The sequence below is a fragment of the Anolis sagrei genome, chromosome 2 (genome assembly GCF_037176765.1).
Source record: "Anolis sagrei isolate rAnoSag1 chromosome 2, rAnoSag1.mat, whole genome shotgun sequence".
In the NCBI taxonomy this organism is placed as follows: Eukaryota; Metazoa; Chordata; class Lepidosauria; order Squamata; family Dactyloidae; genus Anolis; species Anolis sagrei.
Genome location: NC_090022.1, coordinates 22,572,417 through 22,698,437, shown reverse-complemented (window position 1 = coordinate 22,698,437; position 126,021 = coordinate 22,572,417). Strand labels below are relative to the sequence as shown.

General features: G+C 42.3%; 4 protein-coding genes across 4 annotated transcripts; 2 read left to right on the top strand and 2 right to left on the bottom strand.

Annotated features, from left to right (window-relative positions):
- Positions 1-20,796: 20,796 nt before the first annotated feature.
- On the top strand, positions 20,797-33,250 carry LOC132766739 (killer cell lectin-like receptor subfamily F member 1). Its single transcript, XM_060761047.2, has 6 exons — positions 20,797-21,316; positions 27,901-28,002; positions 29,244-29,393; positions 30,817-30,971; positions 31,284-31,396; positions 32,815-33,250. Exons 1-6 carry the CDS (start codon positions 21,235-21,237, stop codon positions 32,951-32,953), a joined length of 741 nt encoding a protein of 246 aa, XP_060617030.2. The 5' UTR covers positions 20,797-21,234; the 3' UTR covers positions 32,954-33,250.
- Positions 33,251-38,501: 5,251 nt separating this feature from the next.
- Positions 38,502-50,484, bottom strand: LOC132765174 (C-type lectin domain family 2 member D-like). The gene is made up of 5 exons (XM_067465606.1): positions 50,424-50,484; positions 44,837-44,911; positions 43,170-43,345; positions 40,132-40,229; positions 38,502-38,697 (listed from the first exon to the last, which is right to left on the bottom strand). Exons 1-5 carry the CDS (start codon positions 50,482-50,484, stop codon positions 38,502-38,504), a joined length of 606 nt encoding a protein of 201 aa, XP_067321707.1.
- A 19,699-nt stretch (positions 50,485-70,183) lies between these two features.
- On the bottom strand, positions 70,184-98,016 carry LOC132765177 (C-type lectin domain family 2 member D-like). The gene is made up of 5 exons (XM_067465605.1): positions 97,887-98,016; positions 74,935-75,063; positions 74,538-74,716; positions 73,497-73,600; positions 70,184-70,366 (listed from the first exon to the last, which is right to left on the bottom strand). The coding sequence occupies exons 1-5, from the start codon at positions 98,014-98,016 to the stop codon at positions 70,237-70,239; spliced, it is 672 nt and encodes a 223-aa protein (XP_067321706.1). The 3' UTR covers positions 70,184-70,236.
- Positions 98,017-98,063: 47 nt separating this feature from the next.
- Positions 98,064-105,533, top strand: LOC137096378 (C-type lectin domain family 2 member D-like). The gene is made up of 6 exons (XM_067465532.1): positions 98,064-98,129; positions 100,558-100,946; positions 102,080-102,211; positions 102,419-102,606; positions 103,153-103,258; positions 105,225-105,533. Exons 2-6 carry the CDS (start codon positions 100,820-100,822, stop codon positions 105,473-105,475), a joined length of 804 nt encoding a protein of 267 aa, XP_067321633.1. The 5' UTR covers positions 98,064-98,129; positions 100,558-100,819; the 3' UTR covers positions 105,476-105,533.
- The last annotated feature ends 20,488 nt before the right edge of the window (positions 105,534-126,021 follow it).

The following is a 126,021-nucleotide window of genomic DNA, read 5'->3' as shown; positions in this document are numbered from 1 at the left end:
TGCCCAAATGTGAACACTGGTGGAGTTTGGGGAAAATAGGCCTTGACATTTGGGAGTTGTAGTTGCTGGGATGTATAGTTCACCTACAATCAAAAGCATTCTGAACCCCACCAACATTAGAATTGGGGCAAACTTCCCACACAGAACCCCCATGACCACCAGAAAATAACTGTGTTTTCTGATGGTCTTTGGTGACCCCCCCCCCCCCAGGTGTACCAACCTCCAGGTTGAGAAACACTGCTCTAGGGCTTTCATTGCGTATAACATTGCTATTTCACAAAAGGTTCTCCTTCATTAAGGTAAAACCTATACATTTGTGAGTATGTTATAGCAAAACTCTGGTGAATGGATACACAACCAACACTAATAAAAGAGGGCCTTCTCAGTGATTGCCCCTCGACTATGGAACTCCCTTCCTGGCAAGATGAGATCAACCCCCTCCCTCCTGTCCTTCAGAAAGATTGTAAAAACTTGGCTGTGGGACCCAGTATTTGGGACAGTGCAACAAGGTAATAATAGGAAACCTTACCCTGCTGACCGGATCTGGTATGGCTATTTTGAAATGGTTTTAACAATTGATTTTAAAGTGGATGAAACTGATTTTAGTGTTTGAGTATATTTATAGATTGTGTTATGTTCCAGGATTGAATGGTTGCCATATATATGTTGTGCTCCACCCTGAGTCCCCCTTTGGGTTCAGAAGGGTGGAATATAAACACTTTAAAAATAAATAAATAAATAATGCAAATAACATCAATATATTGGACATTTCCCTTCACATTCAGGCTAAAGTGTTCATTAGTCGTCGGAGACTATGGAATGACCTACTGGAAGAGATCAGCATTCAAGACAGAACTGAAGACCCATCTCTTCTGACAGGACTACCCAGTCAATTTTGAACTGCGAATTTTAACCTGCATTATTGGTGCTAATGCCAGTCTTGTGTGTAATTTGGTATATGCATTTTAATAGAGTTGTGGATCCAGAATAGAACATCACAGTCAATTACAGAATATACAACTTTTGGAAGACACTTGTACTTGGCCACAAGTGATCACCTATGATTATTTGTTTTATCTGTGTTGGATCACACCTTGAGCCACAAGGAGAGGCAGGTAGCAATTATTATTATTATTATTATTATTATTATTATTAAATACCCTGCCACCATCTCCCCAAGGGGGACTCGCAGCGGCTAATATGAGGCCAAGTCTAAAGATACAACATAGCAATATAAAATACAATATGCAAACAACAAAAATCACATCACAATAAAATACATACAGTAGCAAAATTGAGTAGACAAAGCAAAGTTACCTATTATAATTATGATTACGTTTTTTATTATTACCATCCAGAGTGGATTTACTACCTCTTTGATCTCAGGGGCACCAGTTTCCAGAGGGATGAGGCTATGTTTGTTGCTTTTGGTCCTCCCCTATCCACATGTTCAGTCCTGGGCCTTTTGCTCTTGATGGAGAAAGTGTAGTGAGTTTAACTGACACTCCATCTGCTTCCTCCAAATAAAATTATAGAAGTCATTCTGGCAACAAGCAGGAACACGCATGTGGTTGATAGGTACCAGCATGTTGATGTTTGCTAATTCTACAGGGAGGAAAGGAAGCAGGCATAGAGAAGGCGGGTGGTGTTGCTTTCCATCTCCAAAGGAAACAATGACAAGGGTGATGTGGGTGAGATGGGGGAGCCCCAGAAATAGGTGGCACAACAGAGCCCCCAGCTCCACCCACCCCTTCCTGCATTGTAATTGAAACCAAGCCTGGGAAAAACCAGGCTCAGCTTCCCCAAAGATGACTGCTGCCCCCTTCGTGTGGCTTTTCTTCCCCACTCGCCTCCTGATCTGCTGGGCTGTGTTGCCTTATCAGATACAACCTGCAGCCCTTTGCTCCACTCACAACCAGACACAACGCCTCACTGCCTGCCCTGCCTTGCTTTCTTTCACTGTGGTAGTGTTGAAGATTTTAATTACAAGAACCAACCTCATTTGATCTTTCCAGTTGTGGATAGTTAGGCCCCTTCCACACAGCTGTATAAAATCCACATTGAACTGGATTATATGGCAGTGTGGGCTCAAATAATAAAGCTCAAAGCTTGCAAACGCGTCTGGTGGGGATGAGGGACAGGGCCTTCTCAGTGGTGACCCCCCCGCTTGTGGAACTCACTCCCCAGCAAGATTAGATTGGCACCCTCCCGCCTTTCCTTTAGGAAAAAACTGAAATCATAGTTTTGGAACCAGGCCTTTGCCAAGCAGGTATAACCGCACTTTGGACATTGAACTGGACCATATGATTGTTATAATAATGGAAACAGCTGTATGACTGTCATAACTAATGTTATTGTTTTACATCTATTGTGTATTTATGGTTTTATATTGTTATTATATTGTGATTTACGGCATCGAATTGTTGCCAGTTAGCTGCTCTGAGGCCCCCTTGGGGGTTGAGAAGGGGAGGGGGTTATAAATGTTGCAAATAAATAAATAAAGCAGATTATCTGCCTTGGCATTACCCATTTTGTATCTTTGTATTTTTTCTGTTTAAGTGTAGTATTAAGGGGGCTTGGGAAACTAAAAGAAATTATCTCCCTCCATGAACCACCTCGGGCCCTCTGATCTTCCGGGGAGGCCCTTCTTTCGCCCCTGCCAGTTTCTCAAGCTCGCTTAGTGAGTACAAGGGAGAGAGCCTTTTCCGCTGTGGCTCCCCAACTCTGGAACTCACTGCCTGGAGAAATTAGGAAAGCCCCTTCCCTAGAATTTTTTTAAAAGAACCTTAAAACCTGGCTCTTCCGTTGCACCTTTGATGAGTAGGTATATAATTTTACATGACTACTCAGCCTCCAAGTTCTGTCATTGAAGTATACATCCCCCCTTATGGGAAAGCTTGATTCCACAACTCCCGCCATAATGAGCCCTCCTCTGGAAATTTCCTGGTTCTCTCTTTTATCTTGCCCGAGTTTTTAACTTGTTTTAATCAATTTGTTTTTTAAATGTATTGTCGAAGGCTTTCATGGCCGGAATCACTGGGTTGTTGTAGGTTTTTCCGGGCTATATGGCCATGTTCTAATGCCTCTAGAACATGGCCATATAGCCTGGAAAAACCTACAACAACCCAGTGTTTTTTTAATCATTACATGTAGCCCGCCCGTTGTTATTGTACCTGTGCATATTGTAATTTTTATATTGTGATGTATTTATATGTTTGATGTAATTATGATGTAATTGTTCATTGTTTGCATTTTGGTTGTGTTTTTGATTTTTGATTGTCATTGTCATTTGGACTTGGCCGCTCATGTAAGCCACTCCGAGTCCCCATTGGGGAGATGGTGGCGGGGTATAAATAAAGTCTATTATTATTATTATTATTATTATTATTATTATTATTTTAAGGGCCCTTTCACACAGCCCTATATCCCAGAATATCAAGGTAGAAAATCTCATAATATCTGCTTTGAACTGGAATATATGGCAGTGTGGACTCAGATAACCCAATTCAAAGCAGATACTGTGGGATTTTCTGCCTCAATATTCTGGGATATAGGGCTGTGTGGAAAGGCCCTTAGAAATCATTGAGAGGAAAAAACCCAGCTTCATTGTTCAGCTTGGGAGGTGTGCCTTTGGGCGGATCATATAATTAATAGTCATGAAAACACAAGCTGATTGGACCCTTAGATACACACATGATTTATCAGAAATCCTCTGCTTTCAAAGAAATGAAAGTTAACTGGAAACTTGGCACCAGCATGAGCACGCTAACCTAAACAGCCAGTAAGGACAAAACACTTCATTTACAAGAATTCACATGGTTTGAAGGAAATGAAAAGTTAACTGTGAAGAGTATAAATGCCCAGCCATTATATGTTCTGGGTGGTAGTTTCATTTTTACCTTTATGAGCAGGGAATGTCTTACCTGTATTTTAAATATTTTATTGTGTGTAAATTTATATTATGTGATTGTTAGTTTTATTTTTTGGTTAATTCTTATTTGTATTGTCGAAGGCTTTCATGGCCGGAATCACTCAGTTCTTGTGGGTTTTTTCGGGCTATATGGCTATATGAACATGGCCATATAGCCCGAAAAAACCCACAAGAACTGAATTCTTATTTGGTATTAAGTTTATAGTTCGGCTGTTTATATTGTTTGGTGTGTGTGGTTTGGTTATGTTTTATGATGTCTTAGATTTTATTGGTTTTATTGTTTTAATATAGTTGATTGTTATGTTTTTAATTGTGTTACTTTGCAAACTTGTTTATCTTGGACATGGTCCCCATTTAAGCCCCCATGTAAGCCACCCTGAGTCCCTTCAGGGAGATGGAGGCGGGATATAAGAATAAAGTTATTATTATTATGTGTCTTGTTTTGTTGTAATTTGCAAATATGTCTTTATGATGGCATCAAATGTTTGGCATATGTGTTGGAAACCGTCCAGGGAGATAGGGTGGGCTACAAATAAAGTACTATTATTATTTTACTGACTCAAAAACGCAGTATGACACAGCAAACAAGATGTATATATATATTGGATATCGTATCTCAAAATCACTAGTCGAACACTTCCCAAGCATTTATGACTGTGTGTTGTATTTTTGAATGAGAGCAGATCCAAGTAAGGTGGCCTTTTGCAGTTGACAGATTGTGATTTTGTCGGTGTTTATTGTTTTCAAGTGCTGGCTGAGATCTTTTGGCATGGCACCCGGTGTGCCAGTTACCACTGGGACCACCTGTACTAGTTTATGCCAGAGCCTTTGCAGTTTCAATTTCGAGGTCCTGATAACAGCTGGGTTTTTCCTTTTGTTTTTTGTCAATTCGACTGTCACCTGGTATGGCGACATCAATAATCCTAACTTTTTTCTTTTCCACAATTGTGATGTCTGGTGTATTGTGTTCCAAAAAATTATTATTATTATTATTATTATTATTATTATTATTATTATTAATTTTGTCCACCTTTATTCACCTGTCAGAGTTTTTTCTTCCTGCACCTTCTCTGATCTGCATCTTTACGAATCAACAGTAGTATCTTACATTTGTCCTTGTTGACATTCATTTTGTTGGTTTTTGCCTAGCTGTTCAAACTGTTTCAGGTTATTTTGAATTCTGAACCTATCCTCTGGAGAATTAGCTATCCCTCCTGATTTCATGTCATCTGCAAACTTGGTAAGATGCCCTTTCATCCAAGTCATTAATAAAGATTTTGAACAATATTGGGCCCAGGACCAAACCTTGTGGCACTCCACTCGTCACTTTTTTCCAGGATCAAGTGGAACCATAGGTGAGCACCCTTTGGGTTTGGTTGCTTAACCAATTACAGATCCACCTAACAGTAATGTTGCCTAGCCCATATTTGATTAGTTTTCTTGCAAGAAGATCATGGGGGACTTTGTCTAAAGTCTTCCTGAAATCAAGATATGCTACATCTACAACATTCCCTACATCTACCAAGCTTGTAACTCGTATTGAAAAAAGAGATAAGATTAGTTTGGCATGACTTGTTTTTGAGAAATCCATGTTGACTTTTAGTAATAACAGTATTCTTAAGTAATTGCAGACCCTAACCCTAGCCATATGCCAAACCCTGTTGTTTGCAAGTTTAGAAAACTGCCTATATGTCTTGGAAAATGGTGGGTCTCCTTGTCGGGAGGTTTTTTAAAGCAGAGGCTGGAGTGCTTTGAGTGTTGCACAGCAGAATGGGGTTGGGCTGGGTGACTGTTGGGGTCTCTCCAACTCAAGTATTCTAAAATACACCTGCTTTCTATGAGCATCTGTTATGTCTACGGGCCCTTCCACAGAGCCATATAACCTAGAATATCAAGACAGAAAATCCCACAATATCTTCTTTGAACTGGGTTATGACTCCACACTGCCATATAGTCCAACAACAAACCAGGGATGAGCTTGCAGCACTGCCTAGTTTGGAAGAAGTCAGCAATGCCATCAGCCAACAGAAGAATAACAAAGCCAGTGGACCAGATGGGATTCCTGCTGAAATCTTTAAAGAGGGAGGACCTGAGCTGACACACCAACTCCACCAGCTCATAGAAAAAGTGTGGGTGACCGAGAAAATCCCAGCAGATTTCAAGGACGCCACCATCATCACCCTCTTCAAAAAAGGGGAAAGAACAGACTGCGGAAACTATCGAGGTATCTCCCTTCTAACCTCCGTTGGGAAAATCCTCACAAGAATCCTTGCAAACCGCCTTCTGCCCCTCTCAGAAGACACCCTCCCAGAATCCCAGAACGGCTTCCGCCCCTCCAGAGGAACCGTGGACATGATCTTCACTGCACGACAGCTCCAAGAAAAATGCAGGGAACAAAACCAACCTCTGTACATGGCATTCATCGACCTTGCAAAGGCATTCGATACAGTGAATCGCAGTGCTCTCTGGAACATCCTCCACAAAATCGGGTGCCCAAGCAAATTTGTGAACATCCTGCGGCTCCTCCATGAGGACATGATGGCAACAGTCTTGGACAGCAGTGGCTCCCAAAGTGACCCATTTAAAGTGGAATCGGGTGTCAAACAGGGATGTGTTATTGCCCCAACTCTATTCTCCATCTTCATCGCTATACTTCACCTTGTTGATGGGAAGCTTCCCACCGGAATGGCAAGCTATTCAACCTCAGCAGACTGAAAGCCAAAACCAAGGTTACAACAACATCTGTTATAGAACTCCAGTATGCTGATGACACTGTCGTCTGTGCGCATTCAGAAGAAGATCTACAAGCCACTCTAAACACCTTCGCAGAAGCATACGAGAAGCTCGGCCTGTCATTGAACATTGAAAAAACCAAGGTGCTTTTCCAGCAGGCACCAGCCAACCCCTCTCCAATGCCAGTGATACAGCTTAATGGTGTAACATTACAAAATGTTGATCATTTCCGCTACCTTGGGAGCCACCTCTCCACCAAAGTCAACATCGACGCCGAAATACAACACTGCCTGAGCTCTGCAAGTGCAGCATTTTCCAGAATGAAGCAGAGAGTGTTTGAGGACCGGGACATCCGTAGGGAGACCAAGGTGCTTGTCTATAAAGCTACTGTCCTCCCAACCCTGCTCTATGCCTGTGAGACGTGGACTGTCTACAGACGTCACATGCAACTCCTGGAACGATTCCATCAGCGCTGCCTCAGGAAAATCCTGCAAATCTCCTGGGAAGAGAAGCGGACAAACGTCAGTGTGCTGGAAGAAGCAAAGACCACCAGCATTGAAGCGATGGTCCTCCAACATCAACTCCGCTGGGCCGGCCACGTTGTCCGGATGCCTGACCACCGTCTCCCAAAGCAGTTGCTCTACTCCGAACTCAAGAACGGAAAACGGAACGTTGGTGGACAGGAAAAGAGATTTAAAGATGGGCTCAAAGCCAACTTTAAAAACTCTGGCATAGACACTGAGAACTGGGAAGCCCTGGCCCTTGAGCGCTCCAGCTGGAGGACAGCTGTGACCAGCAGTGCTGCAGAATTTGAGGAGGCACGAGTGGAGGGAGAAAGAGAGAAACGTGCCAGGAGGAAGGCGCGTCAAGCCAACCCCGACCGGGACCGCCTTCCACCTGGAAACCAATGCCCTCACTGCGGAAGAAGATGCAGAGCAAGAATAGGGCTCCACAGCCACATACGGACCCACAAGGAAATCCATAATGGAAGACCATCTTACTCGTCCAACGAGGGATCGCCTAAGTAAGTAATAGTCCAGTTCAAAGCAGATAATGTGGGATTTTATTCAGCAGTGTGGAAGGGGCCTAAGAAATTCCCTCCGGGTTTTAACTTATACTTTAAAGCAGTCTTACAAGATGCAGTACCCTAATGCAGATAACATCACAATCTCTGGCAGTTCTTTTACAATGTTGGGCTAAAGCCCAGAGTGGATTCAGCACTCATCTGCTCTTAAAGCCACCAGTTGGGTACGGATGGGTCTGTGTTTGTTGACTTTGGTCTTCATTTACTTACACTCTGTCCTGGGAATGGGGAATCCATCTGCATTCATGGGGCTTAGCAGGCTAGATTGTTTTGTCCTGCTTGTGTTCACTTAATTTGGGCAAAACCCTTGTTTGAACCTTGTCATGGTTTAGAAAAGAAATTCAGAAGCAGATGGAAATAGCGGAATAGCAAGAAATAAAAGTAAATACACAAGATTACTAAAAAGTGGAAAGGACTGGTATTTGGCTAAGTGCCTAAAATGGATATTAAAAAGACAGACATGTGTGAATTAGGAGGATACAGATAGAAAGATTTTGGCACAGCTACAGTTGAAAGATATGTCATATGAGCCACAGCTGAGAGAGATGAGTCACATGAGAGAAATGGGTTACAGCTGATTAGGATCATGTGAATGTACACATGTTAAATAAGTAATCTTTAACTTATACTGAACTGTTATATGTGTGTGTGTGTATGTCATATATTATGTGGATGACGATAAAATAATAATAATTGTATTTGTCACCCACCTCTTCTCACGGCTGGAAGCAAAGTTCAGATACATGGTGTCTGTGTAGCAACAGATGCAAAGATTCACGGCTGGATTCACGGCTGGAAGCAAAGTTCAGATACATGGTGTCTGTGTAGCAACAGATGCAAATAAATCCTCACACAGTAATTGCAAGGACATCTAAAAGGTCCCACATATGATGCCACAATGGTGGGACAGGTGGAGTTCCTCATATTTGCTGGCAGCATTGAGACAAGTGGATGATTCTCAAAGACCCTATAGCAGTGGTTCTCAACCTGTGGGTCCCCAGGTGTTTTGGCCTGCAACTCCCAGAAATCCCAGTTTATCAGCTGTTAGGATTTCTGGGAGTAGAAGGCCAAAACATCTGGAGACCCACGGGTTGAAAACCACTGCCCTATAGGTATCTGCTCAGCTAAATCATGCACCTCTTCTGCATTACTAAATGCTGTAGTTATGGGGAGAGTCACAAGAGTGTACCCACACCATCAAGACTCAACTCCTATGTTAAGGTCATTGTTCTATTTCATTTCTCAAAAAATGCAGTACAACCTGGTAAGACACAACTATTGCTCTGAAATGTGGCTGAAAACCCTGCAAAACTACTCCTAAAATTAGAGAAGTAGGTTTGCCTGAAAATTGTTTACTCTAAAGTTCTGGGCAATTGAACAGGTCTAGCATCTTCCAAATTTCAGACCTTCCTCCTTCTCCTACACAGGTTCTCAACCTGTGGGTCCCCAGATGTTTTGGCCTTCAACTCCCAGAAATCCTAATATCTGGTAAACTGGCTGAGATTTCTGGGAGTTGTAGGCCAAAACACCCGGGGACCCAAAGGTTGAGAACAATTGTCCTACACAGTGTGACAGTGGGAGAAGGAAGTTCTATGGTTTGTGCACAGCCTTATCTCTTCCTCTTGATTTCCTGACCTATTTAAGCTTGCAAAGATAAAACACACACACACAGACAGAGGCTTAAACAGTACATTGTAGGTATGATTTTGCAGAGAATTACAGCCTGCCAGCCCTCCTCCTTTCAGGATACAGAGGCCCCTTCCAAACCGCTGGATAAAATCCACATTGGCAGTAGCATTTTATTTGCCTGAAGCGACTGCAAAACGTCCCTGTCTGTTTTCTCCCTCCCTAAAAAAACAGAGAAATCACCTTTACTGTGCTGCTTTTGAGGGATTTTCATAGAATCCTAGGGCTGAAAGAGAGCACAATCAGAAAGACACAGTCAAACCACTCCTGACAGATGGCCATCCAGTCTCTGTTTAGAAACCTCTTGGAAAGGAGACTCTATTGGACTCTACAGCAGGATATTTAACTGTTAAATGGTTCTTACCTTTCTGATATTCAGGCGAAATCTTGTTTTCTGCAGTTTGAATCGACTGTTCTGTGTCCTAGTCTCAGAACCAGCAGAAAAAAAACCTGTTCCCTCTTCAAGATGACATCTGTATTTTCCTATTTTCTCTGGATTTTTTGTATGTTTACAAATCTTGAACTTCCCTTTTGCCTTATTGTCACGAACAAGTTCTGTTTTGTCTAAAAGCGACTCTTTCTTCACCACTAACTTGTGGGGGAAAGCTTACATTCTCTCCCAATCCACACAAGGAGATCCTTTCCCACTTATTGAAATAAATGTAGCAACAAAAGGAGGGGAGAAAAGCATGAATGAATGCTGTTGGGACTGAGGAGCTAGGACTGCCTTCTCGGGGTCAGGAACAGTGGAAAAAAAATTAACAACAGAGCAGAGAGCAGTTAAACTATTTATTTAAATAATAAAGGTAAAGGTAAACCCTGACATTAAGTTTAGTTGTGTCCAACTCTGGGGGGTGTGGCGTTCATCCCCATTTCTAAGCCAAAGAGCTGGTGTTGTTCATAGACACTTCCAAGGTCATATGGCCAGCATGACTGCATGGAGTGCCATTACCTTCCAGCATAAGCGGTACCTATTTATCTACTCACATTTGCATGTTTTCAAACTGCTAGGTTGGCAGAAGCTGAGGCTAACAGTGGGAGCTCACCCTGCTTCCTGGATTTGAACTGCCAGTCTTTTGGTTCACAAGTTCAACAGTTCAGCTGTTTAACCTGCTGCACCATCAGGGCTCCTTAATTATTGTAGTTATCTAAAGCTTAAACTGGGTTTATATTCACTTAGATTTGGGAACAATATTTTTAAATAATTGTGTTAATTGGGCACTTTTTATGTATTGTCAGTTCCTCTCAACTAAAGTTAAATTTGTCTTTTAAGAAATTGTATTTGGTTTTTAGAATGATTTAGGGAAGTGGGCTCTGACAGCCATCTTGTTGTGGCCCCGTAACAGCTTTTAGGTTTCTGGTAATAGGCTCCCTAAAGCACTTCCTCTTAAGCACAACAAGGATGTTTGTGTGTATATTTTGGGGGGAGGGGGGAGATCAGAAACGGACATTTTTAAATCTGGAGAAAGAAAAGGGTGACATGAGCATTGCCATAAATCAACAACAAGCTTCTGTGGTCTCCACGCTCCTTCCTTATTTATTTATTTATTTACTTTGCTTATATACCGCTGTATCTCAAGCCCGAAGGCGACTCACGGCAGTTCACAAACAGTAAAAACAGTAGAAACAGCAGTGGTTCCATACAACATATAACAATTGACTTAACACATTATCCATAAATTACCAATAAGCAATTACAATGCACAATTAGAAATAGATCATTTATTTTCAGAAGGGTCTGCTAGATTTTATTTATTTAATTAAGCCCTCCCTCCCTAACCCTCCCTAGCAAGCAGTTACCCGATCCCCTCCCTGCTTGACACAACCTAAATCCCTCATAGAATATGATCTTTTGGGGGAAGGCAGTATAAAGTGCTATTGTGTGAGGATATAAGGTTAAGGGTACGAGCTGCCATGATTTTTAAATCAGTTAACTACAGCAAAATTCAGTGTCGCATTGTACACACAACAATAAACATACCATATTAAATTATAAAACAGTTAAAACATATAAATAAAGTAAAAAAGATTAAAAACATACGAAGTGCCCAGTCTATACTTCTTGGTTTTCCCATAGTCATTATTCAAACTGCTAGATTGAGGTAGCATGTAACAAGAGCATGGATCACTGTAGCCAAGTCTGACTTCCCAAAGTACAGGCACAGCTGGCACACAAGTTTTAATTGTGCGAATGCTCCCCTGGCCACTGCCAAAATGGGGGTTGCAGGCTCAGCGATGAATCCAGGATCACTCTCAAGCTGCGGACCTGAGTCTTCAGAAGCTGTAACCCTATATACCCTGTTTGACCTTTCGACTGACCAGGAGTATCTCCTTCTTGTTTGGATTCAATTTCAATTTGTTTGCCCTCATCCAGATCGTCTCAGCACTTTCCCCAAATGTCCTCTTATGCTAAAACAGATTAAACATAACTGCCATCTAGAAAAATGTTTTAAAATTCAGGTGCCTAACCAAATTCACACACATACACAAAGAACCAACTACAATATTCAAATTAACTACCAAGAATAAACATCTATGTTTATCCAAAATTGAAGAAGAGGAAGGAGCAGTGGATATTTTGTTAGCACAATCTGGCAAACAGGAAGTAACTTCTTTACCGTGACTGTCAGTTTGTTTATATAGTTGCTATTTTCGTAGTTATGTATGCATGTTCTTGTTATGTGTAGCTCACTCACTATGTAATTGTATCATTTCAATGGCATTTCAGTAATTTCACTCCTTCAGAATACAGCTGGGTGTGGAAGGAAACGAGAGAAGGGAGAAAATAACAATTGGGTGGTGACTCTATCCAGCCCAAATTGACATTGCATCTGTTTCCTCTTAAATGCATTATATGCCTGTGTAGATCCAGCCTCAGTAAAAGAAGAGTTACTCGCTATACCAGGGGTCCTCAAATTTTTTAAACTGAGAGCCAAGTCACAGTCTCTCAAACTATTGGAGGGCTGGAATATAATTTGGAAAAAAAAACATGAATGAATTCCTATGCCCACTGCACATATCTTATTTGTAGTGCAAAACAAAACACTTTAAAACAATACAATAATTAAAATGAAGAACAATTTTAACAAATATAAAGTTATTAGTATTTCAATGGGAAGTGTGGGCCTGCTTTTGGCTGATGAGATAGGGTTGTTTTTGTTGTTGTTTTAGATTGACCCTGAGCGAGGGCCAGGTAAATGACCTTGGAGGGCCAAATCCAGCCCCTGGGCCTTAGTTTGAGGACCTCTGCTCTACACTGTAGAATTAATGCACTGTGACACCACTTGAACTGCTACAGCTTAATGCAGTGGAAGCCCAGGAGTTGCAGCTTAGTTTGCAGTGCCTTTCATGTTCCTTGATGCGTGTCTGGGCAATGCTGCGTTTGGTGGTCTCTATGTAGACTTGTCCACAGCTGCATGGCATACGGGAGACTCCTGCAGAAGTGAGAGGATCCCTCTTTTCCTTTGCTGAACGTAGCATTTGTTGGATTTTCTTGGTGGGTCTGTAAGTGGTTTGTATGTTGTGTTTCCTCATCAGTTTCCCTATGCGGGGATCCTCTCATCTCTGCAGGAGTCTACCGTGTACCATGCAGCTGTGGACAAGTCTACATAGGGACCACCAAACGCAGCACCCAGACACACATCAAGGAACATGAAAGTCACTGCAGACTACTTCAACCAGAGAAGTCAGCCATAGCAGAGCACCTGATGAACCAGCCTGGGCACAGCATATTATTTGAGAACACAGAAATGCTGGACCACTCTCACAACCACCATGTCAGACTACACAGAGAAGCCATTGAAATCCACAAGCATGTGGACAATTTCAACAGAAAGGAGGAAACCATGAAGATGAACAAAATCTGCCTACCAGTATTAAAAAACTCAAAAATTACAACAGCAAAACAACAGAGGGGAAACAACCAGGCACATAAAATCACTCTCAACAAAAGATTTCCCCCAGGCACTTCCAAGCCATTGAATGCTAATCAAGGTGATCAGCTGAAACATTCACAGCTAGCCCCAGCAAACAAAAGTCCTTTGTCTCACCCTGGTCATTCCACAGATATATAAACCCATTTTTCCTACTTCCAACAGACCACACTACCTCTGAGGATGCTTGCCATAGATGCAGGTGAAACGTCAAGAGAAAAATTGCCTCCAGAACATGGCCATATAGCCCGGAAAAACCTACAACAACCCAGTGATTCCGGCCATGAAAGCCTTCGACAATACATTAAACCTAATTTTCCTGGTTTCCAACCCTCACAACCTCTGAGGATGCCCGCCATAGATGTGGGCGAAACGTCAGGAGAGAATGCTGGAACACGACTATACAGCCCGGAAAACTGAGCCCCCGGTGGTGCAGTGGGTTAAACCCCTGTGCCGGCAGGACTGAAGACCGACAGGTCGCAGGTTCGAATCCAGGAAGAGGCGGATGAGCTCCCTCTATCAGCTCCAGCTCCTCATGCGGGGACATGAGAGAAGCCTCCCACAAGGATGAAAAAAACATCAATTCATCCGGGTGTCCCATGGGCAACGTCCTTGCAGACGGCCAATTCTCTCACACCAGAGGCAACTTGCAGTTTCTCAAGTCGCTCCTGACATGACAAAAAAAAAAAGCCCGGAAAACTCACAGTAACCCAGTGATTCCGGCCAAGAAAGCCTTCGACAACAGAAAGAAAACGAATGCATTCCGTTTGGCTTCCAGTTAGAGTTTCTTCCAGTCGTTGTAGGTGCACAAAAGCATGGGTCCAGGGGTCCAGTGTGCAGGCTCCACCATGCTGTTCCCTCCTTCCGGATCTTCCTCTCCATCCTCCATTTCCTAACCGGCTTGGTGGTAAGATATAAACTTTCCTCCGCCCACTCCACTGACAACCAGGCGAAATGTCTCCGTTTGCAAACTCAGCTGAGAAAGAATGCCGGAGACGCTCCACCAATCAGGTCTCTCTTCGAAAGAGCCCCCCCCCCCCCCCATCTTTATTTGCACCAGGCGATTGGCTGTTTTCTGAATTCTCAGAAAACGCCATTTCAAAGCATTTTTCTTTTAACATAGTTAAGTAGAAGTGGGGATGGTGGGAGTCGCAGTCTGGCACAGAATCATAGTTGAGGGAGACCCCAGAGGGCATCCAGTTCAATCGGGGCCCTCCCGACAGATGGCCATCTAGCCTCTGCTTAAAGACATCCAGAGGAGGCAGCATATTCCATTGCCAAATATATATCTTCCGCATAGCTATCTCCACCCCTCCAATGCTTTCCTTAATGTATGAGGCTAACCTTTATTACTGGAAATCCATCCTCAGCTTGCCAATATTTTTCATTAGCCCTTTGCCTTTAACAACAAAAATTGATATTTTATAATTTAACTAGCTGTCCCCTGCCACTCGTTGCTGTGGCCCAGTCTCTCTGTCTCTCTCTCAGTATGCCTATATATGTGTGTTTGTGTATGTATGTAGTTTTGTGTATGTGTGTATATGTGTGTTTGTGTATATATGTGGTTTTGAGCATGCATTGGGTTTTTTTTTTTTTGCTTTTAAAGTTTCTTATGCTGTGTTTTTCAGTGTTTTTATGAGTGATGGTCACTTGTTAGCCTGATAGGTATATTGTGTCAAAAACAATTGAAGAGAGATATTGACAAGCTGGAATGTGTCCAGAGGAGGGCAACTAAAATGATCAAGGGTCTGGAGAACAAGCCCTATGAGGAGCAGCTTAAAGAGAAGACTGAGAGGAGAGAGGAAGCCACAGGGAGGAGGGAGCAAGCTTGTTTTCTGCTACCCTGGAGACTAGGATGCGGAACAATGGCTTCAAAGTACAGGAAAGGAGATTCCACCTGAACATGAAGAAGAACTTCCTGACTGTGAGAGCTGACTGTGAGAGGGTCCCAGCTATCATACTTTTACCAAAATTTGAGGATCCCCCAGTGGTGCAGTGGGTTAAGCCCCTGTGCCGGCAGGACTGAAGACCGACAAGTCACAGGTTCAAATCCGGGGAGAGGCGGATGAGCTCCCTCTATCAGCTCCAGCTCCTCGTGCAAGGACATGAGAGAAACCTCCCATAAGGATGAAAAAACATCAAAAATATCCGGGCATCCCCCTGGGCAACGTCCTTGCAGACAGCCAATTCTCTCACACCAGAAGCGACTTGCAGTTTCTCAAGTGACTCCTGACACGACAAAAAAAAAAGGCAATGAGAAACCCTCCCTATTAGATTTCAGGGCCTGGCACTGTGTCTCCAGTGGGAGAAAAGTCTGGAAGTTCTCCAGTTTTGAAGGGCAGAGTTTCAGGCTTGTTACAATTTGCAAGGCTTCACAGATTGGTTGCAGCAATTTGCAAAGATTATCCAGTTGTATTTATTGAGCTTCTTTCTTTCCTCCTAGTGATTGGCTAGTTTTCTTGGTCCACTGGACACTATTTGCTCCAAGGACAAGGCTCTCCTGCTCAATAGGGAGGGTGGGGGCAATAAAACAGGATAGGGACCATCATTCTCATTTATTTAAAGTCCTCCTTTCAGAATTATATATGAGTAACATCACCATCTGGTGGACTGGTTGAAATAAGACACAAAGATGTTTTATTTATTTACCTTATCAGAAGCAAACCGAGGGTACAGTTGTAAATTTTTTAAAAAAAACACATACAAACAAAGTTAAAAACTTGTCATGATACTAAATGTCCTTTGACCAGTAGCTGGCCACTTCAAGTACCTCTGATGGTCCTCCATTGTGCATGTGGCAGGGCTCAGGCTGCATTGTAATAGGTGGTCTGTGGTTTGCCTTCTCCACACTCACATGTTGTGAACTCCACTTTATGGCCCCATTTCTTAAGATTGCCTCTGCATTTCGCGATGCCAGAGCGCAGTCTGTTCAGTGCCTTCCAAGTAGCCCAATCTTCCATGTGTCCAGTGGGGAGTCTCATTTGGTATCAGCCATGTCTTGAGATTCCGGGTTTTAGCCTGTCAATTTTAGACTTTCACTTGCTGAGGTGTTCCTGCAAGTCTAATTGTAGATCTTAGAAAACTATTTCTTGATTTAAGGTGTTCGCGTGCTGACTGATATCCGAACAGGGATGGTCTGGAGATGTCACTGCCTTGGTCCTTTCATTACAGGCAGCTACTTCCCGGCAGATGTCAGGTGGACACAGATGTTGAAGAACTGCCATTGTCAGCAACCCCAGCCAGCATTGTCACATATAATGAATTCTGAAAATGTAATCCAACAATTTATGAAGTGCTGCCTGACTCTTATCTCTTGCTTAGATTGGATTATTGCAATGTACTCTATTTGGGGCTGCCCTTGAAGATGGCCTGGAAACTGCAATTGGTGCAAAGATCGGCGGCCAGATTACTAACTGGAACAAGCTACAAGGAGCAGTCAACCCCCCCTGTTCAAACAGCTCCACTGGCTGCCAATGAGTTTCCAGTCCCAATTCAAGGTGCAGGTGATTACCTACAAAGCCCTAAACAGTTCAGGACTTGCCTATCTTCGCGATCGCATCTTCCTCTAAGAACCAACACAAGCCCTGAGATCATCTGGGGAGGTCCTTCTCTTGCTTCCACCTCCATCTCAAGCGCAGTTGGTGGAGACAAGGGAGAGGGCCTTCTTGGTGGTGGCCCCCCGGCTTTCTTCCTAGGGAGATTAGACTGGCACCTACCCTGTCCACCTTCCACAAGAATCTAAAAACATGGATGTTTTGCTGTTCCTTTGACTAGGCTGTTCCTTTGACTGGCCCAATGCTACCTAAGTTTTGCCTACCAGCTAAATGTCACTTTCTCTTCCCTGCTGCACCCCATATGCCTCTGGTATGTTGATGTGCATCTCTGCAGGAAATGTAGTTTGAGGCCGCATCCTATTGTAAACATAATCCCCTTGCAATGACACATTGCAGAAGCTTGAAAGAAAGTACTGTACATGTACAACTATGCATTGCAGTGAGACTACGTGACTCAAGGGGGCAGTAGTGGCAGGAATGGCCAATGATTGATAGAGCCAGCTGCCAATCTCAGTTTACATGTGTCTCCTCCCTGACTAGGATAGTATTTTTCCTTCAATGTTCTACTCCCTTCTGTCTCATAGGAACTAGTGCAGTAAACTCAGTCAAGAAACTGTATGTCAGGGTTGAATGAATTCCTATGCACACTGAACATATCTTATTTGTAATGCAACCCCCCCCCCCACTTTAAAACAATACAATAATTAAAATGAAGAACAATTTAAACAAATATAAACTTATTAGTACTTCAATGGGAAGTGTGAGCCTGCTTTTGGCTGATGAGATAGGATTGTTATTGTGTGCTTTCAAGTCATTTCAGACTTAGGTTGACCCTGAGCAAGGGCCAGGTAAATGGCCTTGGAGGCCATATTCGGCCCCCGGGCCTTAGTTTGAGGACCCCTGCTGTACGTCATCCAGCTTAAAACAAAAACCAGACTTTTGGGGGGAATGTTTTAACTTGCTTTAGGAAATCAAAGACCCTGAACAACTGGGAAATTAGAAGATCTGGATCACAAAATAAAGACCAGGTAGAACTTGAGAGCAGATAACAATAAGGAAAGGGTTTGTTTTTTTTACACCAAGGTGATCCAGTTGTTGACGACCCCCCCCCCCCCGCCCTTTCTCTTCTGGGCTCAAAACAAGGAAGGGCTGCTGGGAGAGAAGAAAAATAATGAATGAGACTTTTAACCTTTATTCTGCCAACGCAGGTAGTATAGTCGGGTATATTTTATTGGTTTTTGCTTCAGCACTACCTGTAGATACCAAAATTCTTGGATACTCCAGTTTCATTTTATACAGCAGCATAGTAAAATGGTGTCCCCTGTATAATATGGTGAATATCACGTAAAAGCACTGGAATTTTTTTACTCTTTTTTACTATTTTTTTTCAAGCCATGCTTTGTTAAATCCATAGATACAAAACCCTTGGATTCAAATAGTTGGCTATATATCAAAAAGATCAATTTAAAATGAATACAGTTATTACTAATGTCCCTTTTTAATGGAAATGAAGTTGAAACAGATTTAAAGACATGAAGGTTTTTGGCTTATACTAACCTTTTCCCACAAAACTTAATCCAGACAAGATAGAGGTCCTCCTTGTCAGTTGCGGGGCTGACCAGGGTATTGGGTGGCAACCTGTGCTCGTTGGGGTTACATTCCCCCTGAGGGCGCAAGTCCGTAGCTTGGACGTCCTCCTGGATTCAACACTGTTGCTTGATGCTCAGGTGTCGGCAGTGTATGCTCCCTATAGTTTGCTCCAGTAATGAGCCTGGCTGCTGCCCGTTGTACCAATTGAAACTTCTGGGCCATCTTCAAGGGCAGCCCCATGTAGAGCACATTGCAATAGTCCAGTCTGGATGTAACCAAGGTGTGGATCACCATGACCACAAGTCACAATTCACAAGGTATGGTTGCAGCTGGCCAAACGCCCCTATTAAAACAGCTTCATTGGCTGTCGCTAAGTTGCCAAGCCAAATTGAAGGTATAGGTTATGACCTATAAAGCCCTAAACGGTTCGGGCCCTGCATATCTTAACAATCACATCTCCTTCTATGAACCGGCGCAAACTCTGGGGAGGCCCTCCTTTCGCTTCCACCACCATCACAAGTATGGTTGGTGGGGATGAGAAGGCCTTCTCGGTGGTGGCCCCCCACCTCTGGAACACTTTTCCAAGGGAAATAAGACAGGTCCCATTCCTCCCCTCCCATCCATTCGATCACAGCTGTCAGACACTGGTTCAAGGTCTGGGAAGGCAAAAAAAGCCAATGGGATTTTGGCCTGCATCAATAGGAGCATAGTGTCTAGATCTAAGGAAGTAATGCTACCCCTCTATTCTGCTTTGGTTAGACCACATCTGGAATATTGTGTCCAATTCTGGGCACCACAATTCAAGAGAGATATTGACAAGCTGGAATGTGTCCAGAGGAGGGCGACTAAAATGATCAAGGGTCTGGAGAACAAGCCCTATGAGGAGCGGCTTAGGGAACTGGGCATGTTTAGCCTGAAGAAGAGAAGGCTGAGAGGAGATATGATAGCCATGTATAAATATGTGAGAGGAAGCCACAGGGAGGAGGGAGCAAGCTTGTTTTCTGCTTCCTTGGAGACTAGGACGCGGAACAATGGCTTCAAAGTACAAGAGAGGAGATTCCATCTGAACATTAGGAAGAACTTCCTGACTGTGAGAGCCGTTCAGCAGTGGAACTCTCTGCCCCGGAGTGTGGTGGAGGCTCCTTCTTTGGAAGCTTTTAAACAGAGGCTGGATGGCCATTTGTCAGGGGTGATTTGAATGCAATATTCCTGCTTCTTGGCAGGGGGTTGGACTGGATGGCCCATGAGGTCTCTTCCAACTCTTTGATTCTATGATTCTATGATTCTATGAAGCTTCCTTGGAATTCGGTAGAAATGAGTAGTAGAGTTGGGTGTCATCTGCATACAGATGGCACCCAACTTCAAAACTCAGGATAACCTCACCCAGTGGTTTCATGTAGATATTGAAGAGCATGGGGGATAGAATGGAACCTTGTGGAACACCACAGGTCAAAGGCCATGGGTCCGAGCAGGTGTCTCCCAGCTTTACCAATTGGGAGTGACCCTCCAGGAAGAAGCAGAGCCACTGCAGAGCAATGCCCCCAAGATCCATTCCAGAGAGCCTCCCCAGAAGGATACCATGGTCGATGATATCGAAAGTTGCTGAGATATCCAGGAGAACCAACAGGGACACATTCCCCCTGTCAAGATCTCTTCGGAGGTCATCCACCAAGGTGACCAAAGCCGTCTCAGTACCATGGCTAGGTCTAAAACCACACTGATAATCTGTGTCATCCAAGAATCACTGGAGTTGAGAGGTATGCTGCAAATGTGTCCTGCATCTGCAACTTCCCACCTCAGCCCTTCAAACCAGGTTTATTGAGAACTTGGAGGGGTAAGAGAGTAATTTAAGATGGCTGGCTTGTTGGTAGGTTTGCAAGGAGGATTAATTAGTGAGGAAAAGGTAAGTACCCTCCTTTCTGCTAAATCTCCCATACCAAGACTGTTTTCTATTACTGCTATCTTTCTTTTGCCCCTTCATTAGTGTTGTGATGGATCATGAGGGTCTACCTATATGACAGACTTAATGGAGCTTGACAGTGCTTTAACTGTCATTGTTCAATGTTTTGGAATCATAGAAGTTGAAATCTGACAGGATATTTCTCCTTCTCTGCTAAAGAAGTTTGTTGTCTCACCAAGTTGCATCTCTCAAGATGTAGTATAGAGTGATAGCCATTAAAACAATGTCAAATGGCATTGAGTCTATAACGTATATACAGTACACCTTATGCATCCTACATTTTCCTACTAAGATGTAATTGCCTTCTTTGATTGTTTAATTTTGGCTCCAACATGAAACCAGTTTACAAAATTTCACACCAATCAGATGCAGAATGCCATCTTCAGCACACTGGGGTTGCAATATGAATTCGCTTCATTTCTTGATGGGAAAAGGGAGAATAAATTGGTTAAAATGTGGACTGGGGAGAAGACATGCCTCCCAACAAGAATGTATCTTTGAGGCTGGTTGCGTGATCTTCCCTCACCACCATTTTTGGAAATGAAACTCCACTGCCAGGCTTCAATCTTCAAGAGCAGAGCAGAGGTGCTGACAGGTGGTCAGACAGACTTTGCTTCCTGTGTGATTCGCTTCCTTTTCTCCAGGAAGGGGTCAGCCAGCCTTTCTTATGCAGAGCTGAGCTTCAGATACAAAGAAGTACTCTGCCTACCTCTGTGTCCCAACATGCAATTTCTAGCAAGGTGCTAAAAGGTGTCTCCCTAGAAATGGAGGATGAGGAGGGCTACGTGGCTCTTAATGTTTGCACAAGGAAAGGGCGGCAGCTTTACCCAGGAACTCAGGAACCAAGTAAGTAAGAGCTTCTTCATTTGAACTGGTTTTCTATATTTGAAGTGTTGTCCCAATAGTTTTGTGGATCAGTTGCACCCACAATATGTTTCTATTGCTTATACTAGCTGGAGCTAATGACCATTGTAGTTCAGAACATCTGGAGAATATCTGGTTGCTGATTTCCTGCCTTAGCACAGAGTAGAAAATATGTTGTCCTGAAGATGGCTTTAGGTAGTTGTATCCAGCAGTCCATAATGAGGAATGATGGGAGTTGCAATCTGACAATATCTAGAGGAGTTATTTCTATTGCCGGGAACTGTTCCATTATCCAGGTGGAGGCCAAAAGAGAGCACTAGATGGAGACGATAGTCCATTTTATGGGGGTGGGGAGTTGAAGGAGGAAAACCATTTCCCCATTTTTGCTGGTTATTCCCTCTCCCCACTTCCCATTTCATAAATGAGCATTGTTTTCCCAATGGCAACATGGGTGGGGGGAATAACAGGAAAATAGGGGGAAATAGTGTTACTCCTTCAACCCCCTCCTACATATCTTTCTCTGTCTAGCATCCCTTTTTGGCCTACATCTGGATAATGGAACAGTACCCTATTGCTGTGTTCGCATATCCTTTCTTCAGCAGAAAAGATGTGATCCGTGGTGGTGCAATGAGTTAACTCTTGTGCTGGCTGAACTTCTGACCTGAAGGTCGGTAGTTCAAATCCATGAGACAGGGTGAGCTCCCATTTGTCAGCCCCAGCTTCCCAAGTGGGTACATGAGAGAAGCCTCCCACAAGGATGGTAACACATCCGGGCATCCCCTGGGTAACGTCCTTGCAGATTGCCAAGTCTCTCACACCAGAAACAACTTGCAGTTCCTCAAGTCACTTCTGACATGATTTTAAAATGCACAGAAGATATAATCTGCTTATCTTCTTGTCCATCCAGTTTACTCCTATAGCTGCCACATATATTAACATCTAGGTAGTATCATATTACCAGGTTCTAGGAGAACCTGCATAATTTTATTTTCTTTTGTCATGTGGTTGTTCATTTGTGAGAGAAGCAGTGTTGAAACAATTGAAGAACATATCTGACGGACAGCTGCTGCTGAACAAATTTGTTCACATTCATTCACAAAAACTTACACATGAATTAGGCTGAAGAACTGACTATTGAATTTTTCTGGGGAACCTAGAGGCTTCTAGAGAGAACATATTCATCAAGTCATTGAGTAATGAAATCCACAAAATTTAAACCTGCAAATGTGGAGAGTCAACTATTTTATTGCTGCTGAATAATAATAATAATAATAATAATAATAATAATAATACCTTTATTTATATTTCACCCTCCCTCCCCGAAAGAGGGTGGAATATAAAGAAAAGATTGCAAACATTCAATGCCAGATCCAATTCATAAATAAGAAACATAAAACAAACTACGTTACCAGTTTTACGCAGCAGTCAAACAACTTAAAGATTTAAAATGTGATCTCTTTGTTGCCATGGCTAGATGTGACCTCTAATGGGCATCCTATGTGTTTTCCCCGCATTCTTAGGAAGTTATTTATCCCATGGTAGAGGCATATTTGAATGTTATTGTCTCCCCTTTTTGCAAGCACCACAAGTTTAGTATCAGATTACGGTAGGTTTTTTCTCCCCTACCTCACTTTCTTTTTGCATAATCATCATCATCATCATCATCATCATATTATTATTATTATTATTATTATTATTATTATTATTATTATATCTATATAAATAAAAAAATGTAATGTTAGTTTGTGAGATTAACATAACTCAAAAACCACTGGATGAATTGGCACCAAATTTGGACACAATATCAGGTCAACAAGTGACCATCACTCATAAAAACACTGAAAAACACAGTGAATGAGACTTAAAAGCCAAAAAACAAACATTACATTACAATGCATGTGCATAACCACACATATATATGGAAACACAAATATATGCTGCTGTGGGCCAGAGTGAAGAGAGAGGGAGCCAGGGGACAGTTCCACCTTGTAGATATATAATTTGGTTCCCTTCCTGTTTTTATCTTATCGTATTTATTTATCACTAGCTTGGGGACCCGGCGCTGCCCGGGTTATTAGAGAAAGTGGGTAATGGCGGTTCTGTATGCCAAATTTGGTCTTTCTTTGTCATTGGATAACGGCTGCATTGTTTTCAGGAAGTGAGTGAAGGAACTTGAAGTCCCATCATCCATTGTCCGTCCTCCTCCAAACAGCATCGGGATGTAGAGTGGGTCAAGGTGGCTCTGTGTGCCAAGTTTGGTCTTGATCGGACATTAGTAAGGGTTGCAGCAGTCTTGGGAAGGGAGTGGAGGGAGTGGAGGTACTTGAACTCCCATCATCCATGTTCTGTCCTCCTCGAAAGTGCACCAGGATGGAGAGAGGGTCATGGGGGCTCTGTGTGCTAAGTTTGGTCTTGATCAGTCATTGGATGAGGGTCACAGCAGTCTCAGAAAGTGAGTTAAGGTACTGCAAGTCCCATCATCCATAGTCTCCCTCAAACATCACCAGAATGTTGAGTTGGCCATGGGGGCTCTCTGTGCCAAGTTTGGTCTTTATTGGTATTTGGATGAATGTCACTGTGGTTTCAGGAAGTGAGTGAAGGTACTGCAAGTCCCATCATCCATTGTCCGTACTCCTCCAAACAGCACCAGGATGATCGGACATTAGTAAGGGTTGCAGCAGTCTTGGGAAGGGAGTGGAGGTACTTGAAGTCCCATCATCCATGGTCTGTCCTCCTCGAAAGTGCACCAGGATGTAGAGTGGGTAATGGGGACTGTGTGCCAAGTTTGGTCTTGATCAGTCATTGGCGAGGGTCTCAGTGGTCTCAGGAAGTGAGTGAAGTGACTGCAAGTCCCATCATCCAATGTCAAATTCTTCCAATCCGCACCAGGATGTAGAGTGGGTCATGCGGGCTTTCTGTGTAAATCGTGGTCCTGATCCATCATTGTTGGCAGTTGTAATGGTCTTAGGAAGGGAGTGCAGGTATTGCAAGTCCCATCGTCCATGGTGCATCCTCCTCCAAACTGCACCAGGATGTAAAGTGCATCATGGAGACTCAGTGTGCCAAGTTTGGTCTTTATCGGTAATTGGATGAGGGTTGCAGTGGTCTCAGGAATTGAGCAAAGGTACTGCAAGTCCCATAATCCATGGTCCATCCCCGGCCAAACCACACCAGATGTAAAGTGGGTCATGAGAGGTCTATGTGCCAAGTTTGGTCCTGATCAGTCATTGGATGAGGTTAACAGCTGTCTCAGAATGTGAGTGATGGTACTGCAAGTCCCATCATCCATGGTTGCAGTAGGATGTCGAGTCGGTCTTGCAGGCTCTGTGTGCCAAGTGTGGTCTGTATTGGTAATTTTCTGACTCAGCCCCCTCTGGCCTTTTCCTTTCCTCTCTTTGTCATCTCGGAATCTTGGAATTGAGGCTGGCCAATCAGAGACCATATGCAAATTTCCTTCTCATGACTCCGTTTCTGTCATGAACTCTTTTCTCCACCAGGGGCTCCTCTTGAAGCTGGCCAATCAGAGACCATATGCAAATAGCACCGCTGCCCAGCCAATCGGAATCTTTGAACTTTCAGGCTGGCCAATCAGAGACCACAGTAGCAGCCAATCAGAAAGCGAGCACATACACCGCCACACTTTTGTCCTCCGCATACAAGTTTTGACTTTTATTATAGACTAGCTTGGGGACCCGGCGCTGCCCGGGTTATTAGAGAAAGTGGGTAATGGCGGTTCTGTATGCCAAGTTTGGTCTTTATTGGTCATTGGATAATGGCTGCATTGTTTTCAGGGAGTGAGTGAAGGAATTTGAAGTCCCATCATCCATGGTCCACCCTCCTCCAAACAGCAGCAGGATATAGAGTGGGTCATGGGGGCTCTGTGTGCCAAATTTGGTCTTTATCAGTCATTGGATGAGGGTCGCACTGGTTTCAGTAAGTGAGTGAAGGTACTGCAAGTCCCATCATCCATCTCCAATTTTTTCCAAATGACACCAGGACATAAAGTGGGTCATGAGAGGTCTATGTGCCAAGTTTGTTCTTGATTAGTCATTGGATGAGGTTCACAGAGGTCTCAGAATGTGAGTGAAGGTACTGAAATCCCATCATCCATGGTCAACCCTCCTCCAAAACTGCAGCAATATGTAGAGTAGGTCATGGGGGCTCTGTGTGCCAAGTTTGGTCTTGATTGGTCATTAGATGAGGGTTGCAGCAGTTTTGGGGAGTGGAGGTACTTGAAGTCCCATCATCCATGGTCCGTCGTCCTCAAAAGTGCACCAGGATGTAGAGTGGGTTATGGGGGCTTTGTGTGCCAATTTGGCCTTGATTGGTCATTGGATGAGGGTCGCAGTGGTTTCAGTAAGTGAGTAAAGATACTGCAAATCCGATCATCGATGGTCCATCCCCCTTAGAACTGCATCAGGATGTAGAGTGGGCCATGAGTACTCTGTGTGCCAAGTTTGGGCCTGGTCTGTGATTTGTAGGGGCTACAATGTTCTGTGGGAAGTGAATTGGGTGAAGGTACTGCAAATCCCATCATTAGTGGCCCATCCTGCCCTGAACTGCACTGGAAGTCCCATCATCCGTCCTTCTCCAAACAGCATCGGGATGTAGAGTGGGTCATGTGTTCTTTCTGTGTAAATTGTGGTCCTGATCCATCATTGTTGGCAGTTGTAATGGTTTTAGGAAGGGAGTGCAGGTATTACAAGTTCCATCGTCCATGGTGCATCCTCCTCCAAACTGCACCAGGATGTAGAGTGTGTCATGGAGACTCAGTATGCCAAGTTTGGTCTTTATCGGTAATTGGATGAGGGTTGCAGTGGTCTCAAGAATTGAGCAAAGGTACTGCAAGTCCCATAATCCATGGTCCATCCCCGGCCAAACCACACCAGATGTAAAGTGGGTCATGAGAGGTCTATGTGCCAAGTTTGGTCCTGATCAGCCATTGGATGAGGTTAACAGCGGTCTCAGAATGTGAGTGATGGTACTGCAAGTCCCATCATCCATGGTTCATCCTCCTCCAAACTGCAGTAGGATGTCGAGTGGGTCATGGGGGCTCTGTGTGCCAAATGTGGTCTGTATTGGTAATTGTCTGACTCAGCCCCTGGTCTTTTCCTTTCCTCTCTTTGTCATCTCGGAATCTTGGAATTGAGGCTGGCCAATCAGAGACCATATGCAAATTTCCTTCTCATGTCCCCGTTTCTGCCATGAACTCTTTTCTCCACCAGGGGCTCCTATTGAAGCTGGCCAATCAGAGACCATATGCAAATAGCACCACTGGCTCAGCCAATCAGAATGTTGGAACTTTCAGGCTGGCCAATCAAAACGCTGGCACATACTCCTCCCGTCGCACCGCCACACTTTTGTCCGCCGCATACAAACTTTCACCTTTATTATATACATAGATATAGATATAGATGTCAGGGGCAGACCAGACAGTTGCATTGCATTTTTAACAAACAGACAAACAAAACACAAAGTTTGCACACTTGGTAGTTGATTAAATGTCCTTTGATTAGTAGCTGGCCACTTGGAGTGCCTCTGGTGTTGCTGCAAGAAGGTCCTCCATTGTGCATGTGGCAGGGCTCAGGGTGCATTGCAGTAGGTGGTTTGTGGTTTGCTCTTCTCCACACTCGCATGTCGTGGATTCCACTTTGTAGCCCCATTTCTGAAGGTTGGCTCTGCATCTCGTGGTGCCAGAGCGCAGTCTGTTCAGTGCCTTCCAAGTGGCCCAGTTTTCTGTGTGCCCAGGGGGGAGTCTCTCATTTAGTATCAGCCCTTGATTGAGGTTCTGGGTTTGAGCCTGCCACTTTTGGATTCTCGCTTGCTGAGGTGTTCCAGCGAGTGTCTCTGTAGATCTTAGAAAACTATGTCTTGATTTAAGTCATTGACGTGCTGGCTGATATCCAAACAGGGTTCAGCCGGAGATGTCATTTTCAGTGGAACAATGGATCTGCTATGAATTTTAATCCAAACTTTAAGAGCTATCCAAAGCCTTGGACTTGTTTGGAGATAGATCTCAGGACTTGGCTATCACCTTATAAGTACAGGTTAAAATGCAGTGGGTTCAAGATCTTGCATATCATCTAAAAAACACTTGCAAACTAAGTGGCTCCTGACCTGGGAGCCACCACCATCCCTACAGGTCTAATGAAGAGCATTTGCCAATGGGACAGAGGTTCCTCACTTTTGGTGCACAGAGTTCATTATAGATTCATTTTTTAATTCTTTTTTGTGTGCCAGGGGCAACTTGAGAAACTGCAAGTCACTTCTGGTGTGAGAGAATTGGCCATCTGCAAGGACATTGCCCAGGGAATGCCTGGATGTTTGATGTTTTACCATCTTTCTGGGGGGCCTCTTTCATGTCCCCGCATGAGGAGCTGGAGCTGACAAAGGGAGCTCATCCATGCTCTCCCTGGATTTGAACCTCTGACATATTGGTCTTCAGTCCTACCGGCACAAGGATTTAACCCATTGCGCCACTGGGGGCTCCTTTTTTTCAAAATGACTTATTATCATTGTTGCATGTATTGAAGCCAAGATCATTCTTTAAACATTGGTTCTTATAGAAACCCAACTGAGCCACCAACGCTGGTGTCAGATCATTATTGGAGCTGGAGGTGTTGTTTTCCTTCTTCTAGCAGGAGCTGCCATAGCTTTGCGAATTTTTGGTGAGTAGTGTTTCTATGTTATACATTACCCAATTTGCACTAAAATAAAAATAAGTCTGAAAGGACTACTGTGTAAGCACATTCAAAGTAAGGCACATTTCCTCCCACCACACAACTAAAACCCACTCAATGACATATCTATGGTCCATCAGCTCCACTCCATTTGGAAGCTCAGTCCAAGTAGATGTCCTTCCATAAGACAGAGCATCTGGATGGATTGTCTAGCTTTTTCACAAGTGTGTGATGCTACCATGAACCAATAAACAGATCTTTTACAGCTTCTTTTACTTGGTTCTTTTTGCTCCACTACCTCAGTGATCAATTTAGATGCCCTCAAGGAACTCATGCAATGTGAGGGGCTTGAGGAATGCAAGGATGGGGTTAAAATTGCTGGAAGAAATATTAACAACCTTAGATATTCAGATGATACCACTTTGATGGCTGAAAGCGAGGAGGAGCTGAGGATGTGAGAGCTGGGCTATAAGGAAGACTGAGTGAATGAAGATTGATGCTTTTGAACTGTGGTGTTGGAGGTCCCTGGTTAAGTGGTCCCTGGTCAAGTGGTCTCTGGTGAAGTGGTCCATGGTCAAGTGGTTCCTGGCCAAAAAAAGATTGTGAACCACTGCTTTACATAGAGTTCCCGCATTGAAGGGTTTGGACTAGATGTCTCAAAAGGACCCTTTTAGCTCCATGATTCTGTGACTCTTTGATTCCATCTCTCCAGATTCATCCAGCAGGACAATGTGATCTTTCTACAATAAGACCCTAATATTATTGAATTTCTTTTATTGCCTCTCTTGTTCCCAAGAGCTGTAGGATTATGGCTTGTTGAATCTATTTTGACAGGATACAAACCCTCCCTTGCATATCATCTAAAAACACCTGCAAACTAAGTGATTCCTGACATTGCAATTCCATATAACAACTTTAGTTCTGCCAGTGTTTTAAAATATCTTGGTCTGATTAAGAAACCTGTGGCATCCAATGCTTATAGAGAACTTGGGGGCTTATTTGGTTGGTCTAATAAAACATTTTACCACAGTAAAAATTCTGGTGTCTTACCCAGTATAGACTAAAGTCCACCTGCTATGCTTCGTTTTGTGTGACTTGAAAATACTGAAAATGTAACGAAATGTATGGAAAAATGATGAAAATAGCATATTGTTCATTTCATGTAAACATTGTTGGTGGGTTACGTATTCTGTGTGTAGTAATCACTAAATGGATGTTGCTATTTCAAGCTTTTCAGACGAGGCAATATATAGATGCTCTGGAGAAACCTTCTGTCTCTCAAGAACTCCGCAATGGCACAGAAGATAAGACGAGCCTGGAGAATGTCATCTCTCACTTGAAACGATTTTTGTGTAAACCTCTTCATATCAGCTTAACAGGTATTCGTATTTTCTCTCAGTGACAAAAGTAAGAAAGGATAGACTATCATAGCAATTTTCTTAAATTTCACAGAAGCTATAATATATCAAAGCTGTGCAGGGTTTGATTTTTCTGAAATGCACAACTTTATGGTTGTAATAAATATTGTTGCAACCACAGAATATTAATAACAACAGTGTTACTTTTGATGTTATTAACATATGATGTTATAGTCAACTTCTCTTCCCTTTTCCTAATTGTGTATCTGGAGAAGTTTGGTTCCAGGAAAACCTCTGCCTCCCAAATTTTGTGTATTGTGTAGATTGCTGTAGTAAAAACGATGACTCTTATATACAATTTCAAGATCAAGGTTTTTCCTCTTGGAATCTTAATATTTTCAAATCATGGTTGAATGCATGGATATGGAAGGAAGACTATAATACGTTGCCCTCTAAATGTCAATCACTCTGAGACACAAAGAACTCACTGCAAATAGGACTCAGATAACTGGGAAATATCTGAAGCCAGACTTTTTGGAGCCTTTCTAAAAGCTGCATAAGATGTGTCTCAGGATGTTTGTGATTAGATCTTGGCTGCTTAAACAGAGAGCTATAACTGTGCAGCTAGTACATCTTTTCTCCCTTATCCTATTGTGGGGGAAGAAAGGATATACTAAGTGATGGGAAATGCAGGTACCAATGGAAGATGGAGTCACTGAAGCATAGACAGAGTTTGGTGAATGAAGCAGAGTAGCTGCAAAATAGAAACTAAAATAGAGCCTTTAACGGCTTCATTAAACTACAAAACCCAGAATTCTGCAGGAGGCAGAAACCGGATTTAAAGTGGATTAATTCTCTAGTGTGATGAAGTAGGCTTTAGACACCACTGCATTCTTGGAAAATACTTTGGACTGGGCCTGAATTAAAAGAGAAGGGGAAATATTTTTTTTAAAATTTTTCTGGTCTGAGCAGAGTGATGGCTTCATGGTCCGTAAAGTGGCGAATCCACTTAATGTAAACTTTAAAGGAGCTAACCAAGGTTCTGAGGATTTAAAAAAACCTTAGCATTTTGGATTTCTCCTTTAGAATTTGAACTAAATTCCAAGCTAGATTCACTGGCAGGTTAACATGGAAGCAGCAGCTACTCACTATTTTAAAAATCTCTCCCCTCATTGTTGCTATTAGCCTCAGTTGATAAAAAAAGTCAGATAGCTATAGTACACCTATCTTTGCTCATCTCTCTGTTTAATAGCAGCTTTTGTTAAAGGACTTCAAGATAATTTAGGAAAGTGACATGTGGGAAAGGAAATATGTGAATAACTAAATCCACAAAAGTCCAAGCCTCAAACGCGGAAAGCTGCCAACTTAGAACACATTCTCGTGTAGTCACAGTGGTTCAGAAATACAACAATTTATATTCCCATTCTTTTTCCCTCCTTTTCAGAGAGCTTTGAGTGCAAACTTTGTCCACAAAATTGGTTCCGTTATGAAAACAAATGCTACTGGGTCTCCAAAAAACAAGGAACTTGGAATAAGAGCCAGGAAGACTGCAAAGCAAAAGACTCTCAGATGCTGGTGGTACAGAATCAGGATGAAGTGGTAAATCCAAGCAGACACAGTTGCCCTTTAGTTTCAATAGGGCAAAGGAAAAGTGTGGGAGTCTGTAATATTAACAAGGAGTTTAAAGAGTGTGCATGAAGAAGATTGCATGAGCTAAATTAATTTATAGTCAAAATGATACATATGCATAATGGCCAAGACACAACCCATTTTTAGTCCAACAAATATTGTGGCAGTTTGGAAGAATAGCATGTAGTAAATGCTGAAATATCTTGATTGTGGCTATACTTATTTGAGGAAGGAGGAGCAATTCTATTACAGCACAAGCAGAACTTTTTTTTCTGCTTACAGGATTTTATTCAGAGTGTTACTGGAGAAACACAGTTGCTATGGATTGGACTGACAGCCACATTCCCTGAAAAAAACTTAATCTGGATGGATGGTTCCTCCCTAGATGAAAAACGGTGAGTATTTCTACTTAGTATTGTCATCAAAAGTGGAGAAAAATCATCTTCTGTGCTGAGAAGCTTTGTCATCCTTAGATGTCCTCCCAATTGAATCGCCTGCATGTCCTTATGGGCACCTTTTATTACCTCCCCCTTTAAAGCGGTACCTATTTATTTACTCACATTTTTTCAATCTGCTAGGTGGGCAAGAAGCTGGGGCTGATGCTGGGTGCTCACCCAGTCCTGAACTGCCAATCTTTCAGTCTGTAGGATTTTCTGCAGCTTAGCAGTTTAACCCGCTGTGCTAAGCCCAGCCCCTTAGAAATTGAGATGAAATCTTCTAAATAGGGGCACAGACAGGAAAACAAACACCACAGGGGTGTTCCCTTCCCTATGCTATCCAAAGCTTATATATATATAGATATATTTGGCTGGATTTACAAGTAAAAATGTACCTGTTCTCATAAATTCATCTTAAGAACATACCTACAGAACCTATCTTGTTCATAACTTGGGGACTGCCTGTATATGTAATCTCCATTTGTCCATTAGGGTAAAAAAGTTGTCCCCAAACCTGGTAAAGGATCATTATGTAAAATAGGATGAACTAGCTAGGGTAAATGGAAAGAAAGAAAGAATGAAATTTTGTCAAGAGGAAAGAGGAGAAGTACCTTCTGATAAACTGAACTATAACCCCTGCCCTGACCAAACTCTGCAAAAAAAAAAAGTGTCCTCGGAAGCACTTTATTTTTCACCTACTAGTGCAATTAAATCCTACTTTCGTCCCTCTGATCCCCTGTCCAGATACATTACATTGCCTTCTCACCCAGTGTTTTAAATTTTTTAATCTTTGCTATTGGCCCTGCCCACTGTGATTTATTTTCTGTGTTTAAATTATTGTGATTTTATATTGGTTGATGTGCTTTTTTATATTGTCTCTTGTATTTTATTTTTTAGTTTTTATTTTATTGTCGTATGTTGTTCATTTGCAGTGCTGTATTGTAGGGCTTGGCCATATAGGGAGATGGTGGCGGGGTAAAATAAAGTTTTATTTATTACTAGCCATCCCCTGCCACGTGTTGCTGTGTCCCAGTCTGTGTATATATGTTTTGTGTGTATATATGTGCATGTGTATATTTGTGTATATGTGTGTTTGCATAAATATATGTGTGTGTGTGTGTGTGTGTGTGGTTTTGTGCATACGTTGTAATGTATTTAATGTTTTGGCTTTTTAAGTCCCTTCCGCTGTGTTTTTCAGTATTTTTATAGTTGATGGTCATTCATTGTCCTGATAGGTGTATTGTGTCCAAATTTGGTGTCAATTCGTCCAGTGGTTTTTGAGTTATGTTAATCCCACAAACAAACATTACATTTTTATTTATATAGATTTATTTATTCTACTAAAATCCAGCACTGTTCTCTTTTCTCCCCTGCAGACTGCAAGAATTGGGTCCAGTTGAAGCAAACAGCTGTGGGATGCTGAATGGACAAAAGATTATAACTGAAGCCTGCAGTACTGTGACCACATGGGTTTGTGAGACAGAAGCTTTCGATTTCAGTGGTTACTGGGCTTGAACCAAACTTCTGTGTTGAGCATTTTCACTGAATTTTCTGGGTGAAGAGAACACAGCAAAAAGCAAGCTAGCTCTTTTTCAGGGAATGAGAAATAAAATCTCTAGGTATAATTGACCTAATGGAAATAAGCAGGGTTATTGCCTTCTTTCCACCATTTACTTTGCGTTTACATTTGTAGTTGGCCACTAGTGGAAGCAATACCTTTCAGGTTGCCATGATGATTTTGCACAATGCCTGCAGTTTGAAGGGCTGCACATTATCTTGGCATGGGACAGCCAGCTCGCTTGCACCAAAGGGCACATCCATCTCTAGTGCCACATTTTTAACAAGGGGCATATCATATACACTTTAGAATTAATGCAGTTTGATATCACTTGAACTGCTGTGGCTCATTGCCATAGAATCATGGGAATTGTAGCTTTACAAGACCTTTAACCTTCTCAATCAAAGAGTGCTGGTGCCTGACCAAATTACAAATCCCATTATTTTTAACAAGAATAATGGCAAGTAAAATTGGATCAACCTACATTAATTCTAGAGTAAAAATACATCCAATATATTTTGTTTCATGTCAGCAGCAACTCAAGAAACTGCAAGTCACTTTTGTTGTGAGAGAATTGGCCATGTGCAAGGATGTTGTCCAGGGGATGCCTGGATGTTTTACCATCCTTGTGGGAGGCGTCTCTCATGTCCTCGCATGGGGAGCTGGAACTCACAGAGGGAGCTCAACCCTCTCACCTCGTGGTCAGCAGTGGTCAGCAGTTCTGCCAGCACAAGGGTTTAACTAAATACGCAGATGTCTATAATATGCCAAGAGAAGAAAAGTAGGTATATAGTGTATGTAATGAACTGACCACTTCTGTAGAACTTCTCTTTAAGTTATTGAATTTAGCAACACTTCACTCAAGTATTACCATACCATTGATTCTCTATTCATTTTAAATAACAATATTGACAGAAAGGGAATTTGAAACAACAAAACACAGTTTCACTACAGACTTGATAATATTCTCAAGTGTTCCCGAAGCTCTAAATCAAATTACTAACACACTCTTAACATCAAGATATACATTCTAGTAACACTTTACATCAATATTATTATACAAAAGTGGCAGTAGTTCAAGTTCTCCATATGAGTAATGTCAACGTCGAGTTGCTCTTGAATGAGTTCCTTCCTGCTGTGTAACAGAGTAGTTGTTACAGTCCTTTATCAATGTTTATCAAGGTTGTTATTTCTGGATAACAGGGATGGCCAAGAAATCCCTAATGCCGGGGCGAGTACAACTGGTTTCCCGGGTACAGGCCAGTTTCGATACTTCTTCAGGTAGTCTCCCTGTTTGCTTGGCTCTGCCTTCTTATTCCTTCTTGTACATATAAAGATATAAAGGAAAACTACTAGTATACTAAGTAGTACAGTTGAACTAATATATACCATACTAAAAATAGACATGTAGAAAACACTCCACATTGATGTATATAATAATAAATGATCTTAGTATTATGGTCATAACTTACATGTCCATGCAGCATCTTTACATGTGGTGTTCTTTAATCAGTTGCGAGCACTCTAATGTATTATAGCAGGTTCTTAAGTACTGGAGGATCATTAAGAGAAAATAGGTACTATGGGATCATTAAAGGTAACAGCTGAATTCTAGTTTGTCATTCAAACCTTGAGGTGTTAATGTCTTTAATTTGTGGATTCAAAAGGTCTCCCTATGGAGAAGTAATTTCCTGCTGTCCATATGAGTAGGGGCTTCTGGTTTCTCTAAGACATAATACTTAAGGTCATTACTGCTATACTACAGCTTCTGGAGTTTGCCTGCCTGGACCAACACTTGTCCCAAACTGCCATCACTCAAAAACTGCCATTTTCTTTACAAGAAGAATGGGGCAGAGAAGTCTTTAGATTCAAGCAGGCCAATCATCAGGTCTATCCACCTTTCACCCATCTTGTGAACTTCGTTACAAACGCAGCTATGCAGCTCAACGACCCACAGACGAGATTTCCAACTCTTTATGGGACTCCAAGGACAAATAGGCCCATTAAAGAAGCCAAAAAACCTGCCAAAGACAGCAGCACCAAAAGAAACATTGCTGTCAAGGCTATGGAGACCAATCCATCTCCAGCTGATGCCAAGACAACACCAAAAGAAGTTCTGTGCCCACTGCACGCAAAGCCCCACAGTTTGGCCGACTGCAGAGAGTTTGCCAAAAAGCCTCATGCAGAGGCACCCTCTGTAGCCTGCATGCAGCTGTGCAGCAACTCAAATAAAACTAGAATTTGCCATCCCATCTGTTTGGTGGAAGTCTATCCAGCCAGTAAGCCATGGATGAAGAAAAGAATGTACATGGCCCTTGACAACCAAAGTTCATTGGCCACTCCTGACTTCTTCAGATTCTTTAAAGGGCAAACAAAGACTATTGAATATTGTATTTCAACTTGTACAGGCAGACAACGGAGACAGGGCCGCGTTGTGTCAGGATTTGCCATTTCGCCATGTGGCAAAGAAATTCATTTTGAGTTACCTGACCTTATTTAGTGTGCGTCTATCCCATGAAATAAGGACCAGATTGCCACCAGAGAGATGATGCAAGCGCACCCTCATCTGAAAGGACTACAGGACCTCATTCCACCCTTTGAGCCAGATATTGACATAGTTCTGCTCATCAGATCGAACTGCCCAAGCCTGATGAGCATCAGAGCAGAAAAGAGAGGTCCTCCTGGTGCACCTTTGGCACAGAAGACTCCTTTAGGATGGACCATACAGGGACCTGTATGTGTTGACAGGATGCATCCACCATCTTCTCTGTGTCCAGATCAGCCAAACACTGTTAGTTGTGGCAGAGTCACCCTCATGCAGAGTTGCCTCAGTCACATTTCTGTTTGCTACCAAGAAGTTACATCTGGATTTTCAATCCATCTTCAATGATTCCCGGGATGATGAAAACACAGCGCTCTCCCGAGATGAGCAAGCGTTCTTGGACATCATGAACGCTGAGGTCACTTTTAGCAAGGAAGGGAACTGGATCGCCCCTTTGCCCTTCAAAGCAAACCAGCCTACCCTGCCTTCCAACAGGCTGGTAGCAGAGAAGAGGCTGCAAGAGGCCACTTGGCAGGGCAGCCATTTTAAAACAGTCAGTCTGTAGTCAGTGAACTACAGGAGAGGCTGGTTCTGTAGTAGTGAGAACCAGGAAGGTAGTCTATAGTTTAAAAACTACAGGGAAGGACTATTCCTGCTTCTTGGCAGGGGGTTGTACTGGATGGCCCATGAGGTCTCTTCCAACTCTTTGATTCTATGATTCTATGATTCTACTGTAATGAGAATCAGGAAGGTTTTGGCTTTTAGCCTGGATAGTTTAGATAAGTCAAGTTGACTTATGTATTGTAGTAGTTAGTGTATGAGTAGAAAGGGTAAGAGAAACCCAGTGAGAATCTTTATCGCAACAAAAGTATCACAAAGAAAGAATAAGCTTGTATCTAAAGTAATCTATTAAGGAAAAAAACACAGTTTGAAGAAAAATAAGTTTGAAACCTGTTTTGTGGAAGGAAGAGTCCTTTCCAGAGTTGTTTTAAGGAATGTTATAAATGTAACCTTTGAAGATAAGTGCATTGCAACCATCAAGCTCCTTCTACATTTCAATAAATTTGTTACAGTTTCTTCTAAAGCTCGGTCTCTGTTACAAATCCTTTACAAGTTATGTCACGCTTCACATTGAAGAAAGACCATATCAATATTACTAGTTATTACCTATGCTATCAATTTAATAAGCCCTTATAAAGTGGTGGCTCCTTTACAAAACTGTTACAAACAGGTGGTGGCTTCTTCACAAATTGGTGGCATCTCTACATGTCTTCACATGCGGCTCTTTTAAAGTGGCTTGCAATTTTTTCTACTTTTTCAATGAAGGAACTTAGTGAACTGATTGTGGCAAAACCTCACTACCTCTGAGGATGCTTGCCATAGATGCAGGCGAAATGTCAGGAAAAAATGCCTCTAGAACATGACCATATAGCCCGAAAAAACCCACAAAAACCTAAAACCCCAGAGGGTTTGGCAGTTTGCAAGATCAGGGCCCTTTAGAGGTCATGGGTTCAATCATAGCCAGAAATATGGGGTGTCCTATTGTCGATAATAGTGTTATGAAATTATTATGTACTCTTTCTATTGAGCAAGGAGGGCTAGCTCTAAGTATCTGAGTAATCTAGAAGTAGCCAATAAATCAGGACACACAGGTACCTGGATATTTATTTATTTATTTATTTCAAGCATTTATATTCCACCCTTCTCACCCTGAAGGGGACTCAGGGCGGAGTACAACATCTAAACGGCAAACATTAAATGCTGAAACATATTAGACCATACACATACAAAAGCATTAAAATCACTTATCTTGACATTAAAATCCACTAGTTAAAACTGTCTCAACAACCATATCGAATTTGGTTGGCATACTAAGGGTTCCTATCACTGTCTCATTGCAGTCCCAAAGCCATGTTTTTATCATCCTTCTAAAAGACAAGAGGGAGGGGGCTGACCTGAGCTCATTAGGAAGGGAGTTCCATAGCCGAGGGGTAATTACAGAGAAGGCCCTGTCTCTTGTCCCCGCCAAACGCGCCTGTGATGGTGGTGGGACTGAGAGCAAGGCCTACCCAGAAGATCTTAATCTCTGCTGTGGTTCATAGGGGGAGATGTGTTTGGACAGGTAAATTGCTGTCACACTTGGCTCACTGCCAAATCCTGACAAAATTGTAGGAACATTAACCCCAGAATACAAAGGATATATGAGAAAAAAAAAACTGAGACAAATAATAAATAATGTTAATGGGCGATACAAAGCTAAATATATTTTCAAATAATTGTTGGTCTATATCCTTATGGAATTTTAGTTAACATAGCAAGGTCAATTTGACATAACTTTTGTCCTTGAAAGTACATAAAAAGAACAGAACAGTAAATTCTCAATTCCAGCATATCACGCTAAACAACATTTTTATAAGCACTTAATTTTCATAGCACTTTGTTCAAAGGCTCAGTTCCACAGGGCATGGTGGCCAATGGTTCTCTATCATTTAATGAACAATTACAAACACTCATTCTGCCTTGACATTATTTTTTTTATTTATTTGCATTATTTCTACCCCACCCATTTCAGCCTGAAGGCGACTCAGAGCAGTGTACACAGTTGGCACAATTCTATGCCATAAAAATACATACATTGATAAACAAAAAACAAAAATAAAAAACCATTATAGTGCATTTAAACATAAAAACAGTGCAATAACAATTTTAAAAACAAAGAACTATGTCCTCTCATTCAAATCCTTGTCCATTCCATCATCTTAGGCCATTCCTGGGTCATTTCCAATTCAAGTTGTCTAATATTCCTTTCCCCAACTCCTACATGTTTTAGCAGTTGCGCCCAAAATAAGTTGGTGGCAGTGGCATCTTCCATTTATTTCAGCCTAAACTGATTAGAAGATAGATTAGCAGAAGTTGGTTCAGGTTCTACATCCAAGTGGTGGATGGTATTCTTAAATAAAATCCTAAGATATCCCTTCAAATTTGTATTTTGGAGATTTGATTGCATTTTTGTCATTACATGTTCCATTTGTATTTTCACATTTAAATATATCAACTTTGCTGCAAATCCAGGGTAGCTTTGTATGACACCTGAAGGAGGTAGCACTAGCTTCACTGTTTAGAAAAGCACAGTTTCCCCCATCTCCAATAACATTCAGCCTGCAACAAGAAAACAAAGACTAAGTTAGCCAGCATGAAGAGCTGCAACCAGATTTTAGGAGAATAGACCACATTTCTTTAATTGTAAGACACACCCTTCGGTACCATGACCACCACCAACAAAAGCACATAAGATACTCCTGTTATTATAAGACACACCCAATTTTTAGAGATGTTTATATAGGGAAAAAAAAGTGCATCTTGGAATGGAAGAAACACAGTAATTCATAGGGTCACCTAGTCCAACCTCCTGCAATACAAGAACATACAGCAGTAGAAAACAAATTTGTCCCCTCTTCAGTGTGATATCCTTTCAACTATTTAAACACAGCTATCATGTCTTCTCTCAGCCTTATTTTTCTCCAGCCTAAAAAAAAATACCCAGCTCCCTAAGCTGGTCCTCATAGGACTCGGCTTCCAAACCTTTGATAATTTTGGTTGCCCTTTTCTGGACATGTTCCAGCTTGTCAATATACTTCTTGAATTGTGGTGCCCACAACTGGACACAGTATTCCAGGTGAGGTCTCATCAAAGCATGATTGAGTGACTTCCTGTGATCTTGACACTATACTCCCATTGATGCAGCCTAGGCTCACATTGACCTTTTCAGCTTCTGCATCACACTGTTGACTCACGTGCAGCTTGTAGTCTACTGAAACTCCTAGATCCCTTTTGCATGAACTGCTGTTGAACCAACTATCACTCATCCTAAAGCTGTGCATTTCTTTTTTATTGCCAAAGTGTAGTACCCCACATTTCTCCCTATTGACATTTATTTTGTTAGTTTTGGCCCAGCTCTAATCTTTTAAGATCATTCTGGATTCTGATCCTGTCCTCTGGGGTATTTGCCATTCCTCCCAATTTGGTGCCATCTGCAAATTTGATAAGCATGCTTTCTATTCCATCATTCAAGTCATAGATAAAGATGTTGAATGGCACTGAGCCCAGGACAGATTTTTCTGAAATCCCACTGGCCACTAATTTTATTATTATTTATTATTATTTATTTACATTATTTATATTCCACCCTTCTCACCCCGCAGGGGACCCAGGGTGGATCACAATGCACATATACATGGCAAACATTCAATGCCATAGACACACAACATATATAGACAGACACACAGAGGCTATTTAACTTTCCAGCTTCATTAGGGTATGCTCGAATTCCGGCCACCAGGGGAACTGTCACTTCACCATCCATTTGTGACACCGATTGAGTACTTCCTCATTCTTTTTTGCATGTTGCTGGAGATTTTTACTTCTCTTCAGGATGAGGAGGACCGATTGGCAAACACTCTTAGGGTTTTGTCAATCAACCAATTCCCAACAGTAGCATTGTATATAGCCCATTTTTATTAGCATCATTGTGAATGGCACAGCTGTTAGAAATATAATCATTTAGTTACTGAACTCTGAAAGAAGAGGACTTACATGGAAGTTTCTCCTTTTGTCCATTTCCACGGCTGGCCTGGGTCTCGGCTGAGGCCAATCCAAAATGAGGTTTTGCCTCTGTAACGCATCACAAACCCCTTTAAAATTAGACGACATTTTTGTTAGCAGAACTGACTTCCAATATTCATGCAATATTTATTATGTAGCACTCTGTAAATTTTTAGAAACTCTTAAATCTTTTATCAGGTGTTGAAATTGTGATGCAATATCCCCTAGGTATATTGCTGCTCACATTCTTCAAGAAGTCATACATTTTTGAATTACAGAAAGCCCTCTACATTCACCAGGGTTCGCAGTGCAGGGCCCTCCACAAAAGCAGAAAAACTGTGAGTAAAAAGAACAGTTTGTTGTATCTGAGAAAACATCTCTCTAAGAATCACTGAATCTTCCAGCCCAACTTTATGGGCAATTTCTGCCAGAATTTCACTGGAGGATGTAGAAATTCTTAGGGAACATTGTAATCAAATCCATGAATAAATAATTTGCAAAGTTAAACCCGCAAATGTGGAGGGCTTATTCTACTTTTGCTCAAATCACATAAAGTGAGGGCTCTGTTGTTCAATTTCCATCAGAAAAGATTTTCAGTGCTACTTAGCAAAGGCTGCATCTGGATAGTATTCAAGTGGCTTTCCATGTGCAGGTGGACGACAACTTGCAGCATTACTCATCATAGGGTAGACTGACTAAGCTACTGGCAGCAGCAGTCCTGAACCAGTATGGCAGTCACAAGAGGGCTGCACTGGGCATATGCTATGTGAGATACTTAAGGGTCACAGATACTGGCTGTTCTGTTTCAGTTCTGCTTCAGGGAGCATACTACTCCTCTGTTGCGCCAGCTCCACTGGCTGCCAGTTTGCTACCGGGCACAATTCAAAGTGCCGGTGTTAACCTATAAAGCCCTAAACGGTTCTGGCTTTACTTACCTCTCTGAACACATCTCCTCCTATGAACCGGCTAGGACACTAAGATCATCTGGGGAGGCCCTGCTCTCTGTCCCGCCTGCATCACAGGCGCACTTGGCGGGGATGAGAGACAGGGCCTTCTCAGTGGTGGCCCCTCGGCTGTGGAACACCTTGCCTGCAGATATCAGATTGGCCCCCTCCCTGCTGGCATTTCGGAGGAGAACAAAAACCTGGCTGTTCGAACAAGCATTTGATTAAACAGTGCAATTGAACATAGGAATACGGAATAATGGATGATGAGACTGGATTCTGATTTTACTGATGAGGCGCTAATGATTGTTATATGGATGTTTAATTATTTATGTTATAATTGTTTTTAATTGCCCTATACTTGTCTTATGATGTTTATATGATGTTTTGTATTGATGTTGTTCACCGCTTTGAGTCGCCTGAGGGCTGAGATAAAGCGGTTTACAAATAAAGTAAGTAAATAAATAAATAAATAAACAAACTGCTTGAGAGCAGTATGTGTGAAAAAGATCTTGGAGTCCTCGTGGACAACAAGTTAAACATGAGCCAACAATGTGATGTGGCGGCAAAAAAAGCCAATGGGATTTGGGCCTGCATCAATAGGAGCATAGTGTCTAGATCTAGGGAAGTCATGCTACCCCTCTATTCTGCTTTGGTTAGACCACACCTAGAATATTGTGTCCAGTTCTGGGCACCACATTTGAAGAGAGATATTAACAAGCTGGAATGTGTCCAGAGAAGGAGGACTAAAATGATCAAGGGTCTGGAGAACAAGCCCTATGAGGAGCGGCTTAGAGAGCTGGGCATGTTTAGCCTGAAGAAGAGAAGGCTGAGAGGAGATATGATAGCCATATATAAATATATGAGACAGGCCTGTAGCCAGGATTTTGATTTGGGAGGGGGGGATGTATATGGGATATATTGAACATGGTGATCAAATCATGATATGAATAAACGTAACAGTTTAAATAATGTACCAGTAAGGCTTTCTCGCGCGGACTACCATGAGAATTTCGGGGGGGGGGGGGGGGAGGCTGAAGCCCCTCAAGCCCCCCCCCCCCCCCCCGAATACATGCCTGATGTGAGAGGAAATTACAAGGAGGAGGGAGCAAGCTTGTTCTCTGCTTCCCTGGAGACTAGAACACGGAACAATGGCTTCAAACTACACGAAGGAGATTCCATTTGAACATGAGGAAGAACTTCCTAACTGTGAGAACTATTCAGCAGTGGAACCCTCTGTCCCGGAGTGTGGTGGAGGCTCCTTCTTTGGAGGCTTTTAAACAGAGGCTGGATGGCCATCCGTCAGGGGTGCTTTGAATGCAATATTCCTGCTTCTTGGCAGGGGTTGGACTGGATGGCCAATGAGGTCTCTTCCAACTCTATGATTCTATGATTCTATGGACTCATCTATACTGACAGCTTAATGTGGATTGAAGGCATCTTGAAAATGTGGTGCTTTTTGGTGAGAATGAGTACAGGTCTATATATTAGAGGCCTTAAACTGGGATAAGCAAAATCGAAGGATTCTCTGAAATAGGGCCTGTAATGTGCATCAGTGCATATACATGTAAGCCATATCACATAAAGAAGCCAGTTAAGGTACAGGTGCTCCAGGAATCTGCAGAGTCACACTGGGGCAGGAGACCTCTGAAAAATAAAATCTTGAATAGCTGTGAAGCCATGGATACTGCAAATACTGGAACTGAGTTGGAGCTGAATTCTCTGCTGCGTATAAGCACTGCCCAGGCCTTCACCCAGTTTTTGAACATGACATGTGACACAGTCGACTTGCTTCCTCCTCTGGTGCTTTCATTTTGCATTACTTGCTCAGTGTAGATGTGCTTTAGCACTTCAGGAGAACAGTGTTCAAATCCCTGCTCATTTTTCAGATTTTTCCCTGTTTTACAAAGCAGCTCACACAGCATCATAAACACTAAAGAGTGAAGAAGTTTTTTGAATGTGTTAGGCTGTAGCAGACAAAAAAAAAACCTTGGGAAATGAGTATAAGCATCTTTGTGAGCAGAGCCTTTTACTCCATAGAAGGCACAATGTGAAAGGAAAATGGACTCTGTTTAGGCCTCTTACTTTTTCCTGGGTAGGATTGAAATTGAGCAGGTGGGCCCCCTGTGTTAAACAGAAGTTCTGGCTGGAAGTCCAATTTCTTGTTTCTGTTGAAAAGAAGTAGCATCTTCCACGATACCCAATCCAATCATACGGACAGGCTGGGCCTGATAGTTGCTGATTATGCCATTTACAAGGTACTAGTGCAGAAAAAGGCAACAGGTGTTAGACTATTAACTTCCTAACACACTGCTAAACAAGACTCAAATGGATGTCCAAAGAAATCTCCAACTATTTCCATAGTCCCTGCTGCACCTCAAGTGCTCCCATGCTGAACCAAGCGTGCATAAAGACTGAGGTTGGAGTCCAAGCTAACTATGTTTTTAAGGAGAACAGCGCAGATAAAGTGAAGCAAACGGCAAAAAGGAAACCCAGAGACAGGAAAAGCATAATTGGAGCAAAGTGGATAGGGTCCAGATGTAAATCTTACTAACTGGGGCATCTGTTACCAATTGTACAAATTCTATACCCCCTGTCCCAATTTCTTTCTCTCTCCCACCTTTTCCATGTGAGCCTGTCAGGTCTGCAATGACTTAATGGCAAATCCATGAATTTCACAGGATTTTCTTTGGTAAAGAATATTCAGAGATGGCTTTGCCTTCCTCTGAAAAGTAGCCTACAGCCCCTGGGATTCCTTGGGTTGACTCTGCAAATCTTTTAAAATTGGGCAGGCGGGATATGTAGGCCTTGTTTATGAGGAAATCTCAGGATAACACCTAAATTAAAATAAATATTCCCTGCTTGTAAATCATGGCTCAGTTCTGTTGAGTATATTTAAATTTCAAAACAGCTCCTTCTGTCCGATTGCTGAAAGTCAGCTAACATTATTCTTAGTGTTACTTCATAGAAAATTATTTGGAGGCAGGACAGGGCCACAGAATTGCTGCCCAATTTTTGTAACAACCTTGGACAAATTTACTCCAGGCAATAAATCTGTGGTCAGTCCAAGGATGGCCACACCTCCCCTGCAGTGGCAAGTTGGCATCCACACAGTCCAGTTAGGTTGAAACCTCACTGATCCTGCTGGATCATCATCTTACCATCTGTGTCACTGTGATTGGTGTCGCTGTCATCTTGCTCCTGCAAACGTCCCATGCTGATCATCCCTTCTCTTTCTTGTTCATATGGACCTCTGTGCTGATGTCAAAATGTCATACCCACAACAGCCAGGAGCTTGCATAGAGTTCTGTGCCAGCTGGACGTGGCGACCATAATGGCATATTGCTGATCCATCATCCCCTCTTTGCTGTGCTGATGAGCACAGGAAAAAGGTAATGGTGGCAGTGTCCCATGTGGACAGCAGCTTGGTCTCAATTGGACATGCTCCAGCTGTCCACATTATCTCAAAGCTGCAGGATATTCCCTATTTTCAAACACATTCTGAAGCATCCCCAACTCTGCCAGAAGTGAAGCAAAGCTGGATTAATCAAGGATAACCCACAATATTCACCAAAATGACAGAAATGTAATGAAGACAACAAGGAGCCAATTCACAGTGAGTCTGGGTTTTCATGCCAATGTTGCACTAAGGAAAACAACATTCTGTCCGACAGATTAAGGAGAGCAATTACATGGGATCCAAGAGTGAAGACAATTTTTAAGGTAGAAACCACTAAAACTGGGTAACTTACCTTCTAGATAAAGGAAGGCAATGACAATTGTAAGAAAAGCTCCAAGAGCACCCGCTATGATATTTAAAAACTTGGCTATATTGCAAAAGGGAAAAAGAAATAAAGATAATCAATTTTCCTATTTCCTATCTCCATTAACAAATCAGAAAACTAACAATGTATTCATAAGTTTAAAACAACCCCCACCCCCAATTGTAATTTGACCTGAGTTCAGGATATAAAGTGCTCACCGACCAACGAAACAGAGACCAGACAACCATATGGATTAACTAAGGACAATTTTATTAAATGTTACCTATTCAAAACTTTCTTCATTATATGCACTAATGTAGAGGGATTAACTTGATGCAAGATATGCTGAGGCAGTTACTCTTTACCAGATCTCCTCTTCAGCAATCTCAGGTGAAAACAGCTGAGTCCCCTGAGAGAAGCCCCACTTTAATCAAGTTGCTCACAGGGCAGCCCATTAGAAAAGCAGCTTTCAAGATTACAATCCCAGGGTGTGTGGCCTCAAGTGGGATTAGAAGTTTCAAGGCTGTTCTAAGGGAAGACCCATTGAACCACTCCTTGGTTGCCTTAACACACAAGGGGAATCATAGAATCATGGAGTTAGAAGCGACCGCCTGGGTCATCTAGCCTAAACTCCTGCCATGCAGGAAAAGCAAAATCAAAGTACCCCAATAGATGGCCACTCAGCCTCTGTTTAAAAGCTTCCAAAGAAGGAGTTTCCACCGGACTCTAAGGCAAAGAAATCCACTGCTGACCAGTTCTTATGGGCAATTCTTTAAACTGCTCCTCATAGGGATTTATGGTTTCCAGGCCTTTTATCATTTTTGTAGCCAACAAAGCACTGACAAAATGAACATTTTGTCAATATCTATCTTGAATTGTGGTGCCCAGAATTGGACACAGTGTGATTCCAAATGAGGTCTGACCAAAGCAGAATAGAGGGCCACCATGGCCTTTCTTGTTGAGACCAATGGTTCTCAACCTGTGGGTCCACTGTCCACAGATGTTTTGGCCTTCAACTCCTAATAGGTGGTAAATTAGCTGGGATTTCTGTGAGCTGTAGGTCAAAACACCTGCAGACCCACAGGTTGAAAACCACTGATCTAGACACGATACTCTTTTTGATGCAGCCCCAAATAACATTGGTTTTTAAGGCTGCTGAATCACATTGTTGCCCCAGCTTTCTAATCTGTTAAGGTCATTGTGAATTCGGATCAGTTTCTGGAGTATTAGCTATCCCTCCCAATTTGTTGGCATCTGAAAATCTGATCAGCATGCCCTCTAAACGGAAAGATGTTGAATATCACTGGGCCTAGGACAGCAACCTTTAAAGCCCTAAACAGTTCTGGCCCAGATTGTTGTTCATTCGTTCAGTCGTCTCTGACTCTTCGTGACCTCATGGACCAGCCCAGCCCACGCCAGAGCTCCCCATCGGCCATCACCACCCCCAGCTCCTTCAAGGTCAGTCCAGTCACTTCAAGGATGCCATCCATCCATCTTGCCCTTGGTCGGCCCCTCTTCCTTTTGCCTTCCACTTTCCCCAGCATAATTGTCTTCTCTAGGCTTTGCTGTCTCCTCATGATGTGGCCAAAGTACTTCAACTGTGTCTCTAGTATCCTTCCCTCCAATGAGCAGTCGGGCTTTATTTCCTGGAGGATGGACTGGTTGGATCTTCTCGCAGTCCAAGGCACTCTCAGAACTGGTCCAGATTACCTCTCCAAATATATCTCCTGTTATGAACCATCATGAAGTTTAAGATCTCCAGGAGAGGCCCTGCTCTGGATCTCACCACTATCACAAACGTGGTTGGTGGGGACAAGAGACAGGGCCTTCTCGGCAATGGCCCCCCATCTGTGGAACTCTCTCCCCAGGGACATCAGGTTGGACACCTCCCCCCTGTCCTTTAGGAGACAATTGAAGACATGGCTTTGGGGCCAGGCGTTTGATTAGTGGATAGCAGCAATTGGAAATGTGATACGAATTTGCCCAGACTTGGATTTATTTTTAACTGGCATGCTTAAGTTCTGTTTTAATGAATTGTATAATAAGTTTTTAATGATGTTTCATGCTTTAATCTATTTTAGACTGTTTTACATGTTGATAGCACTGTATGGTGCTTGTGTGAGGCCGTCCTGAGTCCCATTTTGGGGGGAGAAGGGCAGGGTAGAAATATGTGAAATAAATAAATAAAATAAATGTGGCACCCCACTAGTCACTTCTTTCCAGGATGAAGAGAAACCATCAGTGCGCACTCTTTGGGTTCAGTCACTTAACCAATTACAAATCCACTTAACAGTAGCATTGTCTAGCCCACATTCAACAAATAGTTCTTTTTGCAAGATGATCATGGGAACTTTGTCAAAGGTCTTTCTGAAATCAGTGATGGGGCAATGAAACTCTGTGTGTTGCATCACATAGATGCCACAAAAAAGATTCTTTTCAATGCTACCATCCTACAGACAAAGTTCAAATGGCCTATACATTCTTAGAACTTTATAAGGGTAACCTTCCTGTGGAGCAAACGTTGAGTGATTCCAACCAACAGTTCAGTAACCTTTTGTTGTGGGAGACAGGAAAACTGATATATTGTGTTAATCTTGATACTCAAAAAGGTCAAAGCATGAGCTGGGACCTTGGTTTTCCAATGAGCTAGGAGAACACCCAGTTGGGTAGTTCCTGAAGGAGATGCTCACAGTGGCTAGTGCCAGGTGGCCAATGATCAGAAAGTCATCCAAATAATCTATCACTCTGGGTAGCCCTGTTTCAAATTTGAGGGCCCATTCAAGAAAAGTGCTGAAGATCTCAAATGTAGAACATGCGACAGCACACCCCATTGGCAAAACCCTATCCATATAGAAAGAGTCCTCAAATGGAAAATTCAATTGTTCAGAATCATTGGGATGAACTGACAGTCACAGTAGGAGGCAAAAAGCAGGCTTTGTCACATTTTGCCAATTGTGCCGACAAGACTTGCTTGATAGCAAGAGGTTTAATGAACTGGTCATAACTCATCAGGAATTGTGCCATTGACAGACTCTTTAGGATGAATCAAATGATGGATCAGATGAAACACACCTGGTGCCTTTTTGGGCACTACTCCAAGGGAAAAGACTCTGAAACCAGGAAGAGGAGGCAGAGGGATTGGTCACAACACCTTGCCTCCCTGACTTCCTTATTGCGCTAATTACACATTCTTTGTCCCATATCGACTATAAATTCTGAACCATGCAAGGTTTATGTCCTCCTTTACAGAGAATCAAAAACCAAACTGAAAACAATTCCTTGAATCATTAGCTACTTTGAAAAAGATCTTGGAGTCCTTGTGGACAACACGTTAAACATGAGCCAACAATGTGATGTGGCGGCAAAAAAAGCCAATGGGATTTTGGCCTGCATCAATAGGAGCATAGTGTCTAGATCTAGGGAAGTCATGCTACCCCTCTATTCTGCTTTGGTTAGACCACACCTGGAATATTGTGTCCAATTCTGGGCACCACAATTGAAGAGAGATATTGACAAGATGGAATGTGTCCAGAGGAAGGTGACTAAAACGATCAAGGGTCTGGAGAACAAGCCCTATGAGGAGCACCTTAAGGAGCTGGGCATGTTTAGCCTGAAGAAGAGACGACTGAGAGGAGATATGATAGCCATGTATAAATATGTGAGAGGAAGCCACAGGGAGGAGGGAGCAAGCTTGTTTTCTGCTTCCTTGGAGACTAGGCTTCAAACTACAAGAGAGGATATTCCATCTGAACATGAGGAAGAACTTCCTGACTGTGAGAGCCGTTCAGCAGTGGAACTCTCTGCCCCGGAGTATGGCGGAGGCTCCTTCTTTGGAAGCTTTTAAACAGAGGCTGGATGGCCATCTGTTAAGGGTGATTTGAATGCAATATTCCTGCTTCTTGGCAGGGGGTTGGACTGGATGGCCTATAAGTTCTCTTCCAACTCTTTGATTCTATGATTCTATGAACACCTTGCCTCCCTGATTTCCTTATTGATCTTAGCCCTAGTTACACACTCTTTGTCCCATATCGACTATAAATTCTGAACCATGCAAGGTTTATGTCCTCCTTTACAGAGAATCAAAAACCAAACTGAAAACCATCCCTTAAATCATTTGCTACTTTGAGGTCTGGATAATTCACCAACCAGCAGGCAAACTGCGGGGGTTTAATTGGGCTGGGGCCCTTTGGGAAGCTGGGTGTTTAGTTGTGTTGTTATCGTTCAAGGTGGTTTTGAGAGGGTACCCCTTGGAGCAATTCTTGACAGTGTGGGCCCTCCTGCAGATGCTGAAATTTACAAGGTTTATAGGAACAGGTTCTTTGCACTGCAAATTCCCAGCACAGCATCACAGCTTTTGCGGTGATGGTGCCTGCTGACAAAAGGGCTGGGCCCCTTTGACATTCTATATAACGGTGTTTCTCCAGGTGTTTTGGACTTCAATTCCCAGAAATCCAAGCTGACTTACCACCTGTTAGGAATTATGGGAGCTGAAGTCCAAAACACCTTGAGTCCAAAACAGAAGTTGAGAAACTGCCATCTGCCCTCTTTAACACTGGCCCAGCCCCATTCCTATCCATCCTTCACCTTTTAATCTGTTACTCTTGCCTTTCATCCAGTTAATTTCCCTCTTTCTTCTCTAGCTCTCTATATTTGTCCTTTAGGATTTTCTCAACTATGGCTTGCAATAAGTATTCTCCCAATGCTATTGTGTTAGTTTGTGACAGAAGGGAAACATTGCAATGAGATGCCACCAACAGACCTCAGTAGGCAGCCAAGCTCACCACCTGCCAAGGAAATTGCTGACCTAGGCATGCAAGGCATATCACTTGTCACTAGAAGCCTGCTGCCAAGGAATTACTACTTCATCACAGCTAGAGAATGAATCCACTTTAAATCTGGTTTCTGCCTCCTGTAGCATTCTGGGGTTTGTAGTTTAGGGAGGAGACTTTAACAGCCCCACTAAACTACAAACCCCAGAATTCTTCAGGAGGCAGAAACTGATTTAAAGTAGATTCATTCTCTAGTGCGATGAGGCTCCTAATGAAAAGTAAGCTGAAGAGCCCCATGGCCAGCTCTTCCCATCCCAGCCATTAGTTGCTAGCTCTTGACTCTCAGGGTCCTTCCACACAGCCACATAACCCAGAATACCAAGGCAGAAAATCCCACAATATCTGCTTTGAACTGGGTTATCTGAGTTCACACTGCCATATATTCCAGTTCAAAGGAGATATTGTAGGATTTTATCCAGCTGTGTAGAAGGGGCCTCACCTGGGCTCTGGGTTGCGGTATCAGGAGAACCAGGTAGCAAGTGAGCCTAATTGCCAATTGAAGGTGCTTTTGCACTCTTATTTCTAGTAGTGGTCTAGAATTAATCTCACTTTTTTTTTTAGTAATGTTAGCAGTGGTCTATGATGATTTGCTTCTAAAGCACAAATATGACTGAGAAAACTTGCTAGTATTCCTAGGGGTTTGATGTTCCACACTGGCTAGTCTGGAGACCCTCTAAAGTGGACACACATGCCACATTGGATGTCGTGATCATCTAAAGAAATTGCCAGAGGGGAAGAGCTCTTACCTGACATCTTCTTGGCTGGGCCCTTCCCCTTAAGGTGACCTGTGTTCTTCTTTGGAGTCATGATGCAAGATAAAATAAAAAGTCAGTCAGTCAGTCAGTAGCCTTTATTTCAGTCAACAAACCATCGGCTAAGTCATGTGAAAGTAGAATGATGAAATACAACAATTAACAATTAATAACATCACATTTGGCTTATGATTAATAAAGACAAGTATCACCATTCGCTATTGGATGAATGACTGTCTATATAATCTAAAACAGGAACTATGTATTGTCGAAGGCTTTCATGGCCGGAATCACTCAGTTCTTGTGGGTTTTTTCGGGCTATATGGCCATGTTCTAGAGGCATTTCTCCTGACGTTTCGCCTGCATCTATGGCAAGCACCCTCTGAGGATGCTTGCCATAGATGCAGGCGAAACGTCAGGAGAAATGCCTCTAGAACATGGCCATATAGCCCGAAAAAACCCACAAGAACTAAAACAGGAACTGATTGCCAATTAATAATAAGTCTCCCGAGTACTCTTTGTTACATTCAGCCTTTACAGGTTATTCACGAAGCACTTACGGCTTTTTGCTGCTGCAAACAGAAATTTGGCCACCTGTTCCGTTACCCTTTTATCAAGATCAGACAGTAAATAAGTGCAGTACCAACTTAGGGTTCTTCCTGGCCACTCGCTTTTTTTACACCAAAGGTGGCCAGTATATACCAGCAGCAACAAAGGTCTTTCAAGCAAAGGTAACAGCCCAATTATTATACGCAATTTCAGTATGGATCATAGGCTTCACATCTAAAGTAGAACAAGTTCAATCAGGGTTTCCCCTGAAGCGGGATATTCATATCTGATTCAAAAAGACCTCTTCAAATCCCACCAAATCAAAGCGTTAAATCAGAAACTCAGGCAGATGGGCCTCTCAGAGAATATACTGAGCGGTTTTGAGCATAAAAAGAGAATGCAGATCTTAGCGGAACGAATCAGTGACATAGACAAACAGGACTCAATGACTCTGGCGTGCTCCACATGCTCTCCATTGAGTTTAGGCCTAACATTTAATTCTTTGGGAGGTGCCAAATACTTAGAAAATATTAAACATCCCAAAATTTCGCCTTGCTTTCAGTTGGGCCAGATTCAATGCCCTCAAATCAGCCATACTAGAGGGTAGATACAAAGGGACTGATTACGAACACAGAGTTTGCCCATGCGGGGAGGGTAAAATTGAAACTGTAATACATGTACTTTTTATTTGCACAATTTACAAGGATAAAATAAAAATACAGTTAAAGCCAAGCCTCTGACCCTTATTGAGTGCCTGGGAAACAGACTTTAAGTGCATCCAACTTGACCCAAAGTGGGAGGAGCCACATGATGGTCTGCATTCTGATCTGTGCTTTTGCCCTATTGCTTGATTTTCTTTATGGAAACACCACTCCTTGTGCACTCCCATCCACAACCCAACCTTGTTTCAGTCAGCTTAGCAAAAGTTCTCAGATACCTCTACTGTGTGATCAGGGAAATAGTCTCAAACAGCTGGAAATAGACTGCTGTTGTCCTCTTGCAATACATGGTCTGAAACACAGTGCATTTGTTGGTGGTCTCCCATTCAAGTACCAACCATAGCCAGCATTGCTAAACATACAAACCAAACAATATATTGATGCCTGCAGGGAATCTGGCCATCATGTCACAAAACTAGAATTCCTGGAATTATGCCAAATCTTTTGTGTCTTCTTATTCCTCTATCTCTAATTATTGTTACTGTTATTATCATTTCATTGATATCATTAATTTCTCCCGTTTTTTGAGTAATGATAGTAGTGGTCTAGAACTTTTTTTCATGATAGTGAGTACCTTCACCCTTGTATTGTTTCCCGTTGCAGCATCTGGGGAAGAAGCCATGGCAGTGCATAACCCTATAATGAAAACAGCCTCCTTACAGCCCGACTGACAAACAGACATGTGGGCACCATCCACACATGGAGTGTGCAGACCCTCCTTGCCCAAGCCTAGGAGGTAGGGTGAAGAGGGTCTGCACACTCCATATGAGCAAGCAAAAGAAAAAGGGAGGCAACAGCAAAAGGGGTAAATGGATGCCCTCCTCATCCATGTCTCTGAAAAGACTCCCCACCCCACCCTCTTGCCAAAAACAAGCAGGACAACATTCAGGAGCCTCATCAAGCTTCTGCTATGGTGACACAACACAGTCCTTGGCAATTAAACTGCATTCGATGAGCCTACACTGACAATATAATGCAGTTTCAAACTGCAATATATGGCAGTGCAATAGGGCCTAAGGCAAATATCTCTCTCTGTATTTTGCAAGGTTTGTCCTGAAGATGTCTTCCTCTGAGGCTGAGATAGTGCACCTTGTCCACGTTCACTCGGTGAGTTTCATGGCTGAGTGGGGATTCAAACTCTGGTCTCCAAAGTTGTAATTCAACATTCAAATCAATACAACAGGGGTCAACCAACTAAGGCCTGTGGGCCAAATGTGGCCCTCCAAGGACATTTACCAGCTCCTGCCCTAACCTTGAGACTTAGGGGCGCCCTACATCTGAAATGGCTTGAAGACACACAACAACATTTCTAATTACCTTGATTTCCCCCACATATTTATACATGGCCATCATCAGCCAAAAGCAGTCCCACACTTCCAGTTGAAATACTGGTAAGTTTATGCTGATTAAAATTGTTCTTCATTCTAAATATTGCATTGTTCTTTCATGTTTTGTCGCACCGTAAGAAATTTGTCACTGTTGAACTTCATTTTGTTAGTTTTTGCCCATCTCTCTAATCTGTTAAAATCGTTTTGAATTCTGCTGCAGTTATATTTATTTATTTAAAACATTTATATTGCGCCCTTCTCGCCCCACAGGGGACTCGGGACGGAGCACAACATGTATATGGCAAACATTCAATGCTGGTACATAAAACCATAAATATATACAAACATTAAAATCACATATTCACATTAAAAGTTGCTTAAATTATAATCCAATTCAAAGCAGATAATCTGGGATCAGATACTGGGAAATAGGGCAGTGTAGATCCAGCCAGAGAGTTGTCGTTTCTTGTAGTACCCACCTGCGCTCTCAGAAGATTAAATAAATATCTCCAAAAATTTTGTAAATGCTGGAACTCCAGGCACTGCCTTGTGGTGTCGGTTCAACTGCTGCAATTCTGCAATGTGGATGTAACCGTAGTGCTCTTTGCTCAGCTGGAAGATGCAGATGTGAAGGGTCAGCCCCAACTGATTGCCCAAGCACAGGTTGTGGGGAGAAACCCGTCGTGGGGAGAGGTGTGCAGGGAGAGACTGACCCTCCTGCTGTTCTTACCGTTCATGAAAGGGCTGTGGGGGCTTTGAGGGAAGGGCAAGAAGGACGTCGAAGGAGCGGCGAAGCCCCAGGTCCGATGGAAAGCTCCGCTGGCTTCTAGAAAGACGGAAGTCGCCTCCGCCTCCTGGAGAGGAAAAAAACAGCCTTAAAGAGCTGTAGCGCTAACTCCTTTGCATTCCCTCGCGATTGTGGGTGGATGGGTGGATAAGACACAGCTGTTCCTGGAACTCAGAGCAACTTCGGTGACGCCGGTGTTTCTGCCACGACTTACATCCGAAACCAGAGAAGTATCCCTCTCGCCCCGACTCACGCACCCAGTCCTACTTCTGATTTACTTTGAGTGCATCTACCAGGGTTGAATGAAAAGTCATGCCTCCATCTTCGTAACTCCTCAACAGATGGCAGTACTGGTATGCGGCAGGTACTGGCTTGTTCAGTACACCCTCCTCTACAGTTCCATTTTAGCGGAAAGCATTGAACGGTTGTGTTGTTAAAGTGCGGATGGTGATAAATTGGGATTTCATGTTGACGATTTGGCCTTATGCAATTATATGATTGTATTTTAAAGTTTTAGTGTATTATGAGATGTGATGTTTTAAACCATTAGGTTCTTGTAGGTTTTTTCAGGCTATAGGGCCATGTTCTAGAGGCATTTATCCTGACGTTTCGCCTGCATCTATGGCAAGCATCCTCAGAGGTTGAGAAGGTCTGTTGGAAATAGGAAAATTGGTTTATATATCTGTGGAATGACTGGGGTGGGGCAAAGAGCTCTTCTCTGCTGAAGCTAGGTGTGAATGTTTCAGCTGGCCACCTTCATTAGCATTTGAAGGCTTGGCTGAGCCTGGGAAAATGTTCTGTTGAGAGGTGTTAAGATGTGCCTGGTTGTTTCCTCTCTGCTGCTTTGCTGTAGTAATTTTAGAGTTTTTTAAATACTGGTAGCCAGATTTTGTTCATTTTCATGGTCTCCTCCTTTCTGTTGAAATTGTCCACATGCTTGTGGATTTCAATGGCTTCTCTGTGTAGTCTGACATGGTGGTTGTTGGAGTGCTGAACGTTCAGCAAAGGACAAGAGGGATCCTCTCACCTCTGCAGGAGTCTACCGTATACCATGCAGCTGTGGACAAGTCTACATAGGGACCACCAAACACAGCTTTGCCCAAACACGAATGAAGGAACATGAAAGGCACTGCAGACTATGTCAACCAGAGAAGTCAGCCATAGCAGAGCACCTGATGAACCAGCCTGGACACAGCATATTATTTGAGAACACAGAAATGCTGGACCACACCAACAACCACCATGTCAGACTACACAGAGAAGCCACTGAAATCCACAAGCATGTGGACAATTTCAACAGAAAGGAGGAGACCATGAAAATGAACAAAATCTGGCTACCAGTATTTAAAAAACTCTAAAATTACTACAGTAAAACAGCAGAGAGGAAACAACCAGACACATCTTAACACCTCTCAACAGAACATTTTCCCAGGCTCAGCCAAGCCTTCAAATGTTAATGAAGGTGGTCAGCTGAAACATTCACACCTAGCATCAGCAGAGCGCTCTTTGCCCCACCCCAGTCATTCCACAGATATATAAACCCATTTTCCTATTTCCAACAGACCTCACTACCTCTGAGGATGCTTGCCATAGATGCAGGCGAAATGTCAGGAGAAATGCCTCTAGAACATGGCCCTATAGCCCGAAAAAACCCACAAGAACCTAGTGATTCCAGCCATGAAAGCCTTCGACAATACATTTTAAACCATTGTTTATGATGTTGTTGTGAACCGGCCTGAGTCCCCCTACGGAGGTCGAGAAGACCGGTATATAAAAGTTCTAAAATAAAATAATAAATAAGTATGGAACCCTGCGCAGATGGTCGGTCAATGCGACTTAAGCAACATGCAGTCATTGAATTATATATATATATATATATATATATATATATATAAAGTTTTTTTAGAATGAGGGTTAAAATTGAAAAATAAAGAAATCTAGAAGAAGAAGAAAAACAAAGCCCTAGTGGTCTAAAAAAGGAAAGAGAGAAAGGGAGAAGAAGAGAAAAAATAATAAAAGATAATAAAAATAAAAAATAGAGTCAATATAAAAAAGTGATATCCTGTACTGATCTTCCCAATCTTCTTCTTTGTGCTTTCATATTGTTCTTTCCATTTTTGATTGTCTGTCTGCTCCTCCTCTGTCTATAGTTTTTGAAGTGACTATATATATAGTATTAGTTCTCTTTGCTTTATATCTTCCAGTTGATTTTGATCTCTTTCAAGTAGTCATTAAATAATGGAGACAGAAGGAAACACCTTCCATAGACCGATGGACAGCCAAAGTATTAGATATGATGAGTATGGATAGATTGACCTTTCTAGTTACAAAATCACAAGTTAGATGTATAAAAACTACGGACTGAACACTATTTAATGACAGTCATTGAATTATTGAGAGCGGAAGGTGTCACCCCAAAGGAGATTCATCAGAGAATGCAAGCTGTTTATGGTGATTGTGGTGATGAGAGTACTGGGCAAGTAAGTTTAAAGATGTTGAGGTGGGAACATCTGACTTGCGTGACAAAGAGTTGGCTGTCCTGTGACAGCAACCACCAAGTTTCACAAGAAAAAGATTGACAGATTGATTCAGGATGATCGTGGTATCACTCAGAGAGAAATTGCAAGCATAATCAGCATTTCACAAGAACGTGTGGGTCACATTATTGCTTTGGCTATCGGAAGATCTGTGCATGATGGGTACCCAGGATGCTGACACTGGTTGTGGAAACAAAGTGTCAAAGAGTGTGGTGGAGGCTCCTTCTTTGGAGGCATTTAAACAGAGGCTGGATGGCCATCTGTCAGGGGTGATTTGAATGCTATATTCCTGCTTCTTGGCAGGGGATTGGACTGGATGGCCCGTGAGGTCTCTTCCAACTCTTTGATTCTATAATTCTATGATTCCGTGACAGCTTCAGAAAACTGTTCATTGTTGGCAGAAATGTATCCAATTGTCTGGTGATTAGGTGGAAAAGTGAATAGTGGTAGTTAAAGAGCACATTCAAAAGATTATTTCTGCTTTTGATTCATTAAAATATTCTTATGCAAACCCAAGTAACAAAGGTGGAGGCATTACTTTTCATTAAATCCTTGTATGCCAGTGTTTCTCAACCGTGATCCCTTAATATTGTTTCTCATGTTGTTATGGTTGGTGACCCCCAACCATAACATTACTTTTGTTGCTACTTCATAACTCGTTGGTACTGCTCTTAATCATAATGTAAGTATGTATTATCAAAAGCTTTCATGGTCAGAATCACTGGGTTGTTGTGTGCTTTCCAGGCTGTCTGGCCATGTTCCAGAAGCACTCTCTCCTGATGTTTCGTCTGCATCTATGGCAGGTATCCTCAGAGGTTGTGAGGTCTGTTGGAAACTGGGCAAGTGGGGTTTATGTATCCGTGGCATGTCCAGGGTGGGAGAAAGAACTCTTGTCTATTTGAGGTAGGTTTGAATGTTTCCATTGACTGCCTTGATTAGCATTTAATGGCCTGGCAGTTTCAGGTGTGACATCTTACTGTCTGGGGGAATCCTTTGTTGAGGGGTGATTAGCTGTACCTGATTGTTTCTTGTCTGAAGTTCTCCTGTTTTTTAGTGTTCTTTATTTACTGATGATTTTAGAGTTTTTAAAATACTGATAGCCAGATTGTATTCATGTTCATGCTTTCTTCCTTAACAGTAAATAAAGAACACTCAAAAACAGGGTTGGGAGTCAAGAAGAGTTCTTTCTCCCATCCTATTGGAGGAAAATCCTGACAGTGCCTTGGACCGTAAGAAGATCCAGCCAGTCCATACTCCAGAAAATAAAGCCCGACTGCTCACTGGAGGGAAGGATATTAGAGGCAAAGATGAAGTATTTTGGCCACATAATGAGAAGACAGGAAAGCTAGAGAAGATGATGATGCTGGGGAAAATGGAAGGAAAAAGAAAGAGGGGCCAACCAAGGGCAAGATGGATGGATGGCATCTTTGAAGTGACTGGCTTGGCCTTGAAGTAGCTGGGGGTGGTGATGGCTGACAGGGAGCTCTGGTGTGGGCTGGTCCATGAGGTCACAAAGAGTCAGAAGTGACTGAACGAATAAACAACAAGATTTTCCTATATAAACCCAATTTTCCTAGTTTCCAACATACCTCACAACCTCTGAGGATGCCTGTTATATATGCAGGTGAAATGTCAGGAGCGAATACTTCTGGAACATGGCCATGCAGCCCGAAAACACGCAACAACCCCATAATGTAAATATCTGATATGCAAGATGTATTTTCATTCACTGGACCAAATTTGGCACAAATACCTGATACGCCCAAATTTTAATACTGGTGGGTTGGGTGGGATTGATTTTGTCATTTGGGAGTTGTAGTTGCTGGGATTTATAGTTCACCTACAATCAAAGAGCATTCTGAACTCCATCAACAATGGAACTGAACCAATCTTGGCTCACAGAACTCACATGACCAACAGAAAATACCGGAAGGGTTTGGTGGACGTTGACTAAGTTTTAGGGTTTTAGTTCACCTACATCCAGAGAGCACTGTGGACTCAAATAATGATGGATCTGGACCAAACTTGGCACGGATACTCAATTGGCCCAACTGTGAACACTGGAGTTTGTGGAAAATAGACCTTGACATTTGAGAGTTGTAGTTGCTGGATTTAAAATCATTTCACCTAAAATCATATCACCTAAAATCAAGGTGCATTCTGAACCCCACTAACGATAGAATTGGGCCAAACTTCCCACATAGAAACCCCATAACCAACAGAAAATACTGTGTTTTCTGATGGTCTTTTGCATCCCCTCTGACACCCCCTCATGACCTCCACTGGGATCCTGACCCCCAGGTTGAGAAATGGTGCTCTAAATGGTCATAACAATAATAGATATGTGGTAGGAACAGAGAGAGTGGTGCAACGAGTTAAATCGCTAAGCTGGAATACTTGTGGACTGGAAGGTCAGCAGTCCAAATCTGCGTAGCAGGGCAAGCTCCCATTGTTAGCCCCAACTTCTGCCAATGTAGCAGTTCAAAAACATGCAAATGTGACTAGATCAATAGGTACCACTTTGGCGGGAAGGTAATAGCACTCCATGCTGACTACATAACCTTGGCGGCATCTATGGACAACACTGGCTCTTCGTCTTAGAAATGGAGATGAGCACCCCCCCCCCCCCGAGTCAGACACTACTAGACTTAATATCAGGGGAAACCTTTATCTTAATAGTAACATTTAGATGAACCTTTCATTGATATTTTAGGGGAGTTTTTTTTGTTCAGAAAAGGGTTGTTTCTGTTTTTCTCTGAACCTGAAGCCCCTTTATCCTGCCATATAATCTAGATTATCAAATCAGATAATCTACATTATCTGCTTTTAACTGGATTATATGTCTAGACTGCCATATAATCCAGTTCAAAGACGATAATCTGGATTATATATGGCAGTGTAGATGGGGCTTCATATAAATATAGTTGACAGAAGATCTGGAGTTAGCCTAGTCTATTGACTGGTTGGATAGAGGGATTGGGTAGGACAAGGAAGGAAAATAAACGAAGTTCACACAGTTATTCCAAGCTGTCATCATCTGTATCCTCAAACTAACTATTTAGAACATCATGAGTCAACAATCTGAACTACTGCTAGTGACACAGGCCAGGCTGACCAAGAAACAGGAAAAGGAAGAGTCAAGTACATTTGCTGAGCAGCTAATTACGAAACAGGAAAAGCAAATGGAATGGTTTTTTTCTCCCAAAGTTTTGCTTGGCTCTGGCTGATAACAACCCCCTCCCTACAAACACACACACACACATTTTAAAAGCCTATTTTGTCGTTTTTTTTTTAAAAAAAAAAAATTCAAAATCATGTTTTGGAGCTGAGTGGGGGATTCTGTATTGCTCTGGGCTTGGTCCCTGAATGTCAGCTCTCTTTTAACCTTGCTGTCCACTATGGAACTGAAAGGAATCAATTACAGAAGAAACACAATAGTCACAATTAAGGCAATCTATATAAAAAGCACATACAAATTTTTTTGGCAGTTTTGGAAAGGCATGATCCTTTCAGAGATTGTAACCTTTTGGAAAATTTTAATCTCCATAACCTTTTGGAGAAAAATGGCATTCACAACCATTTGAAAATCATAACCTTTTGTAAAAGTATGATATTCCAGAGAGGAAACAAAACTCATTTGAGTAAACTTTTCTCTTCAGTGGTATATATCCACACGTACTTATGCAAGACAATTTGGCTTTTCAGTTGTTAGATTGATAACCTAGTTGTCTCTGATTTGTTAGGAACAGAGATTATGCCAATACACTAAAAACAGCAGTTCTTTAGACGTGTTGCTTTTTTATCTACCTTTTATCAACCTTTTTTATCTAACTTATAATGGCAGCCAGGATAAAATTAGCGCAATTATGGAAAACTAATTGAATGCCAACTATTGAAAACTGGCTGTTGAAAGTATGGGATATAATGAATATGCATCTATTTACACAAAGGCTAATAGACACTAAAACAATAAGACAAAAAAAATTCATTAGAAAAGACAACCCAGAAATTTATTTTCAAGAGACATAAGAAATCTCAAAGACCAAAAAAATAAAGAAACTAGAGGGCAAAGAAGCAGAAAAAGGAATAAAAAGTATTGATAACACAATCTGGAAAAACCTGGAAGTTGTCCTATCTTCCTCCCCCCCCCCCCCCTTTTTTCTTACTTTTTTTCTTATTCATTTTGGCGCTTGGACTCTCTTCTTCCCCATGTCCCTTTTCCAAACCTATCTCATTCTTCCTACTGTCCTTATATAATTTGTTCCCACACTTTCATTGTAAACATGTTTTTTAAACTTTGCTCACACTCCAGTCTATTGGAGATAATCTTATTTTCAATAAAAAGAATTTGAAAAAAAAAGACGTGTTGCTTTTCAGTGCCAAAAACATCTACTCTCCCTTAAAACATCTTGTTTCTATTTCATGCTCTTAAGAGACAAAAATAAAGTAGACTTTGTTAAAAGTAATATATCTGATTTACTCACAGCCTTCATGTATTCAGCATACAGGCACATAACCTGTCGATCCAGTAACAGATAGGTGTCTATCTATAGTAGTTTGTGCAGGTAACACAGGGCATGAGTTTGCTCTTAACAGTCCATAGTCTCATGGCTTCTGTCATTGGGGTCTGTGCTCTAATGAAGTCTGAGATGTAAACAGTCTCTTGGTTAAAGCATTTCTGTGTTCTAAAATAAAGTCTCAGATTTCAGTAATCCCAGATCTGATCATGTGGTCTGCAATCCCTTCCACAACCTCAGGAAAAGCTGCACACCATACATATACAATATAATAAGGAAACAGAATCATATACAGAACAAAATACTACTGGAGGCTTGGAAAGGTTGCTATTTCCAACAGTCGAAAAAAGGCAACAGTAAAACAGGCAAATAATTAGAAAGAAAAGATGATTCAAGTGAAGAATTCTTAAGAATTGGAAAAACAGCAGCATTTTCAAAATTAGTAGGAAATGAAACAAACTCATATGTATAGAGCTGGTGGACTGTGGTATGAAGGGGCCTTAGTGGCTAAGATTGATCTGACAGCAGCCAGCTGATTCTCTGCTGCAAGAAGGAACAGACATCCTCTTGGATCTCATGGGAGTCTTCTGGAAGTCCAGGAGGTAGACAATGTCTTCTTCCCAGCTACAGAATACAACCAATGGTTTTCCTTATAACTATCTCCTTCTTCTGCCTCCTAAATGGTCTTGGGGTAGGGAAGCCCCACTTGAACACAGGTGGACTGAGGACATGGGAATGGAAGAGGGCATGCAGAGGTTTACACTCCCGGTGGTGCAGTGGGTTCAACCACTGAGCTGCTAAACTTGCTAACTGAAAGGTTGCAGGTTCAAATACAGGGAGTGGTGTGAGCTCCTGCTGTTAGCCCCAGCTTCTGCCAACCTAGCAATTTGAAATCATGCAAATATGAGTATATCCCCATGCAGTCATGCTGGCCACATGTCCTTGAAAGTGTCTCCAGACAACGGCAGCTCTTTGGCTTAGAAATTGAGATGAGCACCAACACCCAGAGTTGGACACGACTAGACTTAATATCAGGGGAAAAACTTTACCTTTACTAGTATGGTGTAGACCAGGCATGGGCCAACTTTGTACTTCCAGATGTTTTGGATTTCAACTCCCACCATTTATAACAGCCTACAGGCTGTTAGGAATTGTGAGAGTTGAAGTCCAAAACACCTGGAAGGCCCAAGTTTGCCCATGCGTGGCGTAGACTCTTGACCTATGAGAAACAAACACAAAAGGATGTACTCAACTGAACTTGGGTATTATAAGCAAATCTATAATGTAGAATATGCATTTTGAATTGTTTAAAATGAAAGTCAAGAGTTGAATTATGACATTTATTATTTATTTAATTTATAGCCTGCTTTTCTTTCAAAGTGACTCATACCCTACTTTTAAACATCACAGCTGAAATACAAATATATATATATATATACACACACACACACACCATTCAATTCAAACCACTTAAAAACACGAGGTTAACAGCAAATGAAAAATCAAGCATTTCATGACTCTAGTCAGCTAAACACTGAAGGTCTCTTTAAATAGAAAGTGCTTGTCCTGCCAAGGAAAGGAGAGCAGAGAGAAGGCCAAGTGAATTTCCCTTGGCAGATAGTTGCATAGACTGGGAGAAGCTTCTAAGGCCCCCTCTACACTGCCATATAAAATCTAAAATATCTGGCAGTTTATCAAGACAGATAAGACAGAAAATCAAGGCAGATAAGACACAATATCTGCTTTGATTATCTGAGTCTACACTGCCATATAACCCAGTTCAATGTGGATTTTATACAGTTGTGTGGAAGGGGCCCAGATTATACTGCAGTTTAGATGGGGCTTAAGGCAGGATTTACACTGCTCTATATTCCAGAATCTGATACCAGATAATCCACTTTGAACTGGGGCTCCTTCTATACTGCCATATAAAATCCAGATTATCTGCTTTGAACTGGATTATATGGCAGTGTAGACTCATATAATCTAGTTCAAATTGCGCTATGCTACTCTGCTGCTGAGTACGCATGCCCAGTGTGGAACACATCTCACCACACTAAAACAGTAGATGTGGCTCTTAATTAGACATGACGCATTATCACGGGATGTCTGCGCCCTACACCACTGGAGAAATTACACTGCTTAGCCGGTATTGCACCACCTGACGTCCGCCGGGAAGTAGCAGCCAATAGTGAAAGGACCAAGGCAGAGACATCTCCAGCTCATGCCCTGTTTGGGTATCTGCCAGCACGTGAACGATTTAAATCTAGAAATAGTTTTCTAAGATCTACAGAGACACTCACTGGAACACCTCAGCAAGCGAGAGTCCAAAAGTGGCAGGCTCAAACCCAGAACCTCAACCAATGGCTGATACCAAATGAGAGACTCCCCCCGGGCACACAGAGGACTGGGTGACTTGGAAGGCGCTGAACAGACTGCGCTCTGGCACCACGAGATGCAGAGCCAACCTCAAGAAATGGGGCCACAAAGTGGAATCCACAACATGCGAGTGTGGAAAAGAGCAAACCACTGACCACCTGCTTCAATGCACCCTGAGCCCTGTCACATGCACAATGGAGGACCTTCTTGCAGCAACACCGAAGCACTCCAAGTGGCCAGCTACTGGTCAAAGGACATTTAATCAATGACCAAACTCGCAAATTTTGTATTTTGTCTGTTTGTTTGTTTTGTTCTGTTAGAAATGTAATACAATTGACTGGTTGCCCTGACACAACAAATAAATAAATCTAGTTCAAATAAGATAATGTGGACTATCTGCTTTGATTAGATTATATGGTGGTGTAGAAGGGTCCTGAGCCAACTGGGACAGTTGTGAGCTTTTGGGTAAAAAAGAAATGGAGGAAAAAATAAAAGCAGCACTGAATCTGGACCATCAGATGAAGACAATATTTTTCTGAAACAAAGTTTCCAAGAAGCAAGAACTAGTTCTTATGGGGGGGGGGGGAGGTGATATTTGCTAGGAGATTGGTTCTGTTAAAGATTTACAAGAAATTGTTGGCAGATATTATTTCCTCTTTCAAATGGTGGAGGAAAAAACAATTTAAATAGCAATCCTGAATGTGAGCCAAACCAACTGGGAAGAGTTCATTTGCTGCTTTAGAGAAGTGTGACCATTTAATGCTAGAATTCATGTTTGTGAGACAGACCAAAGAAAAGTATACAGAAAAACATGAATCTTGTTCAGGAAAGTTGATTTTAAGAATCTCCTAATTATATAGTGAGAGAGGTATATATGATATAGCAGCAGTAGCATATTGCAGCAATCTATGCACTTTCATGAGGATTATTTGCAGTCCCCATCCCCAACCATGAAACTGAAAAAAACCTAGTATAATATAATAACAACCAACCACTACTGCATGGGTGGAGCGCTATCCAGCATGGTTCTGGGGCAAGAGGGAGAGTAGCAGTCCCTGCATGCCACTTTCCTTACCCTTCAGAAAGCTTCTTTCTCTCTTGTTGCATGCCATGTATTTCTGTTTTTCTCAGTACCTCCCTTGTTTTGCCTGGGCAAAGTAGGCATTTGTGACTGACAGGAAAAGGAGCTTGATCCACAGCGTAAGTGAAGTGGCATGTGGGGCTGCCTCTTCTTTTTCCTGTGTGTCATGAGAATCTGTTTCACCCAGGCAAAAGAAGGAAGGTGATACATCAAACAGAAACATGTGGTATACCTTCCCCTCTAAGCCCCTACCTCATCTTTGGGGACAGAATTGCCTTGTGCATATTTGTATGGCAGCCCCAACTTGATTGTAATGATGTAGAGCCATAAGTTATGTGTTGTGGTTCAACCAGGTGATAATGATGAGTGGATTGTTATTCCAAAGCTTGGGAGAGTGGGGGTTTTTAATGAGGGAAATGAGGGAACTGAGCGGAGTTTAGATCCTCTCTGTGAAAATGGGCTTGAAAGTGAAACTGCCTCAGAGTCCAGCAGACAGGGAGATGCACCGCCCGGAGAAGACCTTTTGTCTAGTTGTCTCATAGCAAACCCAGATAAGGAGTTGGATGGATGAAAAACTTCACCTGAGAACACACCTGTGGTCATCAGAGAAGAAGTAAGCAAATTAAGAAAATCACAGTGACTCCATGAGAAGCAGCAGTGTGAGAGATCTTATAGGCAAGGAAGTCAAGGCCACAGACACATCTTCATGTTTTGTAGACCTCAAATCAGAGAATTATTCCCTTAAGCAACTGCACAACAGTGAGGATCTCGAGCCTTGTTTTCAGTTCATGCCGTAGTGAACTCATGGTTTAAGAAGTTTTTATAGTCTGGCTTTTGGATTCATATTCATGTTTTGATTCTGGTAGTCCTGTAGTGTCTCTAAATTTGCTTTTAAGGTGTATATTGTAATGTTTACTTATGTTTTAGTTTTTTTATGTCTTAGTGGATTGTTCCTGTTTTTATTTTATTTTGGTGCTTAATTCCTATGTTGTAAGTTTTCTGCTGTTACTATCCATTATCCTGTATTATTTTGATGTGTTTGCACCCATTTCGGGGCATTGAATATTTGCCTTGAGTCCTTCTGGGGAGAAAGAGTGCCCTAGAAATCTATTATTATTATTATTATTATTATTATTATTATTATTATTATTATTATTAATCCAGAACAATTCTGTTGGATGTTGGCCATAAAGTCATGTTGAAGGATCTTTGGTTTCTTTTAAAAGAAATTATAGTTTTTTCACTTTGGTGGAGGTCAACCCCTGCAAATGTAGAGGGAGGACAGTAATGAGTCATTTGCCTTGCAGCCCTCCCAACAGAATAAGACCACTACTTGTGCCTTTTACCTTTTCCCTGTTATCACTGAAAATGAGCAAGGAGGCCTTCTGTGAAGAACAAAACTCTTGACTTGAGGTCCAATTTCTTTTTTCCAAAGAAAAGAAGTAACATTTTCCTCTGTATCTAATCCAGTCATCTAGGCATGTTGGACAAACACAACTGTGGCCTAATTTGTTATGATTTTCTGTTGCAAAAGGAATAGACAATTAGCCAGTGGCCTGAATAACAAGCTTAATTTCATGGATATCCTTTGCTTCATCATATACTTGTCTAGCTTTTGCTGTCTTCATGGTATCAAGAGTAATTTCAACATAAGATGTCTGTGGATACTAAAAAGTGTGGATGCTCAAGTCCTATTCTAGACAATGGTATTGTAGAAGAAGAAACCATGAAAATGAACAAAATCTGGCCACCACTATTAACAAAAACCTCTAAAATTATAACATTAAATAAAAAACAACACTCAAATACAGGGGAACTCCAGACAAGAAACAATCAGGGACAGCTAATCACCTCTCAACAAAGGATTCCCCCAGGCAGTAAGCAGCCATACCTAAAAACTGCCAGGCCATCAAATGCTAATCAAGGTGGTCAGTTGAAACATTCACACCTAGCTTCAACAGACAAGAGTTCTTTCTCCCACCCTGGACTTTCCAAAGATATATAAATTCAATTTTCCTAGTTTCCAACAGACCTCACAACCTCTGAAGATGCCTGCCATGGATGCAGGCGAAACGTCAGGAGAAAATGCTTCTGGAACATGGCCATACAGCCCAAAAAACCTACAACAACCCAGTAATTCCAGCCATGAAAACCTTCGACAACACAATGGTATTGTCGTTTTATAAAGTCCTTAGATTTCCCTTCCAAAGAGTGCTGTGTCTCACCAAACTACAACTCCCAGCATTCCATAGACATGGCAGTTGAAGTGGGACCAAACAACTTTAATTCTAAGATACCCTTCTTCCTATAAAGTTCCTTATACAGAGAGGACCATAACCTATTGTCTCTCACCACTACATCACATTTCCATAAAAGCCAGGCATCATCAGAATGTAGCAGAGATATCAAATATTATTAAGGGGGAAGCACAAACAAGTGAGAGAGGCTGCAGCAAGTTTGTTTTTGCCTGAGCCCACTGGGAAGGAGGGCAATTTCCCCCCCGACTGATGAAAGCCCCATCTACACTGGTGTACAATATAGTGTGAAACTGCATTATATCATCTGTGTAGACTCATGATGCAGTTCAATGCAGTTAAATGGTATTATATGAGTCTGCACCGGCCATATAATACAGTTTCAAACTGCATCATATGGAAGGGTATATGAGGCCATGGTTGAGTCTAAGGGCCTATCCAGACAGGTCCTATATTCCAGGATCTGATCCCAGGTTTTCTGTATTAAATTGGGTTATATGAGTCCCCACTGACAGAAAACCTGGGATAAACAGAAAACCTGGGGTCAGATCCTGGGATATAGGGCCTGTCTGAAGGGCACTTTTGTACTTTGCTCAGCCCCATTCTACACTGTCCTTTTATCCTAAAATCTGATCCCAGATTATCTGATTTGAATTGGATTATATGAGTCCCCACTGCAATATAATATGGTATAAGAAGATCTGGGATCAGACCCCCAGGATATAGGACAGTGTAGAAGGGGCTTCAGTTTGCAAACTGAATTAAAGTGAGGGTACAGAGAATGTGTAGGATGAGAAGTGGGAAACTGGGCTATTTTATAAGGAGCTGAAAATGTAGACTAATCAGAATAATTTCCCTACCAAGTACCATGTACCTGCTGTTTTGACATTCACTTTTAGAACCAAGAAATCCAGCATTCCTATTTGGGCTTGGATGCTTTTGAAATTAGCATGGTTGTCCATCCACATTGGCAGTTTTGACTTTTGTGGATTTGATTTAAAATGTTCTCTAGGAATCTCTAGATCAGTGTTTCTCAATCTGGGGGTCGGGACCCCTGAGGGGGTTGCAAAGGGGTGTCAGAGGGGTCGCCAAAGACCATCAGAAAACACAGTATTTTCTGATGGTCATGGGGATTCCATGTGGGAAGTTTGAGCTAATTCTATCGTTGGTGGAGTTCAGAATGTTCTTTGATTGCAATGAACTATAAATCCCAGCAACTACAACTCCCAAAAGTCAAGGTCTATTTCCCCCAGGCTCCACCAGTGTTCACATCTGCGCATATTGAGTATTTGTGTCAAGTTTGGTCCAGATCCACCATTGCGTGAGTCCACAGTGCTCTCTTGATATAGGTGAACTACAACTCCCAAACTCAACGTCAATACCTACCAACAGAGGCGGCCTTAGGTAATTTTCAACGGTAAGCCATCAGTATTTTGGCACCCCCCCCCCCCCACCAATCACTGATATACATTTTCTGTTCGTTGTGGGAGTTCTGTGTGCCATATTTGGTTCAATTCCATCATTGGTGGAGTTCAGAATGCTCTTTGATTGTAGGTGAACTATACATCCTAGTAACTACAACTCGCATAGGTCAAGGACTGTTTTCCCTCAAGAGCGCCTCAAGAGCGCCCCTGGGCAAAATCAACTATACTGCAAATGCTTACTTTGCGTAATGGTTGAGCTGCCCCTGCCCACCAAACCCTTCCAGTGTTTTCCGTTGGCCATGGGAGTTCTGTGTGGCAAATTAGGTTCAAATCCATCGCTGGTGAAGTTCAGAATGCTCTTTGATTATAGGTGACTATAAATCCCAGCAACTACAACTCCCAAATTACAAAACCAAAACCAAATTACAAAACCAACCCCAACCCCACTAGCATTTACATGTGGGTGCATTGGGTATTTGTGCCCAGTTTGGTCCAGTGAATGAAAATACATCTTGCATATCTAATATTTACATTATGATTTATAACAGTAGTAAAAATGACAGTTATGAAGGAGCAACAAAAACAATGTTATGGTTGGGGGTCACCACAACATGAGGGACTGTATGAAGGGGTCATGGCTTTTGGAAGATTGAGAACCACTGCTCTAGATCCTCCAGTGTGACTACCTCCAGCCATGTTTGAGGATCGGAGATTCCTAGAGAAAACACCTCTAGAGATCTCGAGTATTCATCAGATGTGATTCAATGTTCACCTTCCAGCAGTGGTTGACCATAGAGTAATGCTGGAAGACATGGAAATTTCCAGAGAGAGGTTCTCTCAGGTTAAAAAAATGCAGTTACATTATTGATAGTTTTTCACTTTCACTTTCACAGAGGTGTCTGTAACTACACTGAATGGAGACAACTGGCTGTACACAAATTCCAAATGTCACTTCTGTGTGTATTTTCTGCAACAGCTATCATGCCCTGCTGTAGAATCATTACATAATTCAAGACATGGGGTTACACTCCCCCTGAAGACGCAGGTTCGCAGCTTGGGTGTGATCTTGGACTCATCACTGAGCCTGGAACCCCAGGTTTCAGTGGTGACCAGGGGAGCATTTGCACAGTTATAACTTGTGCGCCAGTTGCGCCCGTACCTTGGGAAGTCTGACTTGGCAATGGTAGTCCACACTCTGGTTACATCCCGTATAGACTACTGCAACGCTCTCTATGTGGGGTTGCCTTTGAAGACTGCTCGGAAGCTTCAAATGGTCCAACACTCGGCAGCCAGGATTCTAACAGGAGCGGCACTCAGGGAGCACATGACTCCCTTGTTGTGCCAGCTCCACTACCAGTCTGCTACGGGGCACAATTCAAAGTGCTGGCATTGGCCTATAAAGCCCTAAATGGTTCTGGCCCAACTTACCTGTCTGAACGCATCTCCTCCTATGAACCAGTTAGGACATTAAGATCATCTGGGGAGGCCTTGCTTTCGGTACGTCTGGCGGGGATGAGAGACAGGGCCTTCTCTGTGGTGGCCCCTCGGCTGTGGAATGCCCTTCCTACAGAAATTATATTGCCCCCTCCCTGTTGGCATTTTGGAGGAAAGTGAAGACCTGGTTGGTCGAGCAGGCATTTGAATAGGCAGTGTAATGAACACAGAAATACGGAACAACGGATGGTGAGATTGGATCATGATTTTCTTTGAGATGCTAATGAGAAGTTATATTGATGTTTAACTGTTTATTATGTTGTTGTTTAATTGTTTTTAACTGCTTTGATATGTCAAGCATTGAATTTTTGTTATTGTTAACCACTTTGAGTCGCCCGAGGGCTGAGAAAAGCGGTATATAAATGAAGTAAATAAATAAATAAACTAGTAAAATGTGGGCTACACAATATTACTGTCAGGTGGATTTGTAATTGGTTAAGTGAACGAACCCAAAGGGTGATCGCCAATGGTTCCTCTTCATCCTGGAAAGAAAGTCTTGGGAGATTGGACATCTAGTCTTGTCTCTATCCTTGTTTTTCTGCTTCAGCTTGCTCAGTGTTTATAAAGCTGGTCGCTACTAAAAAGCTCAAGTGCCCAGTCTTCTGGAAAAGGTTCTGTAAGGACTGAGTGGACTTCTCTGACATGGGGCAAGAGGCTGAAAACAAAGAAAAGCCGAAGTATATTTTGAAGGGCCTCGGTGCATAGTAGAGCAGGAATCAGGGTTCTATTTCTGCAATTCAGGCAATGCCTTTAAACATGTCTTTGCTACAGATCCAGTGTTCTTCTCTTGTGCAGCTGGAGCTGGCAACAGCTTTATGGTTCAAATACGCACATCTCCGTCCCATTTCAGTTGGAAGCGTGAACAACCTGAGGAGCAACAAAACTCTGTTAGGCAAAGAAATTACTGGTAATCCAATGTCACCTTTTGAAACACCAAGACTGAGCCAGATTATTTCCTGAGGTTGTTATCATTCAGAGGAGGACTGTTAAAATTAAAATTCAGTAAAGGCTTGAGTAATCCACAGCCTGTATAACACATTTCTTAAACCTCTTGTTGCCGTAATCCTGCTCTTCTCCTGTGTTGAGACATCAGCATAGGAACTGTCATCATATATTATATGACTAGGGAAATCTAATAATTCCAAGGGAGGAGACTTCTGCTTCAATGGGGCAGTCATGTAATAGTCTATTACATTAGCTTGTAATGTGTTTTTCTTATGCGTCTGTTATCTATAAACAACCTCATCACATTAGAGCAGTGGTTCTCAATCTGTGGGTCTTCAGGTGTTTTGGCCCACAACTCCCAGAAATCCCAGCCAGTTTACCAGCTGTTAGGATTTCTGGAAGCTGAAGGCTTCTTGGCACCCACAGGTTGAGAACCAATGCACTAGAGCATGGATTCTGTCTCCTGAATTGAAGAATTTGTAGTTTAGTGAGGCTCAGAACCTGTCTGGCTGAGCAGATTAAAAGCCTCTCCCTAAACTACAAGCTCCAGAATTTAGCAGGAGGTAGAAACTAGATTTAAAGTGGATCCATGCTCTTGTGTGATGAGGTCCATAGACTTGCCTGGCATGTTGTTTGGTTGGTTGTCCCTTATGGATCTGGTCTCAGTTTTAACTTTCTGCTATCTCCATGGACTTATCTACATACTTATTTAGATCTCATCCTTCCATTTATCTCACTAGTCATTCTTTCATTCTTACTCTCCCATTTTAATTTCTGTTATTAAGATCCACAATAATGTTCATTTTTTATTTATCTCATTGGTTGGGTGTCAGCTCACTAGCAGATAGATATTTAGTGAGACTTAAAAAATTTAGAGGCCAGAAACTTATGTTGCTGTTCTTTGTTACAAACATATGTTTCATTATATATTACTGTTTGATGTATCTTGTGGAAAATCTCTACAAAGAAGCAGAAGCTCTCCACAAGGAAAACCTGTGTATAGAAACCAGTGTTGGAAATTGCCTTCTACAAGAAAATAAAAGATAGAGAAGCTGTTGCTATTAAGAAGAAATCTGTTTAAAGAAGCTTTGGTTGGAAATTATTTTCTATAACACCGCCCTGAGTCGCCTTCAGGCTGAAATGGGCAGGATAAAAATGACATAAATAAATAAATATAAAAAGAAATAATAATGAGCACTGTGAATACAATATACGTATGTTCCATTGTATATTAATGCTTGTTGTACATTTTACAAGCTGTGGAAACAAGTATATGTTTGGAATTGTTCTACTATTGTAATAGTGGATTAGTGTTTTTGTAGTTATCAAGCAATACCTTCTGAAATCTCCTCTTCTACACAAACACTGAAGGTACAGAAGCCTCTCTGGTTTTTGACCTGCTGTAGTGAATCTTACCTAGTAGGCCAGAAAAGAAGCCTGGATGGCAGAAGGCCAAACCTCCATTTTGAGAATGTATGCCAGGGAAGCAGCCATCTTGAGTGGGGATAGCTAGAAGATGGGGAGTTTGAGGTCTCCTGGGATTGGCTAGAGCAGATGGGAGGAGCCAAGTCTTAGGAGGGGAAAGACTTCAGCTTCTGTGTAGATGAGAATTGGAAGCCGGTGGGAGAAGAAGGGTTTTTGAAACTGGGTTTTCAGGGAGAGAGCGTCTGTGTCAGGAAGGGCTGATTAGCTGACAGGAAAGGTCAGGAAGCAACCTGATTTCTTGTGGGAGACAGCACAAGGGATTAGCTCTCTAGACTGAGTTAGGTAGCTGGAAAAACTCTGGGAAGAGTTAGCTGATAACTCAGGGGACTGCCTAAGATAGGTTAGTCAGGAACTCATTGGTTAGACCACACCTGGAATATTGTGTCCAATTTTTGGCACCACAATTTAAGAGAGATATTGACAAGCTGGAATGTGTCCAGAGGAGGGCGACTGAAATGATAAAGGGTCTGGAGAACAAGCCCTATGAGGAGCGGCTTAAGGAGCTGGGCATGTTTAGCCTGAAGAAGAGAAGGCTGAGAGGGGATATGATAGCCATGTATAAATATGTGAGAGGAAGCCACAGGGAGGAGGGAGCAAGGTTGTTTTCTGCTTCCCTGGAGACTAGGACACGGAACAACGGCTTCAAACTACAAGAGAGGAGATTCCATCTGAACACGAGGAAGAACTTCCTGACTGTGAGAGCCGTTCAGCAGTGGAACTCTGTGGTGGAGGCTCCTTCTTTGGAAGCTTTTAAACAGAGGCTGGATGGCCATCTGTCAGGGGTGATTTGAATGCAATATTCCTGCTTCTTGGCAGGGGGTTGGACTGGATGGCCCATGAGGTCTCTTCCAACTCTTTGATTCTATGATTCTATTTCACTGAAGTAGAGTGAGGGGTTTTTGTAACCACCAGCTAGATCTGTTTATTTAGCTCAGTATGTAACTAAGTGAAGAAACTTTTTTAAAGCAACCATCAAGGTATTGTACTTTTTGTGCCTCTCAGAAGAAGTAGTTAGTTGTTTGGTTTTATAAATAAATCTTTTTCTATTTATCTTTTAAAAGGTCTCTGTAATTTCTCAATCTATCAGTAATCCTTTGGGATAATTCCAGTCATTTCAACATCCTGATGCCACAGAAAGATCTCTTATCCAAACAGTCATTTTGGCAGCTAAGGGGAGAGCAGTGTTGACAGAAGGGGAAAAGTTTACCTCAGAAACTCATTTAAAAATCCTAAGGCAGCTTGGGTTGGTGGCAGCATCTAACTAAAAGAAGATTAAAAGACAAGCAGTGTACACTCTACCATTACACATTCTATCTAACATCATCTCGCTACCATACTAGTGTCCAGTGGTGTGATCTTTCAAATAATCCTTCACAGTGATGTTCGGCTGGGGGATATATTATAGTATATACCTTTATACTGGTGGGATACTTGGTGTTAGATTATACTATTATACATACAATTATTACAGTGGTGTCCAGCTTCTTGATTGATTACCATCCTTTATACCTGCCAACCCTAATCTGCGCATTTTTTTTGCTTCAAACAGAATAGTAAAGAGACCTACCATTTCATGAAAATGCTGCCATTGATCCATCTCCAAGGTTGACCTGAATCTTTCTGGAGACCAATCCAGTGATCAGGAGGGCTTTTGTAACGTAAAAGGAAATCCTTAATCAAGGAAGGAAGGAAACACAGATTACCAACTGCAGGTTGATTTACCTCTCTTTTGAGAACTAGATGAAGCAAAAATAAAACCGATGGTTTAAACAGTGAAAGAACCATAGCCTATTCAAATAGTTGTGAACATGTGAAGCTGGTCCATCTCCACCCTCAATCATCTCATAATCTTCTACACATAATCTTCTCACATCTTCTACACAATCAACAATTGGACCACACAGTTTACAGAAAACTTACACACATGGATAGATACCTACATAAAAACTCCAACCATCACCCAAGTCCAAAAAAGGAAGCACAATTAAAGTCCTGGCAGACCTTGCAAAAAGAATCTGCAAATCCCACCTACTCCAAGGTGAAGTGAATCACCTAAATGGGACTCTACATGCCAATGGATACTCCACCTCAGTCATTAGAAGAACTGAAAGACCAAGAATAAGCCACGAGAATAAAGACAAAGATCCACCCAGAGGAAAAGTGTTCTTATCATACATCAAGGAAACCACTGACCGCATAGGGAAGCTGATGAAGAAACACAACCTACAAACTATCTACAAACCCACTATGAAAATCCAACACATGCTACATTCAGGAAAGGATAAGAGGGATCATTTCACCTCTGCAGAAGTCTACCATAAACCATGTGGAAGAGTCTAGATAGGGACCACTAAACGCAGCATTGCCCAAACATGAATCAAGGAACATGAAAGACACTGCAGACCAAGTTTGCTGCTTCTGTTTTATTCGATCTGTTTGATATCAGGACATTTTATATTTTTTTCTTTCTTAGAAAAGAACCCAAAGCAAATTCTTACATAATCAGCCAAGAAATACACCAAACCAGTTGATACAGCATTTTTTGAAAATATAATAATAATTTAATGAAAGATCTGAAATTAATTGTGCTCTGAATATTTATACTTACCAGTGTTTCCTGGGAGCCAACCAAAGCCAAGGAGGCATTATGGGAGGAGCAGTGTCTGTTGCCAGAGGTCCAGTTTCCTTCCATCGGTGAAAAGTAGTAGCATTTCCTTTGGTATCCCAGCCAATCTTTTGGACAAGGATCAGCAGGGAGAAGATCTGGACATCTTTCATTTCTTCTCTCTGATGATTCAAAGGATTTAATAAACTAGAATGTTAACAGCATTGGCCAAACTATACCTGTCAGAATGTCAGCACTAAAAAGATTAAGTTGAGCATAAATGCAATGGATCTATTAACAAACATTCTAGACTGCTCACAAATATGCTAAGGCTCTTTCAAAGTTTAATAGAATGGATAGATTGCACAGTATAATTAGACTAATGTAGTTCTTCACTCACCTGCAAACAAAATGGCAGGGATCAGAATAATAATAAGTGTCATTGTCAAAATGACACCTGAACATTTTGCAGTGATGACCCACTCTCCTCTTTCACTCTTGTAGCACCAACGGTTGTTCCAAGAAGACCCTTAAAAGTAAGAAAAAGGCAGGATGAATTTGTACCCAGGTGAATCAAACAATATTGTGTAGAAGCTCAAGAGAAAACATCAGTGAATAAGAGGAGCTTAGTAATGATAAAGATTTCTCCTGACATTAAATCTAGTTGTGTCTGACTCTGGGAGGTGGTGCTCATCTCCATTTCTAAGCAAAAGAGCTGGCGTTGTCCGTAGACAACTCATGTGACCAGCATGACTGCATAGAGTGCCGTTACCTTCCCACAGAAGTGGCACCTATTGATCTACTCACATTTGCATGAAGCTGGGTCTATCAACGGGAGCTCACCCCGCTCCCTGGATTCAAACCACCACTTTCGGTCAGCAAGTTCAGCAGCTAAGCGGTTTAACCCACTATGCCACCTGGAGGCCCTAACAGGAGCTTAAGAAAGTGAAAATATTTTTTAGGTAGGATCATCAGGGTTTTTTTTTTCCATTCTGCCACTCTTCCTGTCTTGACATCTTGAAAGCCAGCAATCAAGATGTCAAGGACACAGCTTCTTCTACTTATTCCCTGCTCACAACACATCTGTATTGTTGGTATCACTGTCTAGAATATCCTGAAAATTTAACTTTTAACCCATTGCCTGAAGTCATGTCCCACATCACCCCAATGAAAGATGCAGTTATGTTTCCTGAAGGCCACCGTGTTGATTTTCTAACATTGTCACTCAACTAGAGCAACCAGCTCTACCATAAAGTAGGAATGACTGTCTCCTAACAGGTACAACTTTACAGAAGAGTTGACTGTAGTGAGGATGTCCATGGACTATGCCCTTAACTCAAAATTAGAGAAGGAATCTGCTGCTGAAATGCCCCTTCCCCAATTGTGTTTATACATAGATCAAATATCTGCAAACATCTCACATTAGGGATAGGGGAATTCCCTGTCTAGCCCACAGTCCTCCCCAGGCTAGTATGAAAGAACAAAAATATACCCCTCTCCTCTTATATTGAAAAGTCTGAGGTCTTCCTCTTCTGCCTCTGTGGAGTTGGAAGAGGAGAAGGATGAAGAGGAAGGGGCTGGAGATTCTGGGCAGATGGTCAGGCCTGTTCAGGAGGAAGAGCAAGAGGAGGGAGGCATGCTGCTTGTTCCTCCTTTTGAAGAACGCCACTGAAGGGAGCAACAAGCAAGACGTAGGTCAGCCAGGATTACTGAAAAGACAGTCAGACCATCCCCAAGAGACACATGTGCTGTTGACTGAGGGCTATAAATCAGGAGCAGGAGAAACAGCCCTCACTGGCAGCAACTGATCCAATTGCCTAGTCTTTGTTCCTGTATGTGTTCCAGCAAGAATCCTTGTCTTTGTATTTTTGCCTTGAGAAGAAACTACCAAAGACTTTATTTTGCTCAGCGAAGACTTTTGCCTTGTTTTATGAACTTGTCTTTTGTGAACTTGCTTTTGTGTATTTGATTGTTCTACTTTAAACTTTGCTGACATAAAGCTTTTTGAGTTCCTTTAAACTTGGTGTTGGGACCCCCTCTCCCCCCGCTCAGTGGGTTAAACTGCTGAGCTGTTGAGCTTGTTGACCGAGAGGTCACAGGTTTGAATCCGGGGAGTGATGTGAGCTTCTGCTGTTAGCCCCAGTTCTGCCAACCTAGCAGTTCAAAACATGCAAATGTGAGTAGATCAATAGATACCGCTCCGGTGGGAAGGTAATAGCTCTCCATGCAGACAAGCTGGCCACATGACCTTGGAGGTGTCTACGGACAATGCTGGCTCTTCAGCTTAGAAATAGAGATGAGCCCAATGCCCAGAGTTGGACACGACTGGACTTAATGTCAGGGGATAACCTTTACCTCTTTAAAACTTGGTGTTAAAGCTATTCTTGTGACTAAACAGGACATCTTGGAGCCAAGGACCTATATATTCTTTCTGTATGGTATACATACATCCAAGGAGCACAATATACACACAGTGAGCAGAAAAACTGCCTTCTGCCCAGGGAACAGGGAAGCTTGGCTTTCTTAGATGTACGTTAACAGGCTGTATATCCAGTTTAGGTTGGCAGTGGATTCATATCTTTTCTGGAAATAAAGTACTGTCAGTCTCACCACACTCACCTTTTTTAAAATCCTTAAACGTTCTTCTGCTCAAAAGTATTTTGACTGGTTCAATCATAGCTCCATTCTCTTCTTCATTTTCGTTCATTTGGGCTTCTATTATATGACCTTCAGCCATTTTTCTTGAGAATATGCAGTTCTTAATTTTCTACACGAAGCCGGTTCTTACTGCAGATTCTATTCATGTGATATGATAAGAGAAAACAAACTTCAGATACCATTTAATCGTGCACTTTAATCTGTGCCTTTGCCCATCCAAACTGGCAATGCAATCTTTCCCTCTCGTCCTGTATAAAACCATTGTTTTGTCTGCTCTTCCAATCAATATAAATAGCCCAAGTTTTCATTTCCTGAAGTGAAAAGGTGTGTCTCCAAGATTAATCTGTATTGGGGGGGGGGGGGGGGAATGCACAGAATAAAAATAGTTTATACTGTTTTCAATTCTACATGCCGTGTACTTTTGTTACACAGTTGCTTTTGCCAGGCTGTTTTAGCTTTGCTTCTACAGCAGTGTTTCTCAACCTGGGCGTCAGGATCTGGGGGGGGGGGGGGGGGGGGGTCATGAGGGGGTTTCAGAGGGGTCACCAAAGACACATATTTCTAATGGTCTTAGGAATCCCTTTGGCAGAGAATGCTGAAGATTTGTCTGCCTGTCCTTCTCTTCCTTTTTGGAAACAGATGGCAAATCCTCCCACCAAAAGCCCTCCTTCTATTGAGGGGCCGACCTCTCAGCTGACCCCTCAGCCAAGGGGAGGGCTGTTTCTGAGACCCCAAGCAAGGCGGGGAGCAGGTGTGCTCAGCACATGGCAGTATGGTGTGTATCCGTGCAACATGGAACTGAGAGTGGTCCAGCAGCATCAGGAGCAGCAGCTTAGGTGATTTGTAACACAATGTATTAGAAAAAGTCAGTCTTTCCTTCTGTTTATTATTAATGCTCCCATTAGAAAATGCATCAGGATGTGGATGAACTAAAACTCCCAAAATTGTAGGTCAATCCTCCCCAAATCCCACCAGTATTCACAATTAGGCATGTTGTATCTGTGTGCTAAGTTTGGTTCAGATCCATTGTCAGCTGGGTTCAGTGCTCTTTTAATCTGGATGAGCTACAACTCCCATATGTAAGCCATCCTGAGTCCCCCCTTGGGGGTTGAGAAGAGACGGGGTAGACATACCAGAAATAAATAAATAAATATGCCAAGGTCAATCACCCCAATCCCTGCAGTTGTATTCACAGTTGGTCATGTTGGGTCTGTTTGCCCAGTTTGATTCAGATCAATCATCGGTGGGGGTCACAGGTTTCTCTGGATGCAGGGAGAGCTACACTTAGCATAATGTTAGATCCCCCCCCCCTCAAACCTCACCAGTATTCAAAATTGTTCATATTGGGTATTTGTGCCAAGTTTGGTCCAGATCCATCAGGACCAAACACATTGCTCTGTCAATGTGGGTGAACTATAACTCCCAACCTTTGAGGTCAGTCCCCTTGAAACTCTACCAGTATTCAAAGTTTGGCATGTAAGGTATGTGTGCCAAGTTTACTTGTTCCATCACCAGTTTGGTACAAAGTGCTCTCTGAGTGTTGGTGAACTGCAACTCCCACAATTAAAAAACACCCCCCTTCCCCAGCCCCACCAGCATTCAATGTTGGTTATGTATATATAGAGTGCCAAGTTTGGTGACTCTCCATTTTGGGCTTCAGAGTGCTCTTCGATTGTAGATTATTGATAAATTCCAGCAAAAACAACTCCCAAATGACAAAATCACCCCCCCCCCCAAACCCACCAATATTCAAATTTGAGCATATCAGATATCTGTGCCAAATTTGGTCCAGGTCCATTGTTTGAGTTCACAGTGCTTTCCAGATGTAGGTGAACTACATCTCCCTTAAATCACTCTCAATTCCTTTCAAATCCCTCCAGTTTTTCTGTTGGTCACGGGGTGTTCTGTGTGGGAAGGTTTGCCCAATTCTATTGTTGATGGGATTCAGAATGCTTTTTGGTTGTAGATGAATTATAAATCCCAGCAACTACAACTCCCAAATGTCAAGCTCTATTTTCCCCAAACTCCACCAGTGCTCACATTTGGGCATATTGAGTATTCATGCCAAGTTTGGTCCAGATCCAGGCATGTAGCCGGGGGGGGGGGGGGCGCTCGGGGGGCTTCAGCCCCCCCCCCCCCCCGAAATTTTCATGGTGGTTCGCAAAAAGGCCTTAATGGTGCATTATTTAAACTGTTATGTTTATTCATATCATGATCTGATCACCATACTCAATATATCCCATATGCATGGGGGTATTGGAGTAATGATACAAAAGGTTTGCTAGGCTAGACCCTCTTTCACTCAGACTCAGCCCCCCCCCCCGAAACTCAGCCCCCCACAAAAACCCCCCTGAAAAAAAATTCAGCCCCCCCCCCCCCAAAACGAAATCCTGGCTACGGGCCTGTCCAGATCTAAAATTTTTTGAACCTACAGTGCTCTCTGGATGTAGGTGAACTACAAATCCTAGCAACTACAACTCCCAAATGACAAAATCAATCCCTCCCAACCCCACCAGTATTCAAATTTGGGTGTATTAGGTATTTGTGCCAAATTTAGTCCAGTGAATGAAAATGCATCCCGCATACCAGTAGCAAAATTACAGTTATGAAGTAGCAATGACAATAATTTTATGGTTGGGGCTCACTACAACATGAAGGATTGTATTAAGGGGGCACGGAATTAGGAAGGAACACCTCAGCAAGCGAGAGTCCAAAGGTGGCAGGCTAAAACCTGGAACCTCAGTGGCTGAGACTGGATGAGAGACTCTCCCCTGGGCACACACAAGACTTGGTGACTTGGAAGGTGCTGAACAGAATGCGCTCTGGCGCCACAGAGGTATGGAGCCAATCTTCAGAAAGTGGAGTCCATGACATGCGAGTGTGGAGAACAGCAAACCACAGACCACTCACTACAGTGCAGCCTGAGCCCTGCCACATGCACAATGGAAGGCCTTCTCACAGCGACACCAGAGGCACTGACTTCTGACCAGGGGCGGCTCAACCCATTACGCAAAGTAAGCATTTGCAGTATAGTTGATTTTGCCCAGGGGTGCTCTTGAGGCGCTCTTGGGGGGAAAATAGACATTGACATATGCGAGTTGTAGTTACTGGGATGTATAGTTCACCTACAATCAAAAAGCATTCTGAACTCCACTAATGATGGAATTGAACCAAATATGGCACACAGAACTCCCACGGCGAACAGAAAATATATATCATTGATTGGTTTTGGGGGGGAGGGGCAATAAACTGTTTGTTTACCATTGAAAATTACCTAGGGCCGCCTCTGCATGTTTGCATATTTGAAGAGATGTCATACTGAGAAGGAGGCAAGCCTATTTTCCACTGCTAGAGATAATAGGAAACAGAGCCATGTATTCAACTTGCAGGAAAAAGGATTCCATCTATATATTAAGAAGAACGTTGTGATGGTAAGAGCTGTTCAACAGCAGGATAGGCTGTCTCAGAATATGGTGGAGTTTCCTTCTCTGCCTGGCAGAATGGAGTTGGACTAAATGGACTTTGTGGTTTTTTCTGATTCTATACGTATGGGAGACTTTTAGGATACTTAGCAGTATTTGATGCTAATATGACCAACCTTCCAATCCATCTGAATAATGGGAGAAGTGTTTCCGAACAGAATTTTCTCCTTCAGAAATCTTGGAGCAATGTTTTGATTTAAACTTCTTTCACTCCCTGGAGGTGTTTTAGACCTGAAAAATAATTTTCTGAGGCTGCATCTATACTGTCATATAATCCTGGTTCAGAATGTTGATTAACTGCATTGAACTGGATTATAAATGAGTCTACACTGCCATATAATCCAGTTCAATGAAGCTAATCTGCATTTAGAAACTGGATTGTATGGCAGTGTAGGTGAGGCCTCAGAAAATTATTTTTCAGGTCACTTGTGAAAGCCGAGTATCACCTTTTTGGAATTTTCGAATCCAGCATTGAGCCATAACAGTGAAAGTAGTGTTAAACAAGATTAATTCTATTGTGTAGGTGCACCCTTAAACAAATTGACCATATCACTGTTGGTTTAAAAGTTTTTCCAACTTTTGTTGTTTTAATTATGAACCATATTTATTCTATGCCCTGCTTTTAATGCTGCCATTCACTTCTTTCCCATGGAAACATGGGAAATAATTAAACAGCTTCACATTTAGCACAGGCGGTATCTGCAAAAGCAAGGTCATTTTATTATTTTTATATGAGTGTGTATATATTTTTATGTACCTTTAATTGTGACTATTTTTTTTTTCGTGTTAGGAGCAACTTGAGAAATTGCAAGTCACTTCTATTGTGAGAAAATTGGCCATCTGCAAGCATGTTGACTGGGGCTGTCCGGATGTTTTGATATTTTACCATCCTTGTGGGAGGCTTCCCTCATCTCCCTGCATGGGGAGCTGGAGCTGACAGAGGGAGCTCATCCACACTCTCCCCAGATTTGAACCTACGACCTGTTGGTCTTCAGTCCTGCCGGCACAAGGGTTTAACCCATTGCACCACTGGGGGCTCAATTGTGACTATGACTTTCATAGGGTTGTCTTGGAGTGCATCTAAACAGCAAAATGAGTGCAGTTTAATACTACTTACACTACCATGCCTCAGTGGCTATGAAATCAAAGGAGCTGTAGTTTTGCAAGCCTTTAGCCTTTTCTTCCCAAGACTGCTAGTACCTCACTAAACTACAAATCCCATGATTCCACAGTATTGAGCCGTGACAGTTGAAGTGGCATCAAACGCATTCATTCTGAAGTGCAAACACACCTTTAGGCAAGAGTGATTTTACTAGTTCCTTCTTCTGAAATACAGCCTGCATGCAACCTCTAGTAATTTTTGGCAGTCTTCCATCCAAATACTAACCAGGGCTGACCCAACATAGCCTGCAAGATCAGATGGTGCCTTTTTGAGTACATAGTTCTCTCTAAATCTCTTAAATCCCTGATACTTGATGCCATAATTATTTGCTTTCTAATGCTGTTTCCTTTTTTCAGTGCCAACTGTACCTTTGTGATGCAGCAAGTCTTTTTTTCCCTGTTCAGCTATCTCATCATCTTCAAAATGCATATTTTCTTTGAGAATAGTAGCAAATCCAAATTATCAAGTGGACATTCTCTGGGCTTGGCTGTCCTGGCACCAGGAACAAAAACATTTAGAAGGCATTACAATTGTATAACATTCAAAAGGAACTTCTTTGGAAATCCCAGACCTCATTTCCACCAACCACTTAGGTTGATGTAGAAGAGGATTAGTCTGAATTAATTCAGCTTTACAATACTTTATCATGACTCAAAGCTATAGAATCCAGGATTCTATTGAATGAGCAGAGAAGATGAAATACTAGGTTCTTGTGGTTTTTTTCGGGTTATAGAGCCATGTTCTAGAGGCATTTCTCCTGACGTTTCGCCTGCATCTATGGCAAGCATCCTCACACCTCTGAGGATGCTTGCCATAGATGCAGGCGAAACGTCAGGAGAAATGCCTCTAGAACATGGCTCTATAGCCCGAAAAAACCCACAAGAACCTAGTGATTCCAGCCATGAAAGGCTTCGACAATACATTGAAGATGAAATATTTTGTAAAACTAGAACTCCCTGATTCCATAGCATTGAGCCATGGCTATTGAAGTCAATTTTACAGCATCAATGCACATCTGTGTCTATAATCACCAAACACCCCCTCCCCCTTAATAATATTTAGCATGTCCAGGGTGGGAGAAAGAACCCTTGTCTGTTTAAAGCAAGTGTGAATGTTGCAATTAGCAAGCTTGAATAGCACTGAGTAGCATTAAGAAGCTGCAAATGCAACAGAGGCCAGGCAACCTCTATGCCAGTGGTTCTCAACCTTTCTAATGCCGTGACCCCTAAATAAAGTTCCTCATGTTGTGATGACCCCCAACCATATTTTCGTTGCTATTTTATAAATAATTTTGTTACTCTTATGGATTCTAATGCAAATATCTAATATGCAGGATGTATTTTGATTGTTACAAATTGAACATAATTAAAGCATAGTTATTAATCCACCAAAGATGGTATTGGACTTACCACATATACTCGTGTATAAACTGATGTGAATATAAGCCGAGGCATCTAATTTTACCACAAAAAACTGGGGAAACTTATTGATTCGAGTATAAGCCGAGGATGGGAAATCTAGCAGCTACTGGTAAATTTCAAAATAAAAATAGATACCAATAAAACTACATAATTTAGGCATCTGTAGGTTAAATGTTTTCTAATATTTACATAAAACTGTAATTTAAGATAATGTAAGTCTAACTCTGATTAAACCATTATTCTTGTTGTTGTTCATTCGTTCAGTCGTCTCCGACTCTTCGTGACCTCATGGACCAGCCCACGCCAGAGCTCCCTGTCGGCCGTTACCACCCCCAGCTCCCTCAAGGTCAGTCCAGTCACTTCAAGGATGCCATCCATCCATCTTGCCCTTGGTCGGCCCCTCTTCCTTTTGCCTTCCACTTTCCCCAACATAATTGTCTTCTCTAGGCTTTCCTGTCTCCTCATGATGTGGCCAAAGTACTTCAACTTTGTCTCTAGTATCTTTCCCTCCAGTGAGCAGTCAGGCTTTATTTCCTGGAGGATGGACTGGTTGGATCTTCTCGCAGTCCAAGGCACTCTCAGCACTTTCCTCCAACACCACAGCTCAAAAGCATCGATCTTCCTTCGCTCAGCCTTCCCTAAGGTCCAGCTCTCACATCCGTAGGTGACTACAGGGAATACCATGGCTTTGACTAGGCGGATCTTTGTTGCCAGTCTGATGTCTCTACTCTTCACTATTTTATCGAGACTGCACATTGCTCTCCTCCCAAGAAGTAAGCGTCTTCTGATTTCCTGGCCACAGTCTGCATCTGCAGTAATCTTTGCACCTAGAAATACAAAGTCTGTCACAGCCTCCACGGTTTCTCCCTCTATTTTCCAGTTGTCAATCATTCTTGTTGCCATAATCTTGGTTTTTTTGACGTTTAGCTGCAACCCGGCTTTTGCACTTTCTTCTTTCACCTTGATTAGAAGGCTCCTCAGCTCCTCCTCGCGTTCGGCCATCAGGGTGGTGTCATCTGCATATCTGAGGTTGTTAATGTTTCTTCCAGCAATTTTCACCCCAGCTTTGCATTCATCCAGCCCCGCACATCGCATGATGTGTTCTGCATACAAGTTAAAAAGGTTGGGTGAGAGGATGCAGCCTTGCCGTACGCCTTTCCCAATCTTGAACCAGTCTGTTGTTCCGTGGTCAGTTCTGACTGTTGCTACTTGGTCCTTGTACAGATTCCTCAGGAGAGAGACAAGGTGACTTGGTATCCCCATACCACCAAGAACTTGCCACAATTTATTATGATCCACACAGTCAAAGGCTTTAGAATAGTCAATGAAGCAGAAGTAGATGTTTTTCTGAAACTCCCTGCCTTTCTCCATTATCCAGCGGATATTGGCAATCTGGTCTCTCGTTCCTCTGCCTTTTCTAAACCCAGCTTGAACATCTGGCAACTCTCGCTCCATGTATTGCTGGAGTCTTCCTTGCAGGATCTTGAGCATTACCTTACTGGCATGAGAAATAAGGGCCACTGTACGGAAGTTGGAGCAGTCCTTCGCATTTCCCTTTTTTGGTATGGGGATATAAGTTGATTTTTTCCAGTCTGATGGCCATTCTTGTGTTTTCCATATTTGCTGGCAAATGGCATGCATCACCTTGACAGCATCATCTTTTAAGATTTTAAACAGTTCGGCTGGGATCCCGTCGTCTCCTGCTGCCTTGTTGTTAGCCATGCTTCTTAAGGCCCATTCAACCTCACTCCTCAGGATGTCTGGTTCTAATTCATTCACCACACCATCATAACTATCCTCAATATTATTATCCTTCCTATACAGATCTTCTGTATAGTCTCGCCACCTTCTCTTGATCTCTTCAGCTTCTGTTAGGTCCCTGCCATCTTTGTTTCTTATCATACCAATTTTTGCCTGAAATTTACCTCCAATGTTTCTAATTTTCTGGAAGAGGTCTCTTGTCCTTCCTATTCTGTTGTCTTCTTCCACTTCCATGCATTGCTTATTTAAAAATAGTTCCTTATCTCTTCTAGCTAACCTCTGGAATTGCGCATTTAACTGGGCATATCTCCCCTTACTATCACTGTTTCCTTTTGCTTTCCTCCTTTCTTGGGCTACTTCCAGTGTCTCAGCAGACAACCATTTTGCCTTCTTGGTTTTCTTTTTCTTTGGAACGTACTTTGTTGCCGTCTCCTGAACAATGTTGCGGACTTCTGTCCATAGTTCTTCTGGGACTCTGTTTACTAAATCTAGTCCTTCAAATCTGTTCTTCACTTCCACTGTATATTCGCTAGGAATGTTAGTGAGATCATATCTAACTGGTCTGTGTATTTTCCCTGATCTCTTTAGTTTTATTTTAAATTGAGCAATAAGAAGTTCGTGATCTGAGCTACAGTCAGCCCCAGGTCTTGTTTTCACCGACTGGATGGATGTTCGCCACCTTTGGCTGCAAAGGATGTAGTCAATCTGATTTCGGTGTTGACCATCTGGTGAAGTCCATGTGTAAAGCCGTCTTTTAGGTTGTTGGAAGAGAGTGTTTGTTATACACAGTGAGTTTTCCTGGCAAAATTCTATCAGCCTGCGTCCCGCTTCATTTTGTTCTCCCAGACCATGCTTGCCTGTGATCCCAGTTGTCATTTGACTTCCCACCTTGGCATTCCAGTCTCCTGTAATGAAAATAATGTCTCTTTTTGGTGTATTATCCAGTAGGTCCTGCAGATCCTCATAGAATTGATCTACTTCTGCTTCTTCAGCAGCTGTGGTTGGGGCGTATATTTGGATCACTGTGATGTTGAAAGGCTTTCCTTGCACTCGAATTGAGATCATTCTGTCATTTTTTGGGTTGTATCCAAGCACCGCTTTAGCGAATTTCTTATTAATTATGAAGGCTACTCCATTTCTTCGATGTTCCTCTTGTCCACAGTAGTAGATCTGGTGGTCATCTGATGTGAAGTGGCCCATTCCAGTCCATTTCAGTTCGCTGACCCCCAGAATGTCTATCTTTAGTCTTGACATCTCACCAATAACAACATCCAATTTGCCCTGGCTCATAGATCATTATTCTAGCCTTCTTCAATTTAAATATGCTTATGTATCCTCCTAATAACAGAGTATAATAATAAATGCAATAGCAATGATAATAAACAGAATAAATTAATAAATGTAATAATAGCAATAATACGTAGAGTAAAATAATAAATGTAATAACAATAATACATGGTGTAAAATAATAAATGTAACAACAACAACAATCCAATAATCACCATGGTATACATTTTGGGGGAAATGCTGTGTGTGTGTATGAATAAGGAAAAGGGAGAAAGACTTGTGAAGGGGGTGGGAAAGAAGGACTCGAAATGGAAAAACGTTGGGGTTGGGTGGTTGAAAAACTGGGAAAATTAAATGGAAAAGGGGTAGCTGAAAAAGTAGGACACATTGGGGTGGGATGGGGGAATGACTCAGGTATGAAAGGGGGGCTGGAAACTGGGAAAGGTTGGGATGGAAAGGGGGGCTGGAAAAGTGGGAAATGCTCCAGTCTAGTGTGTGTGTGTGTGTGTGTGTGGGGGGGGGGGGGGGATTGGGAAAAGCTGGGGAAATTGGGGTGGTAAAGAGGAGCAGCTGGAAAAGATTGGAATGGGGAAAGTAAGACTGCAAAATGAGCAAGACGGGGGTTCAAAGGGGAGCCTGGAATGGTGGAAAGATTGAAGGGGCAAGTGGGAAAGATTGAGGTGGGGAAAGGGGCTAGAAAAACGGGAAAGATTGGGAGGAGAAACGGGCTGAGAAAGTGGAAAACTGTAGTAGGGAAAGGGGCAAGACTGAAATAGAAAAGGGAGGCTGGAACCTGGGAAAGTCTGGGGTGGAAAGGAAGCTGGAATAGTGGGAGAGAGGGGCTGGGAATAGTAAAGACTGGGGTAGGAAGGGGGGAAACTAGAAAAAGGGAAGACAGGGGTGGGAAAGGGGTGTTGGAAAAGAGGGGGGAAACTGAGGTGGGAAGGAAGTAGGAAGGACTGGGGAGAGGAAGGTGCGCACGAGCAATCCAAAAGGCAAACAAGCCAGGCACCTTTTGCCCCCCCTCCAACCTCTCGCCGTGGCTCCTTTTTTCTCTCCCTCCTTCTTAACCCGGTTAAAAGGAGGGGGGGGGATACCTAGGAGGAAGGAAGGAGCAGCCCAAGCACCTTTCTCCTTCTTCACTGAGTGCCCTCCTTTGCCTCTCTCTCAACCCTCCTAGATTTCCCCTTCATTATTTTCTCCGTCTTTCCACCTCCAAACCCAGTCTTTCTTCACTGCCTGCCTTTCCTCCTTCCTCCCTTCATTTTGTGCCATTTAGTTTTAGGGTTTCAGAGGTGAAACTGAGAAAGATATGCAAGCCATGGGTTTGCAGTCCTCTTTTTAAGGTCGGAGTTGAGGCAGAATGTTGGTGACAAACAGCCTTGTGTCCTTTTAACTCACCCCCCCCCCCGCTTCCTCCTCCTCCTGTGTGTGTGTGTGTGTGTTAAGAGAGAGAGAAAGCGAGGTAGTGTGTGTCTCCCTCTCTCCCTGCCTTTGGGTTCCCCTCTTACCCCTCCCCTTCCTGGAGAAGAGAAAGGGGGATAGATAGAGATACACAAGGGCAGAGGCTCTCCTTTTATATATATGTGTGTGTATGTATATATTTATTTATTTATTTATTTATTTATTTACAGTTCTTATATTCCGCCCTTCTCACCCCGCAGGGGACTCAGGGCGGATTGCAGTAAACACATATATAGCAAGCATTCAATGCCAGTTTGACAAACAACATTTAACAGACAAAGGCTATTTAACTTTTTTTTTTCTGGCCGCCAGGGGAGCTGCTGCTTTTCATCGTCCATCAACGACACCGATGAAGTTCTTCCGCATTCCACATTCCCCGGAGTCTTCTTTCTTTATGGCCTCATAAATTAGTTAAATTTAGCCTCCCACACAAGGTGGTACCTTATTTTCCTACTTGACAGATGCAACTGTCTTTCGGGTTGCAAAGGTCGACAACGGGCTACACAATGGCTGGACACCCACTCCAGCCTGGGCTGGCTTCGAACTCATGACCTTTTGGTCAGAGTGATCTTAATGCAGCTGACACTCAGCCAGCTGCGCCACAATCCCACATTATATATATATATATATATATATATATATATATATATATATATAATGAGAGCCTCCTCTTCCCTTGTGTATCTATCTATCCCCCTTTATATATATAGGGGTTTTGCAGAGAGATCTGTCTGGCTAAAACGTTGTGGCTCTGGGCTAGCAAGAAAGAGGAGGAGAAGGAGGGTGAAGCAAGAGTTTAGGCAAAGCTCAGGGGCGACGGCAAGGAGATGGTGCGAGAGAAACCCACACAGAGAGAGAAAGGCAGGGAGGTGGAGGTCCCAGCAGAGCAAAGAGGAGACGGCAGCGCTCAGGGTTACTGCTGCCGCCTCAGCTGCTTCTTCCTCTCGCTTGGAGAGGCAGCAGAGGGTGTCAAATGGCGAGGCCGCATTTGCACACAAAAGCAACACAGGGACAGCCTCAGCCCCTGTTTCCACACCTCCTGGGCTTTTTGCTAACTTTTGGAGCAGGGCTCCTTGAAGGATGGAACTGAAGTTCACCAGGGAGGGGGGAGGAGGCTGAGGGAATAGCGCGCAGGACAGGAGGAGGGGAAGGCGCCTGGCTGCTGTGCGGAGAAAAAAAGAGGGAGTCATGGCAGGAAAGCTTGGAATTGAAAGAAAGGCCTTCTTTCAGCCCCATGTCTTCCTGCCAGGACCCTCACCCGGCTATAAGCTGAGAGTGGCTTTTTCAGCCTTAGAAATGGGCTGAAAAACTCAGTTTATTTTCCAATATATATGGCAACTTGGCACACAGAACCCCCATGGCAAGCAAAAAATACTGGAGTTCGTTAGGGGAAATTTACCTTGATTTGAAGGAGCTAGGCCCTGCGCGGAGCCCTCTGTCCATCCCTCACTCCCTACTGAGCTTGAAAGGAGGCAAAGGCCAGGCGGTGAAGGCAAGGCTCCACGGATGGCCAGAACAGAGAGTCTTCTTCCTCAGATAACCCAGTTCAAAGCAGATATTGTGGGATTTTCTGCCTTGATATTCTGGGATATAGGGCTGTGTGGAAGGGCCCTGATTGACTTTGTAGCTCCATGGCTACTGACAGGGGCGGCTCAACCCATTACGAAAAGTAAGCATTTGCAGTATAGCTGATTTTGCCCAGGGGCGCTCTTGAGGCGCTCTTGGGGGAAAATAGACCTTGACATATGCGAGTTGTAGTTACTGAGATGTATAGTTCACCTACAATCAAAGAGCATTCTGAACTCCACCAATGATGGAATTGAACCAAATATGGCACACAGAACACCCACGATGAACAGAAAATATATATCAGTGATTGTTTGGGGGGGGGGGGGGGCAAAATGCTGTTTGCTTACTGTTGAAAATTACCTAGGGCTGTTTCTGGCTACTGAATGCTATTCAAACTTGCTAATTGCAACATTCGCACTTCCTTTAAATAGACAAGGGTTCTTTCTCCCACCCTGGACATTCCCCAAATATATATACACTCCACTTGCGTCATCTTCATCAGACCTCTGAAGCTGCCAGCCACAGATGCAGGCAAAACATCAGGAGATATTACTGCTGGATCATGGCCACACAGCCCAAAAAACTCGTAGCAACACAGTAATTCTGAACATGAATGCCTTTAACAGCAAATTATTATTTTGTTTATGGATGGCCAAGCCTAATAGCCACACTATAAGCAAAAGCAGTAGAAGAAACAAGTCTCTTTCCCTTACCTGCTACAATGACGGAAATACCAGGTTTTTACAACAACAACAAAACACCTCTCTGAATCATAGGTATTCCTTTGACAGCTGCCACACTGCACTGGTAAGACTGGTGGCACTTCAGCTAAAATTTGGAGAAAATCCTGAGGTGCAACAAAACAATGATGATTTCATAAGGTTTGTTTCCTCATAAAGAAGACATGGAGGCTTCAAAGTTGTCTAGAAAGTGTTTGTTGTTCAGATTGATTGGTTTCAATCATTACAGCCTAACCAACTGGGATCTTTCGGTTTCGCAAAGATCCTACTTTTAGATCCTGCTTGCCAGAGGGTATAGTTTCTGCAAGATGGAAGGGTTCTCTGTATCTTAAATTTCTGTTGCCTCAACCCATGGAAATACCTGCCTTTGCTGCCACCCAATGGTGCAAGTGAGGGATATAAGTTGAATGCCTATGAAGTCTTTTATGAAGTCAGTTAATTCTTCACTTCAGTTCTTGGCAGTGACTCAAGACAGTAAGTAGGGAACACCAGTCAAAAACAGGGGAACTCCAGACAATCAAGTGCCAGTATGCACCTCCCAAACAGAGGATGCTTTCAGGCAACAAAGCCCAGGCTACCTCTGTGCAGATACTCTCACTGAGTGACTTTGCAGCTTCATGACTACCCAAATGCTAATTCAAGCTGGCTAATTGCAATATTCACACTTGCTTTAAACAGACAAGGGTTTTTTCTCCCACCCTGGACATTCCAGAAATATATATACACTCCACTTGCTTCACCTCCCAACAGACCTCTGAAGATGCCAGCCACTGATGCAGATGAAACATCAGGAGAGAATGCTACTGGAACATGGTCATCTGGCTGAAAAACTCACAGCAACCCAGTGATTCTGGCCATTAATGCTAATTTTATTACTTACTTATTTAATATCTGTTTTGCCTTTTTTACATAATCAACAATAACCCAGCTTGTTAGTTCTGAGCAACTGCACAAAATCAGTCTTTCAAATATAAAATATCTTGCCAAAAGGTGTCAGCAAATATCTCATTGTCTTGCAAGCAAAGAGCAAGGTTTCTCGTTTCCATGGACAGAAATGAAACCAGCCCCAGAGGTTGGAGTCCTCGTGGACAACAAGTTAAACATGAGCCAACAATGTGACGTGGCGGCAAAAAAAGCCAATGGGATTTTGGCCTGCATCAATAGGAGCATAGTGTCTAGATCTAAGGAAGTAATGCTACCCCTCTATTCTGCTTTGGTTAGACCACACCTGGAATATTGTGTCCAATTCTGGGCGCCACAATTCAAGAGAGATATTGACAAGCTGGAATGTGTCCAGAGGAGGGCGACTAAAATGATTAAAGGTCTGGAGAACAAGCCCTATGAGGAGCAGCTTAGGGAACTGGGCATGTTTAGCCTGAAGAAGAGAAGGCTGAGAGGAGATATGATAGCCATGTATAAATATGTGAGAGGAAGCCACAGGGAGGAGGGAGCAAGCTTGTTTTCTGCTTCCTTGGAGACTAGGACGCGGAACAATGGCTTCAAACTACAAGAGAGGAGATTCCATCTGAACATTAGGAATAACTTCCTGACTGTGAGAGCCGTTCAGCAGTGGAACTCTCTGCCCCGGAGTGTGGTGGAGGCTCCTTTCTAGCAAGTAGGCTATATTAAATGTTTCTGGTGATGAGGAACTATTCTGGTGATGAGGAATTATTCCTCTCATTTCACTTTGAGCTGGGAACAGCTCCTTTAGCTAAGATTTCTTCTTTTCTTAATAAGCAGGAAATATGTATGTTTTGTGTGTGCGTTTAGATAACAAGTTGTTCCCAACTGTGCCTGGGTTAAATGCAAAAAATGCAACAAACCCAATGATATCACTAGGGAGGGACCATCTCTAAATGTTAGATTTGGACTGGAAACCATGGGGCCTGGGATGATGCTGAATGGGCAACATAAGGCAGCACCAACTCTACCCAGGAGAGTCCTTCCCTCCAAAAAAGAGTGCCAGCACCTCTCAGTCCCATAATTCATCAGTTGTTGTTCATTCGTTCAGTCGTCTCTGACTCTTTGTGACCTCATGGACCAGCCCACGCCAGAGCTCCCTGTCGGCCATCACCACCCCCAGCTCCTTCAAGGTCAGTCCAGTCACTTCAAGGATGCCATCCATCCATCTTGCCCTTGGTCGGCCCCTCTTCCTGTTACCTTCCACTTTCCCTAGCATAATTGTCTTCTCTAGGCTTTCCTGTCTCCTCATGATGTGGCCAAAGTACTTCAACTTTGTCTCTAGTATCCTTCCCTCCAATGAGCAGTCGGGCCTTATTTCCTGAAGGATGGACTGGTTGGATCTTCTCGCAGTCCAAGGCACTCTCAGAACTTTCCTCCAACACCACAGCTCAAAAGCATCTATCTTCCTTCGCTCAGCCTTCCCTAAGGTCCAGCTCTCACATCCATAGGTTACTATAGGGAATACCATGGCTTTGACTAGGTGGATCTTTGTTGCCAGTCTGATGTCTCTACTCTTTACTATTTTATCGAGACTGGACATTGCTCTCCTCCCAAGAAGTAAGCGTCTTCTGATTTCCTGGCTACAGTCTGCATCTGCAGTAATCTTTGCGCCTAGAAATACAAAGTCTGTCACGGCCTCCACATTTTCTCCCTCTATTTTCCAATTGTCAATCATTCTTGTTGCCATAATCTTGGTTTTTTTATGTTTAGCTGCAACCCAGTTTTTGCGCTTTCTTTTTTCATCTTGATTAGAAGGCTCCTCAGCTCCTCCTCGCTTTCATCAGTACTAAGGTGCTTTACCGTCTCCTTGAGAACTGAACCTTAAAGCCTTAATCAGTGTCATCCACCTCCAGATATTTGTGGAAGTGGAACAAATGTGCTTTGCATGAGCCTTTGGATCTCTTGTTTGTTTCTTGTTCTGATTTCTTTTTTTCCAGTGATACTTCTGACTGCTGTCTTATGGATAAATACAGATGGAAGAAACAATTTTTGGAATTAAAAAATCAAACAAACCAAATCTGCTTCTTCACCAAACTTTTGCAAGTCTCCACAATATCTAATGTCCTGTCAATGGGATTTCAACTTTATGTTGATTAAGTAACAACAGAATATCAGTTCCTCTTTAAAGTCTGCCTTCTATTGCAGTGACTCCAAAAACTGGAAACTGTTTTAAGATAGATTCGCAAAACAGTAAATTAAATTTGTAGTAATAAATAGCATCATAAAATATTTCACAACACATGTACATAAATATATGTATTTATTTACTATTTGTTTGTTTGTTTGTTTAGTAGAAAGATTTCAAAGTGTTGTACAGTACATACCATCAATGTGGACCTAAGCCATTTAGGATTTTAAAGATCAAGATCATAAGTCCAAGTTCTACTTGGAAATAGGCCAGTAACAAGCAAAACTGATTCAACATGGATGTTGTATGTTTCCTGTAATCGACTCCAAAGAGCTGCCAACTACAGCATTGAGATCCTGCTGAGTGGAACCCTGGTCTGTTGAACTATGGTTCAGCTTTCAAAACACTTGCTGATATGATAGCACTGATTAACTAAACAACTTATCACACCGTGCCATGAGATATCTCACCTTGTTTTCTTAACACAAAATGAGCAATTAACTTTGTGTTTTCCTTTTAGTGCAAATAAAGCAACCTGTCTAAATTTCAGACTCTGGAATATATTGCATGTCTGTTTACATCTAATTCTGTGCTGCAAATCCAGTTGAAAGTGGCTTGTCTGGGGCCCCATCTATATTGACCCTTTAATGCAGTATCAAGCTGGTATTAAAGAAAGTGGTTCATTGTGCTGATGACTACATAGGAAATCCTGGAATCAGTTGGAAGCCTCAATGGTGATTACACAAACTGTAGAGCACCGAGGCAGCTGTTCTGTGAGTGTTACAGGGGTGTTAATGCTTCCCTATGCTATTCAAAACTAAAACTTTTTTGGCTGGAGTAAAAATCAGTTTAAGAGCAAACTTACTAAGCCTATATTGTTCATAATTTGGAGACTGCCTGTATTGTGTATGCATATACAAAATTATTACAGTTTATGTATTTATCTGTATCTTTTATAAAGGGTTAGTTTAACTATCACTTTGCTAATAAAACTGAATTACTGTGTCATAAAAAGATGTATGCCTAAAAATTGTGTCCCCAATGCAGAATGTTTGAAAAGCTCTGCTCTAAATCAACCCTGTTATAGTGAGGTTTTTTTGGCATGGTTTGTTCAGAGGGGCTCTGCCGTCGCCTTCCTCTGATACTAAGAAAATATGATTTGCTAAAGGACACCCAGTGCATTTCCATAACTGAGTAAGAATTTAAATGTTGGGTTCCCAGAGCCCTATTCACAACACTCAAGCCACTACACAAGACTGGATTTTTAACAAACACACATATGATCATCATTTCTAGATTTAATTTGGGGCACAGGAGCACATAAAACATTATGGCTTTATTCCAGGTGTGGCAGGAAAATCCTCTCTTACTGGTTTCAATTTTGTTTTAGAATAATAATAATAATAATTTTAATAATAATAATAATAATAATAATAATTTCTATATCCTCAGCTGTTGCAAAAAAATCACACAGACGGACCACAAACAAAGGCACAATTCTGTGGCCCAAATAATTCACTGGAACTTATGTCACAAGTACCACCTGCCAGCAGTAAAGAATTGGTGGGATCATAAACCTGCAAAGCTAGTGGGAAATGAACATGCGAAAATACAGTGGGACTTTCGAATCCAGACTGACAAAGTTTTGGAACACAATATATTTCACAACACATGATTGTGGAAAAGAAAAAAGTTTGGATTATTGATGTCGCCATACCAGGTGACAGCCGAATTGACAGAAAAACAAACTCAGCCGTCATCAGAAGTTCTCAGAACCTCAAAATCAAACTGCAAAGGCTCTGGCATAAACCAGTACAGGTGGTCCCAGTGGTCATCGGCACACTGGGTGTCGTGCCAAAAGATCTCAACCGGCACTCGGAAACAATAAACATTGAAAAAATCACAATCTGTCAACTGCAAAAGGCCACCTTACTTGGTTTTGTGCGCATCATCCGAATCCTAGACGCTTGTGAAGTGTTCGACTTGTGATTTTGTGATACGAAATCCAGCATATAGATCTCATTTGCTGTAACATACTGTGTTTTGTGTCAATAATAATAATAATAATAATAATAATAATAATAATAATATAATGGCAACATAAAACAAAATAAAACAAGAACATTATAACAAAATATAAAAAGCAAAACAGCAACCAACAACCAATGAAGTCTATGATAACAATCGGTTTCTGGGTACAGGTGAGACAACTGATGCAAGGACAATTGTGAGGATAGGGCTGATGGATAAAATGCATCGATCACATGACAACATTGAAAATAGAGAGCAGTATAAGAATAAAGCATTATGAATTTAAGCGCAGAACAATAGTAAAGCATAGATCCTAGTTGGATCTAAATACAGGGTGGGTGCTAGCCTAATCTCCCTGGGGAGGGAGTTCTAGAGCTGGGGTGGGGTGTGGCCACCACTGAGAAGGCCCTCTCTCTCTCTCTCTCTCTCTCTCTCTCTCTCTCTCTGGGGTGGGGTGTGGCCACCACTGAGAAGGCCCTCTCTCTCTCTCTCTCTCTCTCTCTCTCTCTCGTCCCCACCAACCGAGCCTGGGGGGTGCAAGCGAGAGAAGAGCCTCCCCAGACGATCTCACAGATCGTGTTGGTTCATAAGGTAAGGTGCGGTCACGAAGACAGGCAGGTCCCAAAACTTTTAGGTCTTTAGAGGTAATAACCTGCACCCTGAATTGGGACCGGAAACTTATCGGGAGCCAGTGGAGCTGTTTAAACAGGGGGGTGGAAGAGACCACATGGCCCATTCAGTCCCTGAGGGAAAAGAACAATCAGAGCACCCTTCACAAATGGTCATCCAACTTCTATGATTCTATGATTCTGTTTAAAAGCTTCCAAAGAGGGAGCCTCTGACACATTCTGAGGCAGTGAGTTCCCCTATGTTTTAAATGCAAAGCTTATTCTTTGTCTCTCCACTAGTGGCTTTGTTATTGATTTTTTTAAAAATAACATTGTTATTAAGTAGGAAGCTGTTCTGAGGCTGCCAGTTCATGCTAAATTTAATATAATAAAATACTGTATAGACTTGTTAGGTCAGTTGTGGGGTGTCAGTATTTAATTTGTGTGGTGTAGGACTCATTTGGATGATGAATTGTGCACACTAGACTGGGTTGCATTTTGACTCAGAGAGAAAAACCCACTGAATGCCACAGGGCTTCCTCCCAAATAGTTTGAGCTTTTGTATTTAGCCAGGGCAAAGCTGTTTTGTCTTCTTGCAGCCATTTCAAATGCTTTCAACTTCACAGGTGCCATTTCCATATAAGGAGAAAAAATTTACAAGACTCAGCTGCACCTGCAAGACCTGCCAGAACCTTGGTTGGTTCAGAAAATAACGCAAATTCGGTTCAGGTGATAAGACAGCAAGAACACATTGCGCAATGCCTGCTTGTTGGATGTTATTGTGATCTTGTGGGCAGGAGGTATAAGCCCTATGTGTGCACTCAATAAGCTTCCATCCCAAGAAAAGACCTCAACCCTTCCTTACCCCTTGTGTCAAAGTTTAGCGTGTATACATTAAAAACTACAAACACCCATTAAGTTACTCATGGGGACTGAGTATTTAATTTGCATGGTTAAGGTTTCACGTGGATGGCAAATTAATTGAATCATATAATTGTAGAATTGGAAGAGACCTCAGGGGGCCATCCAGTCCAACCCCATTCTGCCATTCAGAAACACACAAGCAAAGCACTCTTGATAGATGTTCAATCCATCCAGCCTCTGCTCAGAAACCTCAACCACATGGGGCAGCATTTAGAATGAGAACCTGCTGAATACCAAGGGGTTTCTTTTATGTAGTGTGTGCTTTTGTATTTAGCCAGGATGACACCAAATTGGGAGGGATAGCCAATACTCCAGAAGACGTGAACAGAATTCAAAACAATCTTAACAGATTAGAGAGATGGGCCAAAACTAACAAATGAAGTTCAGTAGTGACAAATGCAATATATTCCACTTAGGCAGAAAAAATGAAATGCAAAGATACAGAATGAGGGACATGTGGCTTGGAGTTCTCATGGACAACAAGTTAAACATGAGCTAACAATGTGATGCACAGCAAAAAAAAAAAAAAGCCAACAGGATTTTGGCCTGCATAAATAGGAGTGTAGTGCCTAGATCCAGGGAAGTCATGCTACTCCTCTATTCTGCCATGGTCAGAGCACATCTGGAATATTGTGTCCAATTCTGGGCACCACAATTGAAGGGAGATGTTGTCAAGCTGGAATGTGTCCAGAGGAGGGCGAGTAAAATGATCAAGGGTCTGGGGAACAAGTCCTATGAGGAGCAACTTAAAGAGCTGGGCACGTTTAGCCTTCAGAAGAGAAAGTTGAGAGGAGACATGATGGCCATGTATAAATATGTGAGAGGGAGCCATAGGGAGGAGGGAATAAGCTTGTTTTCTGCTGCCCTGGAGACTAGGACGCAATGGAACAATGGCTTCAAACTACAGGAGAGGAGATTCCATCTGAACACAAGGAAGAAGAACTTCCTGACTGTGAGAGCCGTTCAGCAGTGGAACTCTATGATTCTATGAATGTAATTTTCCTGCTTCTTGGCAGGGGGTTGGACTGGATAGCCTGCGATGTCTCTTCCAATTCTATGATTCTATGTGCTCCTGCAGTCATATCATATATGAGCCCTGAGTACCTTGAACTTCGCAGGTGCTGTTAACTGATTAGGAGACTAAAGTACAGCACAGTCCATGATGAGGCGCACCTGCAAGGCTTTCTGAACTTGGGTTGTTTCAGGAAGCTTAAGGCGATATGCGAGGTATATTTTTGGGGCGTGCCGGCTACATAGGCGGTACTGTGGCGTGGGCTGGTCCATGACGTCGCGAAGAGTAGGGAGTGGCCTCTCTCTTTCAGTCTCTGGTGTAGACTGCGATTTGTTTCTCCGAAGAGATCCAGCATTATTATTTTTTCCCCGTCGCGTGTGGAAAGGTAGGATCTTGAGACTTTTGCTGACATCGGGCTTTCTTTCCTTCCAGCCTGGTTCCGCCCTGGGAAGGAACCTCAGCCGTTCATCGTCTTTCAGATTCTCTTATCAAAAGATTCGAGGTGTCTTGGACGTTAAGGTTTGGATGTAAAAACTGCTGCGCCCACAAAAGCGGGTGCTGAAGCGCGGGCCCCAGGGTCGTGAGCCAATACAATCTGGGTGATTTATTTAATCTGGCGGATCAGAGACTCCTCCGAGCGCTTCCACCTGCCGATTCCCCCCCCCCCCGTTTTTTCTATCCACCCTCTTAGTAGTAGTATCACACTAGAGAAAATATCATGCCTTGGTCAGACCACATCTGGAATATTGTGTCCAGTTCTGGGCACCACAATTGAAGAGAAATATTGACAAGCTGGAATGTGTCCAGAGGAGGGCGACTCAAATGATCAAGGGTCTGGAGAACAACCCCTATGAGGAGCGGCTTAAGGAGGTGGGCATGTTTAGCCTGAAGAAGAGAAAGCTGAGAGGAGACATGATGAGCCATGTATCAAGGTGTGAGAGGGAGTCAGAGGGAAGAGGGAGCAAGCTTGTTTTCTGCTTCCTAGGACGAAATGGAACAATTGCTTCAAACTACAAGAAAGGAGATTCCACCAGGAACTTTCTGACTGTGGAAGCTGTTCAGCAGTGGAACTCTCTGCCTTGGAGTGTGGTGGAGGCTCCTTCTTTGGAGGCTTTTTAAGCAGAGGCTGGATGGCCATCTGTCAGGGGTGATTTGAATGCAATTTTCCTGCTTCTTGGCAGGGGGCTCGACTAGATGGCCCATGAGGTCGCTTCCAGCTTTATGATTCTATGAACCACTTTGAATCCAGTTTCTTCCTCCTGCAGAATTCTGGGGTTTGTAGTTTAGTGAGGCTGTTAAAGGCTCCGCCCTAAACTACAAACCCCAGAATTCTACAGGAAGCAGAAACTGGATTTAAAGTGGGTTTTTTTTCTCTAGTGTGATGAGTAGGGTGTAAACTATAGTGAGATGGGTGCCGCTTTCTGCGGGTTAAGGGAAGAGGTAGACCAGGCTCTCCTGCAGATTCAGTCTCATTTGGATTAGAAAGGAGTCGCAGAGAAAGAAGCCTTTATTATCCGGGACTGGGCGGTGCGGTGCAAGAAAGGTCCCGCTTATTCCTTTTACCCTTTCCCACCATTTCGTTTGGCCTTTCTTGTCGCTTGCCCGTGTCTCCCTCTCTTCATTTCTTATCTCTCCTTCGGCGCTTTGAAAACCGCCTTTTCTTTTCGTCGGTCGTGTTGGGACCTTTGGTTTCTGAGACTGGATCTACACTGCCCAGTAATCCAGATCAATGCGGTTAATCCACATTCTGCAACTGGATTATAGGGCAGTGTAGCTCCACCCTGAAATTCCGAGAGAAAGGAAGAAGAAGGGAAGCAATGGAAGGGCGCGGCGGCGGCAGCGGGGGGCGGGGGTGGGGGAATGAAATCAGCCAGAAAGCAGCGTTTCAAAGAGTCGGTGGGTCGGAGCTGAAACCGCACTGAAGTGTTAATCAGTTAGGGAGGTTTGATATAATTTCCAAAAGGTTTCACTTAGGCTTGGTTGATCAAGAAAAAAATTGGTTCTAAACTCGTTTCGTTTCTAGGGGGCGCCAACGTTTCGAATTTCAAAGGCCTTCCGAAATTTCTGATTTCAAAATGTCGAAATTTCCGAAATTTAGTTAATTATGAATCAATTCGTTAATGGTGGACGCAATTGCGCAATGTGCAAAAAACAACTCCAAACGGGACAGGGGGAACTTCTGAAGCATCCCTCTCCCTCTGTTACTGACTGTTGGTGATAAAACTTACAACTAACAGAAACCAAATTAAAATAAATTCAGGATGAAATTAAAATCACTTAAAATTAATTAAATAATAAAATAATAAAATAAGTAATAAGATAATAAAATATCTCCAGGAGGAGGATGGGGAGGAAAGGCAACGCTGGCACCTTTTTTCTCCTTCTTTCCCGTCTTAATAATTACAAAATAATTACAAAAATTTGGAAAAATTGTTTCGATTCTTAATTACTCCTCACACTATTCCTGCATGGCTCAATATTGGATCGAGCCAATATCGAATTAATAACGACTTTAGAAACTAACGAACACGATCAAACAAGCCTAGTTTCACTTAAATTCAAGTCTCTTCTGGAATGATTGAGGAAGCCTTTTTTATTTTCTCCAGATCATTCTTAGGCCCTTTCCACACAGCTGAATAAAAGCCCACATTTTCTGCTTTGAACTGGGATATATGGCAGTGTGGACTCAAATAAATCAGTTCAAAGCAGATATTGTGGGATTTTTTGCCTTGATTTTCTGAGTTATAGGACTGTTAAAAGTTATTAATACATTTGGAAAAATAAACTATTTTGTATGTGTCTTTTCTCTACAGGTGTATCATGGAGACAGACTTCAAGGGCTAATATTTTCACAAAATAAGGACAGTAACGTTAGCATCTGAAGCATTTGGACTATTTACGTTGGCCAAGAAGGCAAAATAACATTTTATGCAGGACCAGGGGAGAAAACAAATAATTTAGCTGGGGAAAGGCACAAAATGCAGTGTGTGATTGAATGGTAGTTGAAGGTTTTCCCCATTGATCAGTCACCATGATGAACTCACCATGATGAACTATCTTAACTAGTAAAAATACATGGCTGCAGTGTTTAATACAGAAGAGGGCAAGCAGTATTTGCCTGTGAAATCTAATACAGAAGAGAATGAAACCATTAATGGAGCAGTCGAAGTGGGCATCAGATCCATAGAGTTTGCTACAGATGGTGAGTTGTGATAAGACAGACAGGACTTTAATATCCAGGAAAGCTGTGAAGTTATCACTAGCCAAAATTGGAAGTAAAGGCCTGTTGATCTACACCTAAAAAGGAAAGTTTCCTCCTTTTGTTCTTTTTATATATACTCGTCCCATTTTTATTCCTGATAAACTGATTTTCATGTTATTTATTAGTTGTCATACTTGTGTGATCATAGGGGACCATAAGACTAATGTGTGTGTACAATGTGTATGTTTTGCTCTCATAAAATGATGAGAAAAGGACTCACTGCTTTTCTTGAAACCTTTGTACTTTTATCAAGTACATACAATATAGTCTTGGGAACAAATGTCTAGGTCCTTTGAAACCAAAGCTTGTAGCTCTTCTGTTATTTAAGGACATGATATAAGCCAACAGAAAACTGTGATCTGGACTTTTAAATTAACTTCACATCCTTGAATACTACTTAGTTTTAGGATTGTGATGCCATTAACTGTCATTGCAAGACAATATGAAATTCTGGGATTTGCAGTTTGGTGAAACACTAGAGATATCAGATTTCAAATTCTTAATGCCCTTCCCTAAACTACAAAACTCAGGATTTCATAGGATGGTTCTGTGGTTGTTAAAGTAGAATTATAATACTAGAATGTAGACTGAATGTTTCATTAATTACTTTGTTCAAAATTGTATGTTTATTGTGCCACTGCAGGCAACTTCCTGTTGAGGGAACATGTTAGAAAATCAATTGGATGGCCTTCAGTAAGCAAAATTGCCTCTGGCTCTCCTGAGATATGACTGCAGACATGTCAATGGGCTAAAGGTTAAGATTTCAGCAAGCTCTAAATAGTCATAAGAACAATACAGATGTGTTAGAAACAGAAAATAAGCAGAGGAAGCTATTGCATGCCTTATCACCTGGTTGTATTCTTTCAAGTCAGGCCCTGTATGGGCATTGTTTGAAAGGAAGTGTTAATGGACAGTTAAGGAGATAGGAGGAAGTCTAGAGGAGATGCCCGAAGGGGGAAAAAAATATCTTTCTGAAGTTCCCTTATTCACTGATGTTCTATCTTGAATTATTACATAAGAATGTTGGAGCCATACTAAGTATAACATCACCCTTTCTTTCTTTTAAATTTAAGGACATGACTGGAAGAACATTGGGTGCTATAAGAATAAAAGAGGAACGTGGATCATATATGGAACGTGGTTTTATTTCGTGATTACCATCATACTGCTTGGACTTGTTCCAATCTTTAGTATTTTATTTTCAAGTGAGTGAAATTGGTTCATTAGTCCAATCATATTATACAATCTATCAGTTTATTTTTTAAATAATTAAGATTCTTAATACATTTCTGAGCACTCTAGAATGTTTTTTCTCAGCTCCATTGAATTATGCTTCTCTTTCTGCCTTCCATCATTTAAAAATTTAATGAATTCTGTTAATATCTGGTATCTGAAATCCTTTTTGTCACCAGTGAAATCAGAAGAAAGATGTCCAGATCTTCTCCCTGCTGTCCTTGCTGATCCCTGTCCAGGTGACTGGGTTGGGTATAAAAGGAAATGCTACTATTTTTCTCTGACTGAAGGAAACTGGACTGTTGGCAGCAGACACTGTTCTTCTCATAATGCTTCCTTGGCTGTGGTTGATTCCCAAGAAGAGAAGGTATGTATAAAAAAATTGGAGATATGTTAATTGTGAAGCTTGCTCAGATAATTTGATGCCACTAGCATTCTAATTACATCATTTTGTAGAAATTATTGTATCAATTTATTTTACTGTGTGTGTGTGTGTTTTGGACTAAACTGTAATAATCAGCCATGAGGTCTTTTCCAAGAATGAAAACCAGTATAAATATGACCTGACATCAAACAGAACAAACAAATAAAATAAACGGCATATATTCTAAGAGGCAGTGACTACCACAACTTTATTTCCATGTGCTAAATGAAGTTGTTGGAATACTTTTGTATTTCCTGAGTTTCACTGCCCAGGATTTCTTTAAAGTATGTGTAGAAGTTATGAGGGGTTTGGGGATGGGGAGTTGGGCGGGCCACAAACTTCACATATTCACACTTGACATGTCCAGTTAGAGCTATGGTTTTTCCAGTGTTTTATCAAGCAGTTTTATTTTTGCTTTCTTTAATTCTTGTATAAGAGATCAAACAATTTGGAGTTGATAACATGTGTTCCCTTCCTTCCTTAATTAAGGATTTTCTCTTGCGCTACAAAAGCCCCCCTAATCACTGGATTGGTCTCCAGAAGGATTCAGGCCAACCCTGGAGATGGATCAATGGCAGCATTTTCACAGGAGAGTGAGTCTCTTTTCTCTTCCATATGAAGCAATCAAATTGGGATTGGTAGGCTGAAAACTAGAGAGACTTTAGTTCCTTCAACACCTATGGAAAAGAGAGGATTTTGGCAGATATTGCTTGATGACTGCCAACATGCTTCTACACAACCATTCAAGCTGAAGAAGCCTTCTTCAGTTGGATGGTGGAAGTACAGGCAGGCTTCTTCAGTTTTCAACCAGGCAATCTTAGGTCCAGTGCTCAGAAATCCTAAGTGCAACAACATGTTCAGTCTTCAATATTTGTTGTGTTTAGGAAACTCAATCCTATCAATAGGATAAATGAAAATTGAATTTTTTTTGTAGAACTTACTTTAGGAAGTTGGTGGAGCAATATATGGTGGGGTATATGGAAGGCTGAGATTAAAATGAAATACATTTCCACCTGAACATTAGGAAGAACTTCCTGACTGTGAGAACTGTTCAGCAGTGGAACTCTCTGCCCCAGAGTGTGGTGGAGGCTCCTTCTTTGGAAGCTTTTAAACAGAGGCTGGATGACCATATGTTGGGGGTGGTTTGAATACAATTTTCCTGCTTCTTGGCAGGGGGTTGGACTGGATGGCCCACGAGGTCTCTTCCAACTCTATGTTTCTATGATTCTATGTTTCCACATCAATAAGGCCCTTCAGACAGCAAACAACTGAAACTGAGAGCAGGTCCAGAGAGAGGAGATTTGTAAGAGTCAGTCACCAAAACAGCATACAAAAAAGGACTATAAAAGTAGTAGTAGTAGTAATAATAATAATAACTTTATTTATAGACGGCCCTCTCTCCCTGAAGGGACTCAGGGCGGTTTACACACACAAAACAAAAAGACAAACATTTAATGCCTCAAATGAGTACAAACACATCAAAAATAATACAAGATAACGCAAAATAGCAACAGTAATCTTACAACAAAACAATTAAAGGTCGAAATAAAACAGTAACAATCCAATAAGACATAATAAACTAAAGGAGGAATAAACATTACAAAATATACCCTAAAAGCAATTAAGATATAATTATATTAAAAATGGCTAACCCTGGGGTTCATTTAAGATACATCGTAGCAACCGTATAACACAAGTGAGTTAGTCAACATACCAATGGGTTAAAATGTCCTAGTCCTCCTCCTCTCCATAAGCTAAAGTGCATAAGTGCATTTTCAAACGTTTCTTAAAGGAGAAGAGGGTGCAGAGTATGTTTATTTCTTTAGGAAGAGAGTTCCAAAGCTGAGGAGCGATCATAGAGAAGGACCCCTCTCTCTTTCCACCAGCCGAGCTTGTGATGGAGCTGGGCCTCCTTCACTGACCACAGTGCATGAGATGCTCTGTATGGGGAGATGTGATTAGATAAATAGCCTGGACCTGAACCATTTAGACAGGCTTTATAGCTAACAAGCAGCAGTTTGTGTTTAGCCCAGAAGCAGACCAGCAACCAGTGGAACTGCCACAGCATAGGAGTCGTCCTCTCATGATGCAGAGCTCCAGTTAGCAATCTGGCTGCTGATCTCTGCCCTAATTGCAGCTTCCAAACTATCCCCAAAGGCAGCCCCATGTAGAGGCTATTGCAGTAGTCCAGTCAGTATGTGACTAAGGCATATACATATAACAGATCTATAAAGAGCACACTTTATATGTTACTCAACTGACAAACCTGCCCTGAGTAGAATCGGTGGCTCCCACAATTCATATGGAATAATGCAATGGTCTAAAGTAATAAAGCCATATTTTCAATGCTGATGTCTAATCACATGACAGGAGCAGGATTACTTCAACAAAACATCTAGTAAATGGATTAGTTTAATGAATTGCAATTCTTGTAGTTCTCCTATGAGTTATGGCAGGTGATAAACTGGCCCAATCTTCCTGTCTTGCTTTTCCAAAAGATAGCATACCACCATTTGACTTCATTCTAGCTATTATTCCCTGACTTAACAAAGTTTTGTTACTTTTCAGGCTTCTTATGGAGGAGGGAAGAAGATGTGCATATTTGGACTATAACGTTGTTGGTAGTTCCAGCTGTGGAATGGCATTATACTGGATCTGTAGCAAAGAGATGACTAACACCTCTCAACAAAGGATTCACCCAGGCAGGAAGCAGCCAGGCTTTGAAGCTGCAAGGACATTCAATGCTAATCAAGGTGGACAATTGCAACATTCACTTTCCTCAAGCAGACAAGAGTTCTTTCTCCCACCTTGAACATTCGACAGATACATAAACCTCACCTGACTAGTTTCCAACAGATCTCACAACCTCTGAGCAGGCATGTAGCGAAGGGGGGGGGGGGGTAATAGGGGCTTAACCCCCCCCCCCGAAATTTTCATGGTGGTCTGCGAGAAGGCCTTACTGGTGCATTATTTAAACTGTTATGTTTATTCCTATCATGATCTGATCACCATGCTCAATATATCCCATATGCATGGAGTATTGGGGTAATGATACAAAAGGTTTGCTAGGGTAGACCCTCTTTCACTCAGACTCAGCCCCAGCCCCCCCCCCCCCCCCCCCCCAGAATCAAAATCCTGGCTACGGGCCTGTCTCTGAGGATGCTGCCTGCCATAGATGTGAGAAAAACTTCAGGAGAAAATGCTTCTGGAACATGGCCATACAACCTGGGAAACCCTCAGCCACCCAGTGATTCCAGCCATGAAAGCCTTCAACAACACAGATGACTAAAGACATTGCCTGGACTGCAGATGATCTCCCCAAGCATCTTCATGTAGACGTTAAACAACATGGGAGACAGTATTGAGCCCTGTGGGACCCCTGGGTTTGAGCAGGTGTCTCCCAACAACACCTTCTGGGAACGGCTCTCTAGGAAGGACTGGAGCCACTGCAGAACAGTCCCTCCAAAGCACATTCCCATGAGGCATCCCAGAAGGATACCGTGGTCAATGGTTTCAAAGGCTGCTGAGAGGTCCAGCAGAACCAACAGGGACACACTCCCACTGTCTAGCTCCCAAATGACAAAATCAATCCTCCCTCACCCTAACCCCACCAGTATTCAAATTTGGGCATATTGGGTATTTGTGCCAAATTTGGTCCTAATCCATCGTTGTTTGGGTTCTCAGTGCTCTCTAAATGTAGGTGACCTTACTTCTCCCCCAAATCACTGTCAATTCCTCCAAACCCCTCCAGCATTTTCTGTTGGTCATTGGGGTTCTGCGTGGCAAGTTTGGTCCAGGTCTGTCATTCATGGGGGGTCTCAGTGGTCTGTGGAAGTCAGAGCTGAATCAGGTGAAGGTACTGCAAATCTCATAATCTGTTGTCCATACTCCCCAAAACATATTGTTTTCGCAATGAATCACTATGTTTTACTTATGTTCAATTTGAAGCAATGAAAATACATCCTGCATGTTAGATATTATTATTTACATTATGATTCATAACAGTAGCAAAATTACAGTTATGAAGTAGCAATGAAAATATTTTATTGTTGAGGGTCACAACAACATGAGGAACTGTATTAAGGGGTCACGGCATTAGGAAGGTTGAGAACCACTGCTCTAGATCTGTCCTGCTTGCATTCTGTGAATATGGAGATAAGCCTACTTTGGGTCTCAGTTTAGGAAAAGAAACCCAGAGGCAGAAGAAAATAAAGCGAAATTTTAAGAAGCAGACATAAAGTTTTATTCCCAAGACAAAGAAAAAGCAGCATAAGAATTCTTAGAAGGCACTAAAGGAGGGACAACCTAACGAGGCCCATACTCCTCCCACCAAATTTTCATCATTCAAGAAAGCGAAAGGAGAAATCTCATGACATGGTGTGATAAGCTTCTTAATCAGTAAAGATAATGGCTCTGTAGTTAAGGGAATTTCAGCAACTCCTTGGATATTGGACTATGTCTCAGGATACCAGAGTCATGTGACTTTGGGCAGGTCACAAATATCAGCCTCATAAAACTCCATGATAGGGTTGGTTTAGGTTTGCCATATGTTGGAAATTATTACAGGGTACACAATATGTTGCTTGTATTCACAGTTGGCCAATTCAAAGTGCTGGCGTTGGCCTATAAAGCCCAAGTTACCTATCTGAACGTATCTCTGCCTATCAGCCCGCCAGGACCCTAAGATCTTCTGGGGAGGCCCTGCTCTCTATCCTGCCTGCTTCACAGGTGCGGCTGGCGGGGACGAGAGATAGGGCCTTTTCTGTGGTGGCCCCTCGGCTGTGGAACGCCCTTCCTATGGAGGTAAGATCAGCCCCCCCGCTAATGGTGTTCCGAAGAAGATTAAAAACTTGGATGTATGAACGGGCATTCGGTTAAACAGTGCAATGAATGTGATGATTACAGGAATGGAAATTTGGACGACGGATTGGATCACGACTCTAGTTATGAGATGCATTGTGTTGTCTATTGTTGTGTCAATATTGTATATTATGCTTTTATGGTTTTAAATTGTATATCGTTGATTGATTCTTATCCTTGTTGTAAACCGCGTTGAGTCGCCTGTTGGGCTGAGAAACTGCGGTATACAAGTAAAGTAAATAATAATAAATAAATAATAATGTTGGTTCTGTGTGCCAAGTTTGGTCCAAATCTGTTGTCAGTTGGGTTTTGTGCTCTCTGTATAAGGGTGAACTGCAACTCCTAGATTCCCAGGCAATCTGCCTGAAAAACCTGTCAGTATTCACAGTTGGCCATGTTGAGTCTGTGTGCCAAGCTTGGTCCAGATCCTTCGTTGGCTGTGTTCAGTGCTCTCTGGATAAGGATGAATTACAACTCCCAGATTCCAAGGCTGGGTTAAGTGGTCTTTGGAGGCAGGTGAACTACAACTCCCAAAATCAAAGTCAATTCCCACAAACCCCTGCAGTATGATCATGGGGCTTCTCTGTGCCAAGTTTGGTCCAGGTCCATTGTCAGTGGGGGTCGCTGTTTCTCTAAATGCAGGTAACTATAACTTCCCTACCTCCAAACTTGTCCAGAATGTACTGTTGTTCATGGGGCTTCTCTGTGCCAAGTTTGGCCCTGGTCCATTGTGGGTGGGGGGGTCACTGTACATCTGGATGCAGGTGAACTACAACTTCCCAAAGTCCATTTTCCCCAAACCCCTGTAGTACGTTCAGTTGGGCAAAGGTATTCTCTATGCCAGTTTTGGTCCCTGGTGAACTATAAATCCCAGTACCTATAACTAACAAATGTCAAGGCCAAATCCACCAGTATTAAAATTTGGGCATATTGGGCATGCATGGCAAATTTGGACCAGATTCATTGTTTGCATTTACAGTGCTCTCTGGTGTAGGTGTCCTGTTTTGCTCTTAAAAAACAGCCTCAATACAAAATTGAAAGTAAAAGAAAAATGCTTTACTCCAGCAAACAAAGTCAGCAAATGCAATTGAAAACAAGGAAGTCTTACTTCAGACATGAATGAAAGTCTTTTGCAAAGTCCCAGCAAAGGCAGCAAACAATAAAGACACAGATCACAAAGCAGGTTCCCACAGTAACAGAGTTGTTGTTAGCAGCAAAAAGCTAAGCCCCCCCCCCCCCCCCCGCTTCTGATTTATACCTCACGCAGGAGGGCTTAGGGCGTCACCCAATTAGCTCATCAATCTTTTAGCAGCTAATCAAGCTGACCTCCGCCTGTTTTCTGACTCCCTCCATCTTTCTACAAAAGTAGGCACCTCCAAAACTTCATTGTCAGATTCCTCTTCCTTTCCCTCCAAGACCTGAGCACCTCCCTGCTCCCCTTCCTCTTCTGATGATGAGGAATTCTCAACAGTAGGGGAACTATAATTCCTCTAAATTAAGGTGAATTTCCCCCACAGTCCTCCTGCATTTTTTGCTGGTCATGGGGGTTCTGTGTGCTGAGGTCTAGGGCTATCGTTGGAGTGCTCATTGATTGCAGGAGAACTACACATCCCAGTACCTACAACTCAAAAAATGTCCAGGCCAATTTACCTCCAAACCCACCAGTATTCATATCGGGTATACATATCAAGTTTGGTCCAGAACCATCCTTTTTTGGGTTCATAGTGCGCTCTGGTTGTAGGTGAACTACAACTCCTCTAAATCCCTCCAAAGACCTTCTGTGTATTGTCTTGGTTATGGGGATTCTGTGTGGCAAGTTAGCTCTAGGTCCATTGTTGGTCGGGTCCAGAGTGCTGTTTGGCTGCAGGTGAACTGTAATTCCCAGTACCTACAACAGCTATAATCTAGGTGAATTTCCTGTAAAACCCTGCAGGATGTTCTGTTGGTCATAGTGGTTCTGTGTGCAAAATGTGGTCCAGGTCCATTGTCAGTGGGGGTCACAGTGCTGTGTCTTGGTGCATGGTGAACTACAACATCCGGTCTGTGGAGTCAGTCCCTCCAACTCCTACATAATGTTCAGTTGCTGATTAATTTGTCTGTTTGTGCTCCACCACACTCCAAGGCAGTGAGTTCAAGCCTTGTCCTTTGTCTCTCTCCACTACTGGCTTTGTTATTGAGTTTTGAGAAATGACATTGTTCTTAAGCTGCTCTGAGGCTGCCAGTTCATGCTAAATTTAATTATTATTATTATTATTATTATTATTATTATTAAACTTTATTTGTACCCCGCTAGCATCTCCTGAAGGACTCAATGTGGCTTACAAAGGCCAAGGCCTCAACACAACAACAGCATAACAAAACAACTCAAAGCAAAATCAAAACATAAAGCAATAACAACAAAAACATTATACCGTAACACAGTAAAAACTAGGGCCGGGCCAAGTAATGGGTACAGAATTAAAAAGTGCTGGGTGTGACAGGTGGTATGTTAGATTTCAGGGCAAGTGCAATGTGCAGAGAATCTAATATAATAAAAGACTCCATACAGTTATCAGGTCACTCATGAGGAGTCAGTATTTAATTTGTGTGGTGCAGATCTCATTTGGATGGTGAATTGTACAGACTCTTGGACACACTAGGCTGGGTTGCATTTTGACTCAGAGAGAAAACTCATTGAATGTCCTAGGGCTTCCTCCCAAATAGTGAGAGTTTTTGTATTTAGCCAGAGCAAAGCTGTTTTGTGTTCTTGCAGCCATTTCAAATGCCTTCAACTTCACAGGTGCCATTTCTGCATAAAAATAGTACAGGACTCAGTTGCACCTGCAAGGCATGCCAGAACCATGGTTGGTTCAGGAAGCAATTGACAACATTCAGATTGGGTCATATGTCTGTAATGACACATTGCACCGTGTCTGCTTGTGTGATCTTATGTGCAGAAGGTATATAAACCCCGTGCGTGCTCAATAAACTTCCAACCTGAGAAAGGACCACAGCTCTTCTCCGTCCTTTCAGTTTCTCATTTCTCAAGGTTTAGGGTATATTTTAAGAACTATATACACTCATTAAGTCACTCATGGAGGCTGGATATTTAATTTGTATGGCTTAGGTTTCATGTAGATGGCTAATCGAATCATATAATTGTAGAGTTGAAGGAGACCCCAAGAGCCATCCAGTCCAACCCCATTCTACCTTGCAGAAACACCCAAGCAAATTATTAGATGTCCATCCAGCTTCTAGTCAAAAATCCCAGACAACTGCATTTTGACTCAGAGTGAGAAACTGCTGAATGCCAAGGGGTTTCTTTTATGTAGTGTGTGCTTTTGTACTCACACAGAGCAAAGTTATTTTGTGCTCCTGCAGTCATATCATATGTGAGCTGAGTACCTTACATGTGCTGTTTACGGATAAGGAGAATAAAGGACAGATCCCAGTGCCACCTGCAAGACATGTCTGAACTTTGTCTGATTCAGGAAGTGAGTGAGAAAATTCAGAACAAGCAATAAGACAGCAATGATGAATTATGTGATCTCTGCATGTGGGATGCCTGAGTTATGTTGCAGACAAAAGGCTGATGTGTTTTAAAAGTTCCTCTCATGTATCAAAACTTCTTTTCCATTCAGATCGAGCATTTCTTTTTGCAGCCTCATGCCTCATCATGCACGTAATGGTAGGACAAAGTAAATGAAACTTGGATCCTTTATTTTAGGAAAATGCTTTGAGAGACCCCTTGCTCTGCTGTGGGTCCTTTGGGAACCATGCCTGGTGCAACTTCTTCCTAGAATATTGCCTTTGCTTTTGCCTGAGGGTTGAATGAAAAGTAGTGCCTCCACCTTCGTAACTCCTCAACAGATGGCAGTACTGGTATGCAACAGGTACTGGCTTGTTCGGTAAACTCTCCTCTACAGTTCCATTTTGGCAGGAAGCCTTAGCATTGTTGTGTTGTTAAAGTGTGAAGTATGGAACCCTGCAAAGACGATCAATCAATGCAACTTAAGCAAGTGCAGTCATTGAATTCTTGACAGCAGAAGGTGTCACCCCAAAGGAGATTCATCAGAGAATGCAAGCTGTTTATGGTGATTGTATGGATGTGAGTACTGTGTGTAGTTGGGTAAATAAGTTTAAACATGTTGAGGTGGGAACACCTGACTTGCATGACAAACAAAGAGTTGGACATCCTGTGACAGCAACCACCAAGTTTCACAAGCAAAAGGTTGACAGATTGATTCAGGATGATCATTGTATCACTCAGAGAGAAATTTCAAGCATAATTGGTATTTCATAAAAATGTGTGGATTACATTATTGCTTTGCTTGGCTATCGGAAGATCTGTGCACGATGGATTGCGGAAACAGTGTCAACTTCTTCCATGATGGCTTCAAATAACTTGTTCATCGTTGGCAAAAATGTATCCAATTGTCTGGTGATTATGTAGAAAAGTGAATAATGGTAGTTAAAGAGCACATTCTAAGGATTATTTCTGCATTTGATTTATATTCCCATCCAAACCCAAGTAATGAAGGTAGTCAACCCTCATAGCTAGCAGAATGGAGTACCAATTCCAACAGAGTGCTGAGCTCTTCCTTGGCTTGAACCCGCATCTTAGAATGCTCTCAAATGCAATGTGCAATATCACAGTTTAGGGAGATGAAACAATAGTCCTCTGTGGTATATCAGAGCCAAGATATGGGCTGGCGCTTTGCCATTTCAACACTCCACTTCCGGCAAGACATCCAGTATCATGAAAAATGAAGGGACAAGCCCCTGACATCAGGAAATGTTAGTCACCAGTTGTTTACAGTGCTGAAAACAGTCCCAAGAAATGCCTACCATGGTATTGAGGGGAGCTTTCAGTGGTATTACACTTGGGACTTCCCGATCTATAATGGTCATCCCTGGGGTGGGATCAAGCATGGACTAGATGGCCCATGTGGGCTCTTCCAGTACAATAATTCTATGGTTTTCAAGAATAATTCTATGGTTTTCAGAAAATCAGTGACTTACCACAATAAAATATCAAATGCCTGTTAAAAGGCAGTATCACAAACTCAACTGAAAACAAACCTTTGTTAATGTTATTACCAATTTAATAATGTTATTTATTTATGCACAGTATTTATTTCCTGCCTTTCACTCAGAAAGGCTGTTTGAGTACATGTTAGTGTAATAATCATTTGATGTTTGTCAGAAAAAAAATGTAGGGGGATGTCTTTTTTTTTGTTTTGGTGAAAACTGCCTAGAACAGCTTGGCCAGGCGATAAGTGGGGAATTGTAAATTAAGTAAGAAAATGATTAGTTCTGCACCTTGCACTGTCATAAATTCTTCTGGGTAGAGGTTTGCACCCAGGTGGGTCCTTAGTTCATCTAATGAACTCATAAAACACTTAGAGGGGGGAAAGCCTTATCAATTTCTGTTTTCTTTTATCTTGGCATTATCTGGTCAAAGTTCAGATTGTGAACAACTCTTGAACGATCGGATCTTCCACTGTTGGGTGGAGTGGATAACTGGTTGCAAAGAAGTCAGTGCTGTTGCTTATTTTCTTTTCATAAGCATACACAGGTGCCATTTCCTCATAAAGAGAGCACAGCCCATGACCAGGTGCATCTGTGACTCTTTTCCGGACAGATCTAGCGTTTCTTTTTGCAGCTCCGCGCTTGGTGGCGCGTGGAAAGGTAAGATCTTGAGACTTTTGCTGACTTTCCTTCCAGCCTGGTTCCGTCCTGGGAAAGATCACCAGCCATTCACCGTCTTTCAGCTTCGCTTGTCTCTAAGTTCGAGGCGTCTTGGACCTTAAGGTTTGGATGTAAACATTCTGAAGCTGGTGCTGAAGCGCGTGCTCCAGGATCATGAGCCAATACAATTTGGATGCTTGATTTAATCCTGGAAGGGAGTGCCTTGAGTCTCAACCCAGATCGGAGACTCCTCGGCCTCCTCGAGGCGCCTCCACCTGCCAATTAGTTTCCCCCTCCTAGAGTTTAAACTACAGAGACAGGGCCGTAGCCAGAAAAAAATTTCGGGGAGGGTTGACAATTTTGGGGGGGGGGGGGGGGGTTTGAAATTTTTTTTTGGGGGGGTGAAAATTTCAGGGAGGGTTGAAAATTTGGGGGTGGGGGTGGGGTTGAAACCTGCCTCCTAGCTCACACTGAAGCCAAGAGCACAGCAGGGGGCAGAGCAACCTTCAATAGCCTGCAGCTCCTCCACCCCTGTCAACCACCTCCACCAAGTCTGGCCTCCTTAATGAGAGCATTCAGCACACACACACCCAACTTGGTTGCTTCACTACATCGGCTATTGCTGCAAGTAATGACAGTGTGAATAAATTGTCAATATTTGCTTGAGATAGTGCTTACAGTTCTGGAGGGACTCTTAATTTTTTGCATCTCATAGACTTAGCAGCATGGGGATTTGGTTAACCAGTTAAAATTCATGAGTAAACCAGGTTTTTCTAAAAAAATCTGAAACATTTCGGGGGGGGGGGGTTTGAACCCCTAAAACCACCCCCTCGCTACAGGCCTGTACAGAGATGAGCACCGTTTTCTGCCGATTAAAGGAAGAAGTAGACCAGGCTCTCTTGCAGATTCAGTCTCATCTGGGTTAGAAAGGAGTAGCAGAGAAAGAAGCTTTATCGGAAGTGGGGGGGGGGGGTGAAGGTCCCACTTATTCCTTTTACCTTTCCCCACCATTTAGTTAGTTTTTTTCTTGTTGCTTTTCCCTCCCTGCGTTTCTTATTTTTCTTTCGGACACTTTGAAAACCCGCTCTTTCCCTTTGTCCACTTCCCCTTGAAAGGTATGGCTCGGGCGCTTTGGGGCTCCTGGTGTCCGAAGCTGGATCTACACTGCCCTATAATTCAGATTAATGTACTTAATCCACATTTTGAAACTGGATTATAGGGCAGTGTAGCTCGAGCCTGAAATTCCGAGAGAGAAGGAGAAGAAGGGAAGCAACGAAAGAGCGAGGCAGGGAGGGAGATAAAAGCAACGTTTCAAAGGGTCGGTGGGTCGGACAGCATCAACACAGTACACCTATTGATCAGTTAGGGCAGTGGTTCTCAACTTGTGGGTCCCCAGATGTTTTGGCCTTCAACTCCCAGAAATCCTAACATCTGGTAAACAGGTTGGGATTTCTGTGAGTTGTAGGCACTTGGGGACCCACAGGTTGAGAACCACTGAGTTAGGGAGTCTTGGAAGTAATTTCTGTAAGGTTTTGCTTAGGGCCTTTCCATACTGTCCCTATATACCAGGATCTGATCCTAGATTATCTGATTTTCCCAGGTTATCTGGTAGTGGGGATTCATATATTCCAGGGTGATAGTATGTTAGCTGGGACCCAGTGCTGCTAGCGTTATGCTCATAGCATAAAGGTGGCTGTGAATGTGTTCAACCACTTGGTCGAGAGAGGGGGTGGAGTGAGAGCGGGCAGACTGAGAGACGTGGGGGCAGGGGCAAAGTCTGGAAGATAGTTCATAGTTGTATTAAAAAGCAGGATACAAAGGAGGGGGGGGGGAGAGAAATAGGAAGAGTGGTGTAAAATTAATCTAATCCAGTTTATTGAGCAGTTTCGGACAACGGAGCTGCCTAGAGTTTTTGGCAAGTAGGTTGAATTTGTTTCCAACACCCTCCAGTTTGTGGACAGCCTGGATGTGGGCTGGGAACAACATAGAACCATTTAATAATATCTTGGGTCAGATTCCTGATTTCTGTCTCGTTTAAGGTCTCCCCAAACCATTCCCCAAACTGTTGTTTATCATTTTTCATGAAAAAACATTCTTTCACTGTTATCTGTGTGCCCCCTCCGTTAAATTACTTCAGTGGTATCATCCCGCGCCTGTGTTCCGCAATCTGCATACTCAAAACAGTGTTCTGGAGACAGCGTAATGCTACTGGTACTATCATATTATCACCTATTCCATTTCAAAGCAGACAAAAGCCTACCGGGATGAGATGGATGGTTTGGGTGCAGGGACAATAATCTGGTTCTGAACATCAACAAGATCAAGGAATTTACAGGGGACTACAGAAAGAACAGACCAGAAATCCAGCCCCTAGTCATAAATGGAGACCAAGCGGATCAGGTGGCCAGTTTCAAGTTCTTGGGTGTCACTGTTAAGGAGGATCTGACTTGGGGCAGTGTTGGTTAAGAGGTCCCAGTAGAGATTGTACTACCTGAGACTTCTAAGGAACCAACAACTGAATGAAAAGCTGCTGGTGAAGTTTTACCGCTATGCTGTAGTATAGAGAGTGTCCTAACCTACTGTATCTGTGAGTGGTAACTGCACAGTGGCAGATAGAAAGGTGCTCCAAAGGCTCACCACTTCAGCACATTGAATCATTGGTTACCCTCTCCCCTCCCTGGAAGAACTTTATAGGTCCCAATGCCTTAAGAAAGCTCAGAGCATTCTTGGGGATCCATCTCAATCAGCACATTCTTTTTTTTAATCATTGTCATCTGGCAGATGATACAGAGTGACAAAGGCAAGGACAAACAGACTGAGAGGCAGTTGACTCAGACACTACCCCAACCTTGTTGGCTGGTTGCAAACTGCCTTTTTACCTTTAATGTTTCAACTGTTTACTATTAATAGATCTATTAGCAAACATGTCCTAAATGTTTGATTTATATATTTAAATTTCTAATGTTGTTATTTCTGTCTTGTGCTATAAATTCACCCGATGTTGTTTACTGTATTGTTTATGATTTTATCTGTTTATTATGTTATGCCAGCATTGAATGTTTGCCAATTTTCTGCAGTAAACCACCCCGAGTCCCCTTGGGGAGATAGGGCAAGATAAAAATAAAGTAGTAGTAGTAGTAGTAGTTATGATTTATTCCACAGCAGTAACTATATGCACCTCTGTGACTTCACATTGATGTGGTATTAAGGGCTGTGTGGTGGTGGTGTGAATGTGGCAGATTGGGTGTGTTGTTTTGTGATGTGTGTCAGGGATATAATTTAATTTCATTGTACAATGTATTCTATAATCTGGGATCAGATCCTGGGATAAAGGGCAGTGTGGAAGGGCCTTTAATACAAGTCTCCTCCAGAATGACTGAGGAAGCTTTTATTCTCTCCACCTGATGGTTCTTACAGGACCTACAGTTTCTTCTAACAGACGATAGCAATTGTGCCATTTATATATTCTCTCTCAGGACTTTTTCTGGCGATCAATACCTGTAAAGCAGACTCCACTAGAATAATGTACAGGCCCTTCTTTATCAGGTGGTGTTCATGGTTACTTAGGTGCGATTTTTCAGCATGTATTTGGTCCACTGCTTTACTATGACAGGGCTTCTTTTAAGAGGTGTGAAGAAAAAGGCAATGGGAAAGCACCTCTGAGGAATCTTTGCCTAAAAGAACCCAGTACATGATTTGAAGACACTCATCAATGCCTTCCCCTGTTTTAAAGGGACTATCAGTGGGTGAGGACTTTTTAGAAAACCAGCAAGAGTTCCTCTTACAAGTTCTGCCAGACATCGTGCTGTTTATTTACTTTAGTAGAATAAAATGGCAAAATAAACAAAATACACATGTTAAAATCTAGACTCAGAGTGGACAACTTAAAACCTTCAAAATGATATTGAGTTGCAAGCCCATACCATTTGCTTTGCTTATATTGTGAATTGGAATATAATAGCAAATATGAGGAAAAAACTAGCAGGACATTGACTGCATAACTATAGAAGTGTGGTGAAAATTTTCTGGCAAAAGGCACTAAATAACAAAACTTATATGCTGCATGTGTAAATAAAAACACAGAAAGTTATTAATACATTTGGAAAAAAATAAAAAGTTTTTTGTATGTGTTTTCTCTACAAGTGAATTGGGGAGACAGACTTCAAGAGAGAATATTTTCACAAAACAAAGGCAATGTCATGACCTTATTTCCTGGTTTTATATGAAGCCAGGAAATTAGACCATGCCTTAGACCAGGGGTCCTCAAACAGTGGTGAATGTGTCTTACAAGTGTAGTATGTTTCATCCTCTCAGCCACAAGAGAAATGAGCCCCGTAAGTGTTCACATTGGCGCAAATGGGCGGAATAAGGAAACGAAATAACAAAATGTCAGGGAATTGAGATAAAATGATCATAAATAAGCTGTGTTCATCTATTCTTCTTGACATTCAAAGAATCCGTCTTTAAGGCGTGAGGTATCTTAAAACAATTCAAACAAACTCCATAAATTTGCTCCGTAAGAGAGCGTTTTTTTTGCTTTATTTACACAAAGTATATACAGTACAGCAGGGGTCCTCAAACTAAGGCTCGGGGGCCAGATACGGTCCTCCAAGATCATTTACCCAGCCCTCACTCAGGGTCAACCTAAGTCTGAAATGACTTGAAAGCACACGAGACAACAACGACAATTCTATCTCATCAGCCAAAAGCAGGCCCACACTTCCCATTGAAATACTAATAAGGTTATATTTGTTAAAAATGTTCTTTTTAATTATTGTATTGTTTTTAAGTGGGTTTTTTGCACTAAGAAATAAAATATGTGCAGTGTGCATAGGAATTCATTCATTTTTTTCAAATTATAATCTGGCCCTCCAACAGTTTGAGGGACTGTGACCTGGCCCTCTGTTGGAGGCAGTTTAAGGACCCCTGCCTTAGACCATGCCTGTATATATTTGAAACAACGGAGAGGGTTGCCATGAAATGGGAACAATATGGGGGGGGGGCAGGGTGAGGAATAGGAGGCATGAGGGAAATAAACTGTCAGTTGGAATTTTGTTTCATATCCCAATGTATGCTTTTTAAAATAAAGCCTTTCCATTTTGTTCATCAGGTAATTTCTTCGCCAGAAAGCTACAGATGCAGACATAAAATTCTAACTCACAAAATCTTGGAAATCCAGTGAGAGTAAATTGGCTGAATATGCCAGAGGGGAAAGCATGCCACAACCTGGGTAATACGATGTCTGAGGAAAAATCTCCTCAGATAGAGTCTCTAGATGACTTATTGCTGCTGAAAGATAAATCTAGAGCAGGACCAATCTCAACCCAGTGTCAGGGAAAAGATAAAAACCCTATCGGGGGCTGGGATGGAACTCCTCCCCAAGTTCGCGCTCTGGAGTTCTCACTTGGAAATCCAGTGAGAGTAAATTGTCTGAATATGTCAGAGGGGAAAGTATGCCACAAGCTGGGTAATATGACGCCTGAGGAAAAATCTTCTCAGAGAGAGTCTCCAGATGACATGTTGCTGCTGAAAGATAAATCTAGAGCAGCACCGGTCTCAACCCAGTGCCAAGGAGTCACCCTTCAGAGAAAAGATAAAAACCCCATCGGGGACTCGGATGAAACTCCTCCCCAAGTTCGCGCTTCAGAGTTCTCTCTTGGAAATCCAGTGAGAGTAAATTGTCTGAATATGTCAGAGGGGAAAGTATGCCACAAGCTGGGTAATATGATGCCTGAGGAAAAATCTCCTCAGAGAGAGTCTCCAGATGACATGTTGCTGCTGAAAGATAAATCTAGAGCAGGACCGATCTCAACCCAGTGCCAAGGAGTCATCCTTCAGAGAAAAGATAAAAACTCTATCGGGGGCTGGGATGAAACTCCTCCCCAAGTTCGCACTCTGGAGTTCCGGTTGGAGTCAGTGGAGGCCATGTTGCAAACAATATCCCTTCATCTGAGAGAAAGGGAGGGGCTCCTAGAAAAGAGAGGGGAAGAAAAGAAAGACCAATCCCGACAATCCCCGCTAGTGAAGATTGGAAGGGAGAATGCCAACATGGAAGCCGAGACAGCCTGGAGACAGGAGCAACTCCCTGGGGAGGCTACCAGTTCGGACAAGAACAATGATGAGCTGCTGGGAAACAGAAAAGGTATGCTGTAAAGGATGCTTAACAGCAGGTTATCTCTACCAGAGGCACATAACCCCTAGTGAGCTTAAGCTATAAAAAGTGCAGATATTGGTTAGGTTAATAAACCCCAGTTATAAGGAAAGTGTGATCTTAAGGGGACTATAGCATTGTGGGTGCACTCATCTGATAATTTCAGCACTGGCAGTGGCAGTGCAGCTGGGTGTAACACTGAACAGATTGAAAAAAAAACCCAGTTAGATGGGTTAAAAAGTCAAGATGGCCCTGTGGAGTACAAAACAAATTGGGTAGAGATGGAAATCAGCACCCACCAAGAAACATTGCAATTTGCGGTCTGTCCTATAGCTAATTACCCAATGATTCGAGGAAATCCTTGGTTAAGATGAAGGAAACCTCTTATAAACTGTGCAACAGAGACTTTCATTTTTCCAAATGGACAGTATACTCCATTGTTTTGGGTCCCAGAGAGGGGGAAAGGTAAGACAGCAGGAATAATGAGGTTTGCACTGGTCCATGTTGGGGCAGCGGTGACCCTCCCTGAGGAAATCCCAGCAGTTTACCAGATTTTTTTCTGATGGTTTTGGAGAAACAGAGTCGAATCACCTCCCTCCTCATGGGAAAACTGATTGTGCCATCCACATAGATGCTAACATGGAGTTATCATCCCCTAAGATGTATGCAATGTCAGAAAAGGAGGAAGGGGCACTGCGAGAGTTCATAGACAAAAATCTGGCTGCTCCAGTGCTCTTTCGGCCTAAAAAGGATGGGGCATGTGTATGTGTATGCTTGTGTATTGATTATAGGGGTCTAAATGTCATATGCACCACCAATAAATATCCCTTACCCATGATACAAGATATGTAATCACATCTATCCCGGGGAAAAAGTCTTTACAAAATTAGAGTTAAGGGAGGCCTACTACAGAATCAGATTTAAGGCTGGGGATGAATGGAAAACAGCCTTCAATTGTCCTCTAGGATCACACGAGTACAGGGTAATGCCATTTGGCTTGGCTGAGATCACTAGAGTTATCTATATAAGGGAATTTTAGTCTATCTTGATGATATATTAATTTTTCACTGTAATTAGAAGAACACATAAACTTGACCAGGCAGGTATTAACAAAATTAAAGGAAGTTCAGCTCTATGTCCATTTGTCCAAGTGTGAGTTCCATAAAGAACTATTTAGGGCTCCACATTTCCAAGGATGGGGTAGGCATGGATCCTAGTAAAGTACAGGATCTTTTGGCATGAGAGGCCCCTCATATAACAAACAGCTCCAAAGATCCCTGGGTTTTGAAAATATCTGTAGGCAATTCATTAAGGATTTTGCTAAAATCATCCTGCCACTCACAGATCTGTTAAAGACTAAAGGGCACGGGGAGACTAAAAGAATGAAGAACACAGGAGCAAAGTTTAAATGGACTTTGAGTGCCAACAGACTTTTGAGCAACTAAAAATAAGGTTTACCAGCCAGCCTATTCAAACACATCCCCAGTCAGACCAGCCTTTCATAATACATTGTGATGCTTCCAAGGCAGCCTATGGAGCTGTTTTGTTGCAAAAAACTTCAGAGGGAAAGTTGGTACCTGCATCTATCTATAAAAAAAAATCAGACACAGAAACACTGGCATGTGTGTGAGAAAGAATAATTTGCAGTGTGTACTGCCCTGTTACCATGGCACCATTTTTGGAGGGGGCCCAACATCCTTTGGAGGTCTGGACAGATCATAAAAATCCACAAGCATTGAAAACCCCACAGTGACTCAATGCCAAACAGCTTAGGTGGGTGCAATTTTTCAGCCGCTTTAATTTTGCTTTGCAGTTTTTTTAGGCAAAAATTGCCTAGCAGATGTATTTTCCAGAATGCCCCAACATGCTAGCAATTCAGAGCAGATGGTCTGGACAGTATTTGGACCGCAACACTTGGATTAGTAGCTCAAATGTGGAGTCAGGCTAAAATAGAAGAGGAAAACATTAGTGAGGAGGACCATCAAGTAAGTGGCCTAGTTAAAGATTTGTGGCAGGAAGCAAATGGGACCCTTGGTTGTTGAAAAATAGGGATTCAGCTGAAGAAAGGGAGGGGCTATGGTACTATGGTAGTAGGCTTCATGTTCCACAAAAAGTGCAAATGAAGGTGTTAGAGTGGGGCCATGACCACTATGGCTATACAAAAACTTTCAAATTACTCAGTCGGCAATTTTGATGGCCAAGATTGCAAAAAGATGTAAAAAGTTGCCAAATTTGTGCATGGGCTAAACACAAAGTGGGAAGAACTACAGGGTTATTTCAAACAGTAGAAGAGGCTCACCAACCCTGGAAGCAAATAGCTATGGACTTTATAGTAGAATTGCCATACATCAAGAGTTACAGCACTATATGGACTGTCATTGACTTGTTCCCCAAGCAAGCCCACTTTGTCCCTCTCAAAGCCTTACCTACTGCTCAGCAGCGCCCGGGCTTGGCTGGCTCTCTGCAGCCGTCACTGTGGAGAAGGGCCGGCCCAGCCACACCTCTTGGGAGGTGAAGGGGGCAAGTCCACAGCAGCGACTGTGGAGAGGAACCCCAGCTGCGGATGCAGCCACAGCCAGAGAAAAGCCAGTATGTACAGACTTTGGGATTGGAGTCCCTTCCCCTTCTGTTTCCCCTCTGCCTTGGCCTGACTTTCTCCCCTCCCTTCTCCTAATGTTTTGATCTTCTATCTCTCCCCACCCCAACTAAACATTCATTCCTCAGGCAAAGATGCAAAGGAGAGAGAAAAAAAAACCCCAGAACCAGAGCTGAAAAGAAGCCCCCAACACATTCGCATCCTCCCAAGCAAAGTGGGAAAGGGACTCACCTGAAGTCCTGGCCTGCCTTGCTCCCTCCCTCCCTCCCTCTTCCCCTCCCTCCCTCTTCCCCTCCTTTTCTTCCCGCTCTTTGGGAAGATGCCTACAAGGCCTGCTTTGAAAATTCAAGAACCCAATCTACCATCTGTTCTGGGTTTTAGTCAAAACTTTAAAGGAGCAATTCCAGACCGAAGTCAGCCTTCCTCCTTCTTCCCCTTGAAGAAAGAAAGAATAGAATAAGGGTCTGGACTAAATTCCAGGAAAGATTCCCCCCCCCCCCCTGTCTCTCCTTCCTGCCTGGAGACCCCCATTGGCCCACCAAGGAGTTTACAGTGCATTCTTTCCCAATACACACACACATATACATGCACATGTATATCCACACATAAATACATAAATACACACACATACATAAAACACACACACATATATACATTTACACATGCACACAGAACATATACATATATACACACACACATATACACAAGCGCACACATACACAATATACATATACAGATATAAACACACAAATACACACCCATATATAGACACATACACACACACACATATACACACACATATAGACCAATGCATATACACACATACACATATATGCACACACAAAATACATAGACACAGACTGGGTCACAGCAACGCGTGGCAGGGGACAGCTAGTATGTATAATAACTAAGATTTCTGTTCATGTTGCTAACATGTTGTTAGAGTTTGCAATTTTACTGTTTGTGGGGGCTTTTGTGGGGGAGATATGTCATGATCTTATTTCATGGTTTTCTGTGAAGCCAGGAAATTAGACCATGCATTTGACCTGGCCTGTGTATATTTGAAACAAGGGAGAGGGTTGCCATGGAAATGAAAGCAATGGAGGCCAGGGTGAAGGATAGGAGGCGTAAGGGAAATAAACTGTCAGTTGGAATTTTGTTTTGTACCCCAAAGTATGCTTTTTGAAATAAAGCCTTCCCACTTTTTTCATGAAGTAATTTCTTCACTAGAAAGGTACACATCCAGACAGATAGTAACTTTAGCTTCTGAAGCATTTGGACTATTTACACTGCTCAAGAAAACAAGATTTTATACAGGACCAAGGGGGAAAACAAAGAATTTGGCTGGGCAAAGACACAAAATACAATGCATGGTAGTTGAAGGGTTTTTTCCCTGATCAATCACCATGAAGAACTAGCTTAACAACTAAGATCAGTATATGCTAAAAATAAATTGCTGCATTGTTTAATACAGTAGAGGGCAAGCAGTATTTTCCTGTGAAATCTAATAAAGAAGAGAACAGAACCGTCAAAGGAGCTGGCAAAGTGAGCATCAGGTCCCCAAAGCGGTCTACACATGGTGAGTTGTGATAAGACAGACAGGACTTTAATCACCAGAAAAGCTGTGAATTTATCTCTAGCCTCAATTGGCAGTAAAGGCCTGTTAATCTACATCTAAAAAGGAAAGCTTCCCCCTTTTGTTCATTTTAGGTATACTCATCCCATTTTAATTCCTGATAAACTGATTTTCATATTATTTATTAGTTTTCATACCCTGGGTGATCACAGAGGATCGTAAGACTAATATGTATGTATATTTAGCTCTCATAAAATGATGAAAAAAGCACTCTCAGCTTTTACTGAATCCTTGATACCTTTAACACCTGCAATTTTTTTGTCATGTCAGGACCGACTTGAGAAACTGCAAGTCGCTTCCTGGTGTGAGAGAATTGGCTGTCTGCAAGGACCTTGCCCAGGAGATGCCTGGGTGATTTGATTTTTTTATCATCCTTGTGGGAGGCTTCTCTCATTTCCCTGCATGAGGAGCTGGAACTGATAGAGGGAGCTCATCTGCCTCTCCCCAGATTCGAACCTGCGACCTGTCAGTCTTCAGTCCTGCTGGCACAGGGGTTTAACCCTCTGCGCCACCGGGGGCTCCAACACATGCAATGCAGTTTTGGGAACAAATGTCTCGGTCCTTTGACATCAAAGGCTTGTCGCTCCTTTATTATTTAATGACATGATATAAGCGAACAGAAAACTCTGTGATATGGACTTTTAAATTAACTATACATCCGGGAATACTACTGAGTTTCTGTACTATGATGACACTAACTGATTGCAAGATAATATGAATTCTGGAATTTCCAGTTTGGTGAAACACCAGAGGTATCTGATTTTGAATTCTTAATGCCCTTCCCTAAACTACAAAACTCAGGGTTTCATAGGATGTTATTGTGGCTGTTAAAGTAAAATTATAATACTAAAATGATGGAATGTAAATGTCTCATTAATTGCTTTGATTAAAATTGTATGTTTATTACACCACTGCAGACAATTTCCTAACTATGGAATATGCTAGGGTTGGTGGTATTGATTGAAGGAACATGTTGGAAAATCGGTTGGATGGCCTGCAGTAAGCGAAATTGTCTCTGCCACTCCTTTGATATGACTGCAGACATGGTAATGGGCTAAAGGTTAAGATTTCAGCAAGCTTTAGCAATACGGAAGTGTTAGGAACAGAGAATAAGCTGAGGAAGCTCTTGCCTTAGCACCTGGTTGTCTTCTGTCAAGAAGCACCTGCGTGAGCATTGTTTGAAAGGGAGTATTAATAGATAGGAGAAAGTTTATGGGAGGGACAAAAGCTAACAGATGTGACTGAAGAAGAATTCGCTGATGTTTTATCTGAAAGTAATTCATAAGAATGGTGGAATCACCTGAAGTATAACATCACTCTTTCTTTTAATACATTTAAGAACCTGACTTGAAGAAGATTTCACGCTACATGAATATAAGAAAAAAGTGGATCATATATGGAGTGTGTATTTATGTAGTGATTATCATCACCTGTGGTCTTGTTATTGCATTCAAAGGTAAGTGAACCGAATATATTGGTTCAATCATACTGTACAAACTGTCAGTTTATTTCAAATGTTTTGAAGATTCTTAACAAATTTGTAAGCACTTTAGAATTTTTTTTCTCAGCTCCATCAAATTTATGCTCTCCTTAATCTTTTTGCCTCTAAAGTTCCAACAGTTACAATGTAATGAATTCTGTTAATACTCTAATTTCTGAAATCCTTTTTATTGCCAGAGCCATCAGAAAAAAAATCTCCAGATCTTCTCCTTGCTGTCCTTGCTGATCCCTGTCCAGATGGCTGGATAGGATATAGAAAAAAATGCTACTATTTTTCTCTGACTGAAGGAAACTGGACTGCCGGCAGCAGACACTGTTCTTCTCACAATGCTTCTTTGGTTGTGGTTGATTCCCAAGAAGAGAAGGTACATATAAAAAAAATTAGATGTTAATTGCGAAGCTTGCTGAGATAATTTGATGCTACTAGCATTCTAATTACATCATTTTGTAGAAATTATTGTATCAATTGATTTTATTGTGTGTGTGTGTGTTTGGACTAAACTATAATAATCAGTTTTGAGTACTTTTCCAAGAATGGAAACCAGAATAAATATGACATCAAACAGAGCAAAAAAATAAAATAAAAACAGTATATTCCAAGATGCAGTGAATACAACAACTTCATTTTCATGTATTAAATGAAGGTATTGGAATACTTTTGCATGTTCTGAGTTTCACTGTCCAGGATTTCTTTAAAGTCTGTGTAGAAGTTATGAAAGGTTTGGGGGTGGGGAGTCCAGCAGGCCACAAGCTTCACATATTCACACTTGACGTATCCAGTCAGAGCTATAGTTCTTTCAATATCTTACCAAGCAGTTTTATTTTTGCTTTGTCTAGTTCTCATATAAGAGTTCAAACAATTTACAGTTGGTAATATGTGTTTACTTCCTTTATTAAGGGTTTTCTCTTACGCTACAAAAGTCCTCCTGATCACTGGATTGGTCT

Coding starts and splice junctions, on each gene's coding strand:
- LOC132765177 (XM_067465605.1), bottom strand. CDS start 98,016: ATGGACCAGCCCACGCCACAGTACCGCCTATGTAGCCGGCACGCCCCA. Junction 75,064..97,886: donor GGTGCGCCTCATCATGGACT/GTGCTGTACTTT, acceptor CTTACTTTTAAG/GGTCTTCTTGGAACAACCGT. Junction 70,367..73,496: donor GGCAGCATTTTCATGAAATG/GTAGGTCTCTTT, acceptor GTTGCTCCTCAG/GTTGTTCACGCTTCCAACTG.
- LOC132766739 (XM_060761047.2), top strand. CDS start 21,235: ATGGAGGATGAGGAGGGCTACGTGGCTCTTAATGTTTGCACAAGGAAA. Junction 21,317..27,900: donor CCCAGGAACTCAGGAACCAA/GTAAGTAAGAGC, acceptor TGGTTCTTATAG/AAACCCAACTGAGCCACCAA. Junction 30,972..31,283: donor TACAGAATCAGGATGAAGTG/GTAAATCCAAGC, acceptor TTCTGCTTACAG/GATTTTATTCAGAGTGTTAC.
- LOC137096378 (XM_067465532.1), top strand. CDS start 100,820: ATGGCTGCAGTGTTTAATACAGAAGAGGGCAAGCAGTATTTGCCTGTG. Junction 102,212..102,418: donor CTTTAGTATTTTATTTTCAA/GTGAGTGAAATT, acceptor TTTTGTCACCAG/TGAAATCAGAAGAAAGATGT. Junction 102,607..103,152: donor TTGATTCCCAAGAAGAGAAG/GTATGTATAAAA, acceptor TCCTTAATTAAG/GATTTTCTCTTGCGCTACAA.
- LOC132765174 (XM_067465606.1), bottom strand. CDS start 50,484: ATGACTCCAAAGAAGAACACAGGTCACCTTAAGGGGAAGGGCCCAGCC. Junction 40,230..43,169: donor TCAATCCTACCCAGGAAAAA/GTAAGAGGCCTA, acceptor CTAATTTTAAAG/GGGTTTGTGATGCGTTACAG. Junction 38,698..40,131: donor ACAAAAGGAGAAACTTCCAT/GTAAGTCCTCTT, acceptor TTCTTGTTGCAG/GCTGAATGTTATTGGAGATG.